At 31.2% G+C, this 144,179-nt stretch overlaps 12 protein-coding genes and 3 long non-coding RNA genes across 23 annotated transcripts; 5 read left to right on the top strand and 10 right to left on the bottom strand.

Annotated features, from left to right (window-relative positions):
* Positions 1-23,063: 23,063 nt before the first annotated feature.
* Positions 23,064-24,642, bottom strand: LOC108471749 (thylakoid lumenal 16.5 kDa protein, chloroplastic). Its single transcript, XM_017773323.2, has 4 exons — positions 24,117-24,642; positions 23,721-23,860; positions 23,558-23,630; positions 23,064-23,460 (listed from the first exon to the last, which is right to left on the bottom strand). Exons 1-4 carry the CDS (start codon positions 24,493-24,495, stop codon positions 23,351-23,353), a joined length of 702 nt encoding a protein of 233 aa, XP_017628812.1. The 5' UTR covers positions 24,496-24,642; the 3' UTR covers positions 23,064-23,350.
* A 7,149-nt stretch (positions 24,643-31,791) lies between these two features.
* LOC108482104 (glucan endo-1,3-beta-glucosidase 11-like) lies at positions 31,792-35,018 on the top strand. Of its 2 annotated transcripts, XM_053030318.1 has the most exons (4): positions 31,792-32,376; positions 33,305-34,341; positions 34,504-34,536; positions 34,695-35,018. In XM_053030318.1, exons 1-3 carry the CDS (start codon positions 32,325-32,327, stop codon positions 34,504-34,506), a joined length of 1,092 nt encoding a protein of 363 aa, XP_052886278.1. In that variant the 5' UTR covers positions 31,792-32,324; the 3' UTR covers positions 34,507-34,536; positions 34,695-35,018. The 2 variants fall into 2 exon arrangements, with proteins under 2 accessions (XP_052886278.1, XP_017640731.1); XM_017785242.2 differs by lacking the exon at positions 34,504-34,536.
* An 8,220-nt stretch (positions 35,019-43,238) lies between these two features.
* LOC108476154 (uncharacterized) lies at positions 43,239-44,298 on the bottom strand. Its single transcript, XM_017778274.2, has 4 exons — positions 43,948-44,298; positions 43,732-43,868; positions 43,562-43,659; positions 43,239-43,486 (listed from the first exon to the last, which is right to left on the bottom strand). The coding sequence occupies exons 1-4, from the start codon at positions 44,126-44,128 to the stop codon at positions 43,273-43,275; spliced, it is 630 nt and encodes a 209-aa protein (XP_017633763.1). The 5' UTR covers positions 44,129-44,298; the 3' UTR covers positions 43,239-43,272.
* Positions 44,299-46,680: 2,382 nt separating this feature from the next.
* Positions 46,681-51,304, bottom strand: LOC108482713 (protein LURP-one-related 5-like). The gene is made up of 2 exons (XM_017785837.2): positions 50,784-51,304; positions 46,681-47,157 (listed from the first exon to the last, which is right to left on the bottom strand). The coding sequence occupies exons 1-2, from the start codon at positions 51,015-51,017 to the stop codon at positions 46,732-46,734; spliced, it is 660 nt and encodes a 219-aa protein (XP_017641326.1). The 5' UTR covers positions 51,018-51,304; the 3' UTR covers positions 46,681-46,731.
* Positions 51,305-52,395: 1,091 nt separating this feature from the next.
* Positions 52,396-66,736, top strand: LOC108450192 (uncharacterized). 4 transcript variants are annotated; one of them, XM_017747710.2, is made up of 20 exons: positions 52,398-53,830; positions 54,432-54,906; positions 56,175-56,262; positions 56,350-56,531; positions 56,681-56,817; positions 57,654-57,720; positions 59,298-59,466; positions 59,556-59,670; positions 60,461-60,536; positions 60,629-60,811; positions 61,812-61,972; positions 62,323-62,428; positions 62,851-63,055; positions 63,154-63,440; positions 63,569-63,690; positions 64,691-64,835; positions 64,946-65,038; positions 65,571-65,644; positions 65,925-65,978; positions 66,058-66,736. In XM_017747710.2, the coding sequence occupies exons 1-20, from the start codon at positions 52,857-52,859 to the stop codon at positions 66,344-66,346; spliced, it is 4,002 nt and encodes a 1,333-aa protein (XP_017603199.1). In that variant the 5' UTR covers positions 52,398-52,856; the 3' UTR covers positions 66,347-66,736. The 4 variants fall into 4 exon arrangements, 3 of the variants coding, with proteins under 3 accessions (XP_052886655.1, XP_017603207.1, XP_017603199.1); XR_008285729.1 differs by lacking the exons at positions 64,946-65,038; positions 65,571-65,644; positions 65,925-65,978; positions 66,058-66,736 and having other exon boundaries at positions 52,396-53,830; positions 63,576-63,690; positions 64,691-64,721; XM_053030695.1 differs by lacking the exons at positions 64,691-64,835; positions 64,946-65,038; positions 65,571-65,644; positions 65,925-65,978; positions 66,058-66,736 and having other exon boundaries at positions 52,396-53,830; positions 63,576-64,192.
* A 372-nt stretch (positions 66,737-67,108) lies between these two features.
* On the bottom strand, positions 67,109-69,881 carry LOC108450206 (actin-related protein 6-like). Of its 3 annotated transcripts, none has more exons than XR_008285730.1 (8): positions 68,976-69,881; positions 68,500-68,719; positions 68,349-68,412; positions 67,966-68,050; positions 67,811-67,861; positions 67,655-67,717; positions 67,425-67,561; positions 67,109-67,319 (listed from the first exon to the last, which is right to left on the bottom strand). XR_008285730.1 is itself a non-coding variant. In XM_017747738.2 (8 exons), exons 1-7 carry the CDS (start codon positions 69,668-69,670, stop codon positions 67,443-67,445), a joined length of 1,308 nt encoding a protein of 435 aa, XP_017603227.1. In that variant the 5' UTR covers positions 69,671-69,877; the 3' UTR covers positions 67,109-67,319; positions 67,425-67,442. The 3 variants fall into 3 exon arrangements, 2 of the variants coding, with proteins under 2 accessions (XP_017603227.1, XP_052886657.1); XM_017747738.2 differs by having other exon boundaries at positions 67,425-67,572; positions 68,976-69,877; XM_053030697.1 differs by having other exon boundaries at positions 67,109-67,561.
* A 430-nt stretch (positions 69,882-70,311) lies between these two features.
* LOC108455932 (probable clathrin assembly protein At4g32285) lies at positions 70,312-73,110 on the bottom strand. 3 transcript variants are annotated; one of them, XM_053030694.1, is made up of 2 exons: positions 72,783-73,110; positions 70,312-72,615 (listed from the first exon to the last, which is right to left on the bottom strand). In XM_053030694.1, the coding sequence occupies exon 2, from the start codon at positions 72,502-72,504 to the stop codon at positions 70,603-70,605; it is 1,902 nt and encodes a 633-aa protein (XP_052886654.1). In that variant the 5' UTR covers positions 72,505-72,615; positions 72,783-73,110; the 3' UTR covers positions 70,312-70,602. The 3 variants fall into 3 exon arrangements, with proteins under 3 accessions (XP_052886654.1, XP_017610012.1, XP_017610002.1); XM_017754523.2 differs by having other exon boundaries at positions 70,312-72,603; XM_017754513.2 differs by having other exon boundaries at positions 70,312-72,550; positions 72,783-73,109.
* A 2,920-nt stretch (positions 73,111-76,030) lies between these two features.
* On the top strand, positions 76,031-79,424 carry LOC108467323 (BRAP2 RING ZnF UBP domain-containing protein 1). Its single transcript, XM_017767950.2, has 11 exons — positions 76,031-76,495; positions 76,676-76,784; positions 76,867-76,981; positions 77,084-77,181; positions 77,410-77,516; positions 77,665-77,914; positions 78,168-78,221; positions 78,367-78,510; positions 78,653-78,717; positions 78,910-78,964; positions 79,047-79,424. The coding sequence occupies exons 1-11, from the start codon at positions 76,209-76,211 to the stop codon at positions 79,203-79,205; spliced, it is 1,443 nt and encodes a 480-aa protein (XP_017623439.1). The 5' UTR covers positions 76,031-76,208; the 3' UTR covers positions 79,206-79,424.
* A 1,602-nt stretch (positions 79,425-81,026) lies between these two features.
* LOC108482958 (uncharacterized) lies at positions 81,027-84,421 on the bottom strand. The gene is made up of 2 exons (XM_017786085.2): positions 83,934-84,421; positions 81,027-82,461 (listed from the first exon to the last, which is right to left on the bottom strand). Exon 2 carries the CDS (start codon positions 82,370-82,372, stop codon positions 81,272-81,274), a length of 1,101 nt encoding a protein of 366 aa, XP_017641574.1. The 5' UTR covers positions 82,373-82,461; positions 83,934-84,421; the 3' UTR covers positions 81,027-81,271.
* Positions 84,422-96,058: 11,637 nt separating this feature from the next.
* Positions 96,059-97,334, bottom strand: LOC108481162 (auxin-responsive protein IAA29-like). Its single transcript, XM_017784324.2, has 4 exons — positions 96,829-97,334; positions 96,510-96,745; positions 96,345-96,429; positions 96,059-96,268 (listed from the first exon to the last, which is right to left on the bottom strand). The coding sequence occupies exons 1-4, from the start codon at positions 97,161-97,163 to the stop codon at positions 96,217-96,219; spliced, it is 708 nt and encodes a 235-aa protein (XP_017639813.1). The 5' UTR covers positions 97,164-97,334; the 3' UTR covers positions 96,059-96,216.
* A 13,805-nt stretch (positions 97,335-111,139) lies between these two features.
* LOC108486436 (transcription factor MYB82-like) lies at positions 111,140-112,611 on the top strand. Its single transcript, XM_017790493.2, has 3 exons — positions 111,140-111,399; positions 111,485-111,614; positions 111,845-112,611. Exons 1-3 carry the CDS (start codon positions 111,270-111,272, stop codon positions 112,335-112,337), a joined length of 753 nt encoding a protein of 250 aa, XP_017645982.1. The 5' UTR covers positions 111,140-111,269; the 3' UTR covers positions 112,338-112,611.
* A 6,829-nt stretch (positions 112,612-119,440) lies between these two features.
* LOC108483947 (uncharacterized) lies at positions 119,441-123,904 on the top strand. Its single transcript, XR_001871167.2, has 5 exons — positions 119,441-119,727; positions 120,120-120,226; positions 120,686-120,850; positions 122,581-122,625; positions 123,682-123,904. It is a non-coding gene; the product is annotated as an uncharacterized LOC108483947 (long non-coding RNA).
* Positions 123,905-124,926: 1,022 nt separating this feature from the next.
* On the bottom strand, positions 124,927-125,785 carry LOC128295540 (uncharacterized). The gene is made up of 2 exons (XM_053031217.1): positions 125,688-125,785; positions 124,927-125,532 (listed from the first exon to the last, which is right to left on the bottom strand). Exons 1-2 carry the CDS (start codon positions 125,712-125,714, stop codon positions 125,086-125,088), a joined length of 474 nt encoding a protein of 157 aa, XP_052887177.1. The 5' UTR covers positions 125,715-125,785; the 3' UTR covers positions 124,927-125,085.
* Positions 125,786-125,907: 122 nt separating this feature from the next.
* On the bottom strand, positions 125,908-126,543 carry LOC128295539 (uncharacterized). The gene is made up of 3 exons (XR_008286043.1): positions 126,320-126,543; positions 126,037-126,237; positions 125,908-125,956 (listed from the first exon to the last, which is right to left on the bottom strand). It is a non-coding gene; the product is annotated as an uncharacterized LOC128295539 (long non-coding RNA).
* A 5,637-nt stretch (positions 126,544-132,180) lies between these two features.
* LOC108488394 (uncharacterized) lies at positions 132,181-133,964 on the bottom strand. The gene is made up of 4 exons (XR_001871749.2): positions 133,749-133,964; positions 133,372-133,493; positions 132,320-132,460; positions 132,181-132,232 (listed from the first exon to the last, which is right to left on the bottom strand). It is a non-coding gene; the product is annotated as an uncharacterized LOC108488394 (long non-coding RNA).
* Between the last annotated feature and the right edge of the window lie 10,215 nt (positions 133,965-144,179).

The following is a 144,179-nucleotide window of genomic DNA, read 5'->3' as shown; positions in this document are numbered from 1 at the left end:
AGTTTAATGCCACCAGAACAAAATACTTTAAAGACTTCATACATAAGTTTGAGATCATAATCATATGAAAAAACAAAGAGGTTTTCCAGTATAATCAACTTACTATTTTTCTCCATCTCCATGAAAGTAGTATCCTTAACCTCATTGTATATAATCTATGACAAATTTGGGGGTAAAAAGACTTTCAAGAAAATGAGTGATTGTAATGGTGGAGAAAAGTTGAAATGCAACTCGGAGCGACAACGTTTGTTGTGATTAAAGAACTCATTAATAACTACAATTATTGCCACATGTACTAGAGTTTCAGTTTTTTCTACACCGTCACAGTCACTCCTCTTCTGAAAGCCTTATTCCCCAACTCTATCATAGTTTTCGAACAATGAGGTTAATGATACTATTTTGATGGAGATGGAGAAAAAAATAAGTTGATTATACTGGAAATCCCTTTTTTTTTCCTATGATTATGGTCTCAAACTTTTGTATGAGGTTTATAAAGTATTTTTTTACGATATAATGAAATTTGAACCCGTGACTACTTAACCATTGTCAACTGGGAGTCTTAGTTATACTTTAACTCGTAACCATATAACCACCATGTATTGAGAGCCCGAGTTGCAATACGATGGGCTTCTAAAGTGATGGTTTCATTCTCACACGACAGATGAAATGTGTGGGTTTTCGAGTACCATTGCATCACCATGTTCTCAAGCATATCTTAAAACTATCATAATGTCTACCTCAAACACAAATAAATCTTTTTTCCCAAATTTTTAACACACAACAAAAGAAAAAAAAACAATGTTTAAAAGGAAGAAAACGCGTCATGCAATACGCATTTTCAATTTCTCTTTAAAATTGACATGTTCCCTTAAATTTGAGAAAAATGACTTAAATCAATAATTAACTTTTAAAATCAACATTTTTTTTCTAATTAATCTGGAGATTAGTGCATTTTTTTATTAAACTTCAAGGATAATTTAATAACCCCAAATTATACTTCCAAAAACGCGGTTGACAAAAAAAATGACAGAGACAATGGACAAAATAAAAAAGTCGACACTAAATCAATAGAAATACAACAATACACCCACAAAATCAAGAACATGGGCGAAGGAAAAAGGAGAGATGGTTTCAATTATAGGTATTTCCTAGGAATGTTCGGGACTTTGAAATTATGAGGCAAAGATCACCACTGTATCAAGAAGGCAAAGCGTTTGCTATGGCAGACTCCAGCAAAAAAATAGGTCGAACTCACAATTTTTGTTTTGTAGACCTACACATTTGATGGGATTTTTAAGAACAACTTATTAGGAATACGAAAAGAGGAGGTTTAGAGGAAGCTATAGATGAAATTTAGAGTAAATCGGGGTTAGGTAGGTGGTGGTAGGCGACAAAGCACGACGACAATGGTGGCTGAAATCTGGGTTCAAAGGTTGTTTTCCGGATTTCTCTAAAATTGAAAAAGAAACGTTAAATAGGATGATAGAGAAGCAAGATGTGTGACTTCTAGGAGGGAGTAAATGAATGGAGGGAGAAAGTTTTTGTATTTATAAGGATGAAGAAAATTAATTTTTTTTTATGTTTTTATAATATTTTAATACATTTAATATTATTTTATAATACGAATATATAACTTTAATATTTTAAATAGTATTATTATTTTTATGTATTAAACCAATAATTTATATTTAATTATTATTATATTTTAAACTATAATTCATATTAAAAGTATAATTCATGAAAATATTTAGAAATCTTAATTTTAATAAAATATTTTTAATTTATCAATCTAATTTTTATAATTATTATTAGATATAATTATTTTAAATTTATTTAATAACAGTATTAATTAAATATTAATTGTTTAATTGAAGAGGACAATAATATCATTTTATACTTTTCACTTATTCGTTAACATCATTTTAATTTATCAAATAATGTAATACAAACTCTCTACGTTGACCGGATGACTAAAGGTTGTTTAGCCATAAAACCCACCCTACTTTAAACTTTCGAGATGCAATGGTAAGCCCTCGTGGACCTACGCGACGGTCCTCCTCAATTCGAGGACGACAAGTCGTTTAAGCCATGGCCTTCTCTACTGCTGTTTTTAACAAGTTGGAAGCACATCGTTTCTTTAATGCTCTTAATTTCTCTCCATCCCGAGGAAAAGAGTGCAAAGGGCCCAAAAGCTACTGATCCCTCTTGCCATGGATAGGTTCTACGTTTTGTTGTTTAGGCCTTAAGGACACTGTAGGTTTGGTCCAAGGTAATGTATATAGTTTTTTAGTTTTTCCTGGTTTTTGCTTCGTCCAAGGGACAAGGACAATACCTATATCTATTGCAATGATTATTGCTTCAACTGGGAAGGGTCAACTCCTTCCTTTTGTTTATATGCTTAGTGTTTTTTCTTTTTCTTTTTTTAATAATCTATATGCTTAGCGTCTTAGTTGTTCTAAAGGAGGTTCAACCTTTTAGACAAACAAATCCAAACCCTGTCAATGCATCAAAAGGCTAATGACTGAGCCTAAGTTACGGCAAAACCTTATGTTTAAATTCTTGGATTGTTTGGTCATCAACTCTACATTAATATTTTTGAATGATTTTTAATTAATCATATAATTGTCCTTATAATGCATATAAATTTTTAAACTGATCCGATATCTAAATCATATTAATCTAAAATATTATATATATATTAATATTTATTAAACGATTGAATTTTTTATATAAAATAAATAGCTAAAATTTTTACCTTACATCAAATTTGACATGTGTGGCCTACATGTTTAGAGCATGAAATTATAGTAAATTTATTAAAATATTAATTGGATAAAACACTAGTGTAATTGAATCCTCCATAACTTTATAAAAATGTCATTTTATCTCGCCATCTAATTTTTAGTCTCTTTTAGCTATTAAACTAGTGCTTTTGTTAAAACACCTAAAAATAAATAAAAAGGTAATGTTTGTTAATTTTCCGATGTAGATTCAATGTGTATACTACATTAATAATTAATTAAAAGTTTTTAATTCAAAAGTAGAATATTACTATAATTTTATTATTAAAAATTTATATAATTTGTATGCTTTGTAATACTTTTATATTTTTTAATGTTAAAAATTAATTAATTGTTAATATAACATACACATGGACTCTCATGTCGATAAAGTAAACACACGTCAACTTTTTCATCTATTTAATTAAATTTGAGTGTAATTGCTTCAAATTACACGGGTGACATGCTTGTTTAACCATTATAATTAGTGGGTTCCATTGAATTGGGTGTAATTGAAACACCCAATTATACTTCTCAATTCTTGAGAGAGGGTGATAATTTGAGTAATTAAGCAGGTAATTACACCTAAATCTAATTACCTTTATGACTTTCCAAATACTCATACATGATTTAACTTTAAAATTTATTTTTATATAAATTTAAGTTATAAAAATTATATTATAAGCATGAACAAGTATGAGTGTTTGGGATGGTTATGACAAAAATTTCTAATGTTACATTATAAAATAATTTATGTGTATCTTATAAAAATATAACAAAAAATTTATATTATTTAAATCTTATAAAATTTCTAAAATTAAAAAGTATATTATAAAAATATATATATTATAATATTCTTATTTATAAAAGGTTATGGCCAAAAGGTATAGATGTAACATATTTGTGTGTCAATACTATGTATTATAAAATAATACACTTATTTATAAAAAAATTGTCATAATTTTTCAATAACATACTTATAAAATAAAATTACTAAAATTTTGGTAAAAATATATTATTTATAAGAAGTGTTATTAAAGTTATTTGACATTTTATTAAAAAGGTTATATATTTTAACTTTAATATTATTTTAATTTAATTTACATATTATAAAAGGGTTACAATAAAGCATAAGGTTTTTCGCAAATTAAGTTTTTATGAGTTTTTATCATCAAAGTTATAGAGTATTTGCACCGTGAACCAAAATATCATGTGGTAGATGCTAATTATTCAAATACAAAAAATTTTTTGCACCATATCGTGAGATACGATACCATTTGAGAGAATGAAGCCAAACAAAAGCACTAGAGATGGCTTATGAACTATTTAATTTGAGACATCCAAAGCTTCGAAATGTGGTTGAGAGGACACTTGTTGTTCTAAAAAAAGATCTCTCATATTAACAACATCACCTTAGTATAGTATAAAAAAATAAGGTTGGATCATACTAGCATTTTGCATACTTCATAACTTTATTCGTAGGTGGAATTGGGATGATCCATACATTAGAGAGTATATAGAAGAACGAGATATTGATAATCTTGACGATACAAATATAGATTTAGATGATGAAAAACTCAATCAAGAACCAACAATTGATGATAATGAGCATATGATAAATGTTAAAGTGGGAACAACCCAACAAATTTGTAGTGCTAGAGCAATTCGATAAAGATGCATATGATTTTTTTTCTTATTATTTTTATTAGTAGTCGTATTATTGGCTACTTTCTTGGAATAATATATTACACATGAATATTTTATTGGAATTTTTGTTACCCATTTACAAATTTTCTTATCGTACTAATAAATTTTTTATAATAATTAATATATTTTTAAAAAAATATAAATCATGTAATTGTGCCGTTACAATTTTGTCATACCCCTAAAAGAGCTAGACACATGACAAAATGTGGAACAACTCTCAAATGACCCTCCACTGAGAATGATTATACACAACTTCAAGCTAAGAACTATCCACAACAACCCTTTGTTCAAGACAATCCGTGGGGAATCCTTTGCATATCTTATATGGACTAGCCTACAAACACTCTGCTACACAAACCCTCCCAAGGACTACTTGATGTGTACCCTTCATAGGGACCATTGAGACATAACAACCTTGTATAACATTAGGGAGGAGAATGTCAGAGCAAGAACACACAGTACGTTATATGGCAACAACTGACCTGTAATGACCCTGCCACTTGGTCGGCCATAGATCACGCTTACCCATTATACTATCGCGTACATGAAACTACAAGACAAGGAGTGACTCTTTATATATATCTAGAGCACAAATGACAAATGATCCTTTTCTTCCCCAAGAAAACCTAAGTATCAACCGAGTATCCTTATCCTTCTCCCTTACCAATTGAATTCCTGTCTCTACCTTTCATAGGTGAATTAAGTCTCCCATCTCCACTTCTTTCTCTTCCTTGTTGAATACTTGTGTTAACAATTGCTGTAGTAACTCACCATAATAACTATTAAATATTTAAATAATTTTAACTTGATGATGATTACTAATTTGCAATTTGAATATTTATTTTATTTTAAAATAATTTTTATTAATTTTGAGTAAAATTTAAATATATTTTTATATTTTTATAATTATTTGAAAAATCACCTCAAGGATGAATTTGAACATTTTAAGAACTGCATCCAATATAAACGTAGACAAATAGTTGCCCAGGTTCATCCTATATGTGGTTTTTCAAATAATTACTAAAGGATTTTATTTGTTTATTAAGATTTTTACTCTTAAATATTTATTTGCTCCACCAACCATGTCATTACTTAAAAGGTAAAAATAAATAAAAACTTTAATCGATTAATTTACTTATTTTTTAAAAATAAAAGAAAAAAAATGTAATTCAATATTTTCTTTTGAAACAATGTCTATAATGTAATACCCCTAACCTGTATCCGTCGCCAGAATAGGGTTACAGAGTATTATTGGAGTTTAAAGAACAATTACAGATTATTCATATCATTTACTATTTATAACCAAAACTAATCATATCGTCCCTTAAATGGACCCTCGAGGCCCAATTTAAGCATTAGAAACAAGTAGGGACTAAATCGGGATCTTAAAGAATTTTTTAAAAATTTTCAAAATTTTTCTTATATACAGGGGTTACATGCCCGTGTGAGTAGGTCATGCCCAAGTCTTAGGCTGTGTGGGCATTCGATGTGAAGTACACGGTTGTGTCTTAGCCCGTGTCCTTACCCATGTAACTCTCTGACTTGGATCACACGGCCAGCCACACGCTCATGTGCTAGGCTTTGTGCTCAATTTAATTTTTGAAAATTAGGTGCAGGATTCACACAGCCAAGTCACACGCCTGTGTTCTAGGCCATGTGTCACACACGGTTGAGACACACACCAGTGCCTCTGCCTCGTATGCTTAATTCTGAGCATTATGTTTCTCAATTTTATGATGCAGGGCACATACGGCCAAACTACATACCTATGTCTCAGGCCATGTGTCACACACGGTCTAGACACACGCCTGTGTGTCTACCCGTGTAAACAAAATAAAGTGATTTCTTAGCCTTATTTCTCACTCAAATTTAACCTTCAGCCTACACCAAAACTTGCAAACATATACCAACCAATTCAAGCATTATTATTACCAAGTCAACTCTAACATCTAACATGATATATTATCATATGTATTTATGTTTATAATCTTACCTTTTATAAACATACTTGTTTAATATAATTCAATCAAACCATACTAAACACATATGTATTACCATGATATAACTTTATAAATATACCAATTCAAACCATCACTAGCCATTCCAATGGCTAGATTACAAACAACCATTTACAAGCCAATAATTTGCCAAGTTAACCTATACATGTCATTATACCAAAATATGTTTACTATTTATACCAAAATGAGTTGGTGGATAGTATGATGATGCTCTGACCGATCTCCAAGCTTCAGAGCACTATAAAACAGAAGAAAGTAAACCTTGTAAGCATTTAATGCTTAATAAGTTCGTATAACAGAAATTAAACTTACCAATCATATTCTTTTAAATAAGCATAACAATAACATGCTTTCTAATAAATTAGCAAGTTTGCCTATAAGCAAGTTAGTCACATATTTCACATGTACCTCAAATAAACATAGATGAGCTCATCATGCTACAAACTTTCAGGTATTTCAGAAGCATTCCAAACATAATTCATTTAATCTCATAATTTCTCATGTCAAGAATTTTATCCGTTGAATTACTGAAATATCGATGGATACTCATGTAGTACACATATGGTGTACAAAACTGTAAATCATCAACTCATGATCAAGAGTACCCATTAGGGCACTTAATTAGGGAGCACACTCTCAAGCCACATATCAGTATGCTCAGATGAGCCAAATAACAGAATGCTTATCCAGGTTAAATAGGAAACTCATAAGAGTTTTAATCAGGGAGCTCATAGAGCTTAACAGGTAACTCCGAAGAGTTATTATCAAGGAGCACCGCATAGCCATGTAACAGGGAGTTTAAGCGAGCCATATCAGGAAGCTCATAAGAGCCTATATCAGGATGCTCACAAAGAGCTGCGTTTGTGTCCACAATAAATGCTAGATCACAACCGATCGAATCATGTAACATGATGCTCACAAAGAGTTGCGGTAGTGCGCAACACATGAAGAATCACTACCGATCAAGAAGCTCGTAGGAACTATAGAACAGGATGCTCGAAAGGGCTTATAATAGGATTGCTCATCTGAGCTATATTTTGTCTGCAACATATGCAGGACTAAATTTAATACGAGAAATCATCTATCTATTGAATTTCATTATTCAAACGGAACTTATCATTCTGAACATTAACGGGCATGTGATTATTTCATAAATTTATGACATTTATATAATTCATATAAACACATACCACACTTAATTCAAGCATAAAAATAAACACAATTTAGTTACACAAACTTACTTCGTTACTTGTTCGTATACAGAAATCTACTAATCCGACACTTTTTCTTTTTCTCATTCTAACTTTGTATTTGAGTTTTCCGGATCTAAATAAATTAATTTAACATTAATTTAATCTATTTTATAATCAATTGAACTCAATTCACTTCCTAGACAAAATTATTATTTTGCCCCTATACTTTTTATAAATGACGATTTCGTCCCTAAGCTCGGAAAATGAAATTCATACAATTTAATCTTTATTTCAAGTCAAATTTTATATGTTACAATAATAAACCATGAATTTCACAAAAATTACAATTTTTCCATGGGTTTTAGCACTTTTCAATTTAGTACCTAAATCATAATTTTATCAAAATTCTCTTTGTAAAAGTAGTTTATCTACTAACAACCTTTCATTTTTACCATAAATTTCAAATTTTCAGCATGTTTATCCATGAAAAATTTCTATACTTTGATTTCTTTACAAATTAATCCCCAAAATAGATAGATTAAGATATAAATATAAAATTATTAAAAATGAGATAAGAGTGCGTACCCAATTGAATCAATTAAGCTTGCTTGAGCACTTTTCTCTTTCCTAAGGTTTCCATGTCTTAATTTGGGGAAGATGATATAAAATGATGATATTTTCTATTATCATCTTTTAATTATTTTAGTTTCTAATTTAGTACTTACCCTTTTCTAATTTTTCGATGGATGAATAATAAAAAATATCTACTAAATTTTCTCTAATAGTCTAATTACCATATAAGATCTCAAGTTTTGAATTCCATAGCTATTTGGTACTTATAGCTACTAGAACTCAACTTTTATATTTTATATAATTTAATCCTTTCCATAATTAAACAAATATTCAGTAAAATTTTCTTATCAGAATTTTCATATAACATTCTTATCATAATACAAACCATGCAATAATTTTAAAATAAAATTTCTTTCTTGCTCGGATTTATAGTCCCGAAACTACTATTCCGATTTCACTGAAAATGAACTATTACATACAACTATTCATACTCATATCCTTCTACATGTATAACAATATCATACCAATAAGCAAATATAATTCACCTTTTAGTATACTACTTTTACTATGATATTAAATACATCAACGGAAAGGATCCAGATAAAAGTTTGAAAGTAGTAAAACACGAGGGAAAATCGAAACAGAAAACAGAATATCTTTGGCCTCCACTTCAACAAAACGTAAATGGCATCTTGAAAACTGTGCTGGTTTTTTACTTTAAGTAATAATAAAACAATAATAATCTCATGTATCCATGTCATGTATCCATTATCCAAAATGTAAAGGGAGAAAAAAGGGAAAGCCAATTGAACTGCATGCATGCCAAGCCATTGCCATTTAATCGGCAAGGACTCTGCAACAGTCTGCAACTCTCTGCGAACTTTGTTAGCCGCGGGTAGCACTCTCTCCATTCCATTTCATAGCCCTGAAAAAGGTTTACTTTCTTTCCTTCTTTTTTACTTTTTCTTTTTCAGCAACTTACTGCTTACCCTTTACTGTAATCTTTAATGGCATAAAGTTGGCCATGTTGGCTGTAGTGGTAATCTTTTATTATATAAACATCCTCTATTTCAAAGAATTTTATATGATATATATATTACATGGCAAGTTGAAATAAATTTCTGCTCTTTTTCTTCTCTACTGTCACTGACGGAAATTTTGTCGAGAGATCAGCTCATCAGCTTTCTTATTTTTACAATGCCTATATGATAGTAGCTGTCTTTGTCTTTTTCGAGGAGGGTTATGAAACATCATTCTATTAACAAATTTTAAAAGTGTGTTCCAAGAATATCATTTAATAAAATACGATGTCAATGTATACAGTTTTTTAATAGAAATGCAAATAAAATCAAGATATATTTTATGTAAGTATGTTTCAAAGTTTATAATTATTTTCTAGTAAAAGTTATTCCTTTCTCCACGGGTTTAGAAAATATTATAAATCAATTTATAGTTTTGAATAAATATTATTATTAATGTTATAAACTAATTTAAATCTTTTAGCAATTTTAATAAATTCTATAACTAAATATTTATACGATAATTATATGGGATATCCTAAACTAATCATATATTAGAAATACATAAACAATATTTAAAATATCGTTTAGCTTTTGCATTTGCATATAATTATTAAGGTTTTACTATTAATATTTTGTTAATAATCCTTCAGAATGTTTGTATTAATATCAATTATCATATTTGTAATTTTAGGGTTATTTATTTATTTATTTCTGATTAAAATAATTATAATAAATAATGTTTTAAATTATATATTAACTCCTCAAAGTGTGTAGATGTTTGTTTTCAGTGGCAGTTATAAGCATATGTCATGTAGAGTTGTTTAGGGTTAAATCTATTGTGACTATGTAAATATATGTATATGTTGATTGTCCAAGGAGCAAAGGTGGTTTTTAAAGCTTCACCATCCAATCAATACTAGAGAGATGGTAGGTGTTGTTTTGTCTAGTTGGTTTTGTGTCTGCATCATATCTGCACACATACGACAGGTTGTCATAAATAATACAGTACATCTTGTTTATAATCAACCAAGTTTTGCGAGCTCTAACTCCTTTTCCTGTTTCTTTTTTGTTTTTTTCCCCAGGTTCTAGCAAAATCCTCCCCTTTGTTAAATTATTTTCCAAAACTGGTGTTTTGATTAATATCAAGATTGTAATTGGAAGGTGTACCATCTCCAGATTGAACATTTCATAGCATATGAAAGGGTGGGCAGTAGCAGTGAAGAAATCATGCCTCCATAATGGCATAGGGACCCATTATTTTTGTTTTTGCTACTGCCTCTGAATCTGATGAGGTAAATTGGAAATCAAGAGCCACCAATCAAAAACTACGTGCCCTGCCATGTCATGCCACTCCATATAAACATCAGCATCAGAGAAGATAAGCTCAACATGGGAGGACGACAAACTACCGCCTGGGTTACCTAAGCTACGACACCCAAACATCGACTGATTGTAACCCAATATCGCATTGCTTCTTTCTGCAAGGAAACCGACGTCTCCATAACTCATCTCTATCTAATTTGCAATCAACGGTTGGATCTTGTGACCAGTGTCTGTACATGAATTGAGTTCCAAGAGAAATATATATATATATTCCGTCCCATTAATTTTTTTTATGCTGTTACTATCTCAACCGACCTTTATATAATTTTTATTAATTTTAAAAATATTTTTTAATTATCATAATCAGAATAAAGTAATATTCCTTATCTGAATTTTTAAACATTATTAAAATATATTAATTTATTTAACAATTTAAATATTATAATAATAAGAAATTTTCAAATCATAATTAAAATATTTTATCATGTTTAATAGACAATATAACTTTATTTCCAACTAGCAAGTATTGAGTACAATAGTAAGGAAGGTTATATTTTTAGAGGGAGATGCAAATTTGAACCTTTGAGACCACATTATTAAGAGGAATAATCACGAACTCTAAATATTAACCATAAAACGAACATAAAAAATATCAAAAGAAAATATAATTTCACTTCATATAATTAATACAAAGCAACACTATTCAAAATAATAACTAAATCACATAATTAATATATAAAAATTATTTTGATCATTCAAATATAGTGCAAATAAAAAAAAAATATTCACTATTAAATCATTTGTACAAACTATAAAAAGAATATATTTTTTTCTTAATAATCAATAAATTTACTATAATAGCTCAAATATAATATATAACATAATTATAATTATAACAGTCTTGGCGCCTGGGTGGTTGGGTTTAATTTGGGGAACTGTAATATTGCCTTTGCTGAGTTTGGGGGTATTTTCTATGGCAGTTCTGTAGTGTGGAGTATTGGTATTAAGGCTGTGATGATTGAGTCGGACTCGGCCGAGACAACGGTGCGAATGATTCCCCAGGGAGTTGGTGACTGTCATCCGTTTTTCTGTATTATCGAAAGTATACGAGAGTTGCTCAACAGGGATGGGTCATGGCGGTTGAAATATGCACCAAGGGAGGAAAATTTCGTTTCAGACTGGCTTGGTAAGGAAAGTTTGTCGTTAGATAGCGGTTTGATTGTTTATAATGAACCTCCGCCTGCCGTTGTTAACCTGTTAGTTGCTGACACGGCCGGTGTTGCCTGTTGCCTTTCCTAGGTTTTTTCCTAGATGTTTTGCTTCGGGTATGTCCCTCTTGTTTATCACCAAGAAAGTTGTATTATTTATAAAGTTTTATATATGAAATATAAAATTCTTTATTATCTATCTATCATTTAAATCATTAATTGAATTGTTATTACGAGTCAATGGACACCAACTCAATTAAAGAAATTATGAAAATTTTCTTCTATAATTAAAATAAATTATATTATTTAATAGTATTTTAATTTTTTTAAATAAATAAAAATTTTGCATGAGATTTGAACACATGTTATTTACATTATTAATACACTAATTTTACCATTAAATCAAAATTTATTTTAATATAATATTTATAGTATTATGCATACTTTATTATTTTAATATAATATTTATAGTATTATGCGTACTTTTATTTGGTTAAAATCAAATAATAATGAATTTTTAATCATATACTTTTTGTAAAATAATTTATGTTAAAATTAACAAAATATATATTTTTCATTTATTTCTTAGCTTTTCTTTCACGTTGGATTGTTCTAAGTAAAAGTAAGAGATGCTGAACTTCCTTTACTTTAATAAAAAATTATTTAAATAAGGAAATGAATTTAATATTCATACAATAGGGTAAATAAAATACTTTAATCCATATTATTTTTATTATCATTTATATAAAAAATAAATTTAATTTATTTTTGGTATAATCAAAGTATCATTCATATTCATATTACGGTTCATAAAAATTAATCTTTTTAAAGATTTGTAGCTGTCACTCTAACAAACTATCACCAAGAATTTTTAAAAAAATACATAAATAGAGTAGACATTCAATACAAAATAAATAAATAAATAAATAATTTAGTTGGAAAAATAAACTCTTAATAATGGTTGCAAACTTTGATGGCCTCAACTAAGAAATTCAATAGATCTTAAAGAAATGGGTATTGTATCTTTCTAACAAAATTTAATGGTGCTACTATAAAAGCACCACAGTGTGAGATACAATATAAATTAATTCTTAAAAAATATTTAAAAACCAATTAAATACAAATAGATAAGTTGAAGGTGAAAAATACAATACCCATTTCTTTAAGATCCATTGAATTTCTTAGTTGAGGCCATCAAAGTTTGCAACCATGCGTTTCCAAGAAAATGCATGCAAAAGTGCAAGGCAGTATAAACTAAGGAAACTAAAAAAAAAAAAAACAAAAATGCATGTTAATATAACCTGTAGAAATAAAAAGAAAATAAATTGAAAACGGTGGACTTTATTTTACTTTTCTTGGGACAACATTATTATAGCTCTTTGATCGTTTTAAATTGTGATTCTTTTTACCATTTTTTATATCGGTAATGTAGAAAAAACTCACTTTCATTTATTGAGAAAAGTGTCTAAAATGATGGGGGTTAGCGATGCGTTAATGCAAACAAGTAAAACAATGGTGGAGAAGAAGAAGAAATAAGGTTGTAGGAGGAAGCTTCTTTAGGAAAATAGTTTCCCCACCATGGTACAGATGGTTTGTGGAAACATTATCCCCGCGACACAATGTCTACTCATCACGAACCAAGAACTAAAATAGAGTGAAAGAAGAGAAATTTCTTAAAGGGAATTTAATGTGAATTGTCTAGAGTTAATAGTTGTAATGAATGTTAAAGTAAGTAATTTATAAGGTGTCGATTGAGTTTTAGTTCAGTTAATATTGATATTGTTGTTATATATAATGTAAGAGGATGTAAATTCAGGTGCATTGAAATGTATTATTCTCTTATTTTCAAGTTTCCGTGCCTACTTGGTCTACATGACAAGATCAAAAGAGTTATTTCATTGATCAAAACTAGTGTTTTTTTCATAATCGGATTGACTGGTCGGACCAGTTGGACCGCGAACAAGTGGAGGTACTGGTCCAGAGATAGGGATTGAATCGATTGCACCAAGCTAAAAAAATAGTTGAACCAATTTTTTCTATTTTTTAAATATTCCTTATTTTTATGAATTTTTTAATGATTTATTTGATTGAACTGGAAACTGGTGGTCTAACTGGTTCAACCATTGGCCTAGTTTTGAAGAAAGAAAGTATATAAAAGAGAAAATAATTTTTTTCTTTTTTTATCATATGTCAATTTTTAATTAGCTGTTTGTTTTTTAAAACGACTTAGCGATTTAACTAACGGAGGTATCGACTTGAGGAAAAAATAGTTTAGGTACCAAAATAAGAAAAAAGCATCACTTAAGTACCAAGTTGTGGGTTAAGCTTCTTTTTTTTTAAAATAGACTTACACGTTTGTTTAATAATGGTACCAACTTGAGAAAAAAATATAATTTAAATATCTATTGTGGCAAAAAAAATTTAAATACTAATATGAGAGGAAAAATAAAATTTAAATACTAATTTGGGGGTTAAGCAAAAAAATGCAAAGAAAACATTGCTTATAAACATTAGATATATGAAGATGTAGAAAAAGATGAGATGACCATTTCTGGTCCTTCAGAATTCATACAAAGTAAATTGGTTTGTATATGGCTTTTTGGTCCCTATTGGGTAGGGCCAAAGTTAAAAACTATTAGCTTACAGCCCCGAAATAATAAGGGGTTTTGAGTCTTCTGCTTTAAAATGCTCTTTCTACCCATCCGAAAGTTCATTGGTAAAAGTAAAAGGCTACGATCACAAATATAAAACAAGCAGTGCATTCAGTAGGTTTGCTTCAATTCATGTAAAATGGTGCAATATAAAAGTAGTTAATTCATGGTTCAATATTCCAAACGATCTTCTTCTTTTTTGTATTTTGGAAGATTTTTTGTTTTGTAATTACTGTCCTTAGTTGAAATAAGAAATAAATTTAGTAATTGTCCCACCATTACATTGTGCACTTACTAACAATGAAGATATGTATACGTTCTTGTTCTTCTTCTTCTTCTTCTTTTTTGTGCAAAACAAAAATAATTATATTAATAATATCAAAACTATAAAAGTCTTGTTGATCAATCAAATTCAAAACCTGAGACCCGTCGAGAGCCACATACTTAACTTTCCAGGGAGAGGAAATAATTAATATATACAAAATTTACTGATCTCTCAAATTTGGTGACACTGACAGCAGCATATAGCATTTGGTTTCTCTCTCTGGATGGTCCAAATCATCGCCATGACATTGCATGTGCATCATGTGATGTGATCTTATGTTTCACTACAATATATTGAATTATATAGCTTATCTGTCATCAAATGAAGAAGCCCCTTGACCCCATGACGGATCAACAATTATTATCATATATATCATGTTCATTTCCTACTGTCACTATATATAGTTCAGCTAGGGTTTTAAGGTTGAATCATTCGATGTTGTTTGGAACATTATTGTTGAATTTGGCATTGCATGTCACAATTGGTCTAGAATATACATATATTGGATGGTGTTGAATCTATTGTTAGCTAGCCTGCAGCTTGTTTGTTCTTTATTAATCAACATCTGATGTCTTGTTGACAAGGATGTTAAGTTAGAGATCACGGATAATTCATCTAGTGATTGAGGGTCGTACGATTATGGAAGTTCTACAGTGATGGAAGCTCTTGAGCATGATTTGATTTGACACTAATACAGATGAGTGAATGATGAGCCACAATAATCTTGTCGTGGCAAGATATATGTTGCTTAGCCAATATATTACTTGGCGAAGTATGATCGGTCTTAATCTCTTTTAGTTAGGGACATAAACCTGACGAGGTCAGCCTAACGAGGGGTATCTATTTTTCATTTTGAGAATGCATGGTTAGATATTACTACATCAATATTGATGTTTGAGATTTTAAAAATGAATATCTTAAATTGATGGTTGCATGCTCTTCCCAGTAAAGAATATTCCAACTACCAATGGTTTATCAACGACAGTGATGAATATTCAAATCTGCAGAAATTGCTTGAGAAATCGAAAGCGTGCAAATTAGTAAATTACTTGATCTTAACACAAAGTGGTACTGACAATAAATAATAATGTTGGGCTCTTTCGTACAAGTATGATAATTAAAATGAGTATATTCTAAAATTCCGAGGGGTTGAATACAAATTTCAATTCCAATGATATACACATTTGAAAGAAATAGGTTAGATCTGAAAGTAGGTCAGAATCGATGTACTTGTTCCTAATCAGGGGCGTAGCTACAAGGGTTGGCAACAGTCCCAATCCCTATTAAATAGAAAATTTTTTATTTAGGCTCCATTAAAATTTTTAAAATTTTATATTAATAAAGGTAAAATTGCACTTTAACACTTTTAAAAAAATAAAAATTTAATTTAATCTTTTAAAAATTATAAAGATAGAGATTATTAAAATGATGAAATTACAATTTTTACTATCGTAAAACTTATAATTTAATTTCGACCCCTTTAAAGAAAATTTATGAATTTGCCCTTGTTCCTAACACTATTTCATTTTCAGTGATCCATACACATATCTTCCTACTATTCCATTTATGGATTTGGATCATCTCTTTCATCCATGCCTTTTATAGGCGTAATTCATAGCACATCTCACCAACTATATTATTAAAGGTAAATTATACTGCAGGTCACTCTTAAATAGTGACGTTTCTATTTTAATCATTTTAAATTTTTTTGTTAATTTAGTCACTCTAATTAAAATAATTGCTCGAATTGGTCATTTTCATTATAAATTTCATTACTCCACTAATGAATTACTGATATGACATTTTTTTTAACTAAAGTTAGAGATTGCTCGAATTAGTCCAAAAACACTTTTTGTTTTTGGTTTATTTGCAACATAAAACTAAAGCTTGTAAGTTTTTTCTTTCTTTCTTTTTTCTTCTTCTTATTGTTTGTTTCTTGGTAAAAGTAATAGAGGAAAATGAGGACAGTTTTAACTGTTTTGAAATAACTCAACCTGTAACACCCCCTAACCCCAAACCGTTACCGGAACGAGGTTATGAGGCATTACCGGACATATCAGACAACTTACGAATAATTTACAATTAATATAACTTTCATAGTATAATATAATAATTAAGTCCCTATCTTGAACTCTCGAAGTTCAAACACGTATTAAAAGTAGAACGGGACTTGTTCAAGTATTCCAATTTTTTTTTTTTATAAAAAATTCGGCAGCATTTCTGCTTATTTTTACCTAAACCTCCTGTAAATTCAAACCAAAACAACCAACACCAATATTTCACATTCATATACTAATATTTATATTATTAACAAAATTTTAATTTAATAACTACCATAGCATCATTCAAAATTGATTAAAACTTCATTCATTTAACAACTTAATGTTCTTGTATCGAAATATCATGTACTTTCCTTACCATTTCATTTAACCATCTAAATTTTATAATTCATCCTTCACTACCCAAAGTAATATACATATTCCAGTGACTAAATAACACCTATGTACATGCCACCTTTACCCAAAAGAAAAATATACATCACCAAGTTTGTGTTGGAGTCGGATTGTTCGGATCTTTGGTAGGGACACTTGACTTCTACTAATCTGCGCACGGAAACAACCGTAATATTAAATAATCATAACAATTTAATATAAAACCATAATAATAATCATTATAATATATAAAACCTAAAAAAAATCTTTGATTTTATTTCACCAATATGCCACCTCATTTGTAGTCAATGGCTTAATTGCCATTTTAATCCTTTTTATTTTCTATTGCTTTATAATTAAACTTTTACCCTTTATTCAATTTAATCCTTTTTATTACTTACTCTAAATTAAGCTAAATTCACTTAATTAGATCCTAATTAGACACACCACTAGGCTCATAAATATTTTTAATAATTATTTTCGAACTTATTTCACTAAGACGGAGGCCCTATAACTCACTTTTCCGGTGCCCGTGAATTTCAGGTCATTACACAACCCCATTGTCACCCTCAACTTGATATCCTCGTCATTGTTTCTCTTGTCTTGGTCCTAGTCTTATTGTTTGTCACGGGGTTCTTGTTCAGATGCCTTAAGAAACTCTGATGAAGTAATCCCACGTCAATTGCTCAACATAAAGAAACCAAGAGTAAGGCAAAATATATTGTTGTTGGTGGTGAAAGGTTTCTTAGGAAATTCAGTTGGGATGAGATTAAGGATGTTACTAAAGATTTCTCACTTGTGATTGGTCGAGGAAGGTTTAGCATTGTCTACTTGGCTAACTTGTTTGTTAATTCAAGACAAGTTGCAGTTAAAGTCCACATCAGCGATGATCGACTTATCCAAGTGTTTAAACAAGAACTAGATATTTTGCTCCGACTCCAACATGACAACATTGTTAAGCTTCTTGGTTACTGCGATGATTTAGGTACGTTGCGTGAGTCTTTTGCTTCACTCTTCAAAAAGGTAAAAAGACAAGCCCTTTTTTCTAGATTAATTGAAAACTTTTTAATATGTTTAAGAGGAAGGGGCCTTGGTGTTTGAGTACATTCATAACGGAAACTTACAAGAAGAGTTACACGAAAGGAATAAGGAAGTACTTCCATGGAAGACTATGATCGAATGCATAGCTATAGGTAGTAGGCTCCAAAGTTTTGCAAACTTCATGTAAGGTGGTGTATAATTGTTGTTTTTTAGGGATAATAATTTTGTAAATTTGTTTTTCATGAGTAAACTTATGTGTGGCATTGTGTTTGATGTAAGGAAATTAACTAGTTACTTGGTGTACACATCTGTTTGATGGAGTATGGATAATGAAGATGTCATCAAATTTACTTGGCTTAGATTTGTGATTCGCCCTTTTTCTCTTAATTTATATGAATGATTATAATTATATTTTTCATTTAATAATTTTAAAATAGTTATTTTAATAAATTAAATATAATTATGAAAATGCTTAAAAAATTTTAATTATTACTAAAAAATTTTGCTGACGAATTTCAGTCCTATACCAACGACAAAATAAAAAAAGGTCAAATATGTCTTCATTGACGGAAATTGTCTGGCAATCCGTCACCATATCATATAGTAATGTGCTGATAGAGATTACTGTCGATAAAGGTATGGTAGCGTCCTAAAACGCTTTACTGACGGCAAGCCGTCATTATAGGATTAGAGATATTACGCCTATAGGTTTTTACTGATACGCCCCTATAGCTACGATCACCTTTTCGTCGAGGTATCCCTTTTGACCATTGATATAAATCTTTAAGATATATAGCGACGGATTTTGAGGCTTACACCAACGGATTTATTCTATTGGTATATGGCAATTTTGTTATAGTGTCATTACTATCCAAACAACTGTAGCTAAATTTGATGATTAAAGAACCAAATAGGCATTGACCATAAAATTTGTTACATTACATTAAACATTATGTACAATTCTCTGGCAACAAACTTATATGTAGTTTTTGGCATAATATTTTTTGCTCTTGTATTTTTATTAAATTATCATTTTGATACATGTATTATTTTTAATTTGTTTCTATTACTCACCTATATACTTTTCGCTAAAAATGTTTAATCATCCAATAATACATTGCCATGTGTCAATTAAAAGTAAAAATCTTAATTTTTAAAAATATCAGAAAATTTTTAAAAATTTCATTAAAATCTAAAAAATAATTAAAATATGAAAACCCAAAAATCTTAAAACTTGGAAAATTATTTTAAAAATTAAAAATCATAGTCTATTTTTTTTAAATCATAAACAATATTTTTAAATTTATAAGTATGTGAATCTTTATAAGATTTAAAATTTTCATAAAAATTTTTGAAAAATAGATTGTTTGGAATTCTAAGTGTTTTTTAGAATATCTTAAAATTTTATGATTTTTTTTGGAATATTTAGGGCTTTTATTGCATTTTTAATGAGTATTTTATATTTTAAGGAATTTTAAGTTATTTTATTAAAATTCATAAAATTCTTTAAAAGTTGGCTCAGTGGGATAGATGTAGTTAAATAATATCTTTTAGAAACGTATAAGAAATTTTCTCCTCTTAGGTTCCAAGAAAATGATTAATTAAAATTAAAGTTATATCTATATCTGAAATTATAATGTATGAAATTAGAGTGTCAAAAGAAGAAAAAGATTCATACTCTCATAACTCACGTCAAATAACTCTCAAAAAGCTTTAAAATATATATTCCTTGGCATTCTTTTATTTTGGGCTTCTACTCCTTTTAAAGAATTTTATGTTTTTTAACTAAAATCTCGTAATTCCTTAAAAATATAAAACTTTCATCAAGAGAAAAAAATTCCATAAAATTTTTAAAAATATGATAAAATTTTATGATTTTCTAAAAAAAAATCTAGATTTTCAAGCAAATGATTTTTTTTAAATTTTGTGAATATTTTTATTTTTATTTACGTTTTGCATACTTATAATTCTAAAATATTTTTATAATTTTCAAAAAAAAGGTTATGATTTTTAAAATAAATTTACAAGTTTTATGATTTTTGGGTCCATTTTTTATGATTTTTAATGATTTTATTAAATATTTTTAAATATTTTAATGTCCAAAATTTGAAAATATTTTATCATTGCAGAAAATAATTTCATTTTTATTTTTTAAAATTGAAAAATAAGTTTAGAAAATAGAAATAAAATTTGTTTTTAAACATGAAAACATGTTCGTAATTATTTTTCTTTTAAAAAATAAAATAAAACTATTACATTTATATAGATTCGAACCAATGGACTAGATTTAATATTAAAAGAACTGTTAAAAATAAATATTTTTATGTTTATACGAGTTTAGACTAGGTCCAATTCATCTTAATTTTTTTATAGCAATTCATCTTAAAGTTAAAAACTCTTATTTTTATCATTTTCATTTTTACACAACATTTTTAGTAAAAACAATAAAAATAGTTTTTATTGTTTTTTTTTATTTTCACGTTTTCTTCTATGATTTCTATTTTTCAAAAAAAAATAATTGTTTCATGAGCGTAAATTTCTGTTAATAAATTATAATATTATCGGGCTCTGTTAATGGTCCCCAGTTACGTTTATGGGCTTTTTTTCTGTTCATTCTTATATGGGCAGGACAAGCCATAAAATGGTGACCCACAAATTAAATGGATTAGAAATGAACAATCCATACTATCCAGTGGGCTACAAATATACACTATATTTATACTCTCTAGTAAATGGTAAATTGAAAATTATGTTTTTTCTAATTTTAGAAATAACTCTTAGGAGAAAATTAAAAATTAATTAAAATTTTAAAGAAAAGTACACCCAATTGAACCATAATTGATTAAAAATTTTAATTATCCTCTTCTATTAATAAAAACCAATGGTAATCAATTTTATTATTAATGATCACCGACTTGACCGATGAAATTATAAGAAGTTAATATAAGTCATGCTACGTAGATAAATATGTTGACATGACATGACATGTCACATCACATCAATTTTTTTAAAATATATTAAAATTAAAAGAATACATGAACCTTAAGAAATGAACATCTAAATTTATTTGATTTTAGATGCCCATTTATCTAGATTTGTCATGGACCAACATAAAGTTATAAAACATTATAAAAGTTATAAATAATTATTAAAAATTCTAAAATAATATATATATATATAATGACAAGTGATGAATATGACTTCAACAACTGCAAAATAAGACGATAAATTATTATTTATATATCTAGTGACAATTTTTTTTCTTATTTTAACTGCAACTGGAAATACTTTTTAATTGCAAGTATATTTATTTTATGGTGATTAGATATAATTAATACTTTGTTAAAAATAGGGAAAAAAGTTTTATCATATATATGTGAAAATATGGTAGAAAAAATTTTTAATTAAGAATATTTATGGATCCCAATGTATTTAAATTCCAAAGTTGGCTACACTAGTTTTGTCATGTCATTTTGACTTATCTAGGGCTTTCATTGCATCCCTTCCTTCCGATGACTCTTATCAACAGGTCAGTGCAATCTCAAGTGTTTTGTTCTGCTTGCAGTTCATACCAAAGAAAGGGGTGTCTCCTACGAAACATGAGATCATATTCATTGCTCCCACAGGGGAGGATATTAGTAACAAGAGGCAATTGGAAAAGTACCTTAAAGCGCACCCTGGGGGTCCAGCGGTATCAGAATTTTATTGGGGCACCGGCGAGACCCCAAGGAGATCTGCAAGGATTAGTGAGAAGGTAAAAGCAATGCCAACAACAGAAAGTGAACCTTCAAAAAAACGAGGCAGCGGCTTCGAAGGATAACAAGGTATCCGAGACTGCATCTGGAGGAATTGAGGAGACTAAAGACATTCATATGGGAGAGGCTGAAAAGTCTGAGAAAATGAATGTGGAAGGAGAGGCTGGAAAGGTTGCTGCGAAGGAAAATGAAAATTAGAATAAAGATGAAACAGAAGATGCTAATAGCAAAACTGAACCCACTTCTCAAGAAGTTCAACATGCAGAAGATGCTAATATATCTACTGATATCGAAGAACGTAAGGAAAATGCTAAAGCAGTATCTGAGAAGTCCCAGGATGGATTTCAAGCTGGTGCTTCTGGATTTATTTGCTCCAACGGAAGAAGAAAGGTTGGAGAGTTTGTTGATTGAAGGAAAGGTTAAACAACCAGTGGCTGAAGCTGAAAAAGAGCTTCAATCTTGGGAACAGAAAAGAAAACAAAATGAGGTGGGAGGAGAAGAAAAAGCGAAACAAGAAAGAAGCACCAGTGAATCTGAAGGAGCAATCAAGGAGAAACAATTATCTATTTGTAATGAGGGACAAAACTATTAAGTTGGCAATGAAATTAGTAAGAAAACAGAAGCAGCAATTCAGAACGGTAGTAATGCAGGTGAGGTCAAGCCTTGAGTTTCCATATGCAATAGATTAACACGATGTAGGCGTCTCTTTTACTCCCCCTTGTGACCCTTTTAGATTTTTGGACGCTGCAAACAACTCTAGTTTCATTAGGGATAGTAACTGATTGTTCACTGAAACATCTTTTCTATATAATGGTAGATAGCTGTCTAATGTGGCTGTTTCCTATGTATTGGTCAGAGCTATAGTTTACAGTGATATATGTAATGTCATGGCATCTAATACAGCAAATGGATGTAATATGTGGTGTTAAGTTATAAGTTACAGTAATGGATGAAACTCCTAATGCCCTTCTGGTATGTTGCAATCTGTTGCAGATTCACAAACTGGTTTACTGATAAAACAAGATCCAGGGCAGCTAACTTCAATGATTGCATCACAAATTTGTGGTGCTTTTGAGATTGAGAAATATTACTAACAACCGAAGCTCAAACAAATTGAGCAAAGTTATTACAACTCTTATGAAAGAAACAACTTGTTAACCTCAAGTTTTGGACTAGATGAATTGTCAAAACGAAGAAACAAAAGAAAAAAAGGGTAGTATTTGGTTCCAGTAAAATCTCCAGTGGATGATACATGGAACATTAAATGTGTTTCAAATGGAAGCTAAAAGAAAGAACAAAATGTAGATTCATCATCCTTATCTTCAAAGTCCTTTAAGTTGTCCAACGAGCCCTGTCAAGGTCGTCCATTTCTCAAATGCAGTTGCAGATGTCACAAATGCTACTTTGGATGATTCAACATCATTTTTTGTAACTGCAGAGTAAATGCAAAACAAGAGAAAGCCATTATCATGATCAGATTGTTCGATTTCGATGCTGGAATATTAGGTTTTATTTGAAAGAGTGACCACCTGATGATATCAATGAAGCTAATGAAGAATTGAACGTCTCCACTTGAGTCTTTTCTTCAGGGCTAGAGCTCAGCTGTTAAGAACAACAGTAAAGAAAACCACTCATGACATCTCTAGAACATAAGCCATCAAGAACTGAACTAATATGACATTTATCAGTGACCTTGTTGAAGGCTACATTGGCATTCTTGACCCACTCTGTATCAGTGCTTCCCCCAAGAACTGAACTAGCTGTAGATAGATCATTGTTGTCAATGGCTTGACCTATTTCGCTTAACTTATACACCACATCCTGCAAATACCCTGCAACATTTAATTTCATTGCTCTAATGTCAGCAAACAGCATCGTGGATATGAATATTTACTATTGAATGTGAGAAAATGGCATGGAAAATGTAATAAACATCATCTCCCCCCATTGAAAGCCATCATATATTCATATTGTACTGGTGACATAATAATAAAGCAGATTATCAAATTCAATTTCATTGAGACATAAACAAGGTTTCATAGAACTTCAATCAAACACAGGAAGAACATAGAACTAACTTCAACCAACCTTTCTCTTGACCCGATGAGCTGATTACTCCTTGTCTTTCAAGCCTCTTCTTTCTATCCTTCTTGACTTTCTCCAAGAGCTCTTCATCATCATCGGCCTCTAGAATTGCTGCAATGGCATTGGAGCAACCATTACCAGGAGCCAACACTAAGCTGGTGATGAAGCAAAGGGAGAAGCCTCTTTTAGTTAAAGCTGGAGTTGGTGGTGGTGATTCATTGAATGCTTTGCAAAGGGTTCTTCTTTGGACATTTTGATTGTTGAGGTAAACTAATGCAGTCCCTAATGATGATGATGATGATGACGAACAGGAAGAAGATGTTGAAGGGGAAATAGATGATGGGAAGAAGGAATTAGCAGTTGAGAGAAATGCAGTTGCCATTTTCTTTTTTTAATTTTTTTTCTGGTAAATTTAGTGGGAAAATTAGAGGTATTGGCATTTTCAGAAGATAAGGTTGCTGGATTCTGTTCTGTTATCTGGTCCAGTCATTTTTCAGATGCTTTGGGAGGCTTTCTCTTTTTTGATCACTGATTTAATTTAATAGAAGAAATAAGGTTCAATTCTGCCATTAGTTCTATACTTAACAAAAGTTATGGATTTAATCCCAAACTTTTATTTGCCATTTTTAGTCTCTGTTCTTTCCAAATTTTAAATTTTCTGTCCTTGTCAAACAATAATTATTAAATTCATTAAGTAAAGTTATGTTATTTTCAAAATATGATGCGCTAAATATATTATCTTAAGTGTAATATCATGTCACTTATTATTCTACACATTACTTACTAAAAATTCAATTAATGGGTTAATAAATGTTAATTGTGTTAAGACTAAAATTTGAAATTTTGAAAAGTATATGGACTCAACATGATCTAATTAAAGAATATGAACTAAATTTACAATTGTAGGAATAGTATAAGATTAGTAATTGAATTTAATTGCTACTGTTTGATTCGAACTAAAATTTTAAATTTTAAAAATTGAAAACTAAAATTGATCAAGTAAAAGTACAAAGACAAACTCCACAACTTTCACAAGATATAGAAACTAATAACAAATTTTAACCAAGAAATAAATGTATATTTATCATATCTCTAAAATATTAGTTTTAATGTCATGATGTAATAATATTTGATGAAGTGGAGTTTTAAACTCCACATACGAGTAAAGTGATTGACAAAATCTTACAGCATATAGTAAAATATTAAATATTTAAATATTTAAAAACAAAAGATACATAATAATTTTTAAAATTACTTGTAGAATTAAAAAATACAGTGCTAATATACTAAATACTAACCCTAAATCAATATAAATTATTTGTAAAATTGGTTATATATATAATATTTTAAAAGTAAATATAATAAATAATATTTAAATAATTTAATATAATAATTTTACTTATTTTACTTAGCATATTCTTTTACTTTTTTACTTTTTTTTTATAACTACTTAGGCTTTCTTTGGATTAGATTTTACATATGTTGAGTTGGAATATCGGTGTTTCATTGGAGCCAAAGCTGCCAGTGGAGAAAAAGTTAAGGTCAATTTCTTTATTACCCTTGTTCTTTTTTTTTTTTAAGTTTTATTTGAAGTAAAAGTATTATTAGATATTATTATATAATTTTATATAGCAATCTAGTAAATATATAAATTTATTATCACTAATATATAAGTTTAATTATTATATATAAATAATTTAAATATATTTTATATTTTATTATGAATATAATTTAAAAGTATTTAAATTGTATTGCATATGATTTTAATATTTTAATAATTATTTTATAAAAAATATAATTTTATTTTATGTTATATTATTTAATATAAATATAAATATAAATATAAATATAAATATTTATTTTATTATAAATATATTGTAAATTAATGTCTACAATGGTTATTTTTTATTCTCATCTCACCGTTACAGCTGCGTTTGAATCCAAACACATATCTATCGTTATTTTTAATCTAACCGCTACAGTATCCAATTTCACCACTACAGTAACTAATCTCACCGCCACCGCTATTTTTAACCTTACCAAAGATAAATAAGTGCACCCTGGAGGACAACCTCCTATGCTTGCTCATGTTAGTTTTCTCTATGCAGGTGTCTAAGAAGCGTTTGCCACAAGATACACATAGAGAGAGTTATACTTGGTGCCACCACTTGTCTGTAGCCCTCTCCTTGGACAAAGATCATTCCTTTGCACTACTCCTTGAAGATTATCCCTTGACAACATCCTCCGTCCAAGGCTCTCCCCATAAGCCAAGGTCATTCCTTAACTCCTTTTCTTGAAAGTCACTCGTTCGAAGACTCCCCACGAAGGAAGGACTCATCTAGGTGCATCCACAAGTGGTTGTTCGTCCAAGACCATTGCTCGCCAGGGATCACTTCTGTCTCGCAGGCCAAAGTCATCGTCATGATGAACAAAAGCTCCTTTCTTCACCTCTGTCGGACACGTTCTCATGTCTTCACCATCTTCTTCTTAGCCACTAACGCACATCATATATGAACACTAACCCTTGCGGACTGTGGAACTTTCTTATCTGCAATAATACCCTTCAACCTCCTTATCATAATTCTAACTTATCACCTCCTTAGCATAAAAATGTCATTATCTTAGATCAATTTGTATATATTAATAGTAAAATAAACCGATAAATCATTCAAAATCAAATGAAATCGAATTGATTTTATTGTCAAACTTGGGTTCTTATAAAAGAAAATATCATCTTCAAAATAAATATATATATATATCTTTTTTCAAAATAAGTCATGTGACTTGTGAATGGCTAAAATTATCAATTGAAATTAATTTATTATAAACTTATATACTAAAATATGATCAATAAATAATATTTTTTATCAAACGTAGCATTAAGTTTAAATTAATTAAAAGTTATTAATTTTAATTTTTAAATTGAGTTATTTGGATATTTATTAGAGTAATTGGGTTTAGTTGTATAGGGTATTGAAGGCGATTACTTATGCTATAAACTGAAAAATCAACTAAACCAATTTATTTGAATTAAATCAATTTGATTCCTTACAAATCAAGGCTGAAGTGGACGAAGTAACGAAGCTGGGGGCTTACACAACTTACTGCATTTGGTTTTGGCTTTGTATTGTGGGATGGTCTGACTTGGAACCGTGTCACGGAAGGCTACTTTGGTTCCCTTTCCACTGTTGTAATGAACTAAAGGGTGGTCTCCTCTGCTTCCTGGCCATTCATCCAATAAATTTACATTTTAAAATAATAATGATGTTTGAGTGCGAGTATTATTATAGAGTGTCTCGTTCCTTCTACGGAAGATATTGTCTTCATGGAGAAGTTTTATCTCCCGTAATTCGAAGAGAACTCAAAAGAGTTTATAGAGTTTCAACAAAAACGTCTAAATTCATCAAAAAAATATTTTCCATCATTTTGGCTATAATAGGTTTATACCCATTCTCTTAAAAAGTCGAACATTACCACTTGACTAGCCAATGATAATAGCATTTCTTTGATAGACTTAGGCACTCCCGCCTAAACTTCGTGAATCCCCTCTAAATTTTCCTCAAAGTAAGGAGATAAAATTTCAGGACTAAAACCGAACATATATGCCCCGTAAAAAATAACTCTATCGTTCAAGATTCGTGTTTATCCCTCAACAAATAATAAGAATCAAAGTTAATTAAACTTATTAACTCAATATATAATGAACATTAAATTATCGAAAATGGAATCATTTTTCATGTTTTGGAGCAGGATTTTGAGTGAGCAGAAATAGCATTTCTTTTTCTTTTCTTCCAAGCAGAAGGCAGGAAAAATGCAGTGAAAAGATGGGCCACTAAACAAAATGGTGATGCTTTAAATTACCTTTACCCCACTGAAGAGATGAAGAGAAAAGTAGATTCCCTTGAGTGGATCGTCTGAATTGGCTTCCAAAAAGCTTACTATTCCTAGAATCACCAAAATGTTATACCTTCGAAGCCAGCTCTAAAGAGCAAAGACTAGCCTTTTTTTGTTTTTTTTTATACCACTAAATCTTTATTTATTTTGATAATACAAGACTTAATCGTGTTGAGATCCACACATCATTTTCAATATATACTAGCTGGAAAAGTTAATCTCAAAATAAATAAAATTATCTTTGATTACATGGTTGAGTTTTTTGCTTTCTAAATGTCATCTTTCTTCTCTTCCACTGCACATAATTATAGACAAAAATAATAGTAAGGTTTCATTCAAGTCCAGCAAGTACCGACTTGACTTCCTATTGTTTCAGATGAACATTGTGACATCATTAACATCTTTATTTCAAAGGCTTCACTTTCTTTTTCTTTTTCTTTTTCTATTTTTAAAAAAATAAAAACCATCACTGAAACAAAAACAAAAAATTGTCAGCTGAATCTTCATAATCGTTTCCCTACTTCTTTTACTTGTTCATTACACTATGTTTTAACCCTTATTGAATTTGAATCATTATTTCTTTTTGTTATTTCTTGAATATTCATAAATGGTTTAAAATTTATTACTTTTAGATGCGCTTATATAAAAACAGTATATTCTTTTAAAATAAATATTATTTCATTTATTAAAATCGATTGAATTAACTAAATCACTCCGTTGAATTTACTCTTTTATTTAAAATTAGATATACAAAAATAAATGCATTTTGTATCTCATAACACAACCCAAAGAGCCTAGGTTAAGTTGCGAAACTTTTACATTTAAATTCATTTACAAATGCTTCTAAAAATTCACATATAAACATAAGTAAAATCAAAAGTTACTTTAAGAGAAATAAAATAAATTTTAAATTGTTACAATATACTCATTGCTTATAGAATACATTTTTTATCTCTCTAAAAATAACATATATCGACAAATTTAAAAAAGAACAGCATAAATATAGATAAATCAACTATAAATTAAACTACTCTCTTAAAGGAAAAACAACAAAACTCCCTTTTTTTTTTTTTCTTTTAAAATCCTTCATCTCAAAGATTAGTATAAATAACTTTTGTATAAAATTGTCTTCCATCCACACGAGGAATGTTACATTAATAGTTTATTTGACTTTTACATGAAATGATACCCCGAAAAAATTAATATAAAAAAAATAAACATTGCCTACCAAATTAAAAATTAAGTTGTCAGCTTTGCACTAGGAATCAAGTGAAGTAGTGATATCCAACAGTCTTGTTTCTTGTTTGTTAAGGCATCAAACAGTTTTCTATCTATGCCCTCTTTGGTTGGATTTTAAAACAAGCAAGCTAAGCTAGAATAATTTTCTTAAATAATATATATATTTTATTATAAATATTATTATATAATTATAATAATAATCACCTGACTTGGGATCTTCGTAGTTTAAGTAATCTTAAAAATTTTATTTGAGGGAGACTCTCACTCTATTTTTTAGACGAGAAGATCATTCTTTCCATCTTGATCTCTATTGATATCATGTATCAATAAATATCAATTTTATTATTTGTATGTGAAATTAATCCATTGACTGCATCTCAATTTCCAACAAGTCTTCGACTACGGCTTCAACTTTTCCAATAATCCATCCGCGTCTTCAAAATGATTGGCTTTTTGTTTTTGTTTTTGTTGTGTTGTGTATGATTTCATTGTTTGTATGAATACGCGTCAAATATGTGCATTGCAACAGTTTCAGAATCCAATAGCATAAAGTTCACTACTTTGTAGTCTATATGTGAAACCTTCTTTTGGCTTCTAATCATTCACTTGCCCTCACCAAGGCAACACCCAAATGCCCAACTCCATTCACCAACTAAAATAAACCTCATATTTCTTATTCTCTGACTTTATTTTGGTTTGAACTCTCATTTATTCTTGGGTATATATTAATTACCATTCCATCCATTTGTGTATCGGGGTAGTTTAATGTTGATCGTAGTTATACAGTGCATTTATTGTAATTATACTATTTTATGTATTGTACTTTAATTCTGAATATTATTATATAGATGTATTATTGTAATTGAGGATTATAAATGTACTCATAAATTTATTTTGATTGTCCGATACATATTTAATAAATGTTTATAAAATTATTATGCATTGTTATCTTGAGTCTAATTTTGAATTTCATCTTTCTATTTTACGAAAATTAAAAAGTTAATTTCTTTACTTTAATTTATCATAAGTTGATTCTCATATTTTATAAAAATTAAGAAGTTGGTGCATTTGTTTATAAACACATGAACTTGAATCGCTAAGGTTTACTAATTTGTTACATTTAAATTCTCAAACAATTTTTTTTTAATTTTCAAATTAACAGTTTAACTATAAAGTTTTAATAACATTGTATAATTAGACTAACATATCACTTTTCATAAAGTAGGATTGATTATGAAAAATTAAAATAAAAAATTACTTTTCAGTTTTTAAAATAAAATATATAAAATTCATAATTAAACCGTTATTTTCGTAAATCTCGTTATTTTGAAAAAAAATGACATAGTTAAAAGTGTCGAACAAAATAATAATTCTTGCAAAGAAAAAAATGCTAAATTATTTATAAAAAAAGAATATGATGATGAAAATATCATATAAACAATAATTTAATATTTAGTAAGTGACAAAATGGTTGTTGGTTACGCTAGTTTCTGACCAAATCGTGATAAAAATGTCCCCTAACCACTTAACACCACCTACATTTTCTCTTTTTCTTGTGCTCTTGCACTACAGGTGCACCACAAAATAAATGTAATAAAATATAATTATTAACACTATAATTCTTTATCACTCGTGCATGTATAAAATCTTTTAGTTTAAAATTAATTAATAATAATACACAAAATATTTATAATATTAAAATGAGAACATAATTAATAATAGAAATTTTATCACATGAAAGCAACATATATTATACTTTTGTCCCATTACGTTATTTATGTGTAGACTATCAATCTATATTTTATTATTGTTTAAATCCATAATTTTAGAATTTTTCAAAATTCATTTTAAATTAGATTCAACTATATTCTAACTCTCAATCCAATATTTTTTAAGATAATTATTGGGATAGGTTTAATTAAGTTTGTAATTCTTAATTAGACCTCTCCATAGGTCGAGCAAAAGTCCATTCAAAAAGTGAGAGAATTTAAGTAAAAATATAAGTTCAAAAAATTAACTTGGGCAAAAAAAAAAAAAGACTTGTTTAGAAATTGGGCCTAGCTTAGGGTACGGCTTTTTGACCTAGCCCAGCTTGGCCTGGCCTGAATTTGTAAAAATAAAAAAAAGTTATTATTTTTTGACTATTTTGATATCATTTCACTATTATGTTGCTATTATTTTATTGTTATTGTTTGAATATTATATTGTTACTATTTTAAAGTTTAACGTTTTTAATATTTTTGATGTATTATATATTTTTTAAAAATTATATATAAAAATAATATAAAAAAATTTAATACAGACGAATCGAATCGAATTTAAACAAATTTTAAATTTAATTTTCAAATCGAACCAAAACCGAGCCTAATAATTTAATTGAAACCGACCATGTACAACTCTACTCTTTTTAAGTATATTTGTAACATAAAAGAGAAAAGCTTTTAATTCTTCCGAAATGTGGCGCGTGTAGAAAGTCTGAGAGTAAGCGAGTGAGTAGAAAACCAAAGATCTAACACATCTAAATTGGCAAGTAAGCATTGACCAACGAGAGACAAATGAAAGCAAGACAACAGCTTCAACACCTAAACCCAAATAATTTTTTCTTTTTTCTTTTTTCTGTGTAATAAAAGCATATATATATTACTATTTTAGTAATTTAAATAGAGCAGTAGCTAAGCCAGACTTTAAAAATTATAATTTTTCTGTCAAAAGCCCAAGGCCTAAACCCTTCTCCCACAGAAAACGACCGCCAAAAGAGAGAGAGAAAAAAAGGAAAAAGCTTTTGTTCTCTATTAAAATCTCTTCATAGCTCACAGTCTTCCATTCCCAGATTTTAGTTGAAGCTGAGATTTTTATGAGTGTGAAAAAACTCTAGGCATGGAGAGAGTGTGGTGTAAAGTGGGAAAGTAAAGTATAAAGGGAGAATCTTTACTGTCTTATGGCATGCCAGAGTTACAAGGAGCATTGCATTGAAGGAATTTCTTCAATTTTCGATTTCCTTTTTGTCTTTCCCTTCTGAGGATCGATTCTTAAAGTTGGATCATTTGATTCTTCTTGGAAAAAAATAATAATAGGGCCATGAAAAGTTTTGGGGTTCATCTATTCTTCCTGCTCTTTCTAGCTGCGATCGGTACTTTCTCCTTTACTCTTTTCTTTTTGAGGTTTCTAATCAATTCGTTTGTGGGTTTTTTTTTGTTTAGTTTTTTTATTTTCTCTGAATTGGGTTGATATTGGAATTTGTTGAATTAATTGTTTGGATCAGTTTATAGTGTCTTTTCTAATGAAAGTTTACCTTGTTTAAAATTGGATTCATGCCTGCTTAATGGTGAATTTTATTGGGTTGTTCTCATATTTTGTTAATTGTAAAGCTCTGGTGAAAGTTTCAAACTCCTTTCAGAAATAAAGATGTTGTCAACTAAGAAACTGCTCTTTCAGTCTTTTGCTTGGAAATTTGTCCCTTTTTAATTAAATTTACTTCCTTTGCATCATAATTTATTTAACTACTTGTTTTTCTCTTTGATAGGATTGTTCTTTTTCAGGCTGCAATTGTATTTTAGTTGCTGTACATATTTAGTTGGATTTGGGATTTGAATCCTATTATTATCTTGTTAGGGCCATTAGATTAAATAGGAAATCAGTTTGGTGGATAATGTTTCGATTCAAGTCTCATCAAAATATGAGATTTTTTTTTTCTTTAATACAGCTTTGGTCCATAAAGCTGGTTTTACTAGTATACAACTATGTTCAATTGTTAATGGCAGTCATTTGGTTTCCGTGCTGGAACTGTTTTATACGAGTGTGAGTAGAGAGTCTCTTTCTATAGGTCTCTTGATATCTTCCTTCTTTCCACCCTAGCTTTCTATGCTATTGTAGAATTCATAGGAACTGAGATGCATTAGCAAGGGAAACAGCAGCTTTAGTTTTCTTTTTCTTACCAGTACATTGACCAAAATAGTTATCTCTACTCTTTCGGGGTTGATAAGTAAAGATTATATTGCTAGTTCTTAGAAATAATATGACAGTGATTAAAAAGTTGTTTTTGTTTTTTTCTTCTCCAGCATCTGTGACCGTGCAAGCATTCACGGGAACGTATGGCATTAATTATGGAAGGATTGCAAATAACATACTTTCACCTGATGATGTTGTGACACTTCTTAGGGCGGCAAAAATAAAGAATGTTCGAATTTATGATTTTGATCACAGTGTCCTTAAAGCATTTAGTGGGACAGGGCTGGAACTTGTGGTTGGACTCCCAAACGAAAATCTGAGAGATGTGAGTGCCAATGCAGATCATGCTATGAATTGGGTCAAGGAAAATGTATTGGCATATCTTCCCGATACACATATTCGTGGGATCGCTATAGGGAATGAAGTCTTAGGAAGCAATGATGAATTTTCAGGATTTCTTCTGGGTGCAGTTAAGAATGTTTACAATGCATTAGATAAGCTTAAATTAAGTCATTTAGTTCAGATTACCACTGCACATTCACAGGCTGTTTTTGCTGCTTCCTTCCCTCCTTCATCATGTGTATTCAAAGATAATGTTGTTCAGTACATGAAGCCACTCTTAGAGTTTTTTTCGCAAATCGGCTCGCCTTTCTGTTTAAATGCTTACCCTTTTCTAGCCTACATGTCTAATAAAGACCAAATTGATATTAATTATGCTCTCTTCCTACCAACGAAAGGAGCAGATGATCCAAAAACTAAGTTGCATTATGATAACTTGCTTGATGCTCAGATTGATGCAGCCTATGCTGCATTAGAAGATGCCGGATATGGAAAGATGGAAGTCATTGTCACAGAGACCGGGTGGGCTTCACATGGTGATGAGAATGAAGCTGCGGCAACCGCAAACAATGCAAGGACTTATAATTACAATTTGCGGAAAAGGCTTGCAAAGATGAAAGGAACTCCACTCAGGCCAAAAAGTGTGCTTAAGGTTTATGTTTTTGCAATCTTTAATGAAAATTTGAAGCCTGGGCCAACGTCTGAGAGGAATTTTGGATTGTTTAAACCTGATGGAAGCATCTCATATGACATCGGGTTTCACGGGTTTAAATCTTCATCTGCAGATTCATCACTGCTGTCTTTGAAGGTACGGGGTTTCCTCCCACCCTTGACATATATTTTAACATTTTGCAGATCAGTTTCAAGTATTCTCAGACAGAATAAAGCATATTTGTTGAATATTATAGGTTTTTCATGTTCTTCGTGTGGTAATTATTTTGTTTTCATTCTGCTTTCTATTATTTGTTAGTGAAGGAACAGTCGGACGTTGCTTCCGCATAAGGTTCGATAAAATGTAGCCTTGAACATAGCAAATACGTGGTTTGAATGATTCACTTGTTTGTGATGATTAGCTCTTGTAACATCACATAAAAAATAAAAGATGCTGAATGATCTTTTTCCCTCCCATTTCATCGCGTTTTGCTATGTGAACTTCTGCAGGAAATTCGAGCATCCGGTTGGTCTGGCTCCTACTCCATAATATTAACAATGGCTATTGCACTACTGCTTGTGTTGTGAAGATGGTGATTGAACATTGAACGCGTGTTGGGGCTCATTCTGTTCTGCACTTGCATTTTTGCATTTGATGCTAAGTCAGAACCCAGAATTTAATTAGTTTTAGGGTTACTACTTATATATTTTTTTCATGTCAAACCTTAGAGAACAATCCAATACACCTGATTTTTGTACCTTTAGTAAACACATGGTGGGGAAGTTGCTGATTATAAATCTCAGAAAAATGTATATCTCTTGTGCCTGAATAAATTCTTCTTATAACTTTAGTTAGTATATAAAACATACATTTATGGGGTTTCATTCTTTTTTCTTTTTTCCTCTTTCTTATGTAATCTTTTATGCTTACTGTTTTTAGTTTTAACATGCATCAAATATAAACAAGCTACAACTAAAGATTAATTTAGTTGATCCCAACCGAGTCTTGAATAATAACGGTATTGTTATCGGTGTAGAAAGATGTGAATTTGAGTGTTCTTAATTGATAAAGTTTGATCAAAGATGAATTAAATATATCTATATCTTTAGAGAAGGCAATCGATCTGCGGATGCCCTTGCTAGAATTGAAAGTGGTTTTTTTCTTCTTTTTTTTATTTACTTTGGAAGTGCATATGTACCCGGCTTTTGATGGCTAATGCCTAAGGGACATTTTGTCTCGAACCCATTAATTTTTAATCAATTTATGTCTTTCTTTTACCTCTAAAAAATATAAAATGATTAACCACGAGAGTTAGGTGAGATGGTAAGAGTCTCTTTTACCTTAATTAGTGGTCGAGGGTTTGATCCTCGTCTTGTGTACAGAGCCAGCTTTAAAGTTCATGATCAACATTTATCTCTTTAATGAGCCAAATAAAAGAATGTGGATGATTAGTTAGTAGTCTTAAAAATCTTGTTATTGGTCATAAAATTTAGCCACAATGGAAAAAATGCTAACCAGGATTAAACCCAACAACCATTACTACAGCTCCACATACAAACATCAGAAATCAGAACCCAAAATGAAGTAATCCTCGAAGCCGGCATTCTTCTCTGAAGCTTAACTGAAAATAACAGGCATTTGTCTGAAGGAAAACAGTAGAAGCTATTCATGTTGCAATCTACTTCCATTATATGTAGGTTCTTAAAATATATAGGCATGAAGTCCACTCATCAATCACACAGCTTAACATATAATTCTACAAACACCAAATTGATGTCCTCTCTTCCAAAGAATCCTTCTATAAGTTAAAATGCTAACCAGGATTAAACCCAGGAACCGTATTATTCCCAACTGCTTTTGACTACAGATGAATCACACCACAACGATACACATTGGACCCTTAGCTCCCATCCACTCACATAGTCCCTGAATCTGAGGTGGTCCAGTCCCCTTCCCACAAACTTCATTTCTTACAACATTCAGATGCCTCTTGCCATCTTGATCCACAAACCAAGTGATTCAGTAAAGAAGACATAATTACATCATTGAAGTTTGTTCTCACGTGGCACCGACCATGACAGGCAACAAACTGCAGTAGGAAATTGGGCTCGACCAACCAAAAAGAAACTGTCCTATCAGCAAGAAATATATTATGCAGACATGCCAAAACGAACCTCAGCCATTGTCCTCTGTTAACTTGGGTTTATATCTTACTCTACTTCATAGTTACAAACTCCATTTGGTTCACTTCACTCTCTATTAACTCAGGTCTATATCTTACTCTACCTCATAGTTACAAATGGCTGATTAATTTTACAGTGAAGAACTTCTTTCATTTAATACAAGTAAAAACCTACAGATCTAAAATTCTTATTTATTAAAAGGCTTTTAAGTGGTTATATGTGTCACGACAATTAAATCATCCAACTATTAGATATCAATCATGCTCAGATTTTATTTACAACTCACTATCTGTTGCATCTCAACCATGCAAGTCATGGTCAGCATTTAAATTTTACAATCACTACTAAGAAGGGATTTAGTAATATGATCAAGAGACCATTAAGTTTGAATGACAAACTACACCGCAAAACTATCCTCTCCAAACTTGGTACTTTTCTTCAATTATTAGTGTTAGGACCGACCCGATTAAACAACAAGTAAAAAAAAATAACGGAATAAATTGAGAAATTAAACACACAAATTTAACGTGGAAAAATCCTTCCAAAGAGGATAAAAAACCATGGGTAAAATAAAAAACCCTCAAAACTTAAATATCTAATAGGTATATTTTCTAAGGTTGTAAAAAAACCTATTTATAGGCTAAATTAGTAGGTCAAATAAATTAGGCTAATAAATGTTAAATATATTATATTAATAAATACTAAATCTTCTAAAAAGAAAATATATTTTGTTTAACTTGACTTGCAAGCAATCTTTTAGAATTCGAGTCACACAACTCTAACAATCTCTACCTTGACACGAATTCTTACAATGTCATCTTTGCCAAAACCTGCCACTGGCCTATCTTGAACTATGCAGGGAATTAACTAAGTCGAATCTGTGCTTAGAAGTTGGAAGACTTCTAGCCTTCGACTTGTGCACTACCAAATCAAAACTAACTTGGGTTTGATTTTCATGAACACAGTGTCTTAACTTTTCAAAACCTGTATCCAAAAGAGAGTATCTTCAACGAAACGATCATACGTTTTTCTCTCCTATGACCAAGTTGTCTCAGCTGCAAATGAATTGACTTCGACTCCGTAACAGACGAAGGATGTCCAATTTCACGGGTCACTTTAGAACCTTCTAGAATATAAAGACTGTCGATTCTTTTACCTTTTAACAAAACAAGAGCTCCACGAGATACTTTAATTCGTTTGACTTGATATTGATTCTGCATCCTTTCAAGTCTAAAATACTCAAGGAGATGAGTTTCTTTCGTAAATTAGATACATACCTGACATCTGAGAGTGCCTTAATCGTCCCATTGTGTATCCTAATTTTAATAGTACCAATACAAATTACCGTACTAGATGAATCGTTTCTCATGCGCACAACTCCACCTTCAAGCAAATTGTATGTGGAAAACCATTCTCTATTGGGACACATGTGGAAAGAACATCTTGAATCTAGAATCCACTCAGGCGTGAGCTTGGAGTTATCGCTCGTTGACACTAACAAGAAATCATCATCGCCTTCATCGGCCAAATTAACACCAGTCACATCTTCCTCGTTACTCTCAGCAGTTTTTTATTTCGCAATTTATAACAATCTGCTTTGACGTGATCTAACTTTTTACAATAGCGACACATTTTGTCTCGTTTCTTTGATGCTACCAAAACGGAAGCTTGCCTATCTGCCTTGCTATCCAAACTAAACTCATTGTTGAGTTTGTCTCTACTCAACAAATGACCCTTCACATCTTCGAACAAGAGTTTGTCTCTGCTATAAATCAAGGCCTCCCTGAAAGACTTATATGAAGGGGGTAAAGAACACAATAATTGTAACACCCCTTTATAAATATCCAACCTTCCCTACAATTTTAAAACCGAGACTAATCCAAACCAACCAATTCATTTCAACCAATTTGATACCAAATCATACTTCTGTTATAATTATACCATTTAGCATATTCATCACCCTTTACTTTAATACATATTCATTTATATAATCATCAAACTATATACATGTCATATAAATTAAAAAGGAAATTTACAAAAGCTACCGGAGACAATTTGGATAGTGTGATCCTCGGTGTTGATCCGATCCTCCATATATTTTCACGTCAATTTACAAGAGACATTGAATACACTCAAGTAAGCTTATAGAAGCTTAGTAAGTTTATAGGCATAAACCATAAATCTTACCAAACATTCATACATTTATACAATATACACAATTATTAAGTTCACCTGTTAATCACAATCATTGGTGAGTTCCCTTGTATAAACTCACTACCATTTATCTATTTACTTTAATTCTTTTGGGCTCATTGGTCACTTATCATTCTTAATCAAATTAGGGAATGGTTGCGGAAAATTGAGTACTTCACTTCCACTTTGCCATAGTATAACTATGGTCTTGCGTATGATCACTTATCACTTTCCGAAGCCATAGTCCTGCCACGGTCTTACATGGATCACATTTATCACTTGTCACTTGTCACTGATCAAATAAGTGTAGCTGAGGCTACCACTTATCACTTGTCACTTGTCGCTGATCAGATAAGTATAGCTGAGGCAACGACTTATCACTTGTCACTGATCAGAAGTACTCAAATCCGACGTTCCGCTCAATTTGATCATTTATTCGGTTTTAACATTGTTATTTTATTCTTAATTCATCAATAAATATATCTCATCATACATTATATAATTTATAAAATTAACATTTAATCATTAAATTTCAACCATATGAACTTACTTAGGTCGATTTGTAAAATTTGTGAAAGTTCAGGGACTAATCAACTACTTTTTCTTTTCCTCGACTTGCTTCGGGTTCTTGATCTATCATTGTAAAATCATTCACTTATTAGTATTGACTTCACCTTTACACTATTTCACATCATTAATGTTTATAACCCACTTATAAGTAGCATTATCTATAATTTCACTATTTACTTATGTATATTTAATGCTGTCCATCCATGTCATAGTCACTAAGTTATTTTTATCTTAAGTTACAAAACTCCAAATTATGATCCGCTAATTTTTCCTGAAACTAGACTCACATATCTTCTTACCATAAAATTTTCAGAATTTTTGGTTTAGCCAATAAGTACAGTTTATTCTTTAAAGTTACCCATATTCTGCTGTCTGACAGTTCCGACCCTTCTTTACTAAAAATTAATGATCTCCTCATACGGAATTCAGATTATGTTTCCGTTTGTTTTGCTTAAAAATAGACTCATTCAGGATTTTAAACATATAAATTTAAGCCCCTAATTATTTTTATCCAATTGTTTATGATTTTCCAAAGCCAGAACAGGAAAACCCGAAATCATTCTGACTTTATCTCACAAAATTTATTATATCTCATGATTTACAATTCCATTGCTTACACGTTTCTTTTATAAGAAACGATACTCAATAAGATTTAATTTTATATTTTATTCATCCTCTAATTTGATTTCTACAATTTTTTGTGATTTTTCAAAGTTATACTACTGCTGCTGTCCAAAACTGTTTTAGTGCAAAATATTGATTTCCATTTTGCCCTAAATTTCACAATTCATACAATTCAGTCCTTACTCAATTAACCTGTCAATTAAGCTAATTTTTCTCAATTAATACTTTACCTAGATATTATAAGTTATTTCAAAACTATTGAAATTCAAAATTTTCACATAAAACCCTAACTTCAAACTCTTTTACAAGTAGGTCCCAAACATTCACTTTCTATTCAATTCTTTCAATAAAATCAGCATATAAACAATTTAAAGCTCTAATTACATGATAAATCATCATATACTTCCAGCACATATTCATAGAAACTTTCAATTTCTTTCATAGAATCAAAAACTAATGAATTCAACAAGTGGACCTAGTTGTAAAAGTCACAAAAACACAACAATTTCAAGAAATAATCAAGAATTGAACTTACTTGCAGTAAAAATATGAAAAACCAGCTTAAGGAAACCCTTATATGGTGTTTTTTCTGATGAGAATGCAGAAAAATAAAGAGAAATCTAGATAATTCCACTTTAGTCCTAGCTTTATTAAGTAAATTTTGCAATATTCCAATTTTTCCCTTAATTCTCCTTATTTTCTTGCTGATTTCATGCCCTTGCCGCCCAGCCCAAATAACCTTGGGTCTATTTTCTATTTAAACCTTCTTTCTTTTATCATTTAAGCTATTTAATCATTTTCCATAATTTTTCATTTGTTACAATTTAGTTCTTTTTGTTCAATTAACTATAGGAACTTTAAAATTTCTTGACGAAACTTTAATACTAACTTATTAACACTTCAAAAATATTTAAAAAAATATTTATGGCTCGGTTTAAAATTTTTGAGGTCTCGATACCTCGTTTTCGATTCTAATTATTTTAATATTTATTTCTAGTACACTATTTACTATTTCAAAAATTTTCCTAACTTCACATTTAACTTATACTCACTAAATTAATAATATTTTCTATTCATTTGTCGAATTTAGTGATCTCGAATCACTGTTCTGACACCACTGAAAATTCAGGTCATTACAATAATAGCATAACCTGATTTTCATCGTCAATATGAACCTCAACGTTCTTTAAATCATTTAAAATAGTAATGAATTAACTGATGTGATTTCTAATAAACTCACATTCATTCATGCGAAACGTAAATATACGTTGTTTCAACACTAAACGGTTAACTAGAGACTTAATCGCATAAAGAGTTTCTAACTTTTTCTACAAGACAGATAAGGTCTTCTCCATCAATACCTCCTGCAATATCGTATTCGCGAGGCACAACTGGATTGCCGACAAGGCCTTTTCATCAAGCTCTTCTCATTCTGTTTGATTTAGATTCTCAAGCTTTTTCCCAGTAATAATCTTTTTCAAGCCGGTTTGAACTAGATTTGTCATCATCCTAACTTGACACGGATTGAAATTTGTCTCACCATTGAATTTCTCAATTTTAAACATTGTTATTGCTATCTCTGAAAAGGTTGATCTATAAAAATTGAACTAGCTCTTATACCACTTGGTGTGGATCAACTCGATTAAGTAACAAGTAAAAAAAAATAGCGGAATAAATTGAGAAATTGAACACACAAATTTAACGTAGAAAAATCCCTCCAAAGAGGATAAAAAACCATAGGCAAAGATAATTTTGTTATAATGGCAAAAAAATGAAGAGTACAAGAGATGGAGATAAAAAAACTAAACTCCGAAAATCTGAAAACAAAAAACCCTCAAAACGTAAACACACAATTCTCTAAATGTGTTATGAATTCTAATCTCTAATGAGTGTGTTTTCTAATGTTGTAAAAGAACCTATTTATAGGCTAAATTAGTAGGTCAAATAAACTATGCTAATAAATACTAAATATATTATACTAATAAATACTAAATCTTCTAGAAATAAAACATATTTTATTTAACTTGACTTACAAGTAATCTCTTAGAATTTGGGTCATACGACTCTAACAATTAGACAGGGGCCCTGGCTGCCAGCAAAATTGTTCTTCCGAATTGCCTCTAGATGTTGACATATGCTTTCTCATTGTAGCCTCCAAGTTTCAATCTTCGCTTTCTATGAATCCTTTTCCTGAAATTGATTTAAAATGGTCATTAACAGTCCTCACTGGGAAGAAAACTAGACTTTTTACTCTTTTGTTGAAAAACCTCATTAAGTTCACCCTTAACTAGAGAGTCGCTTGGACCAATATCTTCAGCTTCACAAACTGAATTCTTTTGTACTTATGCATAAGGGTCAAAAAATAGACCCAGCCGCAAGGACAGATCATATTCCGTCCCAAACGACATTTCATGTTTGTTCCTAATATCTTGCTTTCTGATTCCCTCACCACCAACATCAAATCAGAAGAGGAAAAGAGATTCTGCAAAGAACCCGCTTTAGCTGGCTCTGTAATTGATGTACCGATAGGTCCCCCAACATTTATCTTATCGGACACTATATTTTCCCAAACTGGAGAACCTGTTTGCCACTCTGCATTTTGATAGTGAATTCCATAGTAAAGGGGATAGACTTGAACCAATTTTGGCAGTGTTAGGTTCAATCCTCATCAATTGGTAATGATGAGCAGTTTGTGAAACCGAAACGTTTGTATTCACATGGATAGCGACTCTTGCAAATTGGCAGCCACACTCAGCTGCCTTCATATATAACTCAATTTTATATCAATAAAATTAGCACAACTTTTTTTACCACAATTTTTCATAATAAAATTAAAGTTAAATTATAATTATTTTTAACAAATAATTGTAAATTAAATTATAATTAAAATTAAAATTATCACAATTTTTTCCTATAATAACATTAAAATTAAATTATAATTATTTTTAATAAGTAATTGTAAATTAAATTATCTTGCTGTAATTGAGCTCTTAAACTTATAGCTTTCCCATCAGCAGAAGAAGAAATGCTAAAACTTTGGCATCCCCAAAGGTTTGCTGAGAAAGATCTACTTCATATGTATGTATGTATGTATGTATGTATGTATGTATGTATGTATGTAATCTAGCTTTCAACCTTGTTTATAATGCCAAGTATATGCTAAAATACCTGCACCACAATTGTTTACTTTTTCATGTGGTTATCCTTACTTGATAGATGTTGATCAAGTGAATCATTACAGACATACTCATAAGCAAGTAGCCTATGAGTTCCTTCTGGACAGTCACCTAACAACATGACTAAGTTCTTGTGTCTGACTCTAATGAGTTCATCTATTTCTCAGTTGAATTTCAATGGTTCTTGAAAGAATATGTTGTTTTTTGCTGGTTTAATCACAACGTTCTGCTTGTTTTCTAGTCCTTGGTACTCGTTAAGTTGCTTTACGGAAATAATGTTTAAATACCAAATTGTGAAAATGATATGTACTTGGGGGACTAATTTATGTATTAACCCAATACTAAACAGGTTTATCAGAAATAGTTTTACATGTTGGGAAAAGTTCAATGCTGAAAAGGTCATCTTCTTCAGGGTTCCCTGGTATCATATCATCATAAGTTAAACAAAATTTTGTTCTTGGTCCTCTCAATAACTTGATGCCATTGTTTTTCTTCATCCTTGATATCCCACATGGAAGCTTTTCCAGAAAGATTTTCTTGTTTTTCTTCATCTTCCTGTTTCAGAAAAGATCTATTTGAATCAAATTTATTTTGCATTTCTGTAAATATTGCAGGCTAATGCAAGGTCACCTGTCTAGAATTACCCATGTTGCCTTCATATTTTGTGCGGATTGCATAGCCACAACTGCTGGTGATGCTCCTGAAGTTACTTCTATCCTAAACTCAACCTGAGTTTACTAATGGAGAACTCTCATTAGCTGATTATTATATATATATAGTGGCTTGAAAAATTGACTAACCTTTTGTGCTTTGCAAAGCTTTGAAATCTCCAAAATTTCAGCATTATTCTCAAACTCCTCCTTCCTTGTTTCCCTATCAACAATTGTGTGATTTGCTGCAAACTTTGAACTGAAACCCATTTTCTTCCTATATCCCACTTCAAAAACAAACAAATTTAATTTGCAAAAATTCAATCAAACAAATTTGTAAATAATTCCATAATGATGAAATCTTACCAAGCTTCCTTGTTCCTTTGAGAGATACAACAGGTGTAGGATGATTGATCTGATGAAGGACACCAAGGAGGAGAAGCAAATCTCCAGGCTTAAGAATTAAGGCATGAAGTGCCCATTTAATGGCACTTGAACATACTTGTTTAGATGCATCCTGGATTACCATTACTCTTTGATCTTCCATTGCACCCAGAATCTAAAACTGGGTAATCTGTTTTTCAGGCTATCTGTTTCAGTTCTACTTATATTTTTCCCAATAATTTCCTGGAAAGAATGTTTTATTTTTTTCATTGAAAGATTCCAAAACTGAAATCAAGAAAAAGATTCTATTGGCTGTTTTGGTGTAAAACATGATTGGTTGGAATGTTTTTTGTGTTGTAAAAATTATAAAAACTACAAAGACGAGTATCCTTAAAACTGTCATTATCTTTGTTTGTAGAATAAGACACCAGGAAAGTTCTGAGGTAAAACTGGTTTTAAATTATGGTCAAGAGTTGCAAATTTCACTAATATAATTTTTCTTCTTTTACTAATCTTATTATATATTTTTTGATTATATATGTTATTTTTAATATAATCTTTAGAATTATTTATAACCCCTCTTCAACCCATAAATATAAGGATAATGCGTTTAAACGTATTAAATCCACGTCCTGTTGTATTGATAATAATGCCAATTATGTTGACACTCGATTATTGAAATTTTCTTTTAAAAGAAAACACAAAGTTGTGGCACAACTATTCCGATTAAACTTTTTTTTTAAGTTATTTCAATCAAACTATTAATTTCAGAATATACCACACTCATGATGTTGATAAAAGAATTATATAATAAATATATTTATTAAAAATTAAAGAAGTTTTGGTTGAAATGATAAAGATATTAATAATTAGAGGAGGATCCACTCATACGGATGTAAAATTAAATTAAATTTTCAAACTTTTATATATTTTTGTACATTAATATTTTAATGATACATTCATTAAATTTATCAATATAATTATAATTTTCATGCATGTAATTTTCTAAACCGTTTCAATACTTTCATATCAATCTAAAATATTGTACATATTAATATTTATTGAACGATTAGAAAACTTTTACATAAAATAAATAGTTAAAATTTAATTTACATCAAATTTGACATGATCTATCTGAATGGAATATAAAATATGACGGTTAAATACTTAACAACCCAGTGATTTAAAAAAACTTTTGAATAATTCAATGACTTAATTGAAAATTTTCGAATAGTTCAGTGGCCATTTTGTAACTTTTTGAAGCTGAGTGACCAAAATATAAGCTTACTTAATAATTGTGTGACATTGACTGTAGTTTACCAAATTAGTCACTAAACTATAGATTAGTTTTCGTTTTGATCACTAACTAAAAAAAAGTTACAATTTGATCATTAATCTATTCAAAAGTTTTCGTTTAAATTATTGGACAATTAATTTTTTAAATAAACTTTTGAATGAATAAAATCTATTTTGGATAAACTCGAATCAAAATATAGAACACTATATCAAAATATCATTTTAGTAAATTTTATCCTCGATCATTTCAAAATTAAACTAAAGTGTTATTATAGAGATTTTAAATATATAAAAATGAACTTATCACTTGTGGTTGTCGAGGTGTTGTAATCATACCATTAAAATTACCTTGATTTCAATAAGGCACAAAAAATTTGTAGGTGTTTACAAACACCTTAGAACTCAACACTTATATGAGTGTCAAGATATCCATCCAAATAAAGCATATTCGGAAAAATAGCTTTTCTAAAAACAAGTTTAATAAATAATACTAAATTATGGCATACTCACAATGTGATGAAAATATTCATATGACAAAATATACAAATTTAATATGATTTTGGTTGAAATGGTGAAAAATATGTGTTCTTGTGTTTAATTCTCATGATTCTTATTGTGTGTGTTTTTTCTCCGAAATTTATCAAATTATAAAAAAACATAAATGCCCTCAAAACAATATTTATTACTTTGTAAAATAAAAGGGCTTTAAGGAATTTTCTATTTGAGTCGAGACTCTGTTGGTGGGTGACACCAACTAAATCAACTCCTCAATATATAACTAAAAATTCTATTATATGCGTATACGTGTGAAAATCATGTATTTAGAATAAATATGTGTGGTTAAAATAACATACAATAAATAATGAAATATAGGTTTGAAACTAATTAATAATAACACATTAAATGTGTATGATATTAAAATAAAAATAGATTAAATTGTTAGTAAAACGAAGTCTAAACACAAAATGTATCAGATTAAAGATACTAAATAAAACAATTGTTTAATATGGTATTTTCATCAATCTTAAGTTGGTGTTTTGTCAATTTGTGACACTAACTTAATCAACAACATTATTATTAATATATACAATTGATGGATATATATGTACGTGTTAAAATAAAGCTTTGGTTGAATAGTAAATTTAAAATTTTACTAACCTAATTGGTATGGATTCAAATGTCGTTTTATGCATAATTTTATTGTTTTTTTAAATAAAAGACAAATTAACCTCGAATAATGTAACTTATTTTAATTACGCAATTGTATTTTCATAATTTTCTAAGTTGAATTAATGCTCGGTTGACTTGTGACATAATTCAATCAAATACTTAAATAATACTACACTCAATACTTGATATAAAATTAGAAAAGCTTGAAAGAATGTAGTAAAAGGTTTTACCTAAAATAAAATTCTAATATTTGACTTAATCAGATTAAATTTTATTTTAAAAAAGTAGTAAAAAAGCGGGTTAAGAGGAAGAATCCAGTGCAACATGAGTAGGATCCTCTTTGGTATCATCGTCATCAATTTCAGCATCATCAAACATTTGATCAAGAATGAGGACTAAGGCCATTGCAAATGCACTGTCAAACCCTGGCCTAAGACACAACAAAAACACATCTTTGCCCAGCATCACATGAGTGGAGGGGTCCACTTTTCTTTTGATCTCAGCCATTGGTTCCTTTGATGAGCTCTCTAAAGAAGTGTTGTAGATTGTACAGCAACGATGGGGATAGGAGCCATCTATATGGTACTCCTGGCTTGGATCACCGTATACATCCACTACAACATTTGACCGTCCGATGATGGATGATCGATGGACACAGAAAATTGGGCTTTCATTTTTTGCTTTTTCGCCCAATAATCCTTCCCACCTTTGATGGAGACTTGGCTTCTGTTTTTTTACAATAATTTAAAACAGTAATTATCTATAATTCAAAATATATGGGGCAAAATCACCAAATTAAGTGAAACTCCTCCTAGTAATATTTTAGGCTTAAAAAATTAAATTTTGTTAGAAGAATTAAGTAAATTTAAAATATAAATCGAATATGGTCTTTAAGGTTCCGATTTTTTCCGTTCTAATTTATTTTTATATATTACATATTTTATTGTTGAGTAAACTACACTCGATGTCAATTAAAAAAAAGGAATTTTTCCTATTTTGATTATTTTAAATTTTTGTTTTCAATTTAGTCACTCTAAAAAAGTCGTTAAAAGTTCTATTAATCCACTGACAGATTGTTGACGTAACATATTTACCAATTGAATAAAGACACATCACACTTTTTAAAACCTAGGGACCTTTATATAATTAATCCAAAAACACTTTTTTATTTTCCGTTCTCGTCTCCCTGTACCTAATAAATGGAGCTGGCTTACATCCCTGAAGAAACAAATTCAATTAACACCCAGGATTTATCAACAGTATAACTCAACACCATTATTCAAAAACTAATGAATAAAATCAAAATCAAAGGAAAAGAAAAAGGCAACATCTCTGGGCTTAATAAAAATCCCATATTTTTTAGTATTATATTTAGCGATTAAGAAAGAAAAACCTGCCATTAGCCTGACATAGGTTCAACATTTGGCTTCGTTGTGTTAATTTGTGAACAGAAAGTAAAAATGGTGTGACTAATCTTTTATGTTTGTTTGATCCTTGACTCTGGCAAGTACATAGTTTTCAAGGTAATGCTCCAGTTACACAAATGAAAAGAACGCAATTATGTTTACTTACCCTCCTGTTGTAAATTCCTTAGCTTTCTAATTGAACATCTCCTCTTTTTTTTATCTTGTGCTATGGGAATTTTCTTTTCCCTTCATCTGTTCGGTTTCAGTTTGATTTTGATTTTGTTCATTAGTTGATCTGCGTTGCGACTGAAACCAAACATTGATAAAAACACTTTTTTCTTTATTGTGTTCATTTTTGGATAATGGTGTTGAGTTGGAGTTTTTATGCTGTTGATATATTCTGGGTTTTAATTGAATTTGTTTGTTCAGGGATGTAAGCCAGCTCCATTTCTGAGGTACAGGGAGAAAGAAAGGAAAAAAAAAAAAAGTGTTTTTGGATTAATTGTATAAAGGTCCCTAGACTTTCGTAAAAAGTAAAAAAAAGAAAATCATGTACCAGTCATTCAATTGATTAATATACCATATCAACAATCCATCAATGGATTAACGAAATTTTTAACGACGACGACTAATTCAGAATATTATCTTAATTAAAGTGATTAAATTAAAAAATAAATTAGAGTAACTAAAATAAGATAAACCTTTTTAGAGTGATTTATACTTTATTTTATATATTATATAATTTATAGCATATAAATATTATATATATAATATATAACATATTAACTAATATATTAAGCCGTCCATGATTAAATTTTTTTAAAATTACAATATATAGACAAATTTAAAATAAACTTGAATTAACTATTTAAAATTATAGACATATTTAAACAAAATTTAAAACTTATATTTTAAGTACAACCAACTTGAATAAGCATAAATTATATAGTAATATCATAACTCTAACCAAGTCCATTAACCCTTCTAAATTGAACTTATTAAAATAAACCTAATTTTTGTAAGTATAGTTTATTAAAGAAATTTGGAAATAATTAAAATCTACCTGATAATATAGTTTTTTTTCTTACTTTGTTATGGATAAAAAGTATTAACATATATTTATATATAAAGGTGTCTATTATTGAATTAGGTCAAGTTTATGTCGATACTAATATTTTATTAACTTACTTAAAACTAACACAAATCAAAATATAATATTAAAATTTTACCCAAATCAATTTATATTTATAAATGATTAATCTAAATTCATTTAGACTGTTTGTATTATTAATTTTAAAAATAAAATTCTTGTTTGTTGATATTTACTAATTATATATATATCTTTTCCTATCATTTTATTTTATTTTATTGTTTTTAAACTTAAACAATTTAATATATTTGAATCCCAAGTTATTGGTCAAGTGTTCATCTATCCTAAAAATAATTTGGGTTTGAATCATTGTTGTACAAAAGAATAACTTAATATATATTTAAATATTATACTTAACTTTTCTTATCATATAGTTTATATCATATATAAAAATAAATAAATAATATAATGAATTTTAAAACTGAGCCTAACCCTTATTTTAAATGAGTCTAATTTTTTTTGCCTAAACTCATTTTTTTTTAAGATTTAGTATTTTTTTTTAACTCTAAAAGTTTAGAGGAATTTTGTACTTAAACAGATAATCCACCACCTCAAAAGTTCTAATATTATATTGAAGAATTCCACCCATGATTTCATCCTTGATAAAAGATTAAGAATTAAATCACTGTTTAGAGTTTGAACTTTACAATTACTCCCATATTAGGATTTTTTTTGTCCAAATTAGTTTTAAACTTTGTAATAGTTCTCACATTTATACATAAATTATATAATATAAATTTAAACTTCCTAGTGAAGTAGACACTCTAATTAAAAAATAGATAAATATTAAATTTATACATAAATTTTGATTTAATATGCAATATGATACATGAACTTTTATTTAGTGTAATTATACACATTAAACTTTTATTTTCGTTCATATGTATACATAAAACTTTGATTTTGATTTAATTTTACATATTTAAATAATTAAAATACATATATTTATTTTCATATTAGATAAATATAATTGTTTATGTATGTAATGTCCAACATAATATGGTGCTAATTTGATAAAGCTATTAGTGATTTTTGAAAATTGAATCAAATTAAAATTTCATATATATAATCACAAAAACTAAAATTCATGTATGACATTACACGTTGGATCAAATTTGATATATACTTTCAATATTTATCCCTTAAAAAATCAAATTTTATCTTTTTTAATTCCTTTTCAAACCCTAAAATCTTCACCAGTTAAACCTTTTTTCTTTTAAAAAACTAAAACATTCCACCTCTAAATTCACTCAAACCAGCAACTTAATAATGTAATATAATTTTAAGATTAGCATGTTGTTTGCTACTAAACATATTCAAAACTACTTAATTGTTGGTATATAAATTTTGATACCTAAATTTATATTCTATCAGCTAAGTTAGTATTTCTGCATTAACATTATTAATTTGTATTGACGTACTATTGATGGTCAATCTTATAATAATATATGATAACTTCTCAATATGATATGTGGTGATCATAAATTAAAACTTAAAAATCTTTTAAAAATATAAATTAATTTTAAAAAGTACAAATTTTAGAAAAATTCATAAATTAACTAAATATTTTAGATAAATTCAAATGAAAAATTACTTAATAATATTAAGAAATTTGGTAAATAAGAACTACAGGATATAAATTCAAGTATCAATTTAGTAAAATAAAGTTTGTACGTTCTAGTAACTTTTGGAAACGTCTTAACCCTATAATTTATTTTTGTTTGAAAGGTTGGTTATCCAGAGAAGGGGTTTGCTAGATGGAAATAGTTAAGCACAGAAAGAATGAAGAGACAGACCTTGCGAATGAGGGTGAGAAGGCAGTTGCCAGTGGCGTCCATGAGAACCAGCTCGTCTTTTGGTAGTGGATGGCCATGGGGGCCGTAGTAAGAATCGAACCTCAACATCAGCTCCCCTTTTGGGTTGTATACCACAAACCCATCTCCTCGATAAAACACTGAAGTCTTATGCACGGTTAGCTGCGTTTCTTCTTCGAAACAGAATTTCTCATCCACCATCACCATTCTTCCCATCCTGAAATTTGTGGAGGAAAGCAAAGCAGGTAGAAGAAGTAGGTTTATAAGTTTTGTCGCATAGATAAAGAGATTTCATTTCACGTTGCTTTGTGGAATATGGTTTGTGGGGTCAATCAACCACTACTTCACATCCCAACTCAACCACTGATTCACTTCCATCGTAAACAAATCAGGTATTCCTTCAACTTACCATCAAAATCAACATCAGTGAGCAGCCTCATTATGAGAGATGGGCCTTATGGGCAGGGAAAGTCGATGGCAGCTGCACTCAATAATTTGATGATACCCACTCCTACTTGCAACCATTCCTGCTTTAAGACTTAAATAATTTACAGTGATGGTTTTGTCATCTATCATAACCTTATATTTTACCTTGAATCAACGGCACAATCCAAGTGTTGAAACCCAAATCCACAACTTGGAAACCTAATTGGAGTTGGAAGCATAATGCTAAAATAGCAGCTCACTACATGTACAAAATCATAACTCCCCCAAACCTAAGCAATATAAAACCACCACTAACCCTCAAGGATGCAATCCCCATGTTCCTTGCCAAATAAATGTTTTCTTGCTATACGAAATCTTAATTTTGGCAAAAAAAAAACAAACAAACACATGTATGCAAGAAAAAACAAGAAATGAATAAAAGAAAGAAATTACGACTTCATGCGCATAAATGCTTCATTTAACTCTAAAGGGACAATGGAAATTACATTTATTTATTTCCTGAAGATTTCCCTTTAATGATATTTCAGTGCATAAAATGATAAATTACTATCTTCAAGTAAAAAAATTATTTATTAATGTTCTTTTTGAGCTTGATAAACTTAATCAAGAATGCCCTCCACATTTAGGGCAAAGACGAGGTATTCAATTTAATTCTGGTAAGGATAAAAAAATTTCAATCTTTATCTTCATATCGAATTGAAAAGGAAAGGAAAATGGAAGGAAAGAAAAAAAGCTAAAATGGAAAAAAAAATTACATAAAAATCCATAATTTTAAAAGTTATTTTTATGTCAACTATTCCTATAAAAATATGATCTGTAAAATTAAAACCGCATCTCCCTTTGAAAATGTAAGACCATTACATCTAATATTATTACTTGCATAAAATTTTAATTCAAGTTTTGATTATCCTTAATTTCATATAGGCTTTAAAAAAATACTGTAAAAAAAGTGGTTGAAATTAATAATTAACATTGCCTCTCTCAAACATAACATAAGAAAGTTATTAAATATGTGTAAACATGTTTGTTTGTAAATTGAATATATATATTTGGAAAGGAAAATAGATGGTGTAGCTTCATTCAAAGTTTAAGCTTTTAAAAAGGGATGTATAATCACATTCATAGTCCCATCCTATACTTATTTAACATCATGATTGTTCATTGCTTTCTTCGAAGTTGACTGGTTACCTTCATATATTAAGCATGCCAAGATGCGATTCAACAATTTTGTTCCTAGCTTGATTTTTATGCTATGTCTTGATCACATCATATAATTAGATGATATTCAATAGGACACTCCGTTGTCCCCACATCGAACATTTTATAATCATATTGCCAACCCTAAAAGGACACCAAACAAGTTGAAAAGTCCAGAGATTTTACCCAATTACCTCCACGGCTCTTCAAACCTCTACTAGTAACTCTTCCTGTCTTGTATAAACAAATTTTATGGGCTATAGTGTCTCTTGGTCCAGATAGTCGGAGGAGTAACGTTGGAGTCAACATTCTTCCATGAAAGAAATTCAGTAATGTACCTTTTCATTTCTTTCCTTTCCTCTCCTCCGTTATCGCCTACGCGTTAGGACACTCGAAGCTGAATTTCCGAAAATGTCGATTCCGACTCATCGACCGTTACCCAATGAGTCATGGGATTGCACACTACCAGGCCCACCCAGTCGCAACAACTTCGGATCTGCTGATCTAAATCCCTCCGGTCTCCTCGCATTCGCCTCCGGCTCCTCCGTTTCCGTAGTTGACTCCCGTTCCCTCCAGCTCGTTGCCACCATTCCCCTTCCTCCTTCCTCTTCTCTCTCCCCTTTCGTCACTTCCGTACGGTGGACCCCTCTCCCTCTTGGTCGGGACCTTCTCTCTACAGAACCTTCCTCTTCGCATCTCATCCTAGCCGCCGCCGACCGCCACGGCCGTATTGCTCTCCTCGATTTCCGCCTCCGTTCTCTCATCCTCTCCATTGATCCTCCCGATCCTTCCTCTAAATCCGGTATCCAAGACCTTTGTTGGGTACAGGCCCGCTCCGATTGTTTCCACCTTGCTTCTATCTCTGGCCCTTCTTATTTTTCCCTTTACAACACTTCCTCTTCTCGATGCATCTTCAAATACGACGCTTCACCCGAATATCTATCCTGTATCCGCCGTGATCCTTTCGACTCCCGCCATTTGTGTATAGTTGGACTCAAAGGGTTTCTTCTTTCGGTCAAAGTTTTGGGAGAAAAAGATGATGATGTTACCCTCAAAGAACTCCGGATTCGAACTGATTGTACCGAGTTTCTTAAGCTTGAAAAGGATGCTGCCGGTGCTGCTGGAGGAACTTCTTCTTCTCCTGCTTCTGCTGTTTTCCCGCTATATGCGGTGCGTTTGGCGTTTTCTCCGCTTTGGAAAAACGTCATTTACGTGACGTTTCCTAGGGAGCTGGTGGTTTTCGATTTGAAATATGAAACAACGCTTTTCTCTGCCCCATTGCCGCGCGGGTGCGCCAAGTTTCTTGATGTTTTGCCTGATCCAAATCAGGAGTTGGCTTATTGTACCCACCTTGATGGGAAGATCAGCATCTGGCGAAGGAAAGAGTAAGCATTTTCTATTTCTATCTTATTCCTGCAATATCTGGCCTCATTCAAATTTAACTTGTTACGATTAAATAAGCTCCTACAGTGCACATCACCTTGGGTTATTCAAGGAATCATAAATGTTATGTAACAAAATTAGGAAAACAGATGGAGAAGGTTTTGAATTGGAGACTAGGCAATGTAAAGTACTTGGAAAGACTTTGAAATATCCTTTTGATTTATGATATAATAAGAGATTCTCGGCTTCCTGCACATAAAATCATTTAGTTATGAATGTTCTGATTGGTTGAAGTATGATATGGTTTTTATCAAATTGTGATTGGGAACTATAAATCTACCGGTTCAGTCATACAAAGCTATTTATTAGTTTATCTTCTTGTAAAGATAGAAACATATCTGCAACCAATTAAAGCTGTTGAGTTCTTTTCCTAGGTGATACCTTGTTGTCACAGCAAGTTGAAGCATCAGACCATATTTTCATATTTATCTCTTATAACCTATAAATATTTTTGTTTTATGGTTTTCTTTAATGTAGTTAATGATATTCAAATTTCCAAATTTCTGCCTTTAAAAGGATGCTCTCATTTGGGTGTTATTACAGAGGAGAACAGGTACATGTAATGTGCACAATGGAGGAGTTGATGCCATCCCTTGGCTCACCTGTCCCTTCACCATCAGTTCTTGCAGTCCTTGTCAGCCAATCAGAGTCAACGCTTCAAAATATTAGCAAACTTTATTCAGATTCATCAAATGGTGCATCTGATGTGGATTCTGATAATCCTTTTGAATTTTGTGATGATACTCTTCTTGTTGCTAAGACGCGCTTGTTTTCCATCTCTGATGATGGCAAACTATGGAGCTGGATCTTGACTGCTGAAGGGGAAGGAGTTATGCAGAAGGATGCTGGAATTTCTGGAAATATTGCTAATCTATCTCTTGATTCAACAAATACCACCACCATAGTGTCTACTAAGGATGGACTTGCTGCAGAAGGCAGTGGGCAGCTGGACAACATAAATGGTAGTCAAACTCAGCTACCAAACTCTACTTTTGGCTTTGCAGATGTGACATTTAAGGTTTGTAAATAAATTCTTTAACTTTCTAACTGGCATGCCAAAATATTCCTTTTTCCTGTTGAATGTTCCTCAGTTCTTGCTGATGTGATGACTGTAGTTTTATCAGTTGAACAAAGGGAAACTTTGAAACATTTTGTTCTCTTTCCTCCTTTAGCTGGCTCCTTGACCTGCCCTCCCATCTATGAAGTTGCACTCATAAGTCATGACTTTACTTTCTCTCCACACATATACACATAGGAGATATTAACATTGCATATCTTCCTTTTCCTATTATACATTTATATGAAGACTCAGTCCACTTTTGACATGATATTACTGCTTTGGTAGAGTTGTTATTGCATTTGGAAATAGTTTCTTCTTTCTTTTATGATAACCCAAATCTTCTGTTAACGATGCAATTTATGATTTAGGAACGGCTTACTATGATTAAGTGGTAGATTAGGGAATTGCCAGGCTAAAATGCATTTTGTGCTTAAGGGTTTGTGATCCAAACTTTCTCGGGTGTTGTTTCTAGTGCCCTTGGCATGTATAGACTTGACCAATTTTTGCTGGGTCATTGAGCTTTTAGCTTTATAACATATTTTTGCTTGGAATTGACAGCAAGTGCAATAAAATTAAGTGATCTTAACATAAATTAATTGGCTGAGCTGGGATTCAAAATACTGGCCAGATGTCATGTTGAACTTTGTATTTGAAAAGAGCATGATGTTAATTATGGTACTCTTCTGGCCCAAACAGCGTTTTATAATTTTATTTATTATAGAGCGTCATTGAAATGCTTATTCACTTGCTGCTGCAGCATACCTATCTGTCAAAGTGAGAGAAAAATCAAACTTACTTTTTTATGCTTGGTCGAAGGTTAAGCTTGGAAAATGATACCATGAGATCAGAGTAACTACTGCATATTTGAACTGTATGGAAGATATATATGGAATCCATAGGAAATGGAAGAAGTGTAATTTGATCAACAAGCTTATTACTTGCCAGATATTTTACTTTTTGTGATCTTTAAATAAATAATGGGTTTCTTTGTCTGCCAAGCCTTTGTTGACATAACTGCATTATTTTATTTTAGTACAACAGTCATTGAGTTTCTCTTCTTTATCAAGAATGGTTTAGGTGCCCTGTAAGTTTATAATTTTCTCCTTGTTGTTTTTGAGAATGAAATGAAAAGCATTTATTATTTCTGAACAACTTCCTTTTATTTTGCCTTGGTACAAGTTCTTTCGGTTATTCATGTGTACTTATATGCCAAATCATTAGTGCAGATTAGCTTAGTTGGACAGCTTCAGGTTCTTTCTTCAACGGTGACCATGCTGGCAGTACCATCTCCTTCTTTAACAGCTACTATGTCTCGTTAGTTCCACCTCCTCAATCTACCTCCTGAATTTCCATTTTTGTGAAACTTTTACAAGTTTATTAATCACACTATATTCTGCAAAGGTGGGGGAGATAATCCTGCAATAACAGTTCCACTAGTTGCTTTGGGTAGTCAAAGTGGGACAATTGATGTCATTGATGTCTCTGCCAACGCTGTTGCATCCAGTTTTTCAGTTCATAATAGTATGGTGAGGGGCTTACGATGGCTTGGTAATTCAAGACTGGTTTCGTTTTCATACACACAGGTAGTGTATCAAGTTTCCAAGGACTATATCTGTCATTTGCATCATAGTTAGCTTCATTTCTTCTTTCTCTGCTGGTCTTCCTTTCCTTTTGTTTAATATCATTGCTTTGTTCGACAGTTTAATCCTTAGTAGTACTTCTATGGACTTAGGTGAATGAGAAAACTGGAGGCTACATTAACAGACTTGTTGTGACTTGTCTAAGAAGTGGGCTTAACAGAACTTTTCGGGTCTTACAAAAGCCAGAACGTGCACCTATAAGAGCTTTAAGGACTTCTTCATCTGGAAGGTTTTCCTTCTAAATTCTCGTTTTGATTACTCAATGCATTCATTTGGCAGCATCCTTTAAATTGACACATACTTCCCTTCATGCAAAAATTTCTCCTTCAATATGACAACTTTAGATTGTTTCCACATATTATGATGCATAAGAAGTGTGCTACTCTTACAAGTGTAAACATGTATTACAAAAAAGTAAAAGGAAAGGAGGAAGCAGAGATGCTGTAACATGGATGCTGTACTGCCATATTTCATGTTTTTATCGTGTGTTGTCATTTGTGTATGTTGTTATTTAATAATTATTATTATCAGCTTAGAAATAGTCAATGCAGCTACTATTAACTGCTATGGTGATATATATATTGATTAGAAACCCTAGACTTGTGTTGTCAAAATTAATCTGTAGAAGGAAAATGAAACTGCAGTTGCACACAAGGTTGGTCTTGAAGGCTAATAGAAAATTTTAGCATATGCTTCATAACACCAAACCCTGGAGATAGAGAATGGAGGCCCCCGCTTTGGGTGGGTGATTAATTATCGTGGTAGTCAAGGTATCTTTGAAAATATGTGATATGCATTCTTGTCTGTTAGATGGCGGATCATCTCTTCCTGCTGGTTCCCTTGATTCTTATTTCTTGTAAAAGAATATGTAATGACCTGGTTTCTGGAAAATGCAATTTTTTTTCATAGTTAGAGGTTGTCAATAATGTGATAATTATAACCCTTTATATGTTCTGAATATGGCCAACTTTGTCTGATGTTTTTCTAATTCTGCTCCCTTCTTTGTCTAACTAGCTGTCTGATTTCTGGAATGTGGTAATATATTGTTATTTTTAACTTTTTCAGGTATCTTCTGATTTTATTTCGTGATGCACCTGTTGAGGTTTGGGCTATGACAAAAAATCCAATTATGGTGAGTGTGATGCTTAACTTCCTCTTCTTCTGGCTTGCAGTATTTCTGATAATGGTTGCTAACAGTAAGCTTGTTCTTTTCACTATATATATGTGAAGAATTGAGATATTTTGACTTGATGACTGGCTTCTGATACTTCATCTTAGTAAAGGGTTGAACATTTTGTTGGTTGATGTTCACTAGCCTTCCCTCATTTGTCTGTCTAGTATTTCATTAGGCTTCTCAAATGATTGTATTGGTGCTGTTGCAGAAATAAAGTAGTGACAGTGAAGATAGAAAGATTGTCGTGGTTCTTGGAGGCTTATTGAGTGAGAATCACCTCAAGGTTTTATTTAGGGTTTATTTTTAGCTAGGAAGTAGGAATTTTGCATTTATATTAGGATTTTATGGCTGATGTCCGTAATACTTTGATGTGCTTTTTTTTTTTTTGAGTGACTTAAGAGTTTATGAGTTATTCATGTTTCTTCTATTCTACCTCAAATTCCTGTCTTCATTTCCCCTTATCTCTCTATTATGTTTTCTTTTTCTTTCCCCTACTTGAGACATAATTAATAAACCTTAGATAATATAGTCACAATGAAGGATGTGGTAACCAAACGTGTAAGTAATAATGATATTCAAATTTCAGAAATCATTCATCTTAATACAAAATTGCTGTTCGCAATGCTTTTGTTTGAGTCCTTCCAGCGACCAGCACTCCATTGAAAAACATGGCTTTGCTTTAAAATATGCAGAATATCCCGAGATAGAAAGAACCTGATGATATTTGTCATAATAGTGTCATTTGCGATGTTTATATTAGCTTAGAAGGAAAAATGACATGTTTTTGCTCATTTTATAGCTCTTTGGTGGAATTTTGAGTGCGTGCATTGCTTGAGCTTACTTAAGCAGGGCCAAAGAGATGAAATTTGATTCATTTGCATATACTAGGGTCTTCATATGAGAAGAAAAATATTGTTTATCTCTCTGTTCAAGAGAAAATCAAGTTCTATAAATTAGCATTAGAATGTTTAGGTATCATTTGCAGTTGTGCCATCAAGTTCATAACTGACCACTGGAATTAGTGCCTCCTGAAATCTTTGACGTGCAAAACTTATAGGAATTCATAGAAAACCAAAATACTCATTTCTGCATCGCTCATAATGAAACTCAATAGTAATTTTGGAGTTTCACAGTTCCACAATCACTTCAGCAGTTTTTCGGGTTGCTATTGTTCCAAATGTGTTTATTGCTCCTTTCATTGGTAAGACTTTCTAATTTCCGAAATAATATCCTGGGTATATTGTTAGTTCCTTCTACTTTTTCCTTTTGAGTTCCCTGGTCCACTAATGATTTTTCCCCTTGAGTTTTCATTATGGAAGGTTTCATGCTGAATTATTTTGTCTTCATATTTCACTTTCCTTGATATAATATATATTTACGTTAGGCGCTTGTTTCTTTGTCATTGATTTTGTTTTTATTCTTAGTTTTATTCTAAAACTTGTATAAATCAATATGACATCTGTCCTAAATTTCTTCTTGATTTACTGTCTAATATTTTAATTTGGATAATTATTATGCTCTATACTTCTTTGTAGCTTAGATCATTAGCTCTTCCATTCACGGTAATGGAATGGACTCTTCCAACAGTTCCCAGACCAGTTCAAAAAGGTCCTTCGAGGGAATCATCATTATCCCATAAAGATAATAAAGCTGTGGCACCAGAAGTGGCAACCTCAACCACAATTGCATCTTCATCGGATTCAAGTGGGATATTATACTTGGCATCACTTATTACAAAGACCTCTGTCTTGCCCAAATGGTTATCTTATAATAACTGTAACTTCTAAATGCAGAAGCAGGGAACTCTGATAATTTGCAAGATGAGATTTCTGAGAGTTTTGCATTTGCCTTAGTTAATGGTGCACTCGGAGTCTTTGAGGTTCATGGCCGGAGGATCCGAGACTTCAGGTATAATTTGTTGTAAATGCTTAATATAATGTTATAGAATCAGGTTGAACCTACATGCTACTAGAAAATGTGTAATCTCCTTTATTTTGGTTTACATGTGAGCCATTTGTTTTGTGTTTGCCTTTACATCTGTACTTCATGAATTTGAGTCCCTGTAGTAGTCTTGAACATATAAAATTCACTTTTAATGTGTTACTACTGTGGACATTGACTTTTCTTTGAGCCACAACTTTCTTGAGCTGTGAAGTGATAATATTTTGGTGATGGGACCTAAAATCAACAACAGTTTTGGAGCTTGACAAATTTGTATGTGGCTGTAGATTTAACACTATTAATATGCACCTAACATATGCATTCTGTTGCCATTGTTGCAATAATCGGGTTCTTAAAGATGTTATCTTGGAACCTAAACTTGTTGACAAACAATCTTGTAACTTGTTATGTGTTATATTTTTGGTAATGTCCATAACATGGAAACAGAAATCCAATATTGTGTTGAATGAAAAATGATTACCTTCTCATCAAGTTTGTCATGAAGAACTTAGGGACAAAAAAGGGGGGGGGGGACTTCTATTTTCTGCATTTTATTTATTTATTTTTTGCGTAAGTTTTCCTTATATTTTTCTTATATTTTTGTACTGAAAAAATCTAATTTTTAGTCCATAGGCATTTTGGTTTATTTCTGATCACATAGTACTTGTATTCTCTTTCTATATTCTACATTTTTCATAACATACATTTCCTTTCCCTTTTTGCTTGCACTAATAAGGATTCTTTGCTTGTCTTCCAGACCCAAATGGCCTTCTTCTTCATTTGTTTCATCTGATGGATTGATTACAGCCATGGCCTACCGCTTGCCTCATGTTGTATGTATCATATTTAAATTATTGCATCCAGTTGGTATGTTATCTTGTTGCCTTGAAGATTGTTGTCTTCACTGATATCATTAATTTATCAGGTCATGGGAGACAGGTCAGGTAACATAAGGTGGTGGGATGTAACTACTGGCCAGTCTTCCTCTTTCAACACTTACAGAGAAGGAGTTCGAAGAATAAAATTCTCACCTGTTGTTGCTGGAGACCGTAGTCGGGGGCGTATTGCTGTACTATTTAATGACAATACATTTTCGGTGTTTGATCTTGTAAGTGTGAAAATGCATTTATCAAATTTTCTGCCTTCCATTTATCTATCTGCTGCTATTATCTTGCTATACTTAATAATTGATGGATATTTTGTGTTTAAAGGTTTCTGGAGTGTTTTCTTAGTCATTAGAAAGTTGGATTGTTTCCCCCTGAGAATTGAGATGGGACTACCATATTTTATTTTCTACATTCACATGTTTTATTTGTGAACTTCCTTTGGTCTGTGCCTTCATAAATTGGAAGATAAATTTAGTTCATTTTTGTGCTTGTTACTACTTATTGCATCCTTTCTACATTGGAGGTTTTTTGGTGCTTTCCAATGTCATGATTGTGATAGGATGTGATTTCTCAAAAAGTAACATTACATTGTTTGCTTTACTTAGGAATGTGCTGAATAAATTGAGAAAGTTACATTGGCTTGTTTGGTTCACTAAATACTCTAGTAGGCATGTGGTAATTTTGATTTTTGTCTCAAAGCTAATTTTTAACTTTTCAATTGGGAAAGTTACGTTTCCACCTCTGATAGGAATCATGTTCTATGTTAATAGGAAAGTATTTCCAAAAATGAGAGTTAGATTCCCAAGATTGTTGGGCACTTTTCAGTTTACCAAGCATGAGGATCAGATTCTGACCTATTAAATGCCAAGGAAAGTGAATGCTTTCCCTTATAACAAATGCGCCCTTGTACTTAAAATTATGCACTAGAGGGTTGCAACCCTATTTTGTGGTTTTTTGCTGGACATTCTTTCCAATTTGGACCTGTCTTCTCACTTGGGCATTTTATCCTTTCTAAACTCATATTCAAATTATACACCAGAGGATTGAAGCCTCATTATGTGGTTTTTATTGCTAGATTCTTTCTGATTGAGACCGTGAATGGTACATGTTATGTGAACTTATAGAAGTTTGAGTTAGAATAGATGGTTCTTTTTCGCCCCATGGACCTTTTGAAGGATATTTCAAGATTTGAGCATAATATATGGTATTTGGTATTTGCAGGATTCACCAGACCCATTGGCCAATTCTCTTTTACAACCACAATTTCCTGGAACCCTGGTATTGGAATTGGATTGGTTGCACTTGCGGACCGACAAGAATGATCCATTGGTTTTATGCATGGCAGGAGCTGATAGTAGCTTTCGGCTTATTGAGGTGAACATGTATGTGCCACAATTTCTTCTTAGTTCTCAAGGTTTTTTTTCCCTTTGTAGATAGTCTCTATATTAGTGGTTTCAAATAGAAATCTCTATTTTTTGTTAGCATAAGTTAGTGTAATTATTATTAGTTTTTGTTAAAATTTGGTTGGAGCTGGTAGAATGGACTTTTTGGTTGCTTTATTAGAATGAAAGCTGAGATAGGTCTGGAGTGGCTAGCAAGGAGATAGGGACTGGTTAGGTTAAACAATCAGTGTTTAGTTTTGAAATGAAATGGACAATACTGCTAGTTAAAATATGATTCATATGAAGTTGATATATTTTGCACTTTAGTAACCTCACTTGTGCAAATGCAGAAATGACAAGAAAATGGGCCCTGGGGCACTGCCAAGAAATATAAAAGAGAGATTTCGACCGATGCCTTTATGTTGTCCTGTATTACTTCCTACACCCCATGCTCTGGTAACAATGTTCTGCCTATTCATTTTGGCTTAGTAACCTATAATTCCGTATTACTGTTTTATTTTATACAAGCAGCCAACTACTGAAGGTTCCTTCTAACACATGATGCTAACAGATCATTTGCATTTAGCAGAGACATGTACAACATTTCACGTTTCTTTAAAAGTAGATGGATTGATGGAACACTATTACTTTAAGTGTTAAATTGAAAAGAAAAAAATGGCCTTAAACAAAATTGTTAATGGTGATACATTGGAGTTGGTGTCACAATCCTGAATGGATTGAGGAATGTATTTTGAAATGGGCCTACTGGCCTTGTTCTACTTTCCATGAAACTTCATTTTATTTGTTTGCTATCTCAAAAGTTAAATGACTGTTCAAAGAGTTACTTACAATTGACCCAATATTTCATGTCATTACAGGCACTACGGATGATCTTACAATTGGGTGTGAAACCCTCTTGGTTTAATACTACTGGTACAACTATAGATAAGAGGCCCCATCTCGTTCCAGGAATGGCTTCATCTTCAGAAGACCTTCGCAGTTACCTGATTGAATTACCATCTGTTGGTGATTCTGTAGTCCCAGAATTGCTCCTAAAAGTATTAGAACCTTACCGTAAGGAAGGTAGGCTTTAATAACCTATCTAGTGTTCCAATTCTACTACTTAAACATTTTATTAATTTTCCTTATCCTTGTGCTTTTCCATTGTTTCACTGCACAAGGTTGCATACTTGATGATGAAAGGGCTAGATTGTATGCTACCATAGTCAATAAGGGTTCTGCTGCAAGGTTTGCCTTTGCTGCTGCTACATTTGGTGAGGTCTCAGAAGCACTTTTCTGGTTGCAATTGCCTCGTGCTATTAACCACTTGATGAATAAATTAATAAATAAGTCCCCACAGAAAGCACCTATTTCAGTGCCAAATTCTGATCTTGATGACAAATCTCTACTCAGTAGAATTACATCAAAGGAGAAATCAACATCAGAAACTGGGCAAAGGGATGCATTGGTAAGTTTCTAGTGGTTTTTAACAGCCCTGATAAAATAATTGAAAGAGTGAGATGTTCTATTTGGGTTGGTCTTGTATATCTCTTGTGATTTAAAACTTTTGATGGCAAGGCATTTTCTGGTTAGCAGACTCAAGGTCAACTTAGATTAATGGCTTTTGAGCAAGAAGACTTATGGGAAAGTGCTAATGAGCGTATCCCTTGGCATGAGAAATTGGAAGGAGAGGAGGCAATTCAGAACCATGTGCATGAGTGAGTTTATGTTAATTTGTTGCTATTGTTAATTAGTTGAATGATGAAATTGCTGCAGTGTCTTTCTCAATGTAGAAGTTCGGAATCTATTTATATTTATGTTGAACCTTGTTACTTTTGCAACTTCTTTTGCTTCCAGAAGAAACAGCAAAAATTTGTTTCTGATAAATGTATTATTGTGATTTTTATATGGGGTGGTTATGTTAAAAACTTAGTTTTGTGATGCAATTGAGTTGTTTATTCATTTGATTATGTTATTATTTTGCTTTAACTACATTCCTTTTTTTTTTCTTTCAATTTTGCTTATCAACAATAGTTAAATGTAAAAAGAAAATGGAAAAAAAAATAAAAAAAATAAAGTGCCTTAGCAACAACAATATGGAGCCTTAGTTTCTCAGAAGCAATTATTGGACGGTGTGTTTTATCTTTTAATTTTCTTTAATTATACTTTCTATGTTATGAATACATAAGATTTTTGGAAATCTTTAGATGTATGGAAAGACTTTTTGAAGTTTATAAAATTTGAGGAAGGGAAGTTGCCTAGATTTTCCAGTCTTGATCAATTATTTCTATTTAACCGTTGTCTTCTTTTCGAGTAATTATAATTTTCTTCTTAGGTTCTTTCTAAATAGAACTGAGTTAATTTAAATCTAGATTAATCTGAAAAGTAAGCTGTCCAATCTTTCCTCCAATGCTCCCCATGGCATGCTTGATGTGATTTCAAATTATGGTGCTGTAGTTTGAAGATTCTAAAAATTATCAGCATCAGACCATGGGAAATTTACTTGACATGAGAACTACTGTTCTTGTTTAGGCTTTTAGCTTGGTATGGCCTAGAATATCTTGTTTGTGGAACTGCTATTTATACTGCATTGTTGGAGGGAGGGAGGGAGCAGTTGAATCATAAGCTCATTTGAAAAGTACTGTTCGCTAGGCCAAGTTTGTGTTCTTTTCTTTGTTTTCCATGCTGGTAATTGTACTTTGTATTTGGCATGCGCAGGCTAATCACAATTGGAAACTTGGAAGGTGCTGTCAGTTTATTGCTTTCTACTTCTCCAGAGAGTCCTTACTTCTACCCAAATGCTCTACGTGCTGTTGCTCTTTCTTCTGCAGTGTCAAGATCTCTTCTTGAGCTGGCAGTTAAGGTGAGGGCTAACTTTGTTTTCTCTCTTTCTTGATTAAAACATGTGATTGTCTAGGTTTAATGATAATGCCTGTCTGTTTTGGGTGCTATCACTGCTCTATGATGATATAGGTCGTTGCTGCAAACATGGTCAGAACTGATCGGTCACTATCTGGCACTCATCTGCTCTGTGCTGTTGGGAGGTATCAGGAAGCTTGTTCACAGGTTTGGTTTGGTTCTGTTAAAGAAATCCTTTTTTCAGTTTTCTTGACAAACCTCAAAAATAAAAATCCAACCCAATGGTTGTTTCTTTTCTTGTTTTGTGTATAACAGAATCTCTAGGGTTTTTTTGTTGTATATTTTTGTTATCCATGATTTTATATATATGTAGGTATGCATTTACCTATTTATGTCTATATTTGAAGCTTGTAGTGGCTAGGGTATGTATGTCAGCTCATGATTGAGTTTGATTTGTGCATTTCTGGTGGGTTATCAAGCTCATAAAACATAGATGACTGACAAATCCAGGCTCATTGAATAAATAAGTACGAGTTTGAATTTAGGTGAACTTTGCTCATTTAGCTTCCACTAACAAGCTTGATAAGCACTTCATAAGCAAGCTCCACAAGATCATGTTTATCCTTTTAAGTAGAGCCCTTAAGTGTCATTATTTCTTAGCATTTCATAGAGCAGCTACATATCATGCTTAATTCTTGTTGTATGACTTTTGACTGACGGTAATTTTAACGAAATGCAGCTGCAAGATGCTGGATACTGGACTGATGCTGCTACTTTAGCTGCTGCACATTTAAAGGGATCTGATTATGCAAGGTTTATTTCTTTCTGGATTTTTTTTGCCTTCAGGGAGGACATTTTAGATTTCTCTAGCATTTAAAATTCCTAGAATTAGGATTACTCTGTTTTAATTCCATAGATATGCTGAAATTTGCCTGTGTGATGGTTTAACCATATGCCTTCCGTTCCTGTAATATGCTCATCTGCCATCTTGATTCCAAGTCGATGAAATTTTGATCCCATGTATCAATTTGATATCTTCCTTGGTATTCTTAACCAGAGGGGTTGCCTTTATTTAACATTGTTGTTATTGCAGGGTGTTGCAAAGGTGGGCAGAGCATGTCCTTCATGCTGAACACAACATTTGGAGGTACAACTGTTTTTCTTATTGTTCTTGTCCAATGCCTAATTTGCATTCTAAAGCTGAAGATGTGTGTGGTTGGATGCAGGGCTCTTATTTTATTTGTTGCAGCTGGGGCAATCCAGGAGGCATTGGCAGCCCTCCGAGAGGCACAACAGCCAGACACAGCTGCTATGTTCATACTGGCTTGCCGTGAAATTCACATGCAATTTATCACTAATTTAGGAGGTTCAGAGGATGAAACCAATGATTCAGTGGTTGACTTGCCTGGTCTAAGCCCAGGAAATGATGATGTAATTGCAGTTGGTGAATATTTTGGGGAGTATCAAAGGAAATTGGTGCACCTATGCATGGACGCTCAACCATTTTTAGATTGAACCAGGGTAGGCCGAAGTAGTTTCGAAACATAGCGTGGGGTATTTTGTTGGAAAAGAACATACCACCTGAGGCAAGCAGAATGTTCATCTCTCAGTCTCGTATGCCCCAAAGAATTTTTCTTGTATCCCAAATCTGGCACTCAGAGAAGGCATGCCAATTTGTTTTGGAAGCAGTATCTATGGTGGTGAATACCAATGAAGCTGGCTGTTGTAGAAACCGTCAAATATGTTGTAAGCTGAATGTTGTACAAAACTTCTATCCCTCAGGAGTGAGGGGATGAAATTTATTGGCCATAGAAGACATTTGTTCGACTCATATTCTTTGATTGTTAATTGCTCACCGTGGCATTTTCACTATGATAAAAATATACATCTCCTATATTTGATCAATTTTATCGTTTCTCCTTTGATTTCCGCTTAAACAATCTTTAAACAGTGGGAATTAGTTCATTTCGTTAGCAAGCGGAAATCATAAAGCATGGTAAAAAAAGCTTTCAGCAAAAAGTGGGAATTTCAGGAATGGATATGGTAATATATTTTCATGAAGAAATATGGATGATTTATGCGAACGCAACAGCAAAATTGTTTCTGAGAAATGGCAAAAAAAACTTCGTAACCTAATTAATCATACATGGGTGGGCACTTTCGAGTAGCGTACTGTGCAACTTGAAGACAGATTGCGACTAATACACGTCATTTCCCTCTCATGAGTAGGTTCAATCAGGTAGCTTCTCTACCAGAGTAATGGAATGGAGGCTTAAATTCATCTCCAAGATACTTGCTCCACAAGAAATAACATTCTAGGAGCCATATTATAGCAAATTCACCAAAACCAGGTGATGAGCGAGCATGACAAAAATGCTCAAGTTTCTTACAACATGGGTCAGCCGCCAAAGCTTTTCACTTAAGAATGCTGTTCAGCATTGAAAGAGCACTTGATACCCAGCAACATCCAGCCTCGTGTATCAATAAACTGACATGATTTGGCTCAAAATTTAAAAAAAAAAAAAAACTGACCAAATCTATAAGCCTATATGCCAGATACAGATGCCATTTAGATCTAGTAGAGACAAAAAACCTTCAAGATCTTGAGAATTCAACGAAAGAATCTCCTCCGGCATCGTGCAGATCCAAGCTCCTCATACTCTGCCTTAGTCACACGCATTAATTCATAGTCAGGACTGGATGCTAGAAGTGAACCCCCTCGCCACACACCTAGGATTGGACTGTCAACATTCCCAAAGAATTTACCAAATGGGAAGAAATAGCTTTCAAAGAAGTAAAACATATTAGAAGGTGAGAGTTTACTCTTCTTGTGTTGTTATGTTGACTTGGTAGTCGTCTGGGACAAGAGGGCGGAGATCCTTTTCTCTGAGTTTTTAGCATAAAAATATGAGAATAAATCAAAGTGGTCCCTCAAAGATGATATTAATACAGGCCAATCAGGGAAGTGATTGAGCTTACAGTCTCTCAACAAATCTAGGAAACAATGTGCTCCCACCGGTCAATATTATGCTGTTCAAGCACGAGATTTGAACACGTGTAAGTGGCATGAGCAAATCAAATTTGAGAATTTCAGATGCTTTTATAGAAATGTAATTGAAAGAACATTAAACCACCTTTGGTAAAGTACAGGATGAAGATAAGGATGGCAGGCATTGACAGCTCTAACAATGCATTCCGCTAGTCCAGCCTCATTCATTCCTGAAAAGAAGAGACGGGTTACCTAGTCACATTATGGTTATTGAAGTATTAGGCAAAAAAATGGAGCAACGTTCCCATTTCTTACGTCATTGGTAATTTAAGCAAACACATCTTCTCAAATGCTTTATTCTATATCCCATGCTCTAACAAACCAGACTATGGGTTCTAGTGCTAAATTCCAAACTTCTGCCTCCGAACCCCAAATAACTACTAGAACATCCCTAAATTGGCTCCCATATAAACTGGAAAACCCTAATTAATGTTCACAATTATCAAAACGAAAGATTATGATACACACCCAAATCTGCAGGTTGGAAGATCATCTCAGGAACAAGAAACCGCTCGTTTGTTAAGTCAAACTCCTGTACCAGGCAACCAAGACAATACTTTGAATATCACTTGAAATGAACAGGCAAAATCATCCACTTAATAAGAAAGAAAAACACTACATTTTTAGTTAAATCAACTCTCTTCCTCTCTGCCGTTTTATCCATAACTCCCAACTGATCTGTTTCATTCTTTGTTTCTATAGCTTCTGAAGGAGAGGCCCCATCAGTCAATGCAAGATGCCTCTTAGCTGCTTCAGGGTCTTTAACATAACCCTTTGTGTGAGTAACACCATCAGGCAAGACATAAGTACATCTAAAAAGATTGTCTTTTCCATGTTTCCTGTAAAAACGGTCTACACCATTTCAAAATAGCAGCAGAACAAATTGCTTATTTATTTACAGTGTTTTTAAAGCACGCATTGCAAGCAAACAATAATAACCCTTACCATGAACAACACCATCACCATCAGGCAAGACATTGAAGTACATTCATAAAGATTTTCAACATCATTTCAAAATCGCAGAACACATTGCTTTTCATTATCCAGTGTTATAAAGCACACATTGCAAGCAATAATACTGACTTGGGTATATACCTGGCAAACTGGAGATCTCTTTCAACATCAAGAGAAACAAAGCAAAGCTTCTCTTTAACATCGTCCATTAGAAGAGTCTCGTCCATGACATTAATGGCCCGATAGGAAACCAACTCCTTGAGATAATTAGTCAAAGCTTTCCCACCCAAATCAATTCTCTTCACCCCATAATTCAAGGTGATGTTCTGAAATACAGGCGCCGCTTGCGTGAAAGAGAAGCCGCAATCCACCACCAAACTACACTGGGCCTCGGAAACCAGGCCACATGGACGGCAGCTGGTCTCGTAGAGGTGGACGAGGGAAGGGGAATCGGCGACGACGAGAGAGCTGAAGCCGAAGTCTTCGAAGACGAGCTCGTCGGTGGAGCGTTGGATGGAAGGGAGGGAAAAGAGAGGTTCGGTTAAGAGGAGGGAAGAAGAGGAAGGGGTGACGTGGAGGAGGGAGGTGAAGAGGTGGGACCAGATGTCGCGTTGGAGGTCGGGGTTGATTAGGTAGCCGCGGTCGATGGGGCGGCGAATGGCGGCGGAGGTTAGGTCATCGGGGGAGGAGGAGAAGGTGGTGGTGGGATGGAGGAACTTCTTGGAGGTAAGGGGGCGGTAGAGGCAGTTGGGGATGACGACGGCGGGATTGCGTTCACCTCCTTGGCCGGCTTTAATGAAGCCACCACCGTTGTCCAGTACGACAACGTTTGACATTTGGGGGATTGGTGGAGATGCGGACAAATGTTGGATTCAGGTGGTGTTGGGGTTTTTAAGAGAGGTTTAACGTTTAAGGAAATGACCGCTGCTGCTCTTCTGCTACCCTTCACTTCATCAGCATCAATCATCATATAAAAGTAACAAATTTACTTACTTATCATTCATAATAATAAAAAATTAACTTCATTTTCCAGATTTATTCTACCTGAATCAAACCCATGGTTAAAAGTATGCTTCTATTTTTACAAATTTTAATTTTAATTTCTTGAAAAATGGCGTTAAAATAAAAGTATAGGAACTAATTTTTAAAGAATATATATATAAGAATTACATTTTAAACTTTTGAAAAGTACAAGATTTATGATATATTTTAACCTAATTTTTAAAATTGAAAATAATTATAATTTATAATTTAATTTAATAATAACTAAAAATTATTATTTAACTGAAAATGATAAAAATTAATTTAAAAATGGTGAAATTATCCTTCTATTTAAAATAAATAAATAGTTTTTCATCAAAAACCTTGAGTAACATATAAAGAAAATAATTTTACTTAAAATAAAAATAAATTATCAATATAGTATTTTGATGTCAACAAAACGGAAAATTTGATAAATAAAAAGTTGTCACCCTAGTTCTGATTTAATCAATATTAATAAAAATAATAAATATGATTTTTCACATCATATCATGTTTACATGATTTATCTCTTTTCTCTGTGATGTTTAGACAAATATAAAAGGAAAACATGATACTTGCACTGCATAGTTTATCAAAGGTATTATACTCATCGCACCCTCTGATGCAGGTGACGCTGTAAATACATGTAAACTCCAATGCAAGAATATTATGTAATTCCAAAATACATCAGCGAAGATGGTTGATGTGATAGTTATAATGTGGAACCATGATTATAATGTGTATTTTTAGTAGGGCGGATAATAGTACCCTCCTGCCTGCCCCATGCCATTCACTTGTGGCATCCCATACGGCATCATTACCGGTTGTGCAGCAGCACCATAGTAGACGGAACTTGCTGTGATCTTGGCCAAACTTGATTGCCCTTGCATTCCATCCCTTCCGTATTGATTCCATAGCTGTTGCTCCTGTACCAGTAGCTGCTGCTTCTGCTCCATGTCCGCTATCTGCACATACGAAGGCGGTGGCACTGTAAGCGATGCGGCAAAAGGATCCTGCTGTCCTACTGGCTGCACTGTACCATCCGGCGCAGGCAAAGCCAGCACTTGAGAAGCGGCCTTGCCAGGGCCAGGCATCGCAACACTACTTGCACTCCCACACATTAGCTGACTGGAGCTCACATGCTGCCTCACTGCCCCCTGATCATACATGCCATTCAGTAACAACGGATCAAAACCACCTGCTAATCCAGCTTTCTGCTTCGATAAATTACTAGCTGACTCAACCAACGCCAATTCCCAATCCGCTTTACCAGGCTCAGCAGCTGGTGTTTGCCATGCAGAAGTCACTTCTGGCTCTCCATTTGAAGGAAATGCTTCCCACGAACCATTAGCATTTGAGGTGGGTGATCCAGAGAATAAAGCCAACGCCAATTTGTTCCCTTGCTCATCAGCTGAAACCGCATCGTCCCTTAGATTCACAAGGTCCTCCGCAACCTGCGGTGGGACAGTCTTAGGCTGTTCAGGTTCAGGTGGTGGAGGAGGTGGGTTATAATTCTCAGGTGCAGGAAGAGCCTTTATTTCATTCATGTTTGTTTCAGGCTCCTCCTTAACCGGTAGTTTCTCTTCCCTGATTCTCTCCGGACTCTTCCGGCCATTGGCCATTTCCTTCAAAAATCCTTCAAGTGTACCCAAAAGCTTATCCGTAATTCTCTGCACTTCGGGATACTCGGATGACCTAGCAATTCCAACGTCCTTACACCAACCATAAAACCCAACAAGCTCATCAATCATCTTTGCAGCGCTAACATAAGCATCAAAACCCTTAACACAATCCACGTACTCCATCTCAGTAAACCTATCCAACAAAATCCCTAATGCTTCACATATCTCGCCATAAAGCCCGAAACTCTCCTTCAAAATTTGATAAAGTGCAACAAGAACCAACCTGCTATCTTTCGCCATACCGGCTGGCCTACAACCCAACACTCTATCAAGAATCCTCAACAACTGATGCAGCCTCCCTAAAACCCTCTCTGGCCTCATTTCCCTCATTGGTGTTCCCTCTTTCCTAACATCTTTTCTTAAAGAATCATTCAAATCACCATAAGACCTCGATCTCCTATCAGTTTCTCGGTCATAATCATCCCTAAATTCACCATACTCACGCCTATTCCGCTCATCTCTCTCAGCAAACTTGTCCTCCCCATCTCTCTTCTTCTTCTCAAACACCGAAAATTCAACCTTCTCATCCAGATACATAGCATAAAACCTAACAAAACCAGCATGATCCCACGAATTCGAATGTGCCTCATCCCTAAAATCAGACATATTCAAAACCCTCATCCCTCTCCTAGTTGCATACACAATCTCCTCTTCAAAAAAAGGGTTCCCATCAACCAAAAGCCTATGAACAAGCATCAAAGACTTAAGTGCCACAATCCAATCATGGGTTTTACGCAATCTTTTCGACACCGTAGCGATACAAGCACTAATATAACCCCTAGAATATGATGTGAGGCTTATGATCTCCCGGAAATACTTCTCATCAGCTGGATCTTCATCATGGCTTGTGGCTTTCACCACCAAAACTTCCAGTTCCGGCGCTATGTTTCCCGCCACTTTGGCTATGCTTATACTCGTCTGATCCTTCACAGCCCCGATCGCTTTACGGATTGTGCTTGGCGCCATTAGAAAAACACCCTGCTTTCCTTTCTAATCTAATTTTTTTATGTATCTTATATAAAGAAAGAAAGAACGATCAAATCTTTATGCTCCAAAACGAAACGTCTGCAATAAAAACTGAAACTGGCTTGTTCTTTTTGATAAAGAAATTATAAACTTTTTTATCCTTGAAAATGCGAAACTTAACAAAAAAACTAAAATCGGGTCCCTTTTTTTTCTTCTAATATAGACTCTTGATCCAAAAACGAAATTGAAAATGAAAATGGGGGTTTATCTGCGTTTACCTTTCAAGACTTTGTTAGATCCCAAAAGGTAGGAGAAGATCTATGAAGAATTTCACGGCGCAGATGGTGTCCGTAACAGACGGTGGAGAGCGGACCCAAAAGACTTAACGGTGACTGTATAAATTTACTCTCTTTTTTTTTTTTTTTTTAGTGCAGAGATGAATTGGGAGTGAAGAATCTATTAAAGTTTCGTGATTGTCTCCATTTCTATAGCTGTGTGTGTTATACTCAAAAGGGAAGAGAGAGAGAGAGAAAAGTAGCGGGCAAAGATTTGCAAAAGCGCGTAATGGCCGGCGAGATGCTTCCGTCTATTAATATAATTAAATTTTTATTTTTAAATCTTAAATAATATATAATATTTGTTTTAGAATAAATAGTTACTTTTAGGATGACTATTTAAAATCTAAATCAATTTTTTAAAGATTTTTAAAATTTTATATTCATTATTAGATATACTAAAATAAATAATATATAATTGATCAAATAAATAAATAATATTGTTTAGCTTTATAAATAAAATTAAAAGTTATTTTTGAAATAATAAATTTAAAAGTGGTTGTATATCTATTTTAAATTAATTTATTCCAGAAAAAATTAAAATTTATTGAGGATAAATGATATGATTTTTTTAAGTCGTTTATCGAAATTTTTAAATTAAAAAATAAAATAAAAATATAAATTATTTAAAAGGACCAAATCAACAATATTCCTTATAATGATGTTTCTTAGAATAAGAAAATTTCAAAATTAATAAAAAATAGATGTCAGCCTCATTCTAGAATTTTACATTCAAACATTAATATTTCATTCACTTCTTTCATTTATTGACTTTAATGATATTTTACTAATACTCTTTTCATTAAAAAAATATACTTATAATTAAATTAAATGATGCCACTCTTTAAAATTTTTATTTATCCGATTAAGTATTAATTCAGTAGATATCGATAGTATTATTAATATAAAAAGAGTTTAAGTATATTAAAATATATTATCTTCTTATCTAAATATTAAAGAGAGATTATGAATATTTATAGACATTATATCATAAAATAAAAATTAAAAATAATAATATTACACTCATATAAAATGAAATAAATAAAAATAATCTTTATTATAAAATCATTTTTCATGAAATAAAATTACAATGAAAAAGGGGAGGCATGAATGCTCTCTCTCCTTCCTTTTCACGTTTAAGGAACCATTCAAAGCGACTGTTTAAAATTAATTAATAAATAAATGCTAACAAAAGTAAATTCATTGTTAAATTAATAAAACTACTGTCCTAATGGATAAAATTTTGTTTTAATTATTTAACTATAAAAATAATTTTTGATAATTAATGAAAAAGTAACTGACACTTTTTATCAGTATAATAATAATTTTAATCCTTAATTTTTATACTTTTTATCAAATTGACCATAATTCTATATAAAAATCAAAATCTTTTAAGAATTTGAAAAACTCTAGAAAAATTTAAATTAGACAACATTTTCAAAATAGATAAAAAAAAAGAAAAAAGAAAAAACCAATTGAATTTGAAGGTCTATACAATGTAGTGTTTTGCTCAACTTTTCTTTTTGAACCCTCATTTAGAAACCCAAAATTTATCTTTGGTTCATCCTTTCTCGTACATTTCTCATACAAATTGGCTCCAAATTATGGATGAATACTATAATCGACAGCATCATCAACTTCATAATAATGACAACAATCACCGCCACTGCAACAACACAACATCTACCATGTTTGTTCAATTCCCCACTTTCCATTTTGCCCTTACCATCACCAAAACGGAAAACCCTAATTACCCTTCCCAAACCAACATCGTCGCCTTCTCCTCCTCTATACACCTATGTGCTCCTCGCTCCTAGGTCCTGGACCTAATTACGACTATAATTATAGTACACTCCACCTTAGTTTAATTGTCATTATCACGAATACACACCTTCATTTTCGGCATTAATATTTTTGGTTTGCCAACCACTGAATCTGACTTGTACAATTCTCTATACTCAGTACTTCTACGTGGGTTGGATTCAAAATCTAAGTTATCAGCTTTCTTATAGCGTTGGACATTGTTGCTTCAAACTCAAGTTATTAAAAAATCTATCTTCTTAAACTTCTTTGAAATAAATGAGCAAGGAGAATAGCTTAGCAAGACAATAAAAGATGGATTAAACTTAATAAATTGATGTAAATGTTGTTACTAGTTAACCATAAAATCAATTAATCAATAATCAAAACTCAACCTAAAAGAAATACAACACTATAAATGATTCATCTTTGAGTTTTTTACCAAAATAGTACTAAAAAAAACATGAAAATAATACAGTAAAAATATTATGTACCAAAATGGTACACCAGGGGTGGTGCCGCCTATGTTAAGGGCGTGACCGGCCCAAAATCTAAAAAAAAAAAATTGTTAAAAAAAAACAAAAAACAAAAAAAGCTGTTAAAAAAATACCTTTTCTCTATTATATTTTTTTTCTCCTCTTCTTCCTTCCTTACTTTCTCTCTATTCTCTTTTTCTTTTTCTTTCTTATTTTTCCCTCACCAGTGCCGCCCTCTCCTTCTCCTTCTCCTTTTCTTTCTCTTTTTCTTTCTTTTTCTCTTCTTCTCCTTGCTTCTTGCTTCACCTGCTGCTGAACTTGGGGACCTTATAATGGTCCCCAAACAGAAAAAATAAAGGAGGCCGTGCATCTTTGGTGCCGCCTTTGACACCTCCACCTTCAGTGTCGCCTCTGCCATAAGCGGCATCACCCCGAATGTACCATTTTGCTACATAATATTATCACTGTATTATTTTTGTATTTTTTTTGTGCTATTTTAATAAAAATCCCTTCATCTTTGCACCAGAATCAAACTAAAGATCTCATAAATCTCGTCAAAAATTAAAGAAAATAAACTTTTTATGTATAACTTAATTTGTTATATATTTATATATATTTATAATTTTACATACCTTTATATAATTTTCAATTTTTAAAAAGAATTTTGAATTTTTTATATAATATCAAGGTTAATTTAATAAAAATATAAAAATTGAGGAATAAAATTATTATTATACTGATTAAAAAAAGTTTGATGTCACTTAACGTTCAGGTCACCAGAAAAAAAAACAATTTTCAAAATGTTAGCAACTAAGTAGTTATCTTTTACAATTAAGTCACCAAAATGAAAATTATTCATAATTAAGTGACTATGGCTGGAGTTTACCCAAAAATATCAATGTATAGCATCTCTTTTTAAAACAACATTTTCACAGAGGACGTAAACAGTGAATTATATATCAGAAAAGAAAATTTGAAGGCTCAATTCTTTTCTCTCTTTTCTTTTTCCTTCCCCCACAATTTCAAGGATCAATTCGTTGCTTATTCCAACTGTGTCTGTCATTTTCTCCGAAAGCGAGTGAACTCAGTTACTATGTTCATCCTCCGAGTTCACTCGGTGGACACCGAGTTACCCCTCACCAACGCCGAAGAAATCGAATTCTATACCATCACTTCCCTATCAAACCCTAACCCTAAATTCCGCGAAAGGAGAGGGGTCGTTCACCTCTATCGGAAGGCGTCTCAGAGCTCCCTCCCTAATCCTAGTTCTCGCTCCACTTCTCTTTTTGTCGTCGCCGTCCCTAAGTATCTATCCGCTGCCGATTTCATCCGATTTGCTGGCTCCCACATCGAGAATATCACCTACATCCTCTTCGTCTGGTATCATTCATCTTCCTTTATCACGCTTCCTTTTTATCATTTTGATCCCAAATTGATGATTTCTTTTCACTTTAAAAAACACAATTCTATCTTTGCATTATACTTACGCTTATAAGAAAAAAAAAGGGGGGGGGATTAAAAATTTCTTTTTCGTTAATGCTCAATTTTTTTTAATATTAGGAATGATGGAATGGAAGATAGGTATAGCGTATTAATAGAGCTAGCTGCCCAGTCGGCGGCCGATGCATTCTATTTTAGCTTGAATGGGAAGCGGTTTTCACCTGCTGAGGTTGGTAAACTTTGCCTCAAATTACTTCGTTTTGATCCTCTTTTGAATAACAATTTTGATTAACGAGTTGTGTTTCTTTTAGGTTGAGTTATGTCACATCCTTTTTACGCAATCCGTGGAATACACCGAATTGGGTGAGATTGCAAGCACACCTCCTGTAGGATTCACCGAGTTGCCTACTTGCCCCATTTGTCTTGGTTAGTATAAAGCCTAAATTACTCTATTCATCTTGTCTGTTCATGTTGTTATATATTTATGATATTAATTTCACCTCTCTTTTTTTGTTTGGTGTATGGCAGAGAGATTGGACCCGGATACTAGTGGGATACTTAGTACATTTTGTGACCATTCATTTCAATGTTCTTGTACTTCAAAATGGACTTACTTGTCCTGTACAGTAAGCTAGCTCTTGGTTCCTTGAATAATTTTTGCACTTTGTATTGTATTAGTGTCTGTTATCCTTCTAGCATGATCCAGGAGAAGCTTACTTTTTTCTTTCTTTGGGTATCGATTACTACCATTGCATCTGCATCTATTAGGCTTAGGAAACATGTTACTTAAAATTGGTATTGTTTCTATTTTTTCTATGGATTAATGTTTTAATCAGTATTATGTGTGTTGATAGGTCTGCCGATTTTGCCAGCAGCAAGAAGAAAATCCAGTCTGTTCTATTTGTGGATGGGGGGAGAATCTTTGGATCTGCTTGATATGTGGTTTTATGGGGTGTGGAAGGTAATGCAGTATCAGCTGATCCTTCCTTATTGTGTTAAAAATCTTTTATCAGTACCTAAGCGCAGTTATTTTATTTATGTTTTGAATTTTTTTTTATATGAATTTGTGCTCTTTTATGTTTCAACCAACTCTTTTGTGGCCACTGCAGATATAAAGAAGGTCATGGGGTTAGACATTGGAAAGATACACAGCATTGCTATTCCCTTGAATTAATATCACAGCAAATATGGGATTATGTGGGTGATGGTTATGTGCATCGTTTGACTCATTCAAAAGTTGATGGCAAACCAGTTGAGATCAACTCCCGTTGCACATCAATTGAAGGAACTTGTCATTCATGTGGCTATGGTGATGATTCTGGAATTAATGAGGCCATCTATAGCAGCAAAGTTGAAGCGGTATATTGTCCTTATAAATAACTTCTGGCTGGTTATTTTTCAATGATAAGTTTTTAAACTAGTTGAATGGAAATCTTAACTATGTTATTTTTTTAAGCTCAACGGGTTCCCTTGAATGAGTAAAACAATTTCATTATCATGCTTTGTGATTTGGTTTTGAAACTTTGTGTCTTTAGTTTTTGATATATAACAAAATAACTGCCATACTTCACGTGCACATGTACTGACTTTGACATAAGTGCCAATGGAACAGGTTTTTGATGAGTACAGTCGGCTTCTGGCTACTGAGTTGGAGAAACAAAGACAAGTAAGAGTAACACTGATGTTCTTTTAATTTTTAGTATTATGGATTTCCTTCACTGTTCTTGTGTTTGTGTCCTACTGGTGCTATTGTGGCTTTTTACTGTGTTAAGAACTAGTATTTATCTTCTGTTTTCACTCCCCTCCCCCAGAACTATGAATCTTTACTTGCTGAAGCCAAAGGCAAAAGAGATAGTACCATTGCTGAAGCAGTGGAGAAGGCTGTGACATCTGAGATGCAGGACATCCAAAGCAAACTGGATAAGTGTACAGAGGAAAAAAATGCTCTTGCTGAGGTGTGTTTCAACGTATTCTGATATACAAATTTTGTATGCACTTAACTGTGTAAAGCATTTGCATAATTGGTTCTTTTATAACATCACCATTATCAGTTGCACAGTTTGTAGCATTTGTCACCATCTGAGTTTTTTGTCACAGATCAACCGTAAACTCATAAAAGACCAACAAGTTTGGCATGTAAAGGTCAAGGAAATCGAAGAGAGGTACTCTTATTTCTTGTTCAAACGGGCAAAGCTTGCTACTAGTCCACATTCAACTCATTTTTGTATTTACCTCTTTTTTTTGAATTATTTATTCCATCCATTGCTTAGTTGCTTGTCTTTTGTCTCTCAGGTGTTACGTTCTGACTTTTTTCTTGCATTTTTCTTACATGGTTATTTTGGTTTTCACTTTAGGGAAGCCTCTGAATCGAGGTTAATGGATGAGAAGATACTTGATCTGGAAGAGCAGGTAACTTAATGGGCTAAGTTTATATGTATCTATGCAATTGCTTGAGATAACTGGCTTTGACAGTAATTATTTATCATGACAGGTACGTGATCTTAAGGTCTATATCGAAGCTCAGAAGACACTTACTGACATGACGGATTCAGATAGCATCAAGGGAGGAACGGTGTTGCCTGTTCCATCAACGCAATCATCCTCGACTAACACCAGGAGGCACAAGAAAGCAGGCCGAAGGCGGAATTAGGTTAATGGGATCTCGCCGAGGAAAAGAACAATCGTGTTTTTTGTTGTACAGTTGAATAATTCGTAGATACATAAAATGAAGATTTAGTAAAAAAAAAATGAAGATAATATATGGAAAATTTAGGCGGCCTGGGTAAGTGTTTTAACATAAGAGTTTTATATCCAGAATTTGTTTAGATGTGAGTTATATTGATTATTAACCGCGAAACAAGTAAAAGAACATGAATCTTGGCATCAGCAAAAAATGGTTCCAGCCAATGGCATGGAACGTGATCGGGGGTTGGAAGATTTTACCATTAATTTCTCCACTTATGAAGCTCTATCGTGTGCACCATGCGCTTGTGACAAGGTTGAGCGGATATCAAAATTTTTAACATGTTATAAGAATGTCATAACCAATCGGTCATTAGAATATGATGATCTCGCAACTTAAAATTATAAATTTTTATACGAACTTAGATGTCATTTTATCTATATCCATTCAAAGTGTACTTTTTTTTTAATTTTATTATATTTTTAAAAAAATTAATTGCATGGATATCGAAGTATATAAATCAAATACTAATATAAATTTAAACAACTAAAAATATATTTTCAAAATATTTCCCCCCCAAAAAAGTCGTGGAACTGATTTCCCATCAGTACTTTTTCTCTCTCTCTTTCTTTTTACCTTTCAAGTTCATGATATCTTATTATAATCAAGAAATTTTCTTTCAACCAAATCATCAAAAAAAAAAAAAAAAGCCAAAAAGAATTAAAAGCAATTGAAACCGAAAATTTTGCAGATAAACCTCAGAGTTGATGAAGTAAAAACAAAGAAGAAAGCATATAAACAAGGCGATTTAAACCTACAAATGAATTATTTATTTAGTGTATAAGAAAACAAAGACCGAGATCAAAGAAAAAAATGAAGCAAAGTTTTTGATTTTATTGAAGATGAAAATTATTCGAAAGTGTAAGATGATAAAATATAAGATTATTGAAAAGTCTTGAATCTATAGGATTTTCAGTCTGCTTTTGCGGCATGTTTTCTTTGTCTGCTATCTTGGCATGTTTTTTATTTTTTTATTTTCTTGTTCATTTGATTTCCATTTAGTTGATTGTATCTTTCGATTGATTATGGAAGAGGAGATTGTAGGTTCGGAGATTGGGGATGAGGAGGACGAAGCATGGGAGAATGGGGGGAAGGATCGATATCGGTGGAATCTTATGAGTTTTGCTTGGTTGGATCGTTCCTTACAGTGAGTGTTGTTCAATTCCAGGTCATGAGGAATATTATAGCTAATTTCTTGCATCAATTGGGGGTGATTGGATTACTGAGATTGAGGATAAACAGTACCTTTTTTGGTTTTACTACAAGTTGACATAGACGGGGTTGTATCGAGGTCCTCAAACCTTTAATAATCATCTTCTTGTTATGCACCAGCTTTAATAATATTTGGGTTTAAGGTATCTGTTAATTGATACAGTTAACTATCTTAATTCAATGTCAAAGTGTTATAAGTTGTGAATCAAAACCTACGATGAATGCACACGGGATATATAAAGAAACTTATCTACTTGATGCTTTGTTAGCACAGCGAAACACTCTAATAAAACTGAAGTTATGAAGATAATTATCATAAATATTATGGGATAAATATTATAAAATTTAAATTCTTTAGGATTCTATAAATATTAATCTTAAACTTTGATATAATTATATCTATACTCTTAGATTCGGGGAATTTATCTCAAAATAAATGTTCATAGAATTTGCTTTCATTTTGTTTCAGTGCTTTGAAAAATTTCTAGCGAGAATTCTCGATATTCGAGAGTAAAATTGAATCTAAAATATCGCCTAAAGCTACGTGTTCATTGATGCCAAGCCGAGCAAGGCAAGGAGCAGTAATTATATAGCCAGCTGAGGCCTTTGAAAATTCACATTTGAGAGTGAAAATTTAGCCCAGATAAGGGAAACCCTTAAAAGGCCTAAAACCCATCACTATACTATTTATCATGAAATTTTAAGAGAAACCAACCCCAGCCTATTTTTCCTAGTTGAAATTTCCAAAGACAAAAAAGAACCTACTTTAGCTGCACTATGTTTCTTTTACATCCCCCGGGGAGAAGAAACCTAAACCTATCTGCATTTTGTATTAAATATGAAGGAAGATGAACTGCTGAATCTGAACGGGCAATGGAACCCATCTTTTTAATCATCTCCTTGAAGGAATACTCTTCTGGGAGCATATCGAACAGATCATCTCCCCTGCATATGATTCTCTGTATTCTAGAGTAGTTTAGAAACGCTTTCCTCTTTACTCTGTCTGCATGGCTATAACCAGTCATCTTCAACGTGAATTCTTCCAGGCTAGGGAAGCAAAAGCTGCAATGCCATCCTGCATCCGAAAATATTACATCCGATTGCCGTGAGTGCCGGTACCGAGTCTGTGGGGTGTAGATCTGAACCGTGGCTCGCCAACTGCTGTAATCCACTGGGAACTCGAACGAATACATGTAATGCTTCAACTCAAGGTGCAATATAGGTGGTACTCCATCACACCATTGTAGTAGTTTCAGTGTGTGGGGGCTTGGGACCTCATCTGTGTCCGACATTATTACAAGGTCTCCGTTAGATATCCCGGCACTGTGAAGCAATCCGTTCATAGCACCACGTTGGAGTGATTCGAGAACGAATGGATCTTTGAGCGAACCAGGGGATGCAATTCTGCCAGGGAATACACCGTAGACGATCTTCTCCTCCGCAAAGGCAAACCTGGCACGGTTTGATGCAAAGAATAGAGGTTTGCGGATGCCGGTGAAAGTGGTGTTTGACTCCATGATAACAAATTTCGAAACATAGGGGTTAAGCTCGTGCCACCTGATCTCAAGCAAGTCTAGTTCATTGCTGAAGATGATGTTGTCGAAGATACGACGTGGTTGTGAACATATGGACCAATTATGGAGGCGACAAAGGTGTTCCACTGAAACATTTTCAGCATAATAGTGAGGTAGGCGTCTGAATGGCAGATGGGGCTTGTCCCAGAGTGGCCGGAAAAAGTAGGATATCTTCTGGCCATAGTTATATAAGCCAATCACGCAAACTGGCGTAAGCATCAAGAGGGCGAGAAAAAGAAGCTTAGGTGGTGATCTTCTGGTAGTGAGGCGGCGGATTCGTGTTGCCATGCTTTGAAGTAGAAAAGCTTAGGAAAGACAGCAATTGGCATGCTTTGCTTATTCAATTAACAAACAAACAATCATGGCACCGAGATAACCTGCACAAATTCACCAAAATTTTAGTTCTAAAGCAACAAATATGTCAAATTTACCCAAAACTGGTTTTCATGAAAGTTAAAAGACAAGCATCGATTCTCTCTACAAACAACAATACAGGCAATTTTTGTCCCATTATAAACCATATACTGAAAAAAAGCATAAATCTAGCATTATATAGAGACAAAGATGTGTTGGGATAAACCCGTGTAAGCAAACAAGCAAAATAACAAATAAATTAAAAATATCGAACATATAAATTTTATGTGAAAAAACTCCTCTGAAAATGATAAAAAAGTACGAGCAAAAAAATATTTCACTAATATGAGAAAATTACAAGAGAGAGAATTAAAATTAAGAAAATCCGAAACCCCGAAAAGATACTCTTCAAACTGAAACACAAAAGTCTCCCTTAACTATGTTATTTTTTTTTTGTATTTAGGTGATCTAATTCACACACTAATCCCAATAGCTCTAAAGTACCCGATAGCTTTAAAGTAACTATATTTAGTGCCCACTTGCCCTAAATACATTTTAGATATTAATTAAACCAATATACTATTAAATACCTAGGAATTAGGAAATAATCTGAAAATTGTTATCCAAGGAATCAGCTGCATATTTTCATATGACGTGGTGTCGTCGGGATGAAGATTTTTTTCTCATCGTGACCATGGCTCCTCGTTGTGATCTCATTGTCTGTTTTGGCATGAAATGCGAGGCATGCTCCACAAGATGCTTAAATTCAATCAAATATGCCATAGGTGATGGGATCAAAGTTTAACCATGACAAAACTCTCCGTTCAAAAACAAACAAAGATGCTAAATTTTTTAGCGAATTGCAGTGGTTAAAGCTATCGTGTAATACTAGTGAGTTTGCGGGGGCTCTTTCCCCACCCAATATTGTACTATAAAAATGCATTTATTACTTTATAAGCTGGATCTGGTAATTCTCTTAAAACAATCACAGACTATACATTTTTATTTATTTATAACAAATGATCTAATTACAAGTTCAAAACCTTAATTAATTCCTTTTTAAAATCATAAAAAGAGTTCACCTTTTCACTTCACCGCAACACCTCTTCTGAGTAACATTAAACTCTTAAGCCCCATTTTTCCGCTCTAATTTTAATCCAATTTCACAAGGAAAAAAAAAAAAAAAAAGGGCGCCGCAGTTCAAAATTATTGCAAGCAAACATGAAACCCCAATGGATTTACACTTTGTTCGATATTCCATATCCAAACACTAAAAAATGAGGGGAATTTCAGCATTCAACGCAAAATAATACTCATAAAACCAAAAATTCCCCCCCCCAAAAAAAAAACAAAAAGAAGAAGTCCGATTTAGAGGCCAAAACCTGTTGTTTTACTATGAAATAGTAATCACTTTAAAGATTAAAAATGTATTTTCTATTTTTAAAAAAGAACAATGACAGAAATGAAACATTGAAAAGGGAGAGAAAAAGTTCACCTCTGTTTTTTAGTCTATTTGAAGGTTGAATGCTACAGAGAACGGAGAGATTCGAAGGCCGATGGAATTCCCGCCAGAACATCCGGAAATTACCGTTTAATCCTTCCCACCAATTTTTAAAAAGAAATTTGTTTAGCACTCTACTTTCACCTACCTGAAACGCTGGGGACATGCAAAGAAAGGGAGGGATAAAGAGAGAAAAAAATTACTATTTTTGTCAAGACGAAGAGATAGGATATGAGAGAGAGACTGTGCAGTCCACTTGAGAATTGCGAGAGGGACAATTGGGTAATGTACAGTTTGTTGAACCTCTCTCATTTGTTTTACCTGTTTGGTGATATAGATAATACTGGAGGAGAGATATAGACAGGTATAGGCGGTTTCCTCATGCGAAACACACATGGCATTGGAGTAAGATCAATTATGTCATACGTGGGCTGCTTTGCCGTTCAGCCAAATGACTGTTATAGCCTTTGCAATTTTTGTATGCTTCAGTTCACCTCCACAATGTTACGTACTAGTATAAATACAACACAATCACATGCTCCAACTGCTATAACTATAATAAACTCATATTTATGTTGTTGTTTTGCTACAATTTTTTTTTATTATATTATTATTATTTTGTTGTTATTGTTTAGATATTTTATAACTCTTCGTTTTATTGTTAATTTTGTTACTATTTTAGAGACATTTACTTCTTAAGTTGCAACAATTTAAGTGTTATTTAACTATAAAGATTTTTTTAGCATATTTTCAGTATATTGAGAAATATTTATTTTAGTGTTTTAAATATATTTAATGTATTATATTTTTATAAAAAATTAATCTAAAAAAATTAATACAGGCGGGTTGTGTTGGGCTCAAGTTTAACATTTTTAATTTAAACCAAGCTCGGGCCTAAAAGTTTGCTTCGGCCCAACCTGTGATAAAGTCTACTTGATACAAAATATAGAGATTTAATCTCTATACTTAAAAAGTTCAAAATGCAATCCTCTTGCTTTTTCAAATTGAAACTGATAGTTCAATCATTATTGTTGTTAGTAGTTTCCTTTAAATTTTGTTAACTTAACATGTTTATTTTTTTGTCAATCATATGTTACATCACATGAGAACACTTAATCAACATGCAAAATTGACAAGTTTTGACAGAAAATATTTATGATTTTAATCATTGGATTAAAATTTTAAATAAAAAATTAGAAGACTTAATTTCTGACTTTTAAATATTAAGACTAAATCTTAAATTTTATCAAAATATATATTTTAACGCACTAAATATTAAAATATATTCACAATAAATCTAAATTAAAATCCATACACAATACAAAAGCTAAATTTTTATTAAATGAGTTACTATTTTTTATAATATATAATATAATTGATTAAATTAATGCAATAAGTAAAGTAGTAAATATTGTATTTTATTAATATTAGTAAGTATTAATATATGTATCTTTCAATATATTATTTTAGATTTATTGATTTTTTAAAATATATTAATAATATTATTTTATTTTAATATAAAAATTACATTTATATATCTAAACTTTTTTAACTATTATCAAATATTAATTAATTTTCATCTATTAATAATAAATTAAAAATCATTTGATGGTTGATAAACTAAAGAATTAAAAATATATTGAAGCCCAAGCCTAAGTTTTGGAACATTTATATATATATATATGTAAGTTGTTGCAATTAATTTTCTTCAAAGGCAGCCACCATTATTAGCAACCAACACTTTTTGAATGGAAAAATTAGGTATCCACTTTCTCTTTCTCCAAAAATTAGGTATGGGTCATTATTATGGTTATGAATCAACTTGAAAATTATTATACTTTTTTTAAAATTCGCAATTTAATTGTTAAATTATTGTATAAAAGCATTAAAATTTATTTAAATAAAATACTAGAAATAAATTCAAACTTTAAGGCTTAGTAAAAAATAGGATAAATCTCAAAATTATACATGAACTTTGATTTAATGTGTAATTGTATAAATAGACTTTAATTTGATGCAATTATATACGTGAAACTCTAATTGTGGTTCAAATGTATACTTGAAACTTTTAATTTTATTTTAACAACACACATTTAAAAAAATAAATACATTAATTTATTTTTATTCGGATTAATATAATTATTTATGTATGTAATATATAAACATAAAATGATGTTATATTAATAATTGTGTTAATAATTTACAATAAGTATAAAATTACATAAAATCAAAATTTATGTATACAATTGCGTATTAAAACATAGTTCATGTATAGTTTTGAAATTTATGCCTAAAAAATCACCATAGTTTTCTATTGTTTGAAAAATATCCACGTATCCAAATATATTAACTTTAAGGTTTATTTATTAAATAAATTTTAAATAAAAATATGAATTTACCCTTTGCTAATTTTTATTATTCTATTTTTTTATATCGATTCCTTTTTATTGTAGGGTAAATTACACTCAAAGTTATTAAATTATTAGTAAGTTTACATTTTGATCACCAACTTCAAAAACTTACAAAATGGTTATTAAACTATTAAAAAATCTTCATTTAAATCACTAAACTATTTGAAAGCCTTTATTTAGGACACTGGCTATTAAGATTGTTTTAAAAGAAAAAGTCCGAGTAGCGAGCTCTAAGCGACAATTCAACAATCGATATAGTGGATTAGTACCCATAGATAAGTAGAAGAACATACCTTATACCCAAGTTGATCTAATGGTCAATTTCAGAGATTGAAGAAAAAAAACTATTTAAATTTTGGTTTGTAGATTCGTAATATTCAAAGTTGTTTCATAAAAAAATGAATTGTAAAAGATAATGAAAAGGAGAAATTTTGATTAGTTCAGGCAGTGCAAACATAGAAGGTCATACACTAATAATTTCAACAACCTAATGACTTAAATGAAACTTTCTAATAGTTCAATGATCATTTTGTAACATTTAAAGTTGAGTGACCAAAATGTAAACTTATTGATAATTCAGTAACCTTGGGTGGAATTTACCCTTTGTTTTACAATTTTCAATAAAAATAAAAAACTAATTAGTTATAAATTATCTTAAGTATTATTAATTTAAATTAAAAATTGCATTATATGTTAAATATATTTTTCTTGTCTATTTAAAAATGTTAAAGAATTATAATTAATTAATTTTAAATAAAAATAATTTAATGAATTTATCTGAAGTTAATATAGAATTGAATATAAATATAATTTTACAATACTCAATTATACTTGAAGTCAAATATAATTAAATTAGAAATTAGTTTTATAGCATTTCAATATTATTTTAAAATAATTAAAATTTTATTTTTAATTAAAATAGAGGGAATTTAAAAAAAAAATCACACTTCATTGTTCTTCTTCGCTTTTCCTCCAAAGGTTTCTAGCTTTCATATTTCTAGTTTTCATCAAATGACTCTCCATTTGATGAGAGCAAATTGGTGGAGGAAACAAAAGATGACGCTTTTGTTGTAATAAAAGATCGAAAAGAAAATGGAACAACTGATGAAGTAGAATCAGATCAGTCTTAGGATGTGTCAAAACTGAGACCCTTTGCAAGAATTCATAAAAATCATCCTCCTAATAATGTTATTGGCAGCATTACTGGTGGTAGAAGAATCAGGGAAAAATAGATATTTAACTATCGAGACATGAATAAGACAAGCTGTTATGTCTCGATCACCGAACTAGAGAAAATTGAGGAAGCATTGGAAGATGAACATTGGTTGAATGCAATGCAAGATAAGCTACAACTGTTCATTTGAAATGATGTTTGGACACTTTTCCTCGTCCTCAAGTCTACAATGTGATACAAACCAAGTGGATTTTCAAAAATAAGAGCAATGAACTTGGAAAACATCACTCATAACAAAGCTCAAGCGGTGGCACAAGGTTATACGGAGGTTGAAGGTGTTGATTTTGGTAATTAAAAAAAAAAAAACCCTTTGCACCAGTAGCCAAGTTAGAATCCATTCGACTTTTTCTTCTTTTTGCATGTCACCTTAACATTAAACTCTTAAGGGTGCATTTTTTAATGAACTTCTGAATAAGGAAGTATACGTGGAGAAACAGGAAAGGTTTTGTGGACCTCATAAGCCTGACTATGTTTACAAACTATCAAAGACCTTGTATGGATTAAAATAGGCTCCAAGAGCCTAGTATGACCGTTTGTCATAGTTTTTGTTGCAAGAAGGCTACAAATAGAGCAATGTGGACAAGATTTAATTTTCAAAGAAGACCAAGAGCAGCATGACCATTGTGCAGATCTATGTAAATGAAATCATTTTTGGATCCAACCTTAACAAAGCTAAAGATGAATTTTTGGAACTAATACGTCCGGAGTTTGAAATGAGTATCGTTGGTGAGCTTACTTATTTTCTTGTTTTGCAAGTTAAACAACTTGAAAAAGACATCTTTGTTAACCTAGAGAAATATGTGTTGAATATGGTTAAGAAATTTGGCTTTGAGTAAGCTAAAGATGCTAGAACTCCTATGAGCTTAAGTGAAAAGTTGAGTATTAACAGAAATGGTATTTCAATAGACTGTTCATCTTACAGAAGAATCGTTAGGAGCTTACTATACTTAACAGTTAGCAAGCCAGATATTTGCCGGAGTGTTGTGGTATATGCATGGTACCAAGCCAATCCGAAAGAGTCTCATCACAAGGCAGCAAAATGGATTATCAAATATGCGAAAGCTACATTTTATTTTGGACTATGGTTTTCTAAATACACTAATTTATAACACTTGTTGGTTATAGCGATGTAAACTAGGCCGGTAGTATTGATCATAGAAAAGCATCTTAAGTGCTTGTTTTTAAGTTCATTTCATTATCCACAGCTAAAGCAGAAAACATAGGAGCTGGGAACTCCTACGCATAGCTACTTAGAATTAATCAAATGTTGTTTGATTATAGGGTTCCAATAGATGTTCTGACAGTATATTGTGACAATACCAATGCTATTAACATTTCTAAAAATCCTGTGTTGCACTCTTGTATTAAACATATCAATATCAGACGTCACTTTGTCCGTGAACTTGTGGAGACAAAAAGGGTAGTATTACAACATATTTCAACTAAAAATCAGCTTGCGGATATTTTCATTCAAAGAGGTTTGAAAATTTAAGGAGTGCTATTGGTATATGCCGAATGTGACTTGCCTTGGGTAGTCAAAGGGCACATTTTATAGATTACTTACTGCTTATTTCCGACATCTATTATTTTTATTATTAATTTTTCAAATGTTGATTATCCCTTGGAATGTTTTTAGGTGTTGGCATTAAATGTATAAAGAAGGGGTTGTTTATTAGATGACTGATTATCTTTTATTAAAGATAAGCTTGTTTCCTTAACTACTCTCTCTTTCTATCACGTCTCTCCACTGCTCGATTTCTTTATTTCCTTTTCAAGGATTTTTTTTTCTTTGTCAAAATTAACCACGGTAAACAATCAACCAAAAGAAGAGTTGGGGTTTCTTCATCGCCAGTGGAGATGTCAGATGACAATTCGATGCATGATGAAACAAACAGAGGAATCAATAAAGAGCAAACCCCCTAGTGATCGAGAGGCTCAAGAACAAACCATTGACAAGTTTGTTAGCTTTTCTTTTGAAATGTTTAGATATAAAATAATAGTCTCTTAATCAAATTTACAAAACTACATATTGTTTCTCTAAAAATTAATTTTAAGCAAATTTGGAACCATGCTCCTATAATATATCTTAAATGTATTAAAACATACAGACTCAGTAAGCTACTGACTTGAAATGTATCAAAACTTACTAGTAAATGTTCTGATACATATATAGATATGGGAATATACCTTTTAGTGGTTTAGAACATAGCAAGTAAACACTATTCCATTCAAGGCAACAAAACGTATCGAAATATGATTACAAAGGTATCAAAATCTAACATTGAGGTATCAGAACATTGCCACAACTTTCGATATATGTGAGCTAAGAATCATATTTTTTCAAAGAAATGTGTTAGTACTTGAAGCCATGTATCGGAACATACAACTCTACAATTGCATTTAATGGTCAAATTAATGGCTCCAACAGCTCTAATTTCCCTTTAATGACTCCAAAAATCTAAAAATCACTCAAAGGGTATAAGTACAAGTCAATAACACTTGAAGACATAATAGATATCCAAGCATCAAAGTCACGGGAAAAACTTGAAATTCTTGATTTCTCATTTTTCTCTTGTGCATTAACTTTGAGAGCATATTTTAATATCTTTTACTACTCTCATATTTTTGTATTTAGAGCTTCAATTTTGCAAAAACACACCTATCAGAGGTTGATTGTTGGTTTGTTAATCTTGTCTTTATTGTAAAGAGATCACTTAAGGTTTTTTACCTAAAAAACTTTAAGGGGATTAGAAAGGTTTCTAGTTAAGCTTTTGTAAAGGCTAGATGGTTTTAGTTAAGCCATAAGAACTAGGAGGTAGGTTCTAGGTTTTTATTTAAGCCTTTGTAAAGGCTAGATGGTTTTAGTTAAGTCATAAAAACTAGGAGTTAGGTTCTATCTTAACCTTGTGAAAAATATAGGGATTATAAATGTTATATATTTTCCTTGAAAAACAACATTCCAATTATAAACAATGAGAAATCCTTGGTTGAGAATAGTTTGTATGAAATTTTCAAAATCCCTAATCACCATTCTCATGGTATTTTGGAACCTAAAAAAATTATTAATGAGATGACTAAACAATAGGATGTTATTTCTCCTGTTCAAACATAGCAATGGAAAAAAGAAGAGGGATCCTTGGGTTAAGGAGTTGGAGACAGATTCACCTAACATAGAGAAGAACACTAAAGAGGAGTTTGAGTATAGTAGTCCAACCTTTATCCAAACAGAGATTGGGACAAGATAGGATGAACGAGGGGAACATGAAACTAATGTAAATGATGAGTTAATATTTAGCCAAAAAGTCCATGCTGAGTCTTTAGCTACTTGAGAATTCTTGCCATTTCTACCTCTTATTTATCACATTTTGATGGATTAACATGATGTGAGGTTGCTTAAGGAGAACATGGCTACTATTCCAAAGTCTTTCAAGATCTCAAAAAGTTATTTTCCACTTACAGGGTGAATAGTTTTATTCACTCATAGAGGTGATCATGGGTTGGGCCGGTCCGGTCTAGGCCAGGCCAAGCTCAGACAAAATTCTAGGCCTAGCCTGAAATATGGGCCTGAAAATTTGTCCAAATCCGGCCTAAAATAAAATTGTTAAGCCCGAGCTCTGCTTGGCCCATATTAATTTTTTTAGCTTATTTCATTAAATAAAAAATTAAAATATAATAAATTAAATACATTTAAAAACATAAAAATAAATATTAAAATAAGAAACAAATAAAAAATGAGACTAAAATAATTCTTAAAACAATACACAAATTGAAAATATAATAAAAAGTAGTTATATTAAAATTGAAAATAAAAAAGTAAATATGATTTAAAATAATAAAAAATATTTAGTATATAATTGAGTGGGCGTGCCAAAAAAGTTTTACCCTAGGCCTGACCCGTTTTCTAAACTAGCCTCTTTTTTTGCCCAAACCCATATTTTGGGCCTATATTTTTACCCGAACCCTCCTATTTTTTGGGTGGGCCTTCGGGCCTGGCCGGGTAGCCCAACCCATAATCACCTCTATTCACTCAGCTTCTCTTCTCACCGATGTTAGGATAGAAGATGCACCAAGCCCTTTTGTTGTGGCTAAACAAAAAGGATAAATCTTATAGTTTTTAATGAGTGAGTTGGCATTAATAGATGAAATGCATAGGCTTATAGCAAAAAAGGCAAGGTTAGCCAAAATTATTATCTATCTTGAATTTCTTGGTTGTTATTGCTTTATTTTATTACACTATCTATCTAGAATTTCTTGGAGAGTTGAACATTTTTATGAGTGAGGTGTTTTGGGGTTGGGTGATTGTAACAGGTAGGGATCTCTTTGGGGTTGCAATTGCTTCACATTCTACGATCAAATTGGACTTTAGCTAATATGGTTTCGGATTCATTGTTAAATAAATCATTCACTCAGTAAGACTCTATTTAGTAGGATTGTTATTCGAACTACGTTAACAAATCTTGTGTGTAATTTTACACATTAAGTGACATTAAAAATGTATCTACTTATATTATTTCTTTCAACTTAAAATTTAAACTAGTTTATTTTATTGTTTTGTTATAATTTTGTACATATCAATATGTCATATTATTATTATTATTATTATTTTCAAACAATATTGTAATGGCCCAATTTGGCCTGGACCCATATTACAAATAAATAAAACAAAAATTAAACCAAAAAATAAAGACCAAGTCAGAAAACAGCCTATTTACAATATGACCCAATGGCCCAAATAATTAAAAAACTCTAATTGCCCAAATGACCCAAAAAACCTAAACATCTTCAATAAACAGAAGAAACCCTCGCCTCCTTTGTGCGCCGCACCCCCTCCACGTGCCACGTCAGCGCGCCCATCGCCCGAGAACTGCCTCCCTTGCACCAAAATGGGAAGGGTCAGCCTTTCTCCTCCATTGACCTTACCTGCAAGAACAAAAAATAGAAACGAAAGCAAGCAAAACAGAAGCAATACAAATATCAGAGAAGCAGCAAAAATAGTAGTGAAAAAAGCATAAAATATTGTATCTATTCGGCTATAAAAGTCACGAACATATCAATTTAATTTTTTATACGGAGATATATATACACAAAAAAAAAACAAAGCTTTTGAAATCGATTAAATATTGCAAGGTGCTTCATCCTCATCTTTAATTTTTTTTCTTTTCTTCCAGAAATAAATAAATAATAAAAACAAAAAAGGGAACTTTTTCACCTATTGTTCCATCGTTGAAGCCACCGTCAATTTGCGAGGTTGTCAGATCCCTTGGGATTCGGCCAAAGGCCGCAGCGGAGGACAGCGGAAGTTGAGGGGTTTTTGCTGTTTTTTTATTTTATTTTGGCTTTATTTTTTGCCAATTTCAAGTCCAAAAAGGGGTTTTATGCAAAAATAAAATAAAAATAATAGGGGTTTGGGTGATTTTTCAGCCATTGTGGACGGTGGTGCCTTCACCGGTGACCGATGGCCAACACAGTGGCGACTCGTCGGACCGACGGCCGGCCAAGGATTGGTTCAGAGAAAAAATAGAGAGCTTTGGTTTCTTTCTTCTTTTTTTTTTTAACTATTTTGAAATGAAATTTTTTTTGAAAAATTTTTCACTTATATAGGCTCCAAAAACGGCGTCATTTTGGGACTAGCCTCAAACGCCCAAAACGGCGTCGTTCTACCCTCAACCCGCGCCTTGACCTAATTCGCCCAGTGGATCCGCATGTTTTTTTGCTAATGGTCTATTTGCGCGATAGGCCATTTTGCTTTTCCGCCCTGTTTCAATTTAATCCTGTTTCTTTTTTTTTCTTTTTTTTACCATGTGATTTTGGCTTTGTTTCATTTTAGTCCAACATGAAACTGTGCGTTTGTAAGACTGGAAATAATTTCCCATTTAATCCCTCCTCCTTTGCACACGTTTCGTTTTGGTCCTAACACTAGTTTTTTTTTTCCTTTTTTAAATTTATCCATTTAAGTTTATTTTTTTATTTCGGTCCTTTAACCATTTAGTCCCTTATTATTTATATTTTTATTTTAAATACTTTTGTATTTTTATTTTAGTATTTTATTTACTTCTTTTATATAGTTTTACGCTTTTAAGTTCATTTTAATCCCGATTTAGTCATTTATTTAATCTCAATCCTTTTTATGGATTTTTTATCTTATTATTATTTGTTTATTTATCCATTAATTTTTATTGTCTTGCCTTTTTTATTTTTAAAACTTATTCTATTTATATTTGTACATATTATTATATTGTCATCTCATTTTATTTTATTTTATTTTATTTTCATTTCATTTTATGTGTTATTTTATGGTTCCCTTTTATTTTAGTATTTTTGAGTCGCGACTTTCCATTCACGTTTTTCATTTATTTTATTTTACGCTACTTCGCTATTTATTTAGATTATGATATTATTATTAAAGTACACCCTTAGTCATTTATGTTTTATCATTCCAATATTCTATCTATATAGTCATTTTATATTGATTCATCAATCACTACATCATACGTTATATTTAGATATAATTAGTTGTTTTTATGTTATACCCCAAAATAAGAGAAACACACATCGTTTAAATATTATACTTGTTATTAGTAAAAAAAAAATGCAAAATAAAGCAATATTCCGTATTTGGAGATTCGAGAAGCCGTACCCTAACTTACGGGGTTTTGATTTTTCTCGTTGAACCTAAATGACTGATTATCCTTTTAAAATCAAAATACATAAGATTTCAAATAAAAAATAAATGCAAGTTTATTCTCAAAGGTTCAATGTGTCGTTTCCTAACTTACGGGATGTGACATTTTGTTATCTCGATACGAAAGGGTCTTTACGTTTGTTTCAATTTATTCTAGCGGTTTTAAGTAAAATTAACATTAAAACAAAGAGGAATTGTATTTTAAATTCTTTTTGGGTTTTCAAATTTCGGCATTAAGACGTTAATTAATAAATTAAGTACCAATTTTGGGCGTGACGAGGGTGCTAATCTTTCCTTGTCAGTAATCAACTCCCGAACCTATTTTCTGGATTTTGTAGACCAAATATCATTGTTTTAGTAAATCAAACCTTTTATTAAAACAATCAAATTACTAGGTGATCCGATCACACCTCATAAAAAAGATTGGTGGCGATTCTCATTTTCATTTTCAAAATATAAGTCGATTTAAAAAATGGTTTCAATAAATATGTTATATTTTAATTTTTAATAATTTTTACACACATACATTTATATCAAAAGTAATTTTCATATGCACATGTGTGTGATATGGGTTAGTATTTAATATCTTGGCAATGTGCTTTTTTTATTTCATAAGTAATTTTAAAAAACTGTTATATCTCTTTTTTAAAGATATTTATTTTTTAATATTTTATTATACCCTTATAAGGTACTTGTCAACCCCTAACTTTGCTTGTGGAGTTTAAAACTTTACTACTATACCAAATAGTTTATATATATATATATATATATATATGAGAGAGAGATTATTTTCAATTGGCATAATGTTGCCTTTAACATTTACATTTTCTTGTTAATTTAACCCTTTTTTAGTTATATTTGGTTCTCAACCCTTTAAAAAAAGTTAAATTTGACTATCAATCTTCTGAAAAGGAGTTGAAATGATATTTTTAAGAGAATACTAACTAAAATGTTAAATCTTTAAACAAGACAACCTACATTATAATCCACATGTACTCCATGCTCTCTTTTATTTTTGAATTTTTATTTTTAAAATTTTAATTTGCTTTATTTTTATTTTTATAATTTATAAATTATTTATTGACGTAAATATAAGACAAATGATGTTATATTAACATGATGTGTAAAAAAACTGTCATTTAAATTGTCAAACCAACAACAATTAAAAAAAAACCATTGTTTGTCACCATTCCTGTTAAAAAAAAAAAAAGCTATTTGGCTTTTTTTTACTCGAAAAGATTAAGAGGTCAAATTTTTTAAAAAAAAATAGAGGTTAAATTAAGGGAAAATATAAATATTGAGATTATGCTTTTTGAAATTGATTAGGAACGAAATTGGTGGAGCATCCAAGTAGAAGAATGTATCCTGACTTGGTAGGCCAAGTTGTTTACTTTATAAGTGACGGCCCACGTTATGGTATGGGTATCCCATTAGAGTTTGGATTTGGACCAACTTTGCTTTATTTCCTTTTCTTTTATATTTGAATTTAAGTCCAAAGTATTTATAAAGGATAATTAATGAGTTCCTCTTTCAATTTAATAAAAAAAAAAAGTAGTTTATTTTTATTTAATTTTTCATATTCATATATATACAATATCATGATTTTGAGAGGTGTATCGAAACAGAGTATGCATTTATCAAATCAATAGAATTGTAGCACTTATTTTGATTCGTTCTCATAATTTCAGTCTTAGTTGAAAAATGGAATTTTGGGTAAAGAGAAATGAGAAGGCATTTAAAATAGATTCATGTTTAAGAAATATTCAAAGGCTGATGAAGTTGGCAGGGAAGGTTTTTGGAATAATTGAAGCAGGGTATCATTATTGCACTCAAATCTACATACCTGTGTCTTAAACAACTAGTGTTTCATTTACTATATGTTTACATTGAAGCAAAATTGAAAAGGCCATGACCATTCTTTCAAGTTTCATCCATCCCATCACTAACTTATTAGCATCTGCTTCGAATTAATTTGATGTATTTCAAGGATCGAATGAAGGTCCTGAAAATAACCCAAACTTCTTCATCAGCTTTTATGTAACCAAACAGGAAAAATAAAATAACAAGGAAAAAGTTACCTCCATGGAACATCTTCAGCAAGCAGCCAGTCTCCTTCTCTGTCCAGATAAGTGAGTTTAAAGCTCTTTTGCCCATTCTCATCAGCTGTTACCAAACAAGAATGTTTGAAACTAGGATTGAATTGAAGCAAGGTCTATAGGGTTTGTTTTATTATATATACTTACATATATCAAACATTCTCATCAGGGTGGTTGTGAGCGATTCAAAGGAGTGGTGAAGACTAATGTCAATTTTCCTGGCAATTGCATTTCCTTCCATCTTTACCTTCACGTACGTTGAACTTGAAGCCCTACCACCACAGCTATTCTCCACCGCCGCCCTTACATTGGCTACGCGGCGCCGCACCTTCTTCCTCCATGCTTTCACTGGTGGCCACCCCACTAAACCCTCTCCATCATTCCTATCAAAACCAAAGATTCAATTCAATAACAGACAGACGCACGAAATAAAAAGAAAAAGGAGATGAAAGGGAAAGTGAAGTACTTGAAAATGGCAGAAGAAGAGTGGTCGTCGACATCTTTCGGCTCATCTTCATCATTAGGTCGTTGGTTTGTCCAAAACAAAAGAGGCAACGTTTTAGGAACAATTCGATTCTCTTCATCAAGGAGTCGTCGTTTTTTGGTGCCACCACCACCATCATCAGCACCGCCGCTACTGCTAGAACTGCAGCTGCTGCTGCAACTGCCGCAATTGTTGTTAACATTAATGCCAAATGGACCCAAACCCTCCCTAAGCTCGTAACCATAGCTGTTGAGGTCCAACATTTTGAAAGGAAAAATAGGAGTGGATGGAAGAGAGAGTCCCAGTTGGAGCTCCATGCACACCACACAACAAACAACAAAAAACAAAGATTTCCTCCCAAAAAAAAAAACCCAACTTTAAATGACAAATGCTATTAGCCTTGAGAGAAGGAAAGCAAAGCAAAGAGTGCAATAGTAATCTAGGTTTATTGGTAACAAAGTTGGGAGGGGGGGATTTTAATATAAAGAAGAAGGGTGAGATTGAGGGATGGGGACACATAGCAGACAGAGGGTAGTATTTGGTGAAGTGGGTCCATGTTTTGCTTCACTTTTAGCCGACCTATTTGTCCCCTCTTTCTCTTCCTTTTTTTGGTTGCTTCTCCCATTGTTTTCTGTACCTTTGCTCACTACACCGCCAAACCATTTCACGCGCACCAAAACTGGGAGTTTCTTCCCTATGTTTTCCCCGCCTTTCTTTCAACTCTTAACGCCCACTTCTACACCAACACTGAAACTTTAACTTCTATTAAGATAATACATTATTATTATTTTTAGGTATAATCTCAAATTTAATCTTTAACATTTATATTTATTTTGTTAATTTTATTATTATTTTAGTTAAATTTGACTAATAACTTTTTAAAAAAGAATTAAATTATTTTTAACCAAAATGTAGACTAAAACATTAACTTTTAATAATGTTGTTGTGAAAATCCGTGTGACAATTCTCATATATTTCGCTCGACATAACACTATTTATTTTATACGTTACATCAAAAATAATTTAAGATTTATTAAAAAATTTAAAAAAAAGTAAAAACTACATGGAGATTATTATGTGGGCTATCATATTTAAAAATTTAACATTTTAATCAATATTTTTGTTTAAAAAATTATTTGACTCTTTTAAAAGGTTAATGTCAAATTTAACTCTTTTAAAAATTAAGATTAAATTTAATTATAAATAAATAAATATCAAAATGATAAAAAATATAAACCTTAACAATTAAATTTAACATTTTTATTTGAAGTAGCAGATATTTAGGTCTCAATACTGCATTGGTTAAAACCCAAAGTGGGAGTTGAGTGGTTGTGCAGATTCATGTGAAACAATGAGGTACAGGGAGAGTGAGAAAATATTAGGGTATTTATGAGATTGAAATTAAAAAAGAAGAAGACTTTAATTCCTGATTAGGTACAAAATTGATAGTCAAACCTACAGAAAGGGCCACCCTTTTTTCTTTCTTCATTTCCCTATGCATTAAAAAGGATTATCGACGCGTCTTTGGTTTCATCATCAGGTAGGAGGGTACCCTAAAATGGCATCAATTTTATTTTTTTTATTTTAAATTTTTTTTATCAATTTAATCATTTTCGATAGTATAATTTTTTAAAATAGTCACTTTATTGTTATTTCATTCACAATAATTTTTAAGATATTGTTCACTAGCAACAAGGTATGTGAAAGGAAAATAAGAAAAGAAAAAGATAAGAGAAAGGAGAACGAGAAGAGAAAAAAAAGAAATTTTTAATTTGTAACGTTTATATCATAATATAAAAATAACATGGTAGGTCCAATCAGCTTCTCATTAATGAAATAACAGTTGCGTGACTATTTCAAAAAATATTCTAACGAAAGTGATTAAATTAACAAAAAAATTAGAATAACCAAAATAAAAATACACTATTTTATAATCACCTCTAATGTACTTTACCCTTTTTATTTTTATAGGAAAACTTACTCAATTTGGCACGTTTGATTACTCTTCTCTTTCCCCTTCGCACAATATTTAACCCATTGAAATGAGTCTTTTACTTATATTTTTTTTTTGTGTGAATTTGATATTTATTTTGTTTAGTTAAATTTAACTATTATTTTTAAATAATAGTTAAATTATATTTTAAAAGAAATTTTAATTAAAATATTAATTTTTACGATATGAAAGCTCATATATACTTTATGTTAAAATAGTACTATTTATTTTATATGCCATGTAAATAATGATTTAAAATTATAAAAATTAAAAAAGTATAAGTGAAATATCATACGAGCAGTTATATTTAAAATTTTAATATTTTAGACGATATTTTGTTAAAAAATCAATTAGACTTCTTTTAAAAGATTGATGGTTAAATTTAACTTTTTTAAAAAAAGTTAAAATTCAAAATTAGTTAAAAATAAATAAAATCAAAATAACAAAAGATATAAATTTGAGGTTATGTCAATTTTAATTTCAAAATAAATGCTACACTCTTTTATTTCAGAATCTTCTATATTCGAGGATTATATGAAATTAAAATAGAATGGAAGAATTAAATTTAATATTAATATTTTGATTGTTAAAAGTCAAAATATTAATTAAAAATATCGAATACTTTATAATTAAATTAATAAGTAATAAATTGGTTGGACCGTAGGGATTGAACTCTAAGTTCAAGGATTTTATTGTAATTTTGATATAAGACATTTATATTTTAACATATTTAAAGAGAAATCATATTTAAATATTGAAGGGATGTTATGTTTTGGCTTTGTTGTTTGGCAAAACTTGAGGTTAACAAAAACAAAACGTACTTTCTCTTTGACATTTTCTTTTGCTATTTTTGGGCTTTCTTTGTGATTTTGTTGGCCGACAAGTTCTATTATAATAAATTCCTTATATTTTGGCTTAATTTTGTGTATCACCAATGCTAAACAGCCTTTTAGGAACATTTACTATTGTTTTTAATACGACTTTATTCGACACTGTTAAAGGCAATTTATCATAATGATGAATCTCTAGTAATTTTGTGGTACTACAAGTTTTAACTCTCCTCAATGGGGTTTTTATAACAATCACGACATGTAATTGTTAGATCGATGGGATCTGACGGTTTTAAATGGAAAATTTGCATTGATTTAAAGTAATGAAGTTGGTAGAGGAAGCAGGCAGCTACCCAGCATCTCTAATTGATAGGCATAAAATATAAACAATGCAATGCACGACGAGAACAGATTGTGTTATTTATTAATCAGCACGTAGGGGTATTATATACATGATTTGAAGTGAATATATTTTTATAATGAACCGCACATACAAACACCTTAAAGAATAATTGTTAAAGGAATGGATGGGTTTTTTTTAACCCCTAGAATAATGGTGGAGACTGCCATCCACAGCAAACTTGTCTTAATGTCTGCCCCAAAAGATTAGTTTGTCATGTTTGAAACAAAAACAACTTTTCCCTATGTGCCTTGTTTGTGCTATGTTTTGGTGCTGAATAACAAGCATAAGTCGCTTCATTTTATCTCTCTTTTCTTTTTTATAAAACTAGTTTTAGGAAGGAGGGAACCATGCGGGAGGCTACCCCAAGACAGGCGAAGGCCACTGTGACATCCATGTCCCGCCCGACTCATGCGGTGGTGCAATGATGGTCACCCACATTCCAACAAACCAATGAATTGACATTGTTGAAATAATTGAATCAACTTTGGATCTTCAATTTCCACAGAAATCAAAATATAAATAAATAAATAATAATTTATTAAAAAAATAAAATAACAATTTTTATCTTATTTATGAAGTTAAAAACATTGTTAATGTACCAAATAATAATATGTTTTTAAAATTTTAAAATAATAAAAAGAATTGAATTTCCTTTTTTTTTTTTACTGATTTTTAATTCAACTTTATGATTTATAAATTTTAAGTTCCATCTATTGATGTGACATGATATATTTACAACATCTAATATTGGTCCAGGCATTTAAAGCGAGTTAATTATAAGAGAGACAAGGGGGACCAAAAATTTTATGAAGAATTGGAGTGAAAGAGTGGTAGGGTGTCTATTGAATCAAAGTGCATGCGCAAATCGAAGTGAGTCCAATTCAATGGGGCGACTTGGATGGTTAAGAATTCAAATCAATCTCTCCACCATTCATTTCGTTGCGTTGTTAAGCTATTTTCAATGAGTCTCCAAATGTAGGTGAGGGGCCGTCTATCGACTAGGTTGTTTGGGAGCTTTGATTTTTACCCCCTCCTAAGAGGTCCCCCTAAACCCTCTTTTTGGGTTATTCATTTTAGTCAACCACAAACAATTATACCATATCTTTTCATTTAAACCACAAATAACCTAGATTTTTATATTTTTAGAACTATTATACCCCACTTAGGCTGGACACTTGAAAACAATTCCTCACTTCTCATTCTATGGCTCGTCCTCAACTAATCAGTCTCTTAGTTTTAGCCACTCGTCATGAGACTATCAATTAATAGAGGAAACGTCCCCTTACATTAGGCCACCCACTACTATGGTTACATGCTTTTTAGTGTGAACGTCACTCTAAATACGAACACTTCTTTAAGGATTACTTAGATCCACTTAAGCGTAATAACTTCATACTCCATAAAAAAGAATAACAAAATGAGCCCCACCATGTATACTCCCGAACAGTCCTTGATGATAATCACTTTGCCATGCCATCACTACCAAACAAAAGGACTTCCCCTAAAAATGCTCTTTAGATAAAAGGAAAAATGATCTATCTCCCCTCAATTAGCAACCTTGAATAATTACTCCCTGCACTCTACTTTCTCGGTCCTCACAATTCTTCCTCCTCTTATCTTTCTAGCAATCCGGCTGTTTAAGTGAAATTACCACTTTCTTCTCCCTTAACGAGATTTATATAAACAAAAACATTATTATTTCTTAAATGAGTTGATTAAAGTTTAATATCAAAATTGTAAATTATAAGCTAAATATATATGGATTCAGTATGAGTTGTTAATCATTGTGGCTAATAATTGTAATAACATAATTAATCTTAAGACTCTACTCATAAGAAGTATAAATAATGAACATCGATTCCTTAAAAGATAATCAATATAGCATATAAAAAGGACATGGACATTTAATATTAGGTAAACCTAAAATGTTTCTGCTCATACATCAATGCAACAAATCAAATTGATTATTTCCTTCTACTTTATAAAATGCATTACAATCAATATTTTTCATTACATTTACTTTCATGGTCCCCATCTAATTTTAACATGCTTAATTATAACTCAAACAATAACAATTAAATTATCACTATTTATTTATAAATATTATACAAAAATAACCAATTGACATGATACTACACATTTTGTAATATATTAGAATTTTAAGTTAGAATTAAAATTTCAAAATATAAATAAAAATAATTTCTTTTCCAATAAGAAATCAAATTGAAGTGGAAACATAACTGAACCTGGATTTTGTCAGATGGAGCCTGTCTAATTCATTTTATTCAATGTTGTCCAAATTTCATGAACTAAATCAAAGAAACAACGGAATCTGTTTGTCTGGATTTGCCCAAAACATTCGCACGTGGGGACAAAGAGATGACACAAAACTCAAACCTGCCTCTCATTTCCGCTTTTAGACTAGTAACTATTTTTTACCCATGGCTTGATTTTATATATTAAATTATTTAATAAGGTGAAAATAAACTCATAAATTTTTTCTAAAGTTATTATATTATAAAATAGTCATTATTTTTATAATATTTATGATTTAAAATTAGAAAAATTGGATAGATTTTTATCGAGATAATCTCAATAAAATTTCTAGAACAATATTATATTAGATCAAATTTACCCTAAACCATATATTTACCTTATTTTTAATGTTTATCCACTTAATTAATATATTTAATGTAAATATTTTAAAGGATTCATATTTGTAATTCATTGCCTTTTATTTGCGTTAATTGTAAAAGACAATTTTGATTTGGTATCTCCCGACCAATATGCAACATTATAGTAGAAAAAAAACGAAGGCAAAGGTTAGAATTAATCCGTGTTTAAAATATAAACTTATTTTATTTACAATATAATCTTATATGACAAATTTCTTTTTAATTTTTTTTAAATAAATGATTTATCATTAAAATCATAAAGAAATCAAAAACAGCTAACACCAATTTGAAAGGGAACTTTACTACATTGATGTCAACAAGTTTACGACATACACTCAATCCTAAATATTTCTTTCAATCGTAAAACCGTTCATACATTGCTCAAAACGTAAAATGTAAAAAAGACAAGGAAAAGGAGAGAATAAAAATGAATAGTTTGCGTAGGATAATGCCGTTTTATTAGTAGTTCGATGTGTCCAATGGAAGGATAAACTTTGAAAATGTACTTTCAATTGTAACTTTAGTCTTCAATATTTTACCTATTCTATCAATTTGGTCTTAATTCTAATAAATCAACAAATTTAATCTTTGATATTATGTTAATTTGGTATTGATTCTACAAATTTTAAAAATAATTTTTAATATTTCATGTATTTATATAAAATATTTTTAAATTTTTAGAATCAAGATCAAATTTACGAATGTGTAAATATTGAGGTTAAATTTAATGAATTTTTCAAAATTATGACTAAATTAACAAAATTGGTAAACATTGATGGCTAAATTTATTATTATACCGAGCCATGCTAGCATTCTGTTCGGTGATCAAATACATTTTAACGGTGAAGTGACGAAAATGCAAAATTGACTTAATTAACAAACAGAAAATCTATTTAACCAAAATAAGAACACACTAAAACTTGGGTGATAATACGAGTAGTTTAGTATTATTTTAAACCACTAGTACAATACAATTATTGAGTGAGGATAAAAATAATTAAAGTTAAATAAAAATAAAAAGTAATATTTGTGAAAAATCATTATTTGTCAAAACTCGTATATTAGATAAAACGCCACTTTCAAGCTAACCAAATAAGTCTTAAAAACAATAATATTATATAAAAGTAAAAGTAAAAGTAAAAGTGAAATGTGAAATTTATTTAAAGGTACTGCCTTCTTGTCCCTTTAGACAGCCTAGCTTTTCTAAATCAAGCTATGCACAAACTGTTCCACCTAAAAGTCTATAAAATTTTCTATTGTTCGTAAAACTTGTGGGAGGACATTGGAATTGGGATTTCAGTAGATATAGTAATTTGTGTATTTATATATTCTATTCTATCATAATTATATTTAACCTACTTTTATCTATATATTTATGTGCTATATCCAATTCAAAATAAAACTTCAATGTTTATGATTTAGTCACTTAACTTCAAAAAGATATAAAATGGTCATCGAATTTATTTTAAAATTATCATTTAAGTCACTAAACTATTCAAAAGATTTTATTTTAGTTATTGAGTTGTTAAGTTTTTTTTTTTTTTTTGAAGTCCGGCTAGTAAGTTTTAAGTAACCATTTGACAATTGGTACGGTGTCTCGGTACCCATTTACGAATAAAAAAAAATCTTAGATCCAAGTATATTTAACATTAGTGTCAAAGATCAGAGAAGAAATTTGGTTGCATTTGGTTCGCAGATTCGTGGCGTTCAAAGTTATTTCTTGAAAAAAAAATTGTAAAAGACAAAGGCAAGGAGAGGTTTCAATTGGTACAAACTGTACGAACAAAAAAGGACATACAACAACAATTTTAACAACTCAGTGACTTAAATGAAAACTTTCGAATAGTTTAACGACCAATTTGTAACTTTTTAAACTTAGAGTAACCCAAATGTAAACTTATAAATAGTTTAGTGACCTTGATTGTAGTTGACCCATATTTTAATTATTTGTAATCTTATAAGGCCCAAATAGAGTGATGAATCCTCCAACCCATGTTTTTCAAGTCATGGGTCCTTTTCCAACAACCCATATCTTGTTGGCCTATAAATGTCAAGTTTCCATCTTGCATCAAAAGAAAATTGGTTATGACAAAATTGTAGTCTATTTTCCATATAAAGGATGAATTTTGGTACAATTTATGAAATTGTTGAGTACATTAATAACATGGTTGGTCCATTAGGGGTGTAGTGTTATGGTAGATAGGATGAGAATGAAACGCAATAGCTTCTTGAAAATATTTAAATAGATTTTACAGTCTATTAATAACAACGGTAGGGCTGTTACTAGACATTAGCTTTTGCTATGTTGGGTCAATAAGAGAAATGAAGAAAAGAATCCAAAATGAATGGTGGTGGAAACAAAGCATCCTATGTCTATTCCATAGTCTATTCCATATCACAATTTTAGATATAATACAAGGATGACATTGATGAATATATCAAAATTATATCATATATCTTATTAATATGTTCTAATTTAATTACAGATAACCAAAATTGTAATAATAATATTTTTATATTAATACGTTGATGCATTTTGGATGAAGGTAAGCACCCACTCCTCCAAATTCCTTGATATTTTAAAATCATAGGGTACCAAATTGATAAAAAATAAATTATGATTTGACTTTTCTAATAATCATAGAATATGGATGTGATGTATGAATTGCCTATTAAATTGTTTACACATTTTATCTATAATTGTATAAAATTTTGAAATTTGGGATATATATAAGAAAAGTAAACATTATGATAAGATTTTGAGAAAGAAAATTAGAAAATTTAGATATAAGAGATATGTACCAAAATATCTCCCCCAATGCTTTGAAAATGATCTTTTAAAGATTAACTATTATTTAGAATTAGTATTGGCTAGTTTGCTGTGTATTTTTTTATTTCACAAATAATTTGAAGATGTTGTCATTAGATTTGATTATAGGTTGGGCCGGATCGATGTAAAATTTTAGACTCGATTTGATTCAAAAAATAGTCTAAAACTCGATTCAGATAAAAAATGTTAAACTTGAACAACCCGATTCGACTCACTCATATTAAATTTTTTATATAAAAATAAATTTAAAAATATAATACATTAAATACACTAAAATAAATGGTTCTTAACAAATTAAAAATATATTACAAAAAGCCTTTATACTTAAATAACATTAAGATAGTTGCAACTTAGCAAGCAAATGCCTCTAAAATGTACTAAAATTAACAATAAAATAAGAGTTATAAAATATCAAAATAATAACAACAAAATAGTAGTAATATAATAGCAAAATGTCATCAAAACAACAAAAAATGACAACAAGAAAAAATTTTAGTCAGATTCGAGTCGGGCCGGGCTCGAGCCAACTTAAAAAACCGGTCTTATATTTTGTCCAAGCCAATTTTCTGGACCTATATTTTTCTCAAACCCTCCTACTTTTCGGGCGGATCCCTTGATTAGGTCGAGTTGTCATGTGTCTTTTTGTACGCTGTAGTGGAATTTTTAGACTCCACGAGTAAGGTTAAGGGTTGACAAGTGTCGTATAGGAATATAGTAAAATATTAAAATTTTTTTTAAAAAGAGACACATGTGCTGCTTGTGAAATAAAAAAACACACTACTAATATACCAAATACTAACTATTTTACTATAACCTTATGATACTTATCAACCCATTGCATTGCTTGAAAAATCTAAAAACTCTATTATTATTATACCAAATATTTTCTCTTATATTTAATTGAGCTACTGTATGAAGTTAATAAATTATTTTTAATTCAATCATTAACAAAACCCAATAATTAAAACAAAAAAATACTTTTTTTTTTTTTATAAAGCTTGACAACTTGTGAATTTCGTTTTTTCTTCAGCCAACAGGCAATTGCCATACGACCTATTTCGTATAGTTTAACATGATTTACACCTTTCCTTGAAGGACCTATTTCAATAGAGGAGACAATGCCTCAAGAAGCACGACATACTCGATATTCATCCAAAACTATAAAAGGGTAGGTGCTGATGACTGTGTTCATAGAAGAAGTCTCCACTGTGAGGAATGAAACCACCATTTGATATTTATCTCATCAAGAATAGACATTTATCAATTATGTCACTTATTCAATAATAAATATTTACCTTTATGAATCAGTGTGACCAGAATGGTTCACTAAACTTTTACCCAATAAATTAATTTAATATGTAATAGAATAATGTGTGAGATACTTATGTATTATTATATGCTATCACACATCTTGTAAACAAGGTAAGATAATCGCACTAGGCTTCTTTTTAGTTTCCTTTCTCGATGAAAAGTCTTCTTTAGTCATACCATAATATTTGATGCACGAGATCACTTAAATAGTTGTACAGTAATTAGTCAAAAGATTTTCACAATACCGAATTCACAATAATTAATGATGAATACTTTATTTCACGATTTTAATGAATGTATTAATTTTTTGAGTTTCTTTCATTTCTAGTCCATTATTTAATATTATAACAACATATAAAACGGAACATCAAGATTTTCAAGAACTTTATCCTTATTCTTCAATTTCTTGACTAATTACGACTTTTATTCACACGGGTATTTATTTCACGATTTTCATATTTTAACATATTTTTGCTTTATTTATAATTTAATCTATAAATCTTATATCTTACAATTTAAAATAGTGCAGTTCATTGCGAACTGTCATGTTTTTATTTATATCTCATTTATCGAATTGACAATTAAGTTCAATTTGAAGTTTTTGAAGCTAGATATCTCATCCTTCATATAAAAATTATGATCAAAATTTTAAATCAAGTCAATTAATACAATTTTTCTTCAAATCTTCCCATGATCATTTGCTAGGTAGCTCGACCCATCTCCGCTAGAAATTATTTATATCATAGTATCGATATCGTATAATGTTTTTATTTGTTACTATTAAAAATAGTGTTATTAATATGTTTAGGCATATAAATATCAACTCTTAATTATTATTATTATTTACAATTTTTAATGAATTTTCAAAATTAGAATAGGGAACTCAAAATTAATCTGATCTTTTCTCACTTAAATTTATTTATCTTATAATATTAAATTTTGATTGCTTATACAGTTTCTTCTATATTAAACTAGATTCAATAAGCTTCAATTTCATGTTTGGTTCAATAATTAACTCAATTTTACAATTTTGATGAATTTTTAAAGTTGAACTACTATTGCTATCCAAAATTGTTTTAGTCAAAATTTTACTTATTACCACTCATATCACTCATACCAACATTTAACACTTATTTCACTTAGCAACTATTCGATTCTTATACAAGATCACTTAATTGCACATAACATTATACTTTTGATTATTATTCTATTTAGTACCTTAAAGCTTACATGTAAATTTAATTACATCATCACTTCATATACTATAATTCATATCACAAATAGTGATGAACAGATAACAGTGCCTATCATCATTGAAACTACACTGGCTACCAACAATTTTTTTAGAAAGCGGATGGCTCTTCGTCAATTTCTATTTTGAGAGTATTTCAGAATAATAAATGATTTCACGAATAGGTTTGGACCATTCGGACTTGATTCCCTTATTATATTAAATGCTTGTAATCACTCTAGATATATCGTATTTAAGTTGTGATAGAGCAAATTCTCAATGTATCATAATGTTATATTTATACTGAGACTGAAACATTTATTGTGTTGATAAAATTTATCTTTTACCACCTTTATTATTCAATTTTCTTGAATTGGATGGTACCTATGAATGAATGCTAAAATCCAACATTCTCGATCAACTATAGTAATAGGACAGAACAATATATAGATGAAACATTAATATTCGTAACACTGATGTTCATAGCCTCTCGCTCTATTACATACGTATTGTAGATAAGGTGAGTCAGCAACTATATGTACAGTAGATGTGAATCTTGTCATCATGTCCCATGACTCAAATGCAGAATCTTGGCAGGAGAGAAGTATCATAACTTTGGACCGATACATGTATGTTTAAACAAATGAAGGATATTTGAATAAGAAGAGAGAGATGGGAAAAACCTCATTGCAGATTTCACGTGTGGGGGAGATTTTATGTGAAACTCATTGTAGAAATGAGGGGAAAAGTGAAGGGAATCCTGATCTAAAAGCTTATCCCAACATGCCAGCTTAAAAGTATTGCACACACTTCGTGAGATGTGCACACAATTTTTTTGTAACAAAATAAAAACCAGTCCTTAAGTTCCTAAGTAATTAACTTGCATATCCCATCATTGGTTTTTGCTTATGTTGTGTGTGAGATAGGGAGTAACTGGGAAGATATAGACTGCGATTTTATTGCAGCTTTGATCGTGTGTACAGATAAAAAAAAAATCCCACTAACCTTATATTGAAGAATTTAAACCCAAAAATCTAGATTGCAGAGATGTTCACGTAAAGTTATCTTTTTATTTTAATTTTATTTTTCTCAACCTCTCAATCGTATGAGACAGTAAAAGGGATGTGAAACGTTGGGACACCCTTACGTTGTGACAATGACATGAAAAAAAGCAAATTGCAGACCATATATATGATATATGTATAATTGTATATTTATACAAGAGAATAATAATGTAGCAGTAGTTTCTGACATATACAGAGTTTCCAACTATCAAGTTGGCAACCAACTTTCTTGTTCTTCTATGTCTTTTAACTTCAAATACCTGTCTTCTCTTGAACTCACTTCCTAGTTGTATTTGAATTTGCATGCTTTATGATTTTGTGTTATCTAGGTTTAGAATTAAGGTATTTACAGATGATTCAATAAATGAGATTATCTGTGAGAGTGAGAGTATTTGAAGGTGACACGACAATCGAGGTTATAGGCATATCCTGAACTAAATTGTCAACCCCAAGGGCCATCGCCATGTTACCCTCTGTGTTTTCTTTCATTTAAGAACATGAATGATGATCCTAGTTGTTACACATTCCCAGGTAACCGTAAGTCAAATAAGATTTTCTATTTGTGTGGTAAATTCGTTGGAAAAATTCTTCAAGGGATTAAAATTATGGAAATGAATGCCTAAATAAGACGACATTCACAAAAGCTTACCTTTGTTGTAGTCGACTTTGTATTAGTGAATGATGGTCCGAACAGGAAGAGGCTTTTTGGTTGGAAAATAAAGTCCCCATTGCTGATAACTCAATGATAAGAGGTATTTTATTCAAAGATAAAAATGATAAGGGGAAGAAAGAAAAAATAATGATAAGAGGTATGACTGTTTGCTTATACTTTGTTTTATCTTCTGAGTAGAAAGAAAATAGAGCAATCAAAAGCAAAAGATTTTCTTCTTTTCAATTACACCCATCCAAGGTTTGGTAGCCTCACCCAGCTGGATTCCGCTTTAGACAAAGTTTGTTATAATTTCAACTCCACTTAAATTACTATTTAATCACTAAAAATTAGGTACAATTTCAAAAAAAAAAAAAGAATTTTTTAGATTTTTTTGGAATATTCTATTTCTTTAAAAAAATTAGAAAAAAAACTGAACTTTTTAGAATTTCCTTAAATTTAAGAAATTTTAGGGTTTTTTTATATATATTTTATTTGATATTGATGATATGGTTTTAATGTGATTTATAAACCCATAAAATTAAAAGCTTGAATTTAATCTTAACTAAAGTAGAGGGAGTATTCCAGTAAGTTAAGTAAAATGAATGGACTACTTTATAGAATATGACCATTATAAGAACACAAAAATTCCCTATCGTCCTGACGGAAAAGCTAGCCTTGCTCTCATCTTCCCTCCACATCTTTTAAACAAATAGAAAAAAACTCTCCAACTTATAAGACAACCCACACACCAAAAAAAGGGGAAAACACACTATATGTTAATGCATGTCATTTCATGGGGCTCACAAAAGCTGCAATGGGGAGACATACATGTAGTGGTGCCTCAGAACATTAACATATCTCAATACTATTTTTGTTATATATTTTTTCTTTATCTTTAATGAAGTTAAGCAAGGAGCTTAAAGATGAATTACTTAATGGAAATAGTGGGTTTGCAACAAGATTAATAAGAAATTATATATGATGGCAATGTACATTTCCTATTAGGATACGACAATATTATTTGGTAATAATGAGACATGTTGGGTTGTATGCCAATTTTAAAATATGTCACCATGGTAACACAGTAATTAATAAGACATGTTTATGGTTCTCTCTCTTTCTCTCATGAATTTAGGGAGAAAGTGAAAGTGGAAACTCAAATATTTGCTTTGGTAAATTGCTTTAACAGATTAGAGAGCTCGTGTGAAGTAAAAGTACTTAAAAAAAGTAAATTATGAACAAAAGGGGCCCTCCCATTGTGAACCCTTTCATGCACGACTGTTTTATAAATCTCAGTTGGCTAGAGACTTGTCCTTTCCTATATATATATATAATAATGATCTCTTTCTCATTTAACTCGGTATATCAATGGTCATCTTTCATTGAGAGCGTGATAGTGAGTGTGTCAACAAGAGAGAAAGCAAATTGAGAATAATGGAAAACCGCAAGGAAAAGAAGTCACAGCCCAAAAGAGGTTTATGGAAACCAGAAGAAGACTTGATTTTGAAAAATTATGTAGAGACTTATGGTGAAGGCAATTGGGCTACCGTATCTAAACGATCAGGTATACATATATATATAGATATATATATATCGAATTATCAATTAGATACATGTAGCTTATATGGAATGTTTGTACACTTTTCCAGGGTTGATGAGAGGAGGGAAAAGTTGTAGACTTAGATGGAAGAATTACCTGAGACCAAATATCAAACGAGGTGGAATGTCCAAGGAGGAAGAAGACCTTATTATCCGAATGCACAAGCTTCTTGGTAACCGGTTAGTATTTGCTTTCTTTCTTTTCCTGCAAGGGATATTGGGATTGAGATTTGAATGAATGTTATCTTTTAAAGAATAATTGCACTTAGTAGTTTGAATTCTAAAATGACGTTAATGGTAGCATGGTTTATACTTTTGTCCAATGTTATATATTCATTTCGAATTAGTGTATTTGATGATTGTTTTTTTTTTTTTTGTTTTTTTCCTTTTTATGAACTTAAAAAATGTAGATGGTCTTTAATTGCTGGTAGACTTCCTGGTCGGACTGACAACGAGGTGAAGAACTATTGGAATACCCATTTGAACAAGAAAAGCCTTTTAGGAAGAAAAAGAAAAACACTTGACTCAAACAACCAACATAATGACAATATGGAGGACAATCATATAGAGAATCAGGATAGCAAGAAACCAAGGCAATCACATGATTCTGATCATCACCCCATTTTCAACACAACTGATGGGTTTGATTTGGATGGAAACAAACAAGAGAAGGACGATGAGAGCGCCGCCGCATGGATGGAACGTGCGGTTCAGTTTTTCAACTATGAGTATGATTTGGATTACGAGATGGTAGGAACTCCATTGATGATGCATCCTGATTACTCAAATTTTGTGTTCGATGAAGAACCTTTCACATCCTACATGGACCCATTTGTTCTGTTTGAAGCATTTGGGACGGCAGATTACGATGTGGGACTGGGAATCCAATCATTCTTGCCTTAGAGATTACAGCACTTACATGGACCACCACCTGGGCAGACCACTTTGCTTGCTTTTGCCACAGCTTTAGGCTTTTACCAGTTGGGTGCGTTGCCAGCATTGCGTACTACCTTTTGAAAGCGGTATTTATGAGGACTTTGTTTTTAGGGTTAAGAAGTGAAGTGAGGATTATAATTTTAACTTATTTGTATTTTGATTCTAATGCTTTAAGTTAAAATTATAATTCTTTTCTTTTGGGAAATTAAAGCAGAAGAAAAGGTAATAGCTTGGGAGTCAATTTTGAGAATGGTTGTAATAAATGAGTATGAACATCCATGCAATCTCAATCAAGATCCGCAACCCAAAAAAGCTGAAAAGGAAAACAAGTACCTTCATAATCAAAAAAAAAAAAAAAAAAAGTGGGGTATCAAATTCAATCTTACTCTATTCTATAATTGGAACTTAATAATCTGCAAATAATTATATATGGGATTAGTATCAAAAAGGCAAACAAAGGGATATTCATCACTTCCAAACACTTAGTTCTAAAAATATATGATAATAGGACTATAATTTTACTAATTCATGCAACCTCTACAAGCACATAATCTGTTGGAAGAAATGGCATAAATTTGGTATTTAGTTCTATATTAGCTCCTGTAATTTTTTTTATCCACTTTGTACTTAAAAATTGTTTTTCATTTAAGTTTGTTTTCTTAATGACCATGGAAAAAGAAGGGATAATGTAACTTTTGACTCTTAAATTTGGTAAGTAGATCTACATTGGCCATTGAACTTAACAACTAGAGTCGCTTTGGTACCTATATATTTTTTTTGGGGTTCATTTTGAACTTGACAACTAAGTCAATTTTGATTCTTGAACTTGCAAAATCTAAAAGCGTGATATAATCACTTAGAAAAAAATAGATAATGATGTGCTACAATCTCAAAGTGTTAGATTTAGTGTTTTTATAACCAAACCCGTGGTTGAACAAGTTTGACCAATTTACCCTTTTGTGGCAAAATTTCCTTTTCACCCCCTTTTCAACATTTTCTTCTCAAAGTTGATACTTAGACCAATTTAAGCCCATAGTTCATCATAAATCTTTATTATAACTCCATGAGTGGTGAAAATTGTATTTTATCTCTTAACTCTCCAAACTGAGAAATTTACAATTTAATTCTTGTACTATTCAAAAAAAATTCAATTTAGTCTCAACGTGATTTTCATTACACTAAATCATATTCCAATTCATTTCATGTCAAATTAATCCATATGAATGAATATTTTCTATTTTCAGATCATTTTGCTCATTAATCCTCATGCTTTTTAAAATTTGTAATTTAATCCTTATTGTCATATTGTCACTTTTCCAACTCCTTTCACATAATTCCATATCCCATAGCAAACTCATTATATAAAATATCTTATTTGAATCATTCTATATATAAATTCTCATAATTTCCTCGATATTCGAGTTTGAAATTTAGCCACGTGCCATATTAGAAATTCGAGGTGTTACAATCAATATTAATAATCTCTATTTTTTATGATATTATTTGGATGCTATTTGTTTAAAATTCTTAGGTGTCAAATGATATTTATAGTGATAAATTTTAATTTTAATTGTTATATAACTATAACATTAATTAAATGATAATTAATTTTAAAAAAATCTATTATTAATAAATATTAATATACTCATTTGCATAGTTCGAACCAATAAATAATCTATGTAATAATAATTATTGATATGATTTTTCTATAATAATTAATTAATTAATATTAGTTATTTTTAATACGTTGAATTCAACTTCAACTTAACAATATGGTTGAATAAAAACTTATTTTTATATAATGTTAATTTAGTAATATAATAAATTAAAAAGGGTATTTTATTTATTGAAAAGTTTCTCTAAACTTGTACCTATATATATACTTTATAGATTAGTTAGTCCTAATAGTTAATATCATTAGTAACCTTGAAAATAATATTATTGGGAGGGGCAGCTATGAAACCTGAACATAAACAATAAGATGGACATGCATAATATCAAAAATAATATATCATTAAATTTTTATTAAAATATTGTGTAATTATATATAATTTTAATGTACCAAGTATCCTAAAACAGACGGTTTGCTTTTTTTTTTTTAAGATGACAAGACAACTGTTAAATTTTAATTTTGGTCCCTATACTATGCTAAAATTTGATTTAATCTATATGCATAATTTGATGTCCTACTTTTATAATGTCTTTAATTAGTCTAAATATTAAATTTCAATTTCAATGTTGATGCCAATTTTTCTTAAAACACCACTCCAACAAAAGAAAATTGTTTTATCACGAAAAGTTTAAATGGATGATTTTAAGAAAAGAAATACATTTAACATTTTCAACATTATTTATTTTAATCACTATTAAGTGCATTTTTAAATTTTAAAATGACACATCAGTGAAATTTTAACATGATAACAATTGAATCTAAATTTTAAAATTAAAAAGTAAATAGATTGATTAGTGAGAATAAATTTTAAATATAATAAGTGTAGAAAATGTAAAAGAAATTTTAATTCAATGCGAAGATGAAAATATTTATTTTTTGAGTTATTCCATTGGGCCATTAATAAGTGATCCAGCTAAATACTTTTTTAGTTTGGGCTTAATTGAATGGAGATCAAACTATAAATGGCCAACCCCAATAGAGTATCTGTAAAACCTTTGCAGGAGGAAAAGCTGGATTCTTCTTCAACAAACAGAGCCATTTTATTTTGATTTTGTGTTACTTAACATTTGTGCCATTTATGTCTTTTATATTTAAAAGTTATTGTATAAGTATAAAACCCAAGGGACTGAATTGATTTTGAAATTCTGGGTGGTCAGAGTTTTTAGGTTATTTCACTTTTGGTTTTGTAAGTTATTTTGTTTAATGCTTAAAAATAGAAAATGAAAAAAAAAATCAAAATAATTTCAACATCCAGTATAAATGGAATTAGATGGATACAAGGCAGCATTTGACATTTTATTTGTACAGGTACGACATTGTATATTTGGTGAAAGTTTAGGAATTAACTGTGACATTAACTCAAAGCAGAATAATGCTCCATTGCCCTCAAAGTTGAAGACATTATTATATAACTGATCGACAAACAATTCTGCTTTGCTACGGGTGTGTTGGCAATAACTTGTGTGCATCAATCTTTTGCAAAAGCAAAGCCCAGCTTATTGCGGAACTAATAATTTTTTAGGGGATTCCCATTGGTATTCTGCCCTTTCAATTTCGTTTATCTATAGAAGTAATCATCGTAAACATAAGCAGGATACATGTAAAAACGTCGGTTGATGATCCCAATTCAAATCACTGGATTCTACAACGAGGCAGCAGCAAATTACTAGAATTGCTCAAGAGGGAGGTGTGTCTTTAGTTGCCTTGCATGATTGAAACATGGCTACCTTAACCTTAAATCTTGTTTTTTCGGCCCTTGCTAGTTGACCATGATTCCCAATGCATTAATTGAACCCCAGAAATCGTGCCAATCTCTCCATTGACTAGACAAAAAGAAACTAGAGATAAGAGGAAACTTGAAATAACAATTACTCTCTTCATTGAAGAGATGTTGAGAATTGCTTTTTATTCCTGATTATAAAAGCCAATGTGGAACATATAAACATGAGTGTCCCATTCCTTTCATCAAAGACTCTCTATGTTACTGAGAATTTATTTTATGGACCTTCCTACTACATCATCCCTATGGCCACTGTTTGGTTTCAGGGATAAAGAAGTACCCCCAACAAGGTTAACCGCAAGGGTTCTGCCAAGAAAACAACCAGGAAGTCGCAGGTCAAGTGCTTCGTCAAGGTCGTCAACTACCATATTTGAAAGTTAACTCATATTTGATTTACGCCATAGGTTTACGTTTCAACTTCAATTGCTTTATAAAGTAATTATGATTTGAAAGGGAAACTATTAGAGATGAAGATAGGCAATTAAGAATAAAGTTGAACCTTGAAAGTGCCATCAGTGCTATGTACCGAAAGTTATCATTCATCTTCTGCTTTTGAATGAATAGTTCCCTTTTAGTTGGGTATTGAATGAGATGGAGACGAGAATTCATGTGTTGTGCACAACATTTGTTTTCTTTTTCACGAATCTAATTGAGAATTATACTTTTGTCTCTTTTTTTAGCAACTTTTTGGGTCAAAATTGTTGTTAATGATGAATAGTTTTGGCCATGGTGTGGGTTTTTGCTAAATGAATTCCTTTTGCATTTCTTGGATTCATTGGAGATTAATTTGTTAACACTTATGGCTGAGCGATATTTTCAGCCCTTCCTTATGACATGAACGATGAATCTTTTAGGGTTTTGAGCCAGCAAATGAAATATTATTCAAGCGACCCTAATGTTGATGGGATAAATCAACTACAAAGGAATCTCTCATTCAACCTTGTAACCATTTATGGTTTTCTTTTTAATTTATAAGCATGAGCTTATACTTTCTAATTCTACTTTTAACTTTTCCATCTGAAGATATTGCCAATCTCTTTTCCTTGCTATTAGATATTATCTTTTTATTTAAATATGCTATTAAATAAGAAAGGGATAATCCATTTAGAGGTGATCATGGGCCGGGCCGGGCCCAAATAAAATTTTAGGCCCGTCTACTAGGCCCGGGCCTGGCCCGGCCCAAAATATGGGCCTAAAATTTTGCCCAAGCCCGCCCAAAATAAAATTACTAAGCCCGAGCCCGGCCCGCCCGACCCATATTAATTTTTTTTCTTATTTTATTAAATAAAAAATTTAAAAATATAATAAATCAAATATATTTAAAAATATTAAAATAAATATTAAAATAAATAAAATAATACTAAAACAATTCTTAAAACAATACACAAATTAACAATATAATAAAAAATAGTTATATTAAAAATTTAAAATAATTAAAATAAAATAAAAAAATTATATATTAATATATAATTGGTCGGGTGAAGGCGGGCCCGGCCAAAAAAACTCTTACGAGGTCTGCCCGTTTTTAAACAGGCCTCGTTTTTTTGCCCAAGCCCATTTTTGGCCTATATTTTACCCAAACCCTCCCATTTTTTAGGCGGGCCTTGAGGCGGCCGGGCCAAATGACCATGATCATTTCTAAATCCATTCCTGAAATTTTATTTTATTTGTTATTGCTGCAACACTTGGAACTTTTTGTTCAATTATGGTGTGTTGTTGCTTCCTTGTTGAGTTTGTCACAAGAAGTACTTTGTATCATGTACAATTGGTCCACACATTTAAAAAGCAATGGCATTGTTCAACAATACTTAACCATTTTGTGTTCAATTTATTTGGCTTTGATTAGTTAAAGAAAGAGTATAGTTTTGATGAGTTGGAAATACTCTCTAATTATATTTAAGTTCCGAATTGTTAAATCTTTGCTCAATTATGTAGAGTTATAATCACTACACCAAAACAGGTTTTTAGCGGCGTTTTTAGCGGCGCTTTTTAAAAAAACGCCGCAAAAAGTTATGCTAAACACTGTCATTTTATATTGAGCTTAAGCAGTGTTAGTGGCGCTTTTCAAAAAACGCCACAAAAAACTTTGCAAAATGCTGTCATTTTATATTGAGCTTCTAGTGGCTTTGGCGGCGCTTTTTTATAAAACGCCGCTATAGGTACACCTTTAGCGACGCTTTTTAAAAAATGCCGCTTTATTTCGAATATTAGCGGCACTTTTTGGAAAACGCTGCAAAAAAATATTTCATCTGTCTATTTATAATTTAACTGGTTGATTTATATTAAAATATAATTTATTTTTAATTGAATATTTAAATTCTTCAAGAAAAATAATGACACGTAGGAAAAATTTGAAAGTAAAACATAGAAAAATATTTGTTAAAATGAAAAAATTAAAATACTATTATTTAAAATAATTTAAAGATTTTTGGTATATGACTGATTGTTTTTTAATTTGTATGTTAAATATTTTCTTATATAATTGTAAAAGAGATAGTATTAATTTTAAAATATTGAATTAATTATCATTATAGTTTAGGGTTTCTTGTTTAGGATATATGGTTAAGGGTTTAAGGATTATGAGTTACTATTTAAGGTTTATGGATTATGGGTTTAGGGATTATGGTTTATGGTTCAGGGGTTGGGGTTTAAGGTTTAGGGGTTAGGGGTTCAAGGTTAATGGTTTATGTTTTAAGATTTAGGGTTTAGGAGTTTAGGGATTAGATTAATTTGTGTTTTTAATTTATATGATAAATATTTTTCGATATAATTGTAAAAGAGATAATATTAATTTTAAATATTAAATTAATTATCATTATAGTTTAGGATTTACTGTGTAGAGTATATGGTTAAGGGATTAAGGTTTATGAGTTACTATTTTAAGGTTTATGGTTTATGGTTTAGGGTTTAGTGTGTAATTGTATACATGAACTTTAATTTGATCTAGTTCTTGTGAATTATTAACACAATTGTTGATATAATATCATTTTATATTTAGATATTGCATACATAAATATTTATATTTATTCAATATAAATTTTTTTGATGTATTTATTTTTAAAAATATGTATGATTAAATCAAAATTAAAGTTTCAACTATACATTTAAATCACAATTAGAATTTCACGTCTACAATTTATATATTAAACCGAAATTCATATATAGTTACTTTTATCCCTTTTAATATATATATTTAGGGTTTAGAGTGTAAGTTTATGATTTGGGGTTTAAGATTTAGGGTTTACTGTTGAAAAATTGAAGTAACATTTGAAAAATTTTGAAAGTAAAAACATAGAAAAATACATGTCAAAAATAAAAATATAAAATACTGTTAATTAAAATAATTTTAAAGTTTTTTGAATATATGAGTAATTTTTTAATTTATATATTAATTAATTTATTATATAATTGTAAAGACGATAATATTTATTTTAATATATTAAAATTATCAATATAGTTTAAATTATTTAAGAGATAATGATAAATTTTATATATATTAAAATAAAATAATAGATTTTAGCGAAGTAAAATAGCGCCGCTCTGTGTAAAGGGAAATGAAAGATAAGAAATAGTGGCGTTGCAAAAAGTCTTATCCAAAACAGTGTCTTTTTACCCCCCACCCCCCAAATCCCAAAATTTGACATGAAATCTATTCTTTTTTTCCCTCCTCCTTTTTCCCAAAATCAGTTCCCTTCTCCCTCCCCAATGAAATCCTAAAATTTCACCTGAAATTTCTTCTCTTTTTTTCCCCATTTTATTTTTCCCAAACCATTCTCCCCTACCCCGATTCCCTTTATTTTTTCCCCCAATTTACCCAAATCGGTAGCCCTCTGCATCTCCGTCGGCAGCTCACTTCTGTATCTCCGTCGAGATATGCTATCAAGTATACAGAAAGAGGACCCAAGGTACGTACTAGGATTTACCTCATCATCGTCATCAAATCATTATCCGTTTTTTCTTTACAAGCTTTACCACTTAGCAAAGCACTAATATTGACTCTTGGCTGTCTATTTATCTATCTTAGTTTCCCACTTTTTCTATTTTCATTTTCTCTCTTTCCTTCTAAATTCTGAATCATTCTTTAATTCCATAAAGGTAAAGAAAAAGATTACCCCTTCCTTAAGGAAATAAAATCAAAGAAAAAAAAACCCACATGTTTCCTCTACAAAACAGTTAATGTCTATAGTCAAATAATAGTAATTTGTTTTGTTATTTTCTATGAAAGAGCAATGGGAAATATTTCTGAGTTTTGTCTTTTATAGGTATATATGTGTGTTTCTTTCTTTTGATGGTGCAGGATCTTCAAAATTTGAGAGAAGAAATTCAATCCAAAAAAAGAAAAAGAACCCCAAAAGATGAGGATTAATGGGAGTTGGGAGTTGATTTTTTATTGATTTTTTCAAGGTAAATTCTTTGTTTTTGTTCTTTATTTTTCTTTGTGATTATTTTATTTCTTCTAAGTGTTTGTTTAAATGCATGAGTGTAGACTTTAGCTCTATTATTAAAAAAGAATTTATTTTGATTCGTTGGGTTTAATTTAACCCAAAGTTTCTCTTCTAATGTTCTGTAAATTTACTTTCATTGGATTTATTTGCATTATAACTTGTGAATTTGTCAATGCCTGCATATATATATTTGTACAATTTGATAATTAAGTCAATAAAGGTTTGCTTTTTTATTTTGTTTTTTGTTAATACTTATGATTATTAATCCATATGATCTCTATGTGACCAGTTCTCATACTTTTTTTATTGTCATTAATCAATGTTTTTTATGAGGGCTTTTGTGTTTTTTTTATTTATTAAATTTTTATGTTTCAATTATGAACTTTGAGTTTAAAGGGAGCAAATTTTTGTTGTTAAGTGATATTGTTATATAGTAAAAAAAAGATGAATTCACAAAATCAAGTGGAGTCAACTCTCAAGGAAATACTTGAAGTGGTCAAGCCGTTGCATGAAGACTGAGTTACTCGGTTTAAGATCATCAATGAACTGCATGAAGTCGTTCAATCTATCGAAAATTTAAGAGGTAAAATTTTATGTTACTTTATTTTGATTGTTCCATGGGAAATGCTAATAGTGATTCTTAGTAACTCGTCTTGCGAGTAAATCTATACAAGTTTATTAATTGATATTAGCCGCAGAAATGCTATATTTTGCACTCCGTGATGGAGGTTGCGAACAATTTGCAAACCAGGATAATTTTTATGTATACGAACATAAAATGTTTGGCCCCGTGAAAAGAAACACGAACTAAACAAGTGGTTTTTTTTGTATATCATTCTTTTCCATTTTTCATTAACTGGTTTTTCTTTCAGCAACTAAAATTTCCTCTCAAATTTTTAATTGTTTCATATCATATCTTACCTTCTCAGAATTATATTTTTGAATCAAATTCAAAACTAAATTCCATGCTTTCTTTAACTTTATAAAAAATTTGTTATATATAATATAATTCTTATTTTTCAGAATTTTAATAGATTTAGTTCTGTTTTCAAATTAAAATGTTATTTAGTATTTTAATTTTAATATTATAATTTAGTTATATTAATAAAATATTACTTGTATCTTATAGGTTATCATGTTTGAGAAACATTGCAATATTGATGACCTTGAATACCAAATACTACTTTTGATGATGAACCAACTCTACAACTTACCTAAATAAATTCATCTATGGTGCATCAATTCACTATTAAAATATTTGGGACCTAATACCATTAGCACATTCACGCAACTTTCTTGAGATGAGAAAACTTGTCCTTCAATGATGATTGCCAAGAGTGCTTTTTCCATAATCTATAGCATGAAACTGTTTTGATGATACACTTAATGCAAAAATTGAAGTTTTGGGCATGATTGGAGTTATTAGATGATTACTTTAAGAGAGCTTTCCCGTTTTACTAGCATTACTTAATTAGAATCTATTTCGACTTCATAGTTTATCGAGTCTTTAGCCATAGCAAACTTAGATTAGAGAATTAAATCTTAGCAGCTTTTAAGGTTCTAAGACAAATGTTTCACTAAAAATTGAAGACATCCAGCTAACTACACTTGCTACATATATGAACTAGTATAGTAAAAAGCTGCAATGATAGTGTGGGAATATTTGCATGTGAGAAGCTGCCCATTGCGATATTGGGAGCTAAGCTTGACCATTTGGCTTCCCCAGCAGTTTTAAAATAGTTTGATGACATCTTAAGTGCGAGTAAGGTAAGAAGCCCCCATGCCTGTATCATACTGTCTGCTTGTTATCTAGTATAAATTAGATTTCTTTGATTTGTATTGTTAATATAGATATTACCTCATTGTTATTCTTTGGTCCAGTCGTGGAAATTTTTTAATGTTATTTGTTCATTCAAGTTTCTCAAAATATTTGGTGTGGTTTTTCTCATTCTGTATTGGTCCTTCTATAGTCCTTTTTAGTTGGTTTAGAAATATATTTGGTTTGATTACAGATTTAAGTGATATTACCAATGAATATTTCTCAAATCTAACTGTTCATCAGACCTTGATATTGCCTTTTGTGCTTGTAATTTTAGATATTAGAACTAAAGAATAATTTCTATATAACGTTAAACAATAGTAGTGCAGCATGTTTCTGTTCTACCTTTTGCAAATTAATACTATTGTTCCTTGTTAAATAACGGAAGCATTCCATTGTATTGTGAAACCTTTAGTTTTTCTTGATATGAGTTAACTATGGAATATTATTTTCATTTTCTCATATATATGTATTTGGTGATGCATTTATTGCAGACAATTGAGATTCTTTTCAGCAAAAGGATATTCTTAGATATAGAGGTTAGTTTCTTTAATTCTCTCTTGCTCCTGAGCTTGTGCAGTTTTGCTGTTCATTTTTTTTTTGTTCTATTCGGTTATTAGCAACAATGTTTTATTTCTCTTTTGTTGAAACAAATTCTGATTCTTGCTTTAAGGTGGCATTATTAAAAATTTATCTTTCCATATCATAATTCAAAGAGATCAGTTAATGTGCTTTGACATATGTGGCTTTGAGGGTCGTATAAGTAATTTCCTTACTGGCCTGACTTTGGCTTACAGGTGCATACTTTGGCTTTGACGGTCGTATAAGTGTTTAATAAGGAGAAAACCATTTTATGTGTTAAATGCTGAAAATTTAGGTGTTAAATGTTGCAATTTATGGTGTCTGAAAGTTGTGATTTATGATATTCGAATGATGTATTTTATGTTGTTCGAATGTGTTGAAGAGTTGATTTAATATAATGCTTAATGGTTGTTTATTGTTGTTCAAAGCATGATGAAATAAACATGTTAGGCGTGGTTTAACACATGCCTTGCTGACCTGTAAGGTTGTCCAAAACAAGACAAAATTGAGTTGTCTTTAAGATGTTCGAATGTGGTTGTTCAAATGGTTCTTCAAATTTTTCAAATGTGTCTTTAAGGTGCTCAAAAATGTCATATTAATGTTGTCCATATATGATTTTGAATGCTGGAAATTTGTAGCATTTAATTTCCTACTTGAAGTTGATTAAACCATGCTGTAAGTGCAAAACATTTATATGCTATTCACATGCTAAATTAACCATTAGTGAGCTTAAAATTGATCTATTTGAATGTGTTAAATTCATTGTTCAATGTGATGTTATTTATGTTAATGTATTGAGTATATTAAGTTGTGAATTTGATGATATATGTGGCGTTAACGTTGACTTGTTAATTGCATATTTTATTATTAATTTGATTTAGGGTTCTGAATTTAGAAGAACCTTATCTTAAGATAAGTTATTTACTTTCATAATAACTGGAATCTGATTCTGTTATTTTGGTTGGTTTTTGCCTTCGTATGTCATTCATTAACTTTTGTTTCTTTTTTCTCAGGTTTGAGTTTTTGTTGGATGCATGGTCCAGGATTAGCTGAATTCATGCATAGTGACGACTTGTTTGAGCTAATTGTTGATCTTAAAGTGTGCATTCTATCATTATTTTGTTCTATTTGTATTTTGTTAGATTTCTGGTGTAGTATGATAAGTGTGGTATTTTGTTTGATTGTTATTGATAAACTTACTGTTTGGTGGGATATATATTTATATTGAATTTTAAATTTTTATATTTTTCATTTATAATATTTTATAATATATATTTTGTATTTTCACGACTTGTTTTAGCGACATTTTTGGGAAAAGCGCGTTAAAGGTCATGATCTTTATCGGCGCTTGTGGGAAAAGCGACGCTAAAGGTCATGACCTTTAACGGCGTTTGTGGAAAAAGTGTCGCTAAAGGTCATGACCTTTAGCGGCATTTTTTAGATAAACACCGCAAATTTTAGTGGAGTTTTTTACGGCGCTTGTAAAAACGTCGCTAAAAGTTAATTTTGCTGTAGTGAATGTTCTAGTGCGGTTGTTGTGGTCTAAATACTGCTTTAGTAGCTACTACTTGTATGCCTAACATTTAGGGACTAAGTGCTTTTTTTTTTTTGATGGTGTAGTGATTTTTATAATAAATAGTTCATTGCGAAATATTTTAATAAAATTCAAAGATAAGAAATTAACATAAGTCTACAAAATAAATTAAAACAAATAGTTAAAAAATTCAACATGAATTTACAAATATAAAACTTATTTATACCTAGTAATGGTTATATTAACTATCATGTAAAAATAATTAATATCAACGATTATGAAGCACCAGTCCAAATTTTTTATATCAATATAACATCGCTAGAACTATTTGCGGTGTTTTCACAAGCGCTGCAAAAAACATCGTTATAGAAAACACCACAATAATTTGCGGCGTTTATTTGAAAAAAAGGCCACAAAAGATCATAACTTTTAGGGCTTTTGTGGGAAAAGCGTCGTTGAAAGCCCTAAAACACTGTCAAAAGTCATGGCTTTTAGCGACGCTTGTGGGTGAAACGCTGCTAAAAGTCATGGCTTTTAACGGAACTTTTGTTACAAACGCCGCTAATTTTGGCAGATTTGCAATATACATTTTTCACCAATATCCAACCCTTCTTGCATTAAATCCAACCAAAAACAACAAATATAACACTGAATCCAACCAAAAATAGCAAATGTAGCATAAAAAATACAACAAAAAAATGTTAAATCTAAATGATACTTCAAATTCAACAAAAGATATATGATGTAAATTAATAAATGAAGTATAAGTCAAAATATTCTTACAATAATGTTAAATGTGACAATGTTAAAAATATTCTTACAACGAGAAAACAAATGCCTAAGATGACGGCTTTTGCGACTGCTGAAACATCTGCATCACATGCTAAAGCTGTAGCTGGAGCTCATCATACTTTCTGCTCTGCTCTGCTACCATCGCTGCTGCCTCTGCCTCCTTCGCTGCTGCCGCTACCTCCCTCCCTGCTGCCGCTGCCTTCCTTGCTACTGCATCCGCTCTAAGTCGTTGCTGGAGTTCTTCATATTTTCTTTCAACCTCGGTAATTTGCTCAACTGTGCTCGCTTGCATCTGAGCTATCTGGTCTCTTAACCTCTGAACTTCAGCTTGAGTTTGACTCCTGTAAGGCATGTATTGCTGGGAGCCGGATCCAAAATATTGGGTCGGGGTAACACCAGATCCTTGAAATCGAACCCGACTATGCTTTTCAGGACCCAAAACTTCAGTAATAATTATGTTATCAATGTTCTCAAGATTAACAGAACTATCAGTCAAAACAATCGCTTTATATTCCGTCTTTTTCTCCTTTAGTTTCTCCTAATAAATCAATCAAAGAGTTAAAAACGAAATATATAATAAAAAGGAATGCAACATAACTTAACATTATTTAAAACTACTAACGACGAATAAAACCATTATAATTAAACATTATAAATATTTATAATAAATCAAATTTTATTAAGTAAATATACCATAATTTCTCCAGCTTCGGATGTCATAGGAGATCTATCTTTCTTCTTATGCGTAATCTCAAAAAGCTGAAGGCGTCCAACTTTTTGACCAGACGAGACTTTCTACAATATAGTAGTAAAATATTATTTAATAGTAGAAAGTCATTAATATTTGATAGAATTAATAAATTCATAATACCTCACCTCGATTCTGAAGCAAAACTTCTCGAATTCGTCGTAATGCGTGAATTTTGTTTTTGCCTGCTGTTTGTTCCAACTCGTTCACGGTCCTACATAATGTAATTATTATTACATATATAGTAAACACTATATACTGAAAAATTTATAAGAATTTGGAAGTACGTAATACCTCTCCTTTCTTTGAATTTTAGAATCTAACCGCATCTTCCTATTGGTACCTCAGCATTCCTGGCGGGACATTTCGCAATTTTTCTTCGAGGCTTATGTCTTTCTTAAAATATTGTTTTTTCAAAGTGCTTTTATGGTCTCTCCACTTTTTACCCAATGCCTTCTTGATATAGTCATCCGAGACCTCTAAAGCAAATCTCTCCTAAAAAAACACAAGTTTAGAATGTAAATATAAATGAAACTTAAACCAAAGTATTATAAATAACAATTAGATGTTTTGTTACCTTAATATTATCGAGAGCTTGATTTTTGTTGCTATCAGGCATGTGATGCCATGATTCGTAGTTGATGGGCAACATATTGGCATTTCGTGCTATAATGCCCAAATAGCCTGTTAAAAGTCGAGCTTCAGATCCAACAGGCTGACCATGACTGTTTCTACTTGCTTTGACATGCTTGACAGGATTTAAGTCATATAAATCTTTAAGTAGCGTACGTCCTCGACCTCTGCGCATTCCACCACTTTCAGCTGAAAACGGTATGTTATTATTTATATTAAAAATGAAAAATAAATCAATAATAAAAGTCAACACACATGTAAAATAAACTTAACATTACTTTGAAATTCTGCAGGTTCGTCAAGTGTCTCCGGCACATTCAAGATCCAATAACATCTCGCTGTTCACTATTTGCTTCTTCCGAATTTGGAGTATTCGGACAATACTTAAATCTCGTAATCTTCTTCTACGCATTTTTCCCGCAATACACATAAAATAGTTCAAATTTTATTAACAAATTACAACAATAATAGTACATATAAAATAGTTAAATTATATAACATGAGCAAGATTAAAATTATAATATTACATATAATTAAAAATCGTAAAATCTTACTACATCATAATTCATAAATATCTTCATCCACATCCTAATGAACCCATTGAAATTGTGTATTATTACTAGGGATATTTTCATTTAAGTTTTGTTTTGGAAAAGTCAAAGTTTCTGATCTTTCGACGATGTCATCTCTACTTCCATTGTCCATGTCAAACAAGTCTCTAGGGGTGTTTCAGAGTACAACGTACCAACCCTCATTAGTTGGATCTTTCAAGTAAAAAACTTGTTTCACTTAAGAAGAAAATACATACGGCTCATCTATCAATTGTTCTCCAGTATGAATCAATCGAGAGAAATTCACCATTGTAAAACCAAATTGATCGTTTTTAATTCCACGAGCAGTATTAACATCAGCCCAATCACATCGAAATAAAAAAACTTTTCATTTTCCATAGTAATCTAACTCAATAATATCAGTAAGAAGTCTGTAATACTCCACATCTCCCTCAACGGGATTACTGTCCCTAGCATTAGCATAACTTGTAATTGAAGAATTCACAACTATTCCACAATTTTGAGTTCTCCTCAATCTCTCGCGATATTTTGTATAAAATCTGAATCTATTAATGATGAATGCACTATATCTTTTTACTACTCTATTCGGGCCTCAGGAAAGCCATTTAACTTCGTCATTAATGTCCTTCCCACTCCAAACCTATTGAATCGAAAGTAAATTGAGTAATTATAAATGTTATGAGAAAACATTATTATTTGTCAATAAAAGGTTGAGTTGCATACCGTTTGGCTTAACCATTTATGGAAAGATTCTGTGAATAACTTATTAATCTCTCGTTGTTGTAATCTTCGGGAGCGTGAATGAGATCTCAAGATTTGTTTGTGCTCACTATGTTAAAAAGAGGTTTAATTGGTTAGAAAATAAACAAATAAAAAAGATGAATATTTATCATATTCTAGAACTTACTTGCGTAATGGTTCAATTGAATCGTGGTGAAAAATAACATATCTATGTAATTGTACCCAAGATCTTTCATCTAATTCTGTAATTTCAACTTTACCGATTGGTTCTCCATAACTTTGAAATAAATAAGTTTCGGCAAAGTTGGGATCATTGAGCCCAACATTTCTACTTAGTCTATTCAATCTTGTTTCAACATCTTCTAAATATCTAGAACAGAAGGTCATACACTCCTTTGCCAAGTAGTCTTCAGCAATTGATCCTTCCAGATAACGCTTATTTCAACAATAAGACTTCAATTTGCTTAGGAACCTAAACACGATATACAACATTATCAAAAGTTGTAACTAAATGTATAGAGGTGAATGAATGAATACTTTACAAATAAATTAGCACCTTTCTATAGGATACATCCATCGATAGAAAATCGGTCTTCCAATTATTGCTTCACGAGGGAGATGGATTACCAAGTGCACCATAATATATGAAAAAGGAAGGTGGAAAAATCTTCTCCAAATTGCATAAAGTCAAAGTGGCTCGATCCTATACTTTCTCAAGTTCTTCAACATCCAAAACTTTGCCACAAATAACTTTCATTATATTAGAAAGTTCAATTATACAGGACGTAACCTTTTTTGACATACAGACCGTCAAGCAAATGGCAGTAAATCTTGCATCAAGATGTGATAATCATGTGATTTTAAAGAATATAGTCTTCGATCTTTAAGACTCACACATCGAGATATATTTGATGCATATACATCTGGGACCTTTATATCCTTCAACACCGTGTGGAACACTTCTTTCTCTTCCTTCGGCATTGCAAAAATTGGAGGAGGTAACTGATATTTCCCATTCGAAAGTACTTGGGGATGAAGATCACGTCAAATTCCCATGTCAACTAAATCAAGTCGACTCTGAAGATTGTCTTTTGATTTTCCATCGATATTCAAAATTGTCCCGATGATGTTCTCGCAAATATTCTTCTCAATATGCATGACATCAAGATTGTGTCGTAAAATGTGATGCTCCCAATAAGGCAACTCAAAAAAATACTTCTTTTTTTCCACAAGTCTGCCTCATTAGGATCATCCTCTTCATTAGATTCAGTATCAGATTCATCCCTCGATCTTCTCCTTGTTTGTATGTTGGATGGTTGATTCATCTTCCCATAACTAAAATTCATATCTTTTAACATGAACAAGATTTCAGATCCAATGGTCTGCTCAGGAGCTTCTCTAAACTCTTCAGTACCGTCAAATAAAGTCCTCTGAAATCTAAATCTATGATTTCCATCCAACCACCGATGATGCCCCATATAACAGAACTTCTTCCCATTATATAACCATTTCAAACATGTTTGCACAGCACAACAAGGACAAGCATAACGTTCTTTGGTACTCCAACCAGATAAATTGGCATAAGTCGGGAAATCATTAATTGTCCATAATAAAGCTACACGTAAATTGAAGTTCTCCTTTCTCGATACATCATATGTCTCAACCCCGACCATAATTGTTTTAACTCTTCAATAAGTAGCTGCAAATAAATGTCGATATCATTTCCAGGACCATTCTCTCCAGGGATAATCATAGATAATATAAAAGAAGATTGCTTCATGCAAATCCATGGAGGCAAATTGTAACGAACAAGCACTACAGGCCAAGTACTGTAGGAAGTACTCATGATTTTAAAAAGATTAAAGTCGTCAACTGCTAGCCCAAGCCTTACATTCTGAGGATCGCTTGCAAAGCTTGAAAATTTAGTGTCAAATGATTTCCAACCTAAAGAATCAGCAGGATGCCTTAATAATCCATCATCAGTCCATTCATCATTATGCCACCTCATAGAATCGATTGTCTTTGACTACATGAAAAGCCTTCGAAGTTTTGGTATTAGGGGAAAATATCGCAAAACCTTGACTGGCTTCTTTCTTAACTGTGCCACACCTTCATCCACATTTGCATCTTTTGTATTCCTATTCATCCAACGAGACTTACCGCAAACATGACAAGACTATTGGTTTTTCTGATCACCCTAGTACAACATGCAGTCATTTGGGCAACTATGAATTTTATCGTACCCAAGGCCCAAATCTTTTATAAGTCTTTTCATATCTTGACAAGACTGGGGGATTTTTGCAAACGAAAACATCTCTCTCAGAAACTCTAGCAGCATTGTAAAAGAATTTTCGATCCACCCTTCCAAATATTTTAAGTGAAATAGACGAATGTAGAAGGACAATTTCGAATATTTTGATCCCTTGTAAAGTTCTTCGTTCATTTCATTAAGTAAATTGTAGAACTTCGCCGCTTCTTCATTTGGCTCCTCATCAGGTGTACTTGTTCCTGTTTCGAAAAAAACATTTCCACCAATATTACAATTATCGGATGCAATAAAGTCAGGTGGAAACGATTGCTCACCATGACTGTGCATATTAAATGCATCCCGCAACATACCTTCTATGTTATCTTGTCTAACATACTGATGGTAAGCAGTATCAGGATAAGTCGGATTAATTGTTGAAGTAGTTCCACTAGATGTACACTCTCCATGGAAAATCCATTTTTTATACCGCCTAATAAAGCCATCAACAATTAGATGTTCGTAGACAATTTCACGAAAATGCTAATTGATGTTACGACACTTCTTACACGGGCAAAGAATCATATTCTCTTGGCTTGCATTTTGGAATGCAAAATTTAGAAAAGACTCCATTTCGATAGGCGTTGCTTACCCTTGACAAATTCATTCAACTCCTATCCATTTCGTAGTTCTTGAAATCTAAAGTTAACAATAAATTACACGCGGAAGTTGTTTATTTATAAGTATAATTAAGTTATGTAAGTTATGATATGATATATATTTATGTATTATGTAAGTTATGTAAATTATGTAAGTTGTTTATCTTATGTAAATTATGTAAGATATGATATATATTTATGTATTATGTAAGTTATGTAAATTATGTAAGATATGATACATATTTATGTTGATGCGATTGTGATTGTGTTGATGGGAAAACACAAGGAAGTGAAGAATTAGTTATTGGATTAAATTTACAAGTTTAGGGTTAATTATTTATTTTGAATTAAGTCCATCATGTGTGCTCAATTATAGTTATTTTTATTAAGTCACATGAATGCTAAATCAACTCAGAATGAATGGTCTAATTCCTTAAAATAAATTAAAAAAAGTATTTTTCAAGTAAGTAAAGCCTAATTTTTGAACAATAAAATAAAAATATAATTTAATTTAATTAGGTAATTTAAAAATAAAATAAAAGTAGACAAAATATTTTTCTTGATTAAAATAAAATAAAATATTTAAAATAAAACTTTAAATACAATTTAATTTAATTAAGTACCTAAGATTACCTACTATATTATCAAGTACATTTTTATTCTTTTACTATAAGAGTTTAAGCTTATAGTATTTTATTTTATTAAAAATTTCTCTAGTAAAATAATTCCACATCTCATTTTTTTTATTTAATTAAATAAAGCAAGTAATAAAGTGCCAAGATTCTCGTCAATCAAAGTTACTATGCATTTTTATTTTGTTATGGCTTAAAGATAAATTTAATTAAAATTATAAAATATAATATGACAATATTAGTTTTAATGTTGATTGAAGAATATATCAAAGAAATAAAAATTTTAATTTATTATTTCATTTTGAAGTGATTAAAATTGAGATAATTATTAAAAAAAACATCACATTAAAAATGAAACTCTAACTATTGGAAGTGTAAGATTACAGGCTGCAAATCCATATGAGATTTCGAAAGGAATTGCAGATGAAACATAATTACATGAATCAACTACGCTATCAACAATCAGCTAAAAGGAAATCAAAATTTAGATTCTAAGGAGAAGGAAAATAAACAAAAAGTACTATCATAAATAATCCTATATCAGTTTTAAATACATTTTATGATGAAAAATAAGAATAATAATAATTGATATTAAAAATAATATAACATAATCAAGTCGTATTGTTTAGTGAATGAAATGATTTATATGGCATCAAATTCAGTTTTGCTTCCATATTTCATTTCAAAACTATATATTATCTTGTTCACAACTAATTTGTATAGAAGAACATGGTAATAAAATTTTACAAAAAAAAGAACATGGCAAACTGAATGGTAGATAACAGAAAACATAAGGCAGAAAACTAGATGGCAAATGTAAAGTAAGTAAAATGATCCAATATTTGAAAGGAAAATCAATAATTAAATCTATACAAAATCGAAGCCCTAGAAGATTAATTTTTTCCAAAATCATCATGATGAAACTATTATTGATGAGAATTTTGAACTAAAACGTACCTTAATAATTTCAACAAGCTGGTCTACTCCACTCTCACCAGGAAATAGAGGCTGGAGTCAAAAAAATAGTTTTTGTTAAGTAATTTAAAGGGAAAATTCATATAAATAAGCAAAAAAAGCATGCAATGAAACATGTACTTGCCCAAGCAATAGCTCAGTCAAAACACAGCCAACAAACCAGATGTCAATGGCTGTGGTGTATTCAGTTGCACCAAATATTAATTCAGGTGCTCGATAGTATCTAGAACAGATGTAAGATATGTTTGGTTCCCCTTTCACCTGACAAAATTAAAATCAAAATTAATTTTAACATCCAAACTAATAATAAAAGTAATTAATTTAAAGTATTGTAAAAGAAAATAATGTATTCTTCATGGTAATAAGTCACTTCTTATCTACGTATCTTTTTCAATAATTTTTTACTGAAGAGGCTCTATCAAATGATTTATGATAATTGTTATTAAACACATTTAAAAATTAAACTGCTGAAAGTATTAATTTTCAATAAATTGAATTATTTCAACAGGTTATCAAACAAAACCTTAGGCTCCAATATTTCATTTACACAGGATAATAGGCTATGTAAACATTCAGACAACAAAATCCAGTTCTGGTTCCAGCTGAAGGTGATAGCAATCAGCGATGACCTCCTAATCCCAACATTAAAGAAGTTAGCATCTAATGAAACTAAAGATCTTGATACAGGTCCCAAAAAGTGCTTAACTTCACATTTGTATGGGTCTACTGACTACTCCTCTATTTTTCTCCTTGAATGCTTCATGCTGTCTACTGTCTTTGTCAAGGTTCCAACTGTTTTTTGTTTCTCTAAGCTATTTTACTGTCATTAAGTCAGATCCTAGTTAGGGGTTCCAGTTTCTACATCCTTTACCTTACATTTCTGGTATTATTTCTCTTTCTTGTTTTGCTACTAAAACTATTATTCCCTTGATATATATCACAATGAGTATTAAATATGTAGTGTTGAAAATAAAAATCCTAATTTTATAAGCAAAAAAAGTGAGTGCAATAATCTTAATTTTTTGAAGTGTTGTACATTAAGAAACTCTCCATCTGTAAGACAGTGAAGGGTCAAATCTTGTTCAATGGAAATCCTTTTTCTTTTCCCAGAAAAAGAAGTTAGTATCGACCGATTATATACAGATAGAAGCATTCGAATCAAAGCAACTCACACCGATGTGCTCACTAGTCACCTCCACAGTCGTTATTCTTGATATTACTTGTCAAAGATAAAAGTTCCATTAGTTCCAGACAGTACTCGAGGCCTCTAAGGGAGTGTCCCAATAGCATACACCTTCATGGAAGAAATGAGAGGTATCAGAATCATCAGAAAATAATATCATGCCATATGAACATGTGATCAACTTCCATTTCCAAAGATCTTTGAATGCAATATATGCCGAGTAACCTAGATTTCATGTTAAAACTTTGGAACAGAAACAATTGAATTCTTACACACCATAAAACATATTTCATTTTGAATATTTTAAAAAGGGAGTAGAAAGTAATGAGATGGAGAGAGGGAGCGGTAGCGAAGAACAGGACTAACCAGAAGAGAAGACGAGCAAGATAGTCTCGTGTTAAGGAAATTAACGGCTGTAGCAGAGGGGTTAGTCGAGGGTGATGCAGTAGTGGTAGGGTCAGCGTCTTCAGCAGCGGATCGGTTGGGATTTGGATTTAGGGAAAATTTAGGGATTTGGGGGGAATAGAGGGAATTAGGGAAATTTTGCTAATGGGAAAACTAACAAGTATCGGGGGAGTGCATTCGGATAAAACGGATGAAACCAAAACGATACAGTTTTGGTATAAACAAAATGACATTTACGGTGTTTTTGAAGAAGTGCTAGTAATACTGATTTCTTACAGCGTTTCTAACATAGCGTCACTAATTCCTAAACCGGGTCACATGAAACGACGTCGTTTCTATTCAATTTCTCATATTTTTAGCAGCGTTTTCTAATAAGCGCCACTAATGCTGATCTATTACGGCGTTTATTACCTAGTGCCACTAATTCCACTACCCCGCCAACTAAAACGAAGTCGTTTTCATTCAATTTATCATTTTTTTGTGGCGTTTTTAAATAAGCGCCGCTAAGTCCACTACTGCGCCACTTTAAACGACGACATTTTTATTCAATTTCCCATATTTTTAGTGGCATTTTTTACAATTCGCCGCTAATGCAAAACTAAAACGGCGTTGTTTTATTTAAAGTTAAATTTTTTTGCCTAATGCCTTTGATTTAGACACAAATTTTTATAAGTATAATTAAGCCCAAAACCAATAGACTAAACCCTAAACCTAATACCCTAAGCCCAATACCTTAAACCCAATGCCCTAAACATTAAACCTTAAACCCTATAAACTAAATCCTAAACCAAAAACACTAAACCTTAAATCTAAATTCTAAACCATAAACCCTAATTCCATACACCCTAAATATGTAGCCATAAACGTCAAGATTTTTATTGCTTGTTTAAACCCTAAAATAATTAGATTTGTAACATCCCTCGGCCATATCCGACGCTGGGACAGGATTCGAGGTGTTACCTGACTTAAACTTAATCAATCACATAAAATCCTAGCCGTAAAATTTTAGTCAATTTAAAACTTCTCATTTCACATATATTTTGTCCCTTAAACAGGCTCACGAGGCCCAAAACATGCGTTAGAAGCAGTTCGGGACTAAACCAAAAACTTAAGAAAAACTTGAAAAAATTTCATGCTTTAGGGCTCCACACGCCCGTGTGGGTATAGACCGTGTAGTCACACACGCCCGTGTGGCTTGGGACATGCCCGTGCCCTTAGCCCGTGTGCAACACTGACTTTAAAACACAGCTATGGCACACACCCATTGGGGCAGACCGTGTTTCACACACGGTCTAGACACACACCCATGTGTCTATCCGTGTAGACAATTACAAGGCTATTTTCCAAGCCATTTGTCTCCCTCACAACATATGTACACATACTTATATAATAATATACAACATGGCATAAATGAGCTCTTAAACATTTACAAACATATTATGCTCATGTCAATTTCTTATGCAAATAATATTATAGAATTTACTCACATCAATGCCACATACTTGTCATAAGTATCATTATGTCACAAACCTCATGTCCATCATTAGGCATGCATAAACATATCCACAAACCATTCATGAGGCCTTATTAACTATTTACCAATCACTTAATCTTGCATCAGGTACTAACTCATCAATAAATCCCAATTCAATCTCTAGGCATACAGGTTGTAAGCCACATCACAAGAGATAATAACATACATGCATAAGAATAACCATATAGGCCCATAACATCATTAGCCGACATAGGCCAATTTACATGACTATATACTACCTTAATAACAAGTCAATGCCTTTGGCTAAATCATAACATCACATACTCAACATTAAAACCCTATACATGCCATAGACTCGAAACACTAGGATTTACTTACGCCGATATCGTTAACTCGACAGTGTGATAATATCTCTGACAGCCTCCAACCCGAGCTAACCTAACAACCCTAGGGAACATGGGAAAGAAAGGGGGTAAGCTTTACGCTTAGTAAATTCATATGAAAACAATAAGCAACTCATTAACATGTTTTATCAATGTTTACAACATATTCTTAAGTTCACAACCAGCTGTCTTCTTGAGTAACAGTTACTAAATTATTTATATCTGGAGCTACGAAACTCTAAATTAAGTTCTGTTAAATTTTCTTGAAACTAGACTCATGTACCTCTCTACCATAAAATTTCCAGAATTTTTGGTTTAGCCAATTAGAACAGTTTATTCCTCAAAATTACCCCTGATTCACTATCTGACAGTTCCAACCCTTCTGCACTAAAGTTCAATTATCTCATAGCACAGGGCTCAAATAATGTTCTCATCTATTTTTCTTGAAACTAGACTCATTAAGTATTCTAATCATATAAATCTTAACTCATAACCATTGTTTTACAATTTATAATGATTTTCTCAAATCAAAATAGGGGATCTTAAAGTCATTCTGACTCTGTCCCACGCAACTTCAAATATCTCATTATAGGAAATTCTTTTGCTTACACGGCTTCTTTTATAAGAAACTAGACTCAATAAGCTTTATTCTAATATTTTATTCAACTTCTAACTTATTTTCCACTATTTTTAGTGTATTTTTTAAAGTTACACTACTGCAGTAACTCAAATCTGTCAAGGCTAAGTTACTCATTCATGATCATTGTTCACAAAATTAATACAACATCATTTCACCCATCATGGTAAGAACACATATTTATCCATCATAGATCATTCACATACCAAGGCATTCTCATAGGCTTAGTGTACATACCTGCACAACTCATAACATAACTCAAGTGCATACTCACCAATGACTTACCACACTTGTATCCTATTCTATTCCTAAGGTTCAAACGGGATTTTCTTCCTCGCCTATTAAGGCTTTGTCTTATCATATTTCTATTAATCACATACACTTAATATTTATACAATTCATGTAATGATAACATTTAAATACATGTATAGCATGGTATTGTTTACATACGAACTTACCTAGATACCACAAAGGTAAAAAAGACATAATCGTCCATAAATCGATTTTTTCCCGTTCTAGGCCTAAATGAAATTTTTCAACATCTAAAACATCACATTTAGCTAATCAAAACAATGTACTAATCAAATTAGTCCATTGACACACTTTGGAAAAATTTACAATTTTGCCCCTCTATTTTGCCAAAATTACAAAATTGCCCCTAGGCTCGAAACAAGATTTTTTTTATTCAACTTATTTACTCCTTAAGCCTAGATAAACCATTTTCATAACTATGACAACTCAAAAAAATCATTATTACACACACTAACACCTTATCTTACAACTTAGCAAACTAGCCCTTTTTAAGGTGTTTTCATATAATTTCTTTTACAAAAGTTGTTTATTAGACAACTAAGACTCATAATCTTCCATAAAAACACAGAAAACAACACATTGACTCTCATGGGAAAACCCTAGACTCTTCATCATTTTGCAAACTAGACCCCTCATTTGAAAGCTTAGGCTTTAGGGATTCCAAAAATGTAAAAATTATCAAAAAACAACCAAATATCACTTACTTGTTGGGGCTTAAAGTAGCTGAAAGTTTAAAGCTCAAAAACCCCCATTCTTTGCTGCCATTTTAGGTAGAGAGAAGATGAAGAATGAAAGAGAAAATAACAACTTTTTCTTTATTTATTTTATTACCTAAAAAGTCACTTTAAATCCCATAAAATATGGCTTTTTAACCAATCTTGTCTCCCTTGGCCCGCCACCTCAATAAAAAGGGTCTAATTCCCATTTAAAAGCCCCCAATTTTAGTTATCTAGCTATTAAACACCTTTAGGTATCAAAACACAACTTTTACCTTTTACGCGATTAGTCTTTTTTTGAAATTGGACTAGAAATCACTAAAATTAACTTACCAAAATTTACATGCACTTATAAAATTATATTATAACACATAAAATAACATCAAAATAATTTTCTCCGGCCTCGGAATAGTGGTTCCGAAACCACTGTTCCGACTAGGCCCAAAATCGGGTTGTTACAAGATTTTTTCTCATTTTTATCAATACTCCTTACCCTAAAACCATAATACCCTAAAACCATAATACCTTAAACACGTACTAAGACCTTAAACCCTAAATAGTAAACCACAAATAAAAAAATTTTAAAAACTAAACCCCAAACCCAAAATAATAAACCATAAACCATAAGCTTAACATGATGACCATTAAACGACCCTAAACCATAAAAACCTAAACCATAGACCTTAAACCTTACATATTGAACCCTGAACCCAAAAATAAAGTTAATCAATATTAAGTATTGCTTCCACAATTTATTATAAACATAAGCTTTTACATTAATATCTATGTATATACACATCAACATCCATATGAATTTTTTGGGAGGTTTAGGGTTTGAGGTTTATGAATTAGTGTTTAGGGTTTATATATGTTTTTAGAATTTAGGGTTTAGGGTTTAAGGGTTTAGAGAAAGCCATACGGCGTCGATTTTAACAGCTTGGCAACTTAAATGAAAATTTCTAAATAGCTTAGTTATCAATTTGTACTTTTCATAATTAAGTAACTAAAATGAAACTTTCTCATAGCTAAGTAAATGGTGTAGTTTATATTTTTTATAAAGTCAGTTTCAAATATTAAAATAAAATCGAATTCAAAACGAAAATAAAAAAATAATATGAAAATTAAGTCGGATCAAATCGAAATGAGTGTCGGTTACCGTACTCGAAAATGGCTGCTCAACTTTTTGTGGCATTTGTAACAAAAACGCCGCTATTGCTCAGTTTTTAGTGGCATTTTCAACAAAAACGCCGTATTGCTCAGTTTTTTGCTGCGTTTTCACTAATGCATAATCTTTGCGGCGTTTTTTGTCCAAACGCCACTAAAAATGCCGCTAAAACCCTATTTTCCTGTAGTGCGCGCACAACTAAGTAAATCACTAATTAACAATGTATAACAACAAAAATTACTCCTATATAATATGTGGCTAATTATTTTTACACTTACAAAATTTCCATAACTTAAAGTAAAGCCAATGGTACATCTAAAGATTTTCCAATTGCTCATTATTTTTTTTTTCTATACGTAATGCAACATTTATCAAAATAAATATAATTTAAAAATTAAATTTACCATCAAGTTTAACTTTAAAATAAAATTACTTAATGGACTTAAGCAATTGAGATTATTATGGATTTTTCTTTCTTAAAGTGAACTTTTAATCTAGCATTAGAGATTTCTTTCGGCTTGACATATGGTGGATTTAAGATGGAAGAATTTTTATTCACCTCGTTTATAAGATTATCATCATTACTTGATATTTCATATTTTCTAAATTAAAAATAAAACAATTATCACTTATATAACAGAAACATAAAGCATTCAAAATTTTCGATTACGTAGATAACTTACTAGATTGAATGACTATTCTTGAATTCGTCTAATTCTTCTTGAGCTCATAATTCTTAGAAACACATAATTTTGTCAATTCTTTTTCAACTTCCATATCTCGTTCATATAAAATTTTCTGACAAAGTTATTTTTTTTTCATTTACTTCACTTTTTATAATTAAATCATAAACAAATCAAATCATATGATTACAGAATACAATTTTAGCCTCTGTATTATACTATCGTGAAAACTTAACAGCATTATCACCATGCATGTTCTTTCTAGCATCTTTAATCCATCTGCGATATATATAATGCTAAAAAAATTTCTTAACATATTTAACACTAAGAGTCCATAAAGTATGACAGCAAAGATAGACACAAAACTCAAACTTCTTTCAAGTACAATGAAAAGCTTTGTTAAATTGAACTGTTCGGACTCTTGTACTATTTTCATCTATCATCACTTCGAAAGTATAAATTCTACCATTTTGTGCAATTTCTCTCCATATATTGAATACTTTTTTTTAATTTATTTTAAATTTATTGGGAAACATTTATTTTAATGTTGTTAGTATATTTGATGTATTATTTTTTAAACAATAATAATATAAAAAAATTAAAATAGACGGGCTGAGTCCAATTCGAATTTTAACATTTTTATCCGAGTCGGACTTGGGCAAAATTTTAAATCCATTTTTTGGGTTGGATAAACTCAAACCTAAAAAATGAGCCTAAAATTAAGTTGAGATCCAACTCGACTTGACCTGAAGTGGTCCATGATCACCTCTAATATAAAGCATGTGTTGGTATATATATAGGAAATAGATAATTGTCCAAAAATAATGTAAAAAATTGGTACAAAACTAAATTCAAGGTTAGTAGTTATCTAGTTGCTCTTTTAGGGTTTAAAATTTAAATTTAAAAATATTCTCTCATCTAAAAATGACCTCGATTAATGAAAAAGAAAATTAATTGTGCCTCCCACCCTTCCCAGCAAATTATCATTTCCTCATGGAAATTTGATTTTGCCCACCTTCCCAATCCATTGTCATTTCCCTATGGCTTGTGAAAAGCAAAATTCTCTCTGTTAATGGATAGGGTTTACGGTTCTTCCCATGAATTATCATTTCCTTCATCTTTTTTTCCTTTCTCTTTCCTAAAAAGTAGTAATTTTCTATCGTCCCTTATAAATATTGAAGAATGAATTAAAAAAAAAAAACATCCCATATACATAATCAAGAATGAATTAGCAAGAAAAGAAGATGGAGAAGTTCTATGTTGTTTATTTGTAGGAAGAAATTTGACATATAAAAGAGAAGTTTTTACAAGTTATTCGAATATAAAAGTGATGCATCTTAGTCCTTTTAACCTTTAATTAAATGGAAATTTTATAATTTTAAATTTTTTTGAAAAATTAACAATTTAGTTTAATACAATATTTTTAGCTTTCACCTCCTCAAATTTTATATTTTTATCTCAACCCCTTAAACAAAATTTTTAACTTCGTCTCCTCGTGAGCCTAAGAACAAAGACTGGTGATGGAATGAGGCGTGCATGGAGGAATATGTTTTTCATATAGTGGCATGCCAACTTATAGCTCAAAATCATGAGTGAGTGACAGGAATAGCCTTTTTTTTTTTTTAATAATTAAAAAGGTTTTCTCCCTTTTACATTTTGCCACATGAAGAGTGACGTGAATTGTTGAATCCCTTCCTCTTCTTTGAAAGAAAGAGAAAAAAATTTTAATTAGAAAAAAAAAAAGGTAAGGAAAGCAAAAACCAAGGAGCGTGTTCCCTAATGCAGAGCCATGGCAGGGCTCCTTTAGCGCCGGTGTCTCCGCTTCGGGCTGCTGGCAAAACACAAATGCCAAATCTTGCTTATTCCTGCTTACTGCCCATTTTACACATATGTTCGGGAAGTAAAAAAGATATTGGAAACTTCTTCCTAGACAATCCCCTTTGCTGACATTCTGCACTCATGTTCCCAAGATTCACTCCTCCTATCTCTCAATATTATTAGTCATATTTTTTCTTCATCAAAATTTGAACATCTTTAGTTTCTATTCAACCACGGAATATATATGTGGTGTACTTTTCTAGGCACCACTAATTATCAAATGCCATGTTTGAAAGCTATAGTCAAAGTCAATTGAACTCGTTAGGAGAGCCTAAGAGTTAATGCTAGTGAAAGCTTCTGTAATAGAGGTAGTTCTCTACTACTTGTGCAAATTTATATTTGATCCATAATTAGTTAGCTCACTTAAAAAAAAAAAAGATCAGTAGCCGCTTAAGACAAACTTAACTAATATTTTAATAATTTTTTAATTAAATTGATGACTGATTAATTCACATAGAAACTCAAATATAAACTTAAATACGTAAAATATAAATTAAATCATGTAAACCAATTTTTTTTACCCTTTCAGTAATGTATATCTTTCACTAGGTTAATCAAAGGTAGGCATGAACAATGGTGCAGAAAGGTGGGAAGCTAAAATAATACACCATAATTCTAGGAAAAAAAAAAGTACAGTCAAAAGGGTTTTCTTTTTGGGTTTTTTTAAGGAGAATATTTTTGAGGTGCATGCGCAATAGAAGGAGTTTGAAATGAAATGTATTTGAGTACAAACCAAGCATGGGCAAACCCTAAAAAGCAAGTTTTGCTCCCCATTGACATCATTCCCCTCACCTTCTTCGCCTCCCCATCCCTAGGCAATACCTCCTGGCCCTGTTATATCAACGTTCCCTCTCCTCATTCCTTCTTACGCTCATTCTCTAATCTCCACCTTCCCCTCCCTAGCCACTCCACCAATGATTCTCTCGATTCTTTTGATAACATATTGATCACAATCTTATATATGTTGCCACTTTCTTTTTTATTTAACCTCTGTTTTAAAACCTTAATTGAGTTCAACCCTTTGAAATATATGTAGTTATTCTTTTTCTTGATTTGATTGGTAATGAACCAATAGTATGGTGATTATTAATGCTTTAAATATATAGTCTGCTGAAAACTTTTAAGGTTTTTTCAATAGTAAACAGAAAAATAAATGCCCCTTTAGTTTGTATTTCGTTTTTTTCTGTTCTGATGAATGATTTTTTGTCTTCTCATGTTCCTAAATAGCGACAAGTTCTGTCTTCGTGCACCCAAAAACATCATATCTTACATTAACTTCACTGACTAGACATAGTAATTGCATCAATTGCCTTGATTTTGACTCAATTCAAGGAATACAAATCATGAATTTGAGATCCCAATTTGTCATTATCATTCCCAACAACCATTTCCACCTTCTACTCCAGCCATCTTTTTGCCCTACGCAGATAAAAGTTCAATTAATTTATCATCATGGAGTCATATCTAGCACTTCTTTATTCAAGTACTGCTTCTATTTTTGTTTGATAGGTGAGTGTAAAAGCGCCAAAACTAATACAAACTCTTAAACACCCACGGTGGAGTGTTTCTTCTTCCATTCGGGGGAATTGGATTTGGGATGATCATTTAGGCGCTTTGTTGAGATAGTTTTTCTCTGCCTTTTTTTTTTCCCTTTCTTTCTTATGAGAAAATAAACTGTGCATTTAAGTAGGGTTGTTTAAGGATCTAATCTAAAATTAGTGTCAACTTTGTTGTTTCACTTGTGATTCAGTCCACTTTGTTGAGTGTTTAGGAAGCAAAAATAAAAGCGATGTTGGTGCGGTTCAATCCGAAAACGAATTTACAATCGTAAAATACGATATCAGATTGAGCCGCGCCAATATCACTTTCCGCAAGTCTCCAAATTTGCTTTCTAGACCCACCTTCATTGTATATATTCTCAATTTCAGCTTCATGTTATACCAACCATATGGTATGCGTATATGTTTTTAGATGACCTAAGTAGATAAAGATTAGGGTTAAGTTGGGAACTTACATATATGTATTGCTTGCATGGGGGTAGTGCGTTATTGCCTCAATTTATCGTTAAAGCCCTACGTTAATTTCCATCTTAATCTCTTCTTCATCCTACAGCATGAGGCAAATATGTAATGCAGTTCTAGCTGATCAATGCAATCACGTTCCCTACGTTGTGATGTTTAGCTGTATGATGATAAAAAAGAGCAGTTCTAACTTCTAAGAATACTCATGTAATTTGTGGAGTTGTCGTCTAACGTGATATTAGTCCTGTATGTATATACAATGACATGGTTTATTTCAGGGCTTGGTTATCTATGTATATGTAACTATGAGACTTGGTCACTTGTGTTTTTGTGGAGTTATGCATCTATGTATATATTTTGTTGATGAGAGCTGCCCATTCACTTGTACATATCCAGTTCTAAACAACTGGGTGTTTATTGCTGCAATTCATGGATGTTTTATGAAGGTTGTGGGGCTGTATAGGCAGTAGAGCAGGAGCCAATAAAATGATTTTCTTTAAGAAAACAAGGCAAAGTACAAGAGGGATACGTTTCTAAGCGAAACAGTGTATCAGTTTCCACAAATGACAAAAACCAGCAAACAAAAGCTGAAGACATTTTCGATCTAGCATGGCAGCAAACAAGGTTACAAAAACAAAATCCGCTTCTACCACATATCCCATGCAATTGTAAATATTAATAAATTTAAAAATAACACTTAATTTATATATAAACTTTGATTTTGTATAATCTAATATATAATTTTTAATGTTGATTCTGATTAAATTATACACATTTTAAAAAACAATAAATCTAATTCATATTAGGTAGATAGATATGGGTTTGAGCAAAAATATTAAACCCATTTAAAATATAGGTCGAACTTGGACTTGAACATCCAAGGCCCGAGCTTGGCCCGGTTCAATCCGTTTTAAATTTATAATATTTTATATTATGTTATATTTATTTATTATGTATTTTTATATAGACAAATTTAAAATGAGTTTGAGTTAATCTTTTGCAAATATGAACGAGTTTAAACAAAATTTTAAGTTAAATCAAATTTGAATAAATATAAAATATATTGATATTATAATTAAACTTGACCCGACCCATAAACACT

This window comes from Gossypium arboreum, chromosome 7 (genome assembly GCF_025698485.1).
Source record: "Gossypium arboreum isolate Shixiya-1 chromosome 7, ASM2569848v2, whole genome shotgun sequence".
NCBI lineage: Eukaryota > Viridiplantae > Streptophyta > Magnoliopsida > Malvales > Malvaceae > Gossypium > Gossypium arboreum.
Note: the sequence above shows the minus strand (reverse complement) of the source record. Positions and strands in the feature narration are given on the sequence as shown.

Coding starts and splice junctions, on each gene's coding strand:
- LOC128295540 (XM_053031217.1), bottom strand. CDS start 125,714: ATGACATCCGAAGCTGGAGAAATTATG. Junction 125,533..125,687: donor CCGAAGCTGGAGAAATTATG/GTATATTTACTT, acceptor TTGATTTATTAG/GAGAAACTAAAGGAGAAAAA.
- LOC108467323 (XM_017767950.2), top strand. CDS start 76,209: ATGTTCATCCTCCGAGTTCACTCGGTGGACACCGAGTTACCCCTCACC. Junction 76,496..76,675: donor ACCTACATCCTCTTCGTCTG/GTATCATTCATC, acceptor TTTTAATATTAG/GAATGATGGAATGGAAGATA. Junction 77,182..77,409: donor GGACTTACTTGTCCTGTACA/GTAAGCTAGCTC, acceptor GTGTGTTGATAG/GTCTGCCGATTTTGCCAGCA.
- LOC108455932 (XM_053030694.1), bottom strand. CDS start 72,504: ATGGCGCCAAGCACAATCCGTAAAGCGATCGGGGCTGTGAAGGATCAG.
- LOC108486436 (XM_017790493.2), top strand. CDS start 111,270: ATGGAAAACCGCAAGGAAAAGAAGTCACAGCCCAAAAGAGGTTTATGG. Junction 111,400..111,484: donor TACCGTATCTAAACGATCAG/GTATACATATAT, acceptor ACACTTTTCCAG/GGTTGATGAGAGGAGGGAAA. Junction 111,615..111,844: donor CACAAGCTTCTTGGTAACCG/GTTAGTATTTGC, acceptor TAAAAAATGTAG/ATGGTCTTTAATTGCTGGTA.
- LOC108450206 (XM_017747738.2), bottom strand. CDS start 69,670: ATGTCAAACGTTGTCGTACTGGACAACGGTGGTGGCTTCATTAAAGCC. Junction 68,720..68,975: donor AGAGATCTCCAGTTTGCCAG/GTATATACCCAA, acceptor CCGTTTTTACAG/GAAACATGGAAAAGACAATC. Junction 68,051..68,348: donor CTTCCAACCTGCAGATTTGG/GTGTGTATCATA, acceptor TCTTCTTTTCAG/GAATGAATGAGGCTGGACTA.
- LOC108482958 (XM_017786085.2), bottom strand. CDS start 82,372: ATGGCAACACGAATCCGCCGCCTCACTACCAGAAGATCACCACCTAAG.
- LOC108476154 (XM_017778274.2), bottom strand. CDS start 44,128: ATGGAAGATCAAAGAGTAATGGTAATCCAGGATGCATCTAAACAAGTA. Junction 43,869..43,947: donor CAAAGGAACAAGGAAGCTTG/GTAAGATTTCAT, acceptor TTGTTTTTGAAG/TGGGATATAGGAAGAAAATG. Junction 43,660..43,731: donor AGCTTTGCAAAGCACAAAAG/GTTAGTCAATTT, acceptor TAGTAAACTCAG/GTTGAGTTTAGGATAGAAGT.
- LOC108471749 (XM_017773323.2), bottom strand. CDS start 24,495: ATGGCAACTGCATTTCTCTCAACTGCTAATTCCTTCTTCCCATCATCT. Junction 23,861..24,116: donor CTCATCGGGTCAAGAGAAAG/GTTGGTTGAAGT, acceptor TAAATGTTGCAG/GGTATTTGCAGGATGTGGTG. Junction 23,461..23,557: donor AGCTTCATTGATATCATCAG/GTGGTCACTCTT, acceptor TTTACTCTGCAG/TTACAAAAAATGATGTTGAA.
- LOC108482713 (XM_017785837.2), bottom strand. CDS start 51,017: ATGGGAAGAATGGTGATGGTGGATGAGAAATTCTGTTTCGAAGAAGAA. Junction 47,158..50,783: donor TTCTCACCCTCATTCGCAAG/GTCTGTCTCTTC, acceptor GTAAAAAAACAG/AAGCCAAGTCTCCATCAAAG.
- LOC108482104 (XM_017785242.2), top strand. CDS start 32,325: ATGAAAAGTTTTGGGGTTCATCTATTCTTCCTGCTCTTTCTAGCTGCG. Junction 32,377..33,304: donor GCTCTTTCTAGCTGCGATCG/GTACTTTCTCCT, acceptor TTTCTTCTCCAG/CATCTGTGACCGTGCAAGCA. Junction 34,342..34,694: donor CATCACTGCTGTCTTTGAAG/GTACGGGGTTTC, acceptor GAACTTCTGCAG/GAAATTCGAGCATCCGGTTG.
- LOC108450192 (XM_017747710.2), top strand. CDS start 52,857: ATGTCGATTCCGACTCATCGACCGTTACCCAATGAGTCATGGGATTGC. Junction 53,831..54,431: donor AGCATCTGGCGAAGGAAAGA/GTAAGCATTTTC, acceptor GTGTTATTACAG/AGGAGAACAGGTACATGTAA. Junction 56,532..56,680: donor TTTCGTTTTCATACACACAG/GTAGTGTATCAA, acceptor CTATGGACTTAG/GTGAATGAGAAAACTGGAGG.
- LOC108481162 (XM_017784324.2), bottom strand. CDS start 97,163: ATGGAGCTCCAACTGGGACTCTCTCTTCCATCCACTCCTATTTTTCCT. Junction 96,746..96,828: donor TCTTCTTCTGCCATTTTCAA/GTACTTCACTTT, acceptor TGGTTTTGATAG/GAATGATGGAGAGGGTTTAG. Junction 96,430..96,509: donor GATGAGAATGTTTGATATAT/GTAAGTATATAT, acceptor GTTTGGTAACAG/CTGATGAGAATGGGCAAAAG.